The sequence below is a fragment of the Oncorhynchus keta genome, chromosome 31 (assembly GCF_023373465.1).
Source record: "Oncorhynchus keta strain PuntledgeMale-10-30-2019 chromosome 31, Oket_V2, whole genome shotgun sequence".
NCBI classification, from domain to species: Eukaryota; Metazoa; Chordata; class Actinopteri; order Salmoniformes; family Salmonidae; genus Oncorhynchus; species Oncorhynchus keta.
In genome coordinates, this window is record NC_068451.1 from 20612390 (window position 1) to 20754748 (window position 142359).

The window sequence follows — 142359 nt, forward strand, 5'->3', positions numbered from 1 at the left end:
CACTACATTTATTACGGCTGCATCCGAGAGAGCCAATCCCCAGCAACCACCAGATGACACAAGAGAGCAAAACCTTTAATGTAAATTCCACATTCCGAAATTAACTAGATACCCAGGCCTACCTATGGCTGTGAAGGTCTAAAATAGAAACTACACATCGAAAGAAACAATTACAGTCAACACACAGTTGAACAATATTGAAGTATCTAATTATGACAAAGGCTTTTTGGGGGGGAGAAAATCATATAAAATATATTGCTGCCTATTTCCAATAGGCTACATACTACACATTACTGTACTAGGCTTTCTTTCAATGTAATGAAATTAACACTAGATGGTGCTACGCTGTTACCTATATCAACATGATTGAACTGAGTTCCAAGGGGCAACACTCACTGTTCCAATTTGGCGCTATTTGTACAGGCATCCAATCAGCCACGAAAGTAGCAGAACGTGAGGCTGCGCAGAGGCGCTTTGGCTGGACAGCGCAGCTGGTAGCTGCAAACAGTTTACCAATAGACAAGTATCGATACAAACTACCCTCTCCATCTTTCCTCAGGAAGTATAGCCTATCCATCAGTTGCTATATTCTCGGCAATGGTGAACAATCGGTAAGCTAAATTGTTGCATATGTGTTCCCCACTTCTTCCTATAACCTAATGTTCTTCCATGAATTAACCATAAACGTTATCCAAGTATGCTTTGATTTTGGACCAGGCAACGCAGAGACTGGAGAGGGGGGGTCAAATGAGCCAAAACGGAGATTATGTTACTATAATGAAAAATTTGTTTAGATTTGTTTCAAATTGTTCCGGGTTCTTATAGGCTTTTTTTAAATGCCATTGGTTAGCACCCAAACAGTTTGTTACCATGTGGACATTCTTGCCTAAATTCTATTGACATTCATTAGGCTATACTTTCTAAAAGGCTATATTCCGAAAATGGAGATGGAGAGGCAATTGGAAAAACAGCTACGAAACCAAAATTAGGCTATACTTTCTAAAATGCTATATTCTGAAGATGGAGATGGAGAGGCAATAGGAAAAACAGCTGCGAAACCAAAGGCAGCACAGTAAAATTGCTTCTCCAATAGAAATCCCCGATATCACTTGTTGGCGATGTCATGGCGACGTCTGCTTGCTAAGCGCATGCGTAGAAACACGTCTAACGTTCGTCTCGCGCCAAACTGCGCATGTGCAAGTGCAACATTCTTCGATATAGGTTGTTTTTTATGAAAAATTAAAACCTGTCAGTTTCACGAGGTTAGAGTAATAACATATTCGTTTACTTAAAACATTGACTCGAATCTAGGTTGTACCTTTAGATTTCAGGAAAATGTACAACTAAGGAATAATGTTTTACTTCGTTCATTGACTCATTGGTCTGGTCTGTTTGGTCTGTTTCGCAAGAAACTCTGTGGCAAAACTCTTCAGTCGCTACACTGAGATGTTAACCTTTGCCAGACCGCTACATCCATAGCTTGATTGAGGGTTTCAGACTCCGGGGACGAGATGGCGTCCATCCCTATTGAGTTGTACAATATATATTTTTAAATAATGCATGGTCAATTTCCAAAGTGTACCCTTGGTGGAGTAATTTATTATATGCTATAGTTGATATGAATGGGAAACGGTGGAATCTGTATATTTCCACATTTCATACATTTACTTTCAATTATCTTGGGCATTCAACAACTGGTTATGAAAATGCACCCTCTTCAATTATGTCCCAAATGCACGTGTAGTCTAGACGCAAGACATTCGATGCATTCTGAGCAAACATCCCTGCTCTTCTTCACAGGTATCCAGGGGTATGACCTCGCAGGGGACAACCTCAAGTAAGTGCATCATGGTCATGCCTCAGATTATTCTGAAATAGGAAACTGTTAAAATCATTATGCATGCGATACGTTTGTATATGGGGAGTGTAACTCAATCCAGTCCAATAAAAACTGCTTTGTGTGAGTCTGTTTGAGAGTAGTGTGTGTGTGTGTGTGTGTGTATGTACATGTCTAACTATACTTGTGGGGACCAACTGGGGACATTTTGTTGGTCCCCACAAGGTCAAATGCTATTTCTAGGGGGTTAAGGTTAGAGTTATAATTTTGTTTTGACCTTTATTTAACTAGGCAAGTCAGTTAAGAACAAATTCTTATTTTCAATGACAGCCTAGGAACAGTGGGTTAACTGCCTGTTCAGGGGCAGAACAACAGATTTGTACCTTGTCAGCTTGGGGGTTTGAACTTGCAACCTTCCAGTTACTCGTCCAACGCTCTAACCACTAGGCTACCCTGCCGCCCCATAATTAGGGTTAGGAGCTAGGGTTAAGGTAAGGTTTTTGGGTTAGGGTTAGGGGTTAGAGAAAATAGGATTTTGAATGGGTCTGAATTGTATGTCCCCACAACGTTAGCTGTGCAATAATATTTGTGTGTGTATGTGTGTGTGCGACACATCTTTCGTAGAGTTGATCAGGCTGTTGATTGTGGCCTGTTGAATGTTGTCCCACTCCTCTTCAATGGCAGTATGAAGTTGATGGATTTTAGTGGGAGCTAGAACACGCTGTCGTACATGTCGATCCAGAGCATTCCAAACATGCTCAATGGGTAACATGTCTGGTGAGTATGCAGGCCTTGGAAGAACTGGAGATTTTCAGCTTCCAGGAATTGTGTACATATCCTTGTGACATGGGGCCATGCAATATCATACTTCTACACCTGCATTGCTTGCTGTTTGGGGTTTTAGGCTGGGTTTCTGTACAGCACTTTGAGATATCAGCTGATGTACGAAGGGCTATATAAATACATTTGATTTGATTTGAACCATGAGGTAATGGCGGCGGATTAATGGCACGTCAATGGGCCTCAGGATCTCGTCCCGCTATTTCTGTGCATACAAATTGCCGTCGATAAAATGCAATAGTGTTTATTGTCCGCAGCTTGCCCATACCATAACCCCATCGCTCTGTTCACAACGTTGATATCAGCAAACTGCTCGCCCACACAGCCATACACTCTGTCTGCCATCTCCCTGGTACATTTGAAACTGGGATTAATCTGTGAAGAGCACACTTCTCCAGTGTGCTCAGTGACCTTCCCTGAGGTTTCTGACAGTTTGTGCAGAAATTATTTGGTTGTGCAAGCCCACAGTTTCATCAGCTGTCCAGGTGGCTGGTCTCATACTATCCCGCTGGTGAAGAAGCCGGATGTGGAGGTCCTGGACTGGGGTGGTTAGACGTGGTCTGCGGTTGTGAGGCCAGTTGGATGTACTGCCAAATTCTCTAAAACGACATTACATTCTCTGTAAACAGCTCTGGTGGACATTCGACATTCCAATTGCACACTCACTCAAAGCTTGAGATAGAGGCATTGTGTTGTGTGAAAAAACTGCTCATTTTAGAGTGGCCTTTTATTGGCTTCAGTACAAGGTGCATCTATGTAATGACCATGCTGTTTAATCAGCTTCTTTATATGCAACACCTGTCAGGTGGATGCATTTTCTTTATTATTATTAGAGAAATGCTCACTAACAGGGCAGTAAACAAATTTGTGCCAAGAAATGGAGATAAATAAACTGTTTGTGCCTATGGAACATTTCTGTGATCTTTTATTTTAGCTCATAAAACGTGGGACCAACATTTCACATGTTGGGTTTATATTTTTGTTCAGTATGTTTGAGACATAGTTATTCTACCGTATGGTTTAAATAGATTCATTATCCAATATTTAAGTTCCCTTTAATGTGTTTCAACATAACGTTTTAAACTCCATAATCTGATTTATTGGGCACAATTGTGTATTTAAACATTTCATGGACTAAGATATAACCTCATTGAGCTCAACAGTTTAGCAAAGCGGTAGCCTCAGAACGAACAATAGTTTACACATGCACCTAAATAAAAGTTCCACAATCTTAATTTGATTCCAATTGCGCATTTCTTGCGTTTATTTTAAATAGAATCGTTCATTCCCCAGTTTCACTATCTCGATCTGCTAAAGCATTGGAAGAGAACAACCCCTTAACATTACCCTTGCCTCCCTTCCATCAATGCCCGGGCCCCTCCCAGCCACTTACTTTGCATGGGAAAAAAATCCTGATTATCACCAAACATCATAAGTACCCCAATATCACTCCGAAAGGATCTCAGATTCTCGAAAGGGGTTGCAAGATTGGGCAATAGAATCGACATTTGAGCAAATACTATATGGATGTAGAGCACATTTTACGAATGTTTTTTCCACAAAACTGTTAAAAAAAAGAGACATTCGATCTAAATATATTGTGTACAATCCGATTCTGATATATTTACACTTTACATTGTAGTTTAAACAGTTAAATTGTAGTTCTCTACATGTCTTAGAATTGTTAATATTAATAGCAGCCTAATGATTTTTTGAACAATATGAACCTTGTTGACACTCAAACGCAAGACTGCAAAAAAGTGCTCAATGGTAGAAAATGGAATGAAACCCAATGAACTCGATAAAATGAGAGAACGAGAGGGGGGGGGGCTCTCCGGTGACCACGGCATTTCTGGTTGAAAATAACTGATAAGTACCAATCACTTTCCCCATTATGCATGGGTACTTTCACCTCATAACTGTGACTATACATGGTCTGATGATGTTTTACTCTCTGTCCTCACCTTTTATATCATACACACAACACATAACTCTGTTTCCAAATCCTCCTCAATCTTCCAAATAGGCGCTGATTAAGTTTGACGCATTTGTCCCCTCATTTATAATACCTGAGGAAATGCCTGCTTCGGTAACATCTGATACGGGTGTTGCCTGGTCGTTCTGGCCCAATGTTCAACGCTGCGTTTGTGCTGAGCTCCAATTTCTCTCGTATTCTGCATCTTCACAAACACAGTTTGAAGGCGGATTGAAGTGTGAGGTGGGGGTCCATCAGAGGATTCCTGCAGTAGTGTGGGCGTGTTTACAATGTATTGGGAGTATTTCTCCCCCAATCCCCTTCATAAAGAATTCCCCAAACATTCGCCCTGGTCAATCTCTGTGTCTTGAACCCTCTGTCATGTTATTTATCCCATAGTCTAACCGTTTTTATTTCGGCAATTCGATGATAGTATTGACGAAAACCAGGTGTTAATACGCACGAATAGCCTTTATGTGGCCTGTTAAATGTGTACCATGCAAGGAACACATACGCCTATCTGTGAGATATTTCTGATAACCTGATCTTGATTGGTTTTGCTAAAATGATAACCTACGGTCGAGAACAGCACAGGAATGTCAGGTCATGCCTGTAAGATCTATGCGTTCATGTTTTGTTCTTAGTTTATTTTTACGCGGTAGATATATATTTATTTATATATTATATCAGACCAAAGGACAGATTTACACCCATCTAATTATTTTATTTATTTTTTCACATTTATTTAACCAGGTAGGCCAGTTGAGAACAAGTTCTCATTCACAACTGTGACCTGGCCAAGATAAAGCAAAGCAGTGCGATAAAAACAACTCAGAGTTACACATAAACAAACGTACAGTCAATAACACAATAGAAAAATCTATGTACAGTATGTGCAAATGTCCATTGCTAGTGTTTCTTGGCCCAAGCAAGTCTCTTCTTATTATTGGTGTCCTTTAGTAGTGGTTTCTTTGCAGCAATTCGACCATTAAGGCCTGATTCACATAGTCTCCTCTGAACAGTTGATGTTGAGATGTGTCTGTTACTTGAACTCTGTGAAACATTTATTTGGCCTGCAATTTCTGAGACTGGTACCTCTGATGAACGCATCCTCTGCAGCAGAGGTAACTCTGGGTCTTCCTTTCCTATGGCGATACTCATGAGAGACAGTTTCATCATAGCACTTGATGGTTTTTGTGACTGCACTTGATTGACTGACCTTCATGTCTTAAAGTAATGATGGACTGTCGTTTCTCTTAGCTTGGTCTTTTACCAAATAGGGTGATCTTCTGTATTCCACCCTTACCATGTCACAACACAACTTATTGGCTCAAATGCATTAAGAAGGAAAGAAATTCCACAAATTAATGAATTAGTTAATTGGAATGCATTCCAGGTGACTACCTCATGAAGCTGATTTAGAGAATGCCATGACTGTGCAAAGCTGTCATCAAGGCAAAGGGTGTCTGCTTTGAAGAATATCAAATATTTTTTATTTGTTTAATACTTTTTGGGTTACTACATAATTCCATGTGTGTTATTTCATAGTTTTGATGTTTTCACTGTTATTCTACAAAATAGAAAATAGTACAAAAAAAACAAGAAAAACAAGAAAAACCCTTGAATGAGTAGGTGTGTCCAAACATTTGACTGGTACTGTATATATCATGACTTGAGGATATGCCTATGTATTTAACATAACCACGTTTACACACATACATGAGGGTAATCATTCAGTTTATTCTTGGCATGAAATTACAACTCAAGCATTTGCGTGTCAAATACTTATGTTTTGAAACTTCTAATGAATAAATAAACGTGAAATAGGCCTACACAAATATGTTGATGTTCGGTTTGTGGAACGACGATTGGTTATCTCTGTGCTCCGAAAGAACTATTTTGCCTGGATTCGAGGAGGAAAAAAATGGCACTGCTATCTGGTATCCTTGGGACGTCCATACCCTAAACCCTACCCTAATCTTAACCTCTACCTTTACTTTAACCCTAATCTTAACCATAACCCTTACTAAACCCTATCCTTAACCACTACCGTAACCATTTTACATTTCAACTTCAAATGGTTAGGGACATCCTAAGGATCCCTGATTGCACGGACCGAACAAAATAGTCGCCAGAAAGCATGTAAATTGACAGAGTCACGTGAACAGAGCAAGAGAAATCCATAGAAGAATATGCTGAAAATCTATGGGGGAACGCACGTAGGATCATGCACGCAAAAGTATGGTCGCTCGAATCAGAATATTCGACTGACGCAGAGGAATAAACAATATCAAGACCAGCAGGGCTTATATCACCGAAGTTTGGAGCGGAAACTTGGCAGGGAAACATGGCCGAAGGTTATTCTATATTCTATGTATCTCTGCTTAGATTGTCTCTCTGGCGTCCCTCTTTCCTGTGAAAGGAGAGGGGACTGACTGTAGCCCCCGAGATGTTGTTGGGTATCTATTTCCAAGATGTTGTGTTATGTAGCCTACCGCCCACAGCGTTTGCTATATATTTCGAGTTTTTTTGTGCGCTTTTTGCTGAGGTTTTTGGGTGACAATGGACACCTGTCCTTTGCGTCAAATACAAAGTTATTTCACCTTTGTTGTTAGAAAATTACAAGTGATGCAAGTGAAGATGAAAGTTCATAGTTGATATTTAAACACTTCAATATCCAAGTTGGAGTAGCCTATGATGGCTATTTATCAGATAGCCATCAAAGAAAAGCAAATTCCATCTGTTGGCAAATCATGTAAATAAAGTTTTTTTTTATGTTCTTTATGAGTTGGTTACCTGCTCTGGAAAATAAGTACTTTGCATATGAATTGTGTACAAGACAGAATACATTTTTAGAATTGGAATAATTTGCCCAAATAAGGTTTACTGAAACGAATGGGAAATGATTTCATTGATGTTTTAACATTGTATTCTCAACTTGCTTTCAGGAGGGGTGGGCAAAGGTGGTGATAGAGGAGAGGAGCCAGGATCCTTGCAGGGTGGGCAGCAACAGTCCATGCACGGCGCAGGCCACTGCAAGTGGTTCAATGTGCGGATGGGCTTCGGATTTATATCCATGACTAGTCGTGGGGGAACTCCCGTAGATCCTCCTATGGATGTATTTGTTCACCAAGTAAGTTAAGTTGAACCATCTATGGATATAAATAATCAGCTGATAGATAGTAAAGCTGAACCCTCATGTCTACACGAGTTGGATACAAGTTCCACTCCTATACGAGGTGACCACACAGTGCAGGCTATTGGATAGTTTGTATCTCTTCCACATATCTCTGAGACACATGCACATTGTTGAGGGGCAGTGGTAACATTGTAACACCTAAGTTGTAGCATCCTCATGAATGAGCTTCTGTGTAGGATGTCTGTAGGACTACAGGAAATAATTAACATTCGAAAATGATTGTTATAGTGAAATAGTTTTGCAATGGAAAAACAGGTGATTGATAGATGTTTACTTGTCATGTTTTATAGACCCAGAAGACAGGGGGAAGGGCCTCTGTATGAGAGGGGGTTTTCTGAAGCCAAAGAAAAGACAGGTGGTGCATGGTAGTGGTCTGGTTAAACATGTGCTTAGATGCCAACCTCACAACCAGGTTTAGATGTTGGACATTATTTCACTCCTGTGTGGGCTTTGGGCTGTGTATGTTATAGCACTGCTTTCCTTCACCATCTCGTGCCATGTTGTTAGATTCTATTGACACTTTACAGCCCAATTAGAGACAGAATTCCATCAAATCCACCCCAAAATTGCCACATTTTAGGTGTGCTCGATTTAGCTTGCCAAGTCCCCATCCCGTGTGGCTCAGTTGGTAGAGAATTTCACTTGCAATGCCAGGGTTGTGGGTTAGAGTCCCACAAGGGACAAGTGCGAAAACGTATGTAAGTTGCTCAGGATAAGAGCATCTGCTAAATGACTCCAATGTAAATGTAGTAGGATTTTCTTGGGCAGCATAGGTTTGGGGAGTGGTATGGTGGAAGATATAGTGTATGATGCGATGGGAGACCGGCTGGAGTGGATCCTTGATTATGACTGCCCATCAGTCCATCTCATCTCACTGTGTGTTTGGCAGGCTCCTCCTTCCTTCCAGGGCTAGGCTAATACCAGTCTTTGTTTGTTCCTCTTCCTGGTGTTTTTTCCCCCTCAAAGGGGAGAAAGAGAAAAAAAAGCTACCTACCTACTTGTGTTCACGTGACTTCCTTCTTACAGTGAGTCATCTATTGATAGAGGGACTGATTGTAGAGAAGACTGGTTTCTATGGCCAGCTGATGAAATGCCTATGACGACAGTGCAGCTAACTGCTAACCGACACTGTTGGAGCAATGCAGTTGCAGTATGTTATCTGTCTGTGCTTTTGACCACTGCTTCTGTTTGATGTTGAGTCACTGTCTCCACGGGCTTTTGAGACCACTGCTTCTGTTTGATGTTGAGTCACTGTCTCCACAGGCTTTTGAGACCACTGCTTCTGTTTGATGTTGAGTCACTGTCTCCACAGGCTTTTGAGACCACTGCTTCTGTTTGATGTTGAGTCACTGTCTCCACAGGCTTTTGACCACTGCTTCTGTTTGATGTTGAGTCACTGTCTCCACAGGCTTTTGAGACCACTGCTTCTGTTTGATGTTGAGTCACTGTCTCCACAGGCTTTTGACCACTGCTTCTGTTTGATGTTGAGTCACTGTCTCCACAGGCTTTTGACCACTGCTTCTGTTTGATGTTGAGTCACTGTCTCCACAGGCTTTTGACCACTGCTTCTGTTTGATGTTGAGTCACTGTCTCCACGGGCTTTTGACCACTGCTTCTGTTTGATGTTGAGTCACTGTCTCCACGGGCTTTTGACCACTGCTTCTGTTTGATGTTGAGTCACTGTCTCCACAGGCTTTTGACCACTGCTTCTGTTTGATGTTGAGTCACTGTCTCCACAGGCTTTTGAGACCACTGCTTCTGTTTGATGTTGAGTCACTGTCTCCACAGGCTTTTGAGACCACTGCTTCTGTTTGATGTTGAGTCACTGTCTCCACGGGCTTTTGACCACTGCTTCTGTTTGATGTTGAGTCACTGTCTCCACAGGCTTTTGAGACCACTGCTTCTGTTTGATGTTGAGTCACCGTCTCCACGGGCTTTTGAGACCACTGCAATGCACGATTTACTCTTCAATTACAATTCAGATTCATTTTAACTGGGAAATATTTGGTGCATGAATCTGAGACTGATTTCTGGAAATGTTTCACAAAGTTGCGTGGATTGATATACTGTAGGTTTCCTTGCATAGCTTGAATGTGACTAACACATGACTAACAATGAGGCTTCTGTAGACAGGACTGTGGAGAGACCGCACATGGCTTTGTAGAATGGCCTGAATAACTGCTTCAAGTGGGGGAATTTCTCTCTTCAACCTGGGAATTAGTTGTGATATGTTGACGATGAAACAGTTGAAGCTCAACAAACGCCTGTGGTATATTCAGGAGTTAAACTTGCTGAAGCCTGACCCAGCCTGAACTCTATCTAGGGTTTTGTCATTTTTTTCAACATGTATGTCCTCTCCAACCCTGTCATTCATATCACATTTCTCTCAATCAAGCCGTCCAGTGGCAAAAGCTCCCTCCACTATTGGAAGAGCTAGTAAACAGACTGAGGACATGTGCTGGAGAAATGAAATTAATGTACTGTATATACCCGCACCCCACACTCTTTGTCATGTCCCTCCTTTCTCTTTGCTCACTTTTTCTGTCTTTCCCTTCTCTTCTATGTCCTTTTTCATTCCCACATCCCCCAACCGAAAACAGGCAAAATGGCTGCTGTGCTGGGTTGGTCTGTGGTAGCCCAGAGTTTAGGAGGCTCCAGCAGGGCTAACAGAGAGCTGGCCTGGGCTAACAGAGAGCTGGCCTGGGCTAACAGAGAGCTGGCCTGGGCTAACTGAGACCTGAACTAGGCTAACAGAGAGCTGGCCTGGGCTAACAGAGAGCTGGCCTGGGCTAACAGAGAGCTGGCCTGGGCTAACAGAGAGCTGGCCTGGGCTAACAGAGAGCTGGCCTGGGCTAACAGAGAACTGGCCTGGGCTAACAGAGAGCTGGCCTGGGCTAACAGAGAGCTGAACTAGGCTAACAGATAGCTGGCCTGGGCTAACAGAGAGCTGGCCTGGGCTAACAGAGAGCTGGCCTGGGCTAACAGAGAGCTGGCCTGGGCTAACAGAGAGCTGGCCTGGGCTAACAGAGAGCTGGCCTGGGCTAACAGAGAGCTGGCCTGGGCTGTGGGCCGATGTCTCAAATATGTCGGGGGGGGACACGAGGTGTCTGGATCAGAGAATCCTGAACCTATGCTTTGACTTCTGTTGAAACACAAATCAGTGACTCGGAGTGACTCGTAGAAATATGGCTGGATTAGTTTTGTTGGCCTCTGTAAAGATGAACTAGGGTTATGTTTAGTTGCATGTTGTTTCATTATTATTTTGTTTTTATTTTATTCGTTGCTAGATTGAGTTATTCATTTTTAGGGGAGGGGGGATTGTCGCTGCAGTCGTTCAGACATGCAATAACTTACATTACTGTAAACAACTTTCACAGAAATCAAATCATTTGTTTTAATCAGTACTATTCCTTTTGTGTATTAGAAAAAGTTATGATGTATTGTGAACTGGGGGTAAATTGGCTTAATTAATGCTGTTGTTGAGGTAACAGTTACTGTAAATGTATTAATTAGTTTAGTAAACATTTATTTTGGACAAGATCCATGAAAATGTAATTAGATGTAAAAGTTCATAAGAAACGTTGTTTAAGAAAAGGAATAAAGCTCTAATTGAGAGATTATTAGGATATTTTCAATATTTTCAAAACCTAAATGATCTGTGTTTAATTTGATAAAATATAAATAGTATTACCATTTATATACTATATATGCCTATTATTTACATGTTTATAATTGTACAATTGTATTTGGTAATTGTGTTTTTCTTTGGATTAAATTTATTTAAAGAACTCATGAACCTTAATCAAGCAATTATTATTATTTGATACATGAATAGATCATACATACAAATATGGAAAGGGAAGCAACTGTTAAAGTTTCACAAACAGTAAGATATTATTATTTTTAATACATATTTTAAATACTGTAAAAATATTTTTTTGTATTTTCTAATGGGACAATAGTGATGATAATAGCAGTAATTATAATACATTTGTTATTACAGGATTATATACAACAAATGCATTTTTTTTTACACCAAAATCCTTTTTCACTTGTCATTAAATTGTTTTAGAAACATTTTGTGCTCTATATTAGCAACTGAATGCCTAAGATTCCGATGATTGAGTTCATAGATCATCATGTAAGACTGAAACTTGACTTTTCTTACTAGCACTGGCTTTGCTGATAGCTGCTTTACTGAGGAAAGTTTTACTCACTACGACTGTGACATGTGGTTGTCTCACCCAGCTATGTTAAGATGAATGCATTAAGTGTAAGTTGCTCTGGATAAGAGCGTGTGCTAAAATGTAAAGAATGGAAATGTTACACCAACCATACCTCGTTTTCTACTTGTTATTCACAATATCCTGCTCAAAGTACAGCGATTTGCTTTCCTGTGGCTCTGTGGGTCTGTGGCTCTGTGTAAAGATTTAAAATTCCCTCAAAGACGTGGAGAGTTTGTGCGTCTATTCTAAAAGTCTAGTGTTCTACTGTAGTGTGCTAAGGTCCATCTGAATCCTCTGGTATAGGAAGTGAACCAATGTGCTCAGTCCACAGCGACAGACCCGGGGAATGGCAGGGAGCAAGTGACTGTAGGGATCAGCCATTATGACTGAGTAGTCCTCAAGCACGTATTTGGATACTTGGTAGCAAATTTTCAAATGTGATGTAGATAGATTCATTTGATTCATCCATCTGCTTGATTGAGACCTAGATGGAGAGGTGGGTTGATTTAGGTTTACTGTGTGTGACTAGACCAGGAGATCCCTGTGTAACCTGTGTCTTCTTCTCCCTATCCTGTCCTATCCCTCCTCCTTCTGTCCCAGAGCAAGCTGCACATGGAGGGCTTTCGTAGCCTGCGGGAGGGAGAGCCACTAGAGTTTACTTTCCAGATGTCCCTCAGGGGCCTGGAGTCTGTACAAGTCACGGGCCCCGGGGGAGGCCCCTGCTTGGGCAGTGAGAGGAGACAGAAATCCAAGCCCCCAGCCCCACAGCAGAGATGGAAGCCAAAAGGAGACCGGTGAGTGAACCATAGAAATAGAATTACTAGAACAGACTTTCCTTTCATGTTCTGTTATGAGTGAATATAGAGTGGGTAAGACTTGCTGCTGCAGGGAGGGAATTGAGACTAGCAACAGAACAGACAATGATGTTGGAAGGAACAGGGTAGTGCTGTGGTGAACATTAGTGGTGTGTTTGTATGTGCATACGTGTGTGTGCCTGTGTATGTGTGCATTGATGTAATCTATTTAGCAGTAGCTGCATATTCGTATTTACCTGTGTATGATTCAGAGGTTCTGTGTGGAGTATACCTGCTGCATTATTTACATTATGTCAAAGGTCCACATTTGTAGAGGTTCTGTTACATGGTGTTCCTTTAGAGTTCAAATGTACGATGAGTTTAGTATAAATAATGAATGTGATTGTGCTGTACCTTTTCCTGTGTGGTGCTGCATTTCCACCCAAACTATTATTCTATAGGGCTCCAGTTGCCATGGTTTTACGGCAATATTGTATGACGGAGGTCTAGTCGGTCTAAGTGCTGCTATTTCCGTGATGGTTGGTTTTGAGGCTCTGCTGCTGGCTGCTATTTGCTTTGAATACAGATTTGTCCTTAACCCCACTGACATAGATTGGTGATAGGAAATGCTGTTTTAACAGCTGTTTCCCAACCAGATGCAATGTTGTAATGTATAGCAAATATCACTTTAGACTGAAGAGGAATTGTCAGAAACAGGCTTTTTATTTTATACAGGATTGCCCTTTTATTCATCGTTAGGTGATGTTATATTGCATCATGTTGCGTTATGGTGGATACTAATTTTATGACCCGAGTTAGGCCTATGCTACATCAATGATCACATTTATTTAACAATGTATACTTATTTTTGTTGTGTAGACATTTCATCCTAATTTCCCTCCCCATTGTTATAATGTAAGAGGGATCTTTCTTCAAAGGCAGGAACAGAAATATGTTGAGGTCAGTGTGTTGACCTCTAACCCCTAACCTTTCTGGGTCAGTAACAGAGCTGCTGGTTGGATCCAAATAGACAGGTTAAAAACATTTTCTAAACACTACATTCCCTTTAATAACATCCACCAGCATTTATTTCTTATATTTTCTTATATTTGTTTATTACATTTTTTTTTATTTAATGGGTTGATGTATTACAGTGTTACACAGTTAATTAAACTCTTGGCTCCCCGATCTTATAAACATTGACAATATTTTAACATTTTGGAATTTACAAATAAATTGTGCCAACACTTTTCTCTTCACTTGAGTTATTGGTTTACTTGAAAGTCAAACCTCAGCTGATTTGTTGTTCTGTGCAAATATTAGAAATGATGCAAACTTAAACGTTGTGGAAACTATGTAACCATGTGCCTATGTGGTTGATATGTTATAAAAACATTTACGACCAGCATGGTAGCTTGTCTTGTGAAAACTGGGTATTCACTCTTACCAGCTAGAATGGGAGTCTATGTGGTGGGGGTTGGGGAGTGGAGGAGGGGGTATTGGTAGGTAACCTCCCAAGCAAGCGAACTAGCCTGGATGAAACCTAAATTCCAATGCCCTTCCCCCTCTCCTCTCCTTCCCTCTCCCCCCTCACATGTTCTAATTGAAGATGCCACTGTGAGGGACCCCCTGCAAGCCTCCAGCTCAGTCATGCGAAACTCTTTGTTTCCATCTGAAAGAGTTAAAGCTGCAATATGTAACTTTTTGAGTCACCGACCTGAAAGGTAGCCGTATAACATCTGACTGGGTGACCGGTCTGAAATGTAGCCGTATAACATCTGACTGGGTGACCGGTCTGAAATGTAGCCGTATAACATCTGACTGGGTGACCGGTCTGAAATGTAGCCGTATAACATCTGACTGGGTGACCGGTCTGAAATGTAGCCGTATAACATCTGACTGGGTGACCGGCCTGAAATGTAGCCGTATAACATCTGACTGGGTGACCGGTCTGAAATGTAGCCGTATAACATCTGACTGGGTGACCGGCCTGAAATGTAGCCGTATAACATCTGACTGGGTGACCGGTCTGAAATGTAGCCGTATAACATCTGACTGGGTGACCGGCCTGAAATGTAGCCGTATAACATCTGACTGTGTGACCGACCTGAAATGTAGCCGTATAACATCTGACTGGGTGACCGGCCTGAAATGTAGCCGTATAACATCTGACTGGGTGACCGGCCTGAAATGTAGCCGTATAACATCTGACTGGGTGACCGGCCTGAAATGTAGCCGTATAACATCTGACTGGGTGACCGGCCTGAAATGAAGCCGTATAACATCTGACTGGGTGACCGGACTGAAATGTAGCCTTATAACATCTGACTGTGTGACCGGTCTGAAATGTAGCTGTATAACATCTGACTGGGTGACCGGCCTGAAATGTAACCTTATAACATCTGACTGGGTGACCGGTCTGAAATGTAGCCGTATAACATCTGACTGGGTGACCGGTCTGAAATGTAGCCGTATAACATCTGACTGGGTGACCGGCCTGAAATGTAGCCGTATAACATCTGACTGGGTGACCGGCCTGAAATGTAGCCTTATAACATCTGACTGGGTGACCGGTCTGAAATGTAGCCGTATAACATCTGACTGGGTGACGGGTCTGAAATGTAGCCGTATAACATCTGACTGGGTGACCGGCCTGAAATGTAGCCGTATAACATCTGACTGGGTGACCGGCCTGAAATGTAGCCGTATAACATCTGACTGGGTGACCGGCCTGAAATGTAGCCTTATAACATCTGACTGGGTGACCGGTCTGAAATGTAGCTGTATAACATCTGACTGGGTGACCGGCCTGAAATGTAACCTTATAACATCTGACTGGGTGACCGGTCTGAAATGTAGCCGTATAACATCTGACTGGGTGACCGGTCTGAAATGTAGCCTTATAACATCTGACTGGGTGACCGGTCTGAAATGTAGCCTTATAACATCTGACTGGGTGACCGGTCTGAAATGTAGCCTTATAACATCTGACTGGGTGACCGGTCTGAAATGTAGCCTTATAACATCTGACTGGGTGACCGGCCTGAAATGTAGCCGTATAACATCTGACTGGTTGACCGGCCTGAAATGTAGCCTTTAACATCTGACTGGGTGACCGACCTGAAATCTAGCCTATAACATCTGACTGGGTGACCGGCCTGAAATGTAGCCGTATAACATCTGACTGGGTGACCGGCCTGAAATGTAGCCGTATAACATCTGACTGTGTGACCGACCTGAAATGTAGCCGTATAACATCTGACTGGGTGACCGGCCTGAAATGTAGCCGTATAACATCTGACTGGGTGACCGGTCTGAAATGTAGCCGTATAACATCTGACTGGGTGACCGGCCTGAAATGTAGCCGTATAACATCTGACTGGGTGACCGGCCTGAAATGTAGCCGTATAACATCTGACTGGGTGACCGGCCTGAAATGTAGCCGTATAACATCTGACTGGGTGACCGACCTGAAATGTAGCCTTATAACATCTGACTGGGTGACCGGTCTGAAATGTAGCCGTATAACATCTGACTGGGTGACCGGCCTGAAATGTAGCCGTATAACATCTGACTGGGTGACCGGCCTGAAATGTAGCCTTATAACATCTGACTGGGTGACCGGTCTGAAATGTAGCTGTATAACATCTGACTGGGTGACCGGTCTGAAATGTAGCCTTATAACATCTGACTGGGTGACCGGTCTGAAATGTAGCCTTATAACATCTGACTGGGTGACCGGCCTGAAATGTAGCCGTATAACATCTGACTGGGTGACCGGCCTGAAATGTAGCCTTATAACATCTGACTGTGTGACCGACCTGAAATGTAGCCGTATAACATCTGACTGGGTGACCGGCCTGAAATGTAGCCGTATAACATCTGACTGGGTGACCGGCCTGAAATGTAGCCTTATAACATCTGACTGGGTGACCGGCCTGAAATGTAGCCGTATAACATCTGACTGGGTGACCGGCCTGAAATGTAGCCGTATAACATCTGACTGGGTGACCGGCCTGAAATGTAGCCGTATAACATCTGACTGGGTGACCGGTCTGAAATGTAGCCTTATAACATCTGACTGGGTGACCGGTCTGAAATGTAGCCGTATAACATCTGACTGGGTGACCGGCCTGAAATGTAGCCGTATAACATCTGACTGGGTGACCGGCCTGAAATGTAGCCGTATAACATCTGACTGGGTGACCGGCCTGAAATGTAGCCGTATAACATCTGACTGGGTGACCGACCTGAAATGTAGCCGTATAACATCTGACTGGGTGACCGGCCTGAAATGTAGCCGTATAACATCTGACTGGGTGACCGGCCTGAAATGTAGCCGTATAACATCTGACTGGGTGACCGGCCTGAAATGTAGCCTTATAACATCTGACTGGGTGACCGGTCTGAAATGTAGCCGTATAACATCTGACTGGGTGACCGGCCTGAAATGTAGCCGTATAACATCTGACTGGGTGACCGGTCTGAAATGTAGCCGTATAACATCTGACTGGGTGACCGGCCTGAAATGTAGCCGTATAACATCTGACTGGGTGACCGGCCTGAAATGTAGCCTTATAACATCTGACTGGGTGACCGGTCTGAAATGTAGCCTTATAACATCTGACTGGGTGACCGGTCTGAAATGTAGCTGTATAACATCTGACTGGGTGACCGGTCTGAAATGTAGCCTTATAACATCTGACTGGGTGACCGGCCTGAAATGTAGCCGTATAACATCTGACTGGGTGACCGGCCTGAAATGTAGCCTTATAACATCTGACTGGGTGACCGGTCTGAAATGTAGCCGTATAACATCTGACTGGGTGACCGGCCTGAAATGTAGCCGTATAACATCTGACTGGGTGACCGGCCTGAAATGTAGCCTTATAACATCTGACTGGGTGACCGGTCTGAAATGTAGCTGTATAACATCTGACTGGGTGACCGGCCTGAAATGTAACCTTATAACATCTGACTGGGTGACCGGTCTGAAATGTAGCCGTATAACATCTGACTGGGTGACCGGTCTGAAATGTAGCCTTATAACATCTGACTGGGTGACCGGTCTGAAATGTAGCTGTATAACATCTGACTGGGTGACCGGTCTGAAATGTAGCCTTATAACATCTGACTGGGTGACCGGTCTGAAATGTAGCCTTATAACATCTGACTGGGTAACCGGTCTGAAATGTAGCCTTATAACATCTGACTGGGTGACCGGCCTGAAATGTAGCCGTATAACATCTGACTGGTTGACCGGCCTGAAATGTAGCCTTTAACATCTGACTGGGTGACCGACCTGAAATCTAGCCTATAACATCTGACTGGGTGACCGGCCTGAAATGTAGCCGTATAACATCTGACTGGGTGACCGGCCTGAAATGTAGCCGTATAACATCTGACTGTGTGACCGACCTGAAATGTAGCCGTATAACATCTGACTGGGTGACCGGCCTGAAATGTAGCCGTATAACATCTGACTGGGTGACCGGTCTGAAATGTAGCCGTATAACATCTGACTGGGTGACCGGCCTGAAATGTAGCCGTATAACATCTGACTGGGTGACCGGCCTGAAATGTAACATCTGACTGGGTATAACATCTGACTGGGTGACCGGCCTGAAATGTAGCCGTATAACATCTGACTGGGTGACCGACCTGAAATGTAGCCTTATAACATCTGACTGGGTGACCGGTCTGAAATGTAGCCGTATAACATCTGACTGGGTGACCGGCCTGAAATGTAGCCGTATAACATCTGACTGGGTGACCGGCCTGAAATGTAGCCGTATAACATCTGACTGGGTGACCGGCCTGAAATGTAGAGGACACAATGGAGTTGTCACCGTATAACATCTGACTGGGTGACCGGCCTGAAATGTAGCCTTATAACATCTGACTGGGTGAGGAGAGGGTCTGAAATGTAGCCGTATAACATCTGACTGGGTAACCGGCCTGAAATGTAGCCGTATAACATCTGACTGGGTGACCGGCCTGAAATGTAGCCTTATAACATCTGACTGGGTGACCGGTCTGAAATGTAGCCTTATAACATCTGACTGGGTGACCGGTCTGAAATGTAGCTGTATAACATCTGACTGGGTGACCGGTCTGAAATGTAGCCTTATAACATCTGACTGGGTGACCGGTCTGAAATGTAGCCTTATAACATCTGACTGGGTGACCGGCCTGAAATGTAGCCGTATAACATCTGACTGGGTGACCGGCCTGAAATGTAGCCTTATAACATCTGACTGGGTGACCGGTCTGAAATGTAGCCGTATAACATCTGACTGGGTGACCGGCCTGAAATGTAGCCGTATAACATCTGACTGGGTGACCGGCCTGAAATGTAGCCTTATAACATCTGACTGGGTGACCGGTCTGAAATGTAGCTGTATAACATCTGACTGGGTGACCGGCCTGAAATGTAACCTTATAACATCTGACTGGGTGACCGGTCTGAAATGTAGCCGTATAACATCTGACTGGATGACCGGTCTGAAATGTAGCCTTATAACATCTGACTGGGTGACCGGTCTGAAATGTAGCTGTATAACATCTGGCTGGGTGGACCGGCCTGAAATGTAGCCGTATAACATCTGGCTGGGTGACCGGCCTGAAATGTAGCCGTATAACATCTGACTGGGTGACCGGCCTGAAATGTAGCCGTATAACATCTGACTGGGTGACCGGCCTGAAATGTAGCCGTATAACATCTGACTGGGTGACCGACCTGAAATGTAGCCGTATAACATCTGACTGGGTGACCGGCCTGAAATGTAGCCGTATAACAGCTTTGTTTCGCCTTGTCATCAATGTTTCGCCTTGTCATTGTTTCCCGCCCGTGAGCAGCTTGGTTATTTATTGCAGGCCTTAGGCCTGTTGTTGACATACTGCATTTATATAGACATTTGGCAATAAGCTATAAATATCAGCAAGTGTGCAAATGTGTTATTAAAGCGCATTTTAGCAGGGAAAATAATAAGCTATTTATTTGGTTTGTCACCTCTTGATGAGAACACATATGAGAAGTATTGTATTTGCATTGGTCACTTTAACTGTTTTCTCTTAAAGGTTCAGTATTGGTGTTATTCTATGGTGTATTCTATGCATATTCTATGGTGTATTCTATGCATATTCTATGGTGTATTCTATGCATATTCTATGTGAAATGCTGCCATCTTAAGGATAGATTTTAGGTAAATATAATTAAACCAATCTAGTAAGCATGTTCTAATAGGATTTGTACCATATTACATTCTAGAGAAAATGTAATGATATCCCATATAAGAAGTTCTAGGTTGTATTCTTTGAATACGGAATAAATACGCACTTTAAGCCCTGAAGTTGCTTGTTAAGCCCAAGAAATTGCTTGTTTGTGAATTGGAATGTGACAAGGATCTCCACTCTCTGTCTCAGATGTTATAACTGTGGAGGACTAGACCACCATGCCAAAGAGTGTGGCCTGCCTCCCCAGCCAAAGAAGTGCCACTACTGCCAGAGCGCGACGCACATGGTGGCCCACTGTCCTCACCGCCCCCCCGGCCCCTTGTCTCCCGGCCCTGCCACAGCCACTCAGGGAAGACGCCCTACTGTGGACCAGTACCCCTCTACCTTCACCACCACCTCCTACAGCCCCAGTCCCAGGCAGGGAAACAGGCACTCCCAGCCCTCTCAGGACAGTTCCTCCCCCCTCAGCAAGTCCTCCAGCTCTCCGGAAGACCCGGCACAGATCCAGAGGAGATCTGGAGGACAGCACAGGTTGAAACAATCCTGATCCACATCCACCATGGATGGATGCCACCTGTTAGTATTACCTCTGGTCCAATAAAACCACCTTCCTTCAGTCTGATCAGTCTCCTCCTCACACAGACACATCCTGAGCTACATCCTGAGCAACCTCAAGCAGATCCACATTTCTAACCAAATGGACAGTAAAGTATCTATTTTACTTCCCCAATCCCTCCCAGACTCTCCCTCTACTAAACTGTGTACATCTTAGCTACCTCCTGGGCCAACTCAATCCATCTCCACATAGATAGACCTATACTCTTAGCTACCTCCTGGGCCAACTCAAACCATCTCCACATAGATAGACCTATACTCTTAGCTACCTCCTGGGCCAACTCAACCCATCTCCACATAGATAGACCTATACTCTTAGCTACCTCCGGGGCCAGATTCAGCCTCATCTACCTCAGACTGGTAGGGATGGTCAGTCACCCCTGTGTATCCATCACTCAGTCAGGTTCATTGACATCTACTCTACTATCAATTGCAATAAGAAGACAACTAGGAATGGGACTGACACACAAACAGCCAAAGCAATCTTGTTCTTTCTTTTTTGATAATTTACCTCATCTGAACTCTATTGTCCCAAAGCTCAGTCTGTTCAAATTCATCTGGATTCACCTGGATTCACCATTCACCTGGATTCACCATTCACCTGTATTGCCCATTCACCTGGATTCACCATTCACCTGGATTCACCATTCACCTGGATTCACCATTCACCTGTATAGCCCATTCACCTGGATTCACCATTCACCTGTATAGCCCATTCACCTGGATTCACCATTCACCTGGATTCACCATTCACCTGTATTGCCCATTCACCTGGATTCACCATTCACCTGGATTCACCATTCACCTGGATTCACCATTCACCTGTATTGCCCATTCACCTGGATTCACCATTCACCTGGATTCACCATTCACCTGGATTCACCATTCACCTGTATTGCCCATTCACCTGGATTCACCTGTATTCACCATTCACCTGGATTCACCTGTATTGCCCATTCACCTGGATTCACCATTCACCTGGATTCACCTGGATTCACCATTCACCTGGATCCACCTGTATTGCCCATTCACCTGGATTCACCATTCACCTGGATTCACCTGTATTGCCCATTCACCTGGATTCACCATTCACCTGGATTCACCTGGATTCACCATTCACCTGGATCCACCTGTATTGCCCATTCACCTGGATTCACCATTCACCTGGATTCACCTGGATTCACCATTCACCTGGATCCACCTGTATTGCCCATTCACCTGGATTCACCATTCACCTGGATTCACCTGTATTGCCCATTCACCTGGATTCACCTGGATTCACCATTCACCTGGATCCACCTGTATTGCCCATTCACCTGGATTCACCATTCACCTGGATTCACCATTCACCTGGATCCACCTGTATTGCCCATTCACCTGTATTGCCCATTCACCTGTATTGCCCATTCACCTGTATTGCCCATTCACCTGGATTCACCATTCACCTGAATTCACCATTCACCTGTATTGCCCATTCACCTGGATTCACCATTCACCTGGATTCACCATTCACCTGGATTCACCTGGATTCACCATTCACCTGTTCCAACGGGAAGTATTTCTTAGATTTTCTTTCTCTATTTTGGAGAACTACACAGGGCGGTTCGGTTCGAAGCCTTTGTTTTCTCTGTGCGTTTTTCCATCAGACGGTAGCCAAAGACACCCAAACCCAATCATACCTCTTAGGCCCGGTTTGCCGGACAAAGATTAAACCTAGACTTAGATTAGAACGCCCTTTCAATGGAGCATCGTGATTGTCAACGAACGTGCTTTTTAGTCCAGGGCTAGACTAGATCTGTGCCTGGGAAACTGTTTCTAACTAAACCAATGCTAATATGATCATTTGTCTGTTCAGGGCAGTGAAGAAGTAGTATGCCTCCTCATGGTCTCATTCATCCTCATCAATAAGAATACTCATTTACATTTACATTTAAGTCATTTAGCAGACGCTCTTATCCAGAGCGACTTACAAATTGGTGCATTCACCTTATGACATCCAGTGGAACAGCCACTTTACAATAGTGCATCTAAATCTTTTAAGGGGGGGGGGGTGAGAAGGATTACTTTATCCTATCCTAGGTATTTCTTAAAGAGGTGGGGTTTCAGGTGTCTCCGGAAGGTGGTGATTGACTCCGCTACTCAATGTAAATATTAAGATGTATGTTGAATGCATTTATAAGGAGACATGGTTTATGTTTCTTCTAACTTTACCCACATCATATATCATGACCATACAGTACTCTCTCTCCCACAGGGTACAGCTGCACTGACTGACTGTGAAATGGGATTCTCAGTGTGTCAGCGGAGCAGTCACTTCTTAATGTGTGTTGACAAATCAAACTTAATCTAATCGAATGACCTTAGTAGGAAGTGTAAGATGACAAATAATCAATGGGGTGAAATGTTTGCCTTCAATCCTTTGACTGCGTGACTGAAGGGCACGATACTGCATGAAGCAAAGCCCAGATATGTTCTGTAATGCAGCTAAGAATTGAACGTCTAGGCTCTACTATGTTTACTGACAGTGAACACGTGTTATACTCATAGATCGTATATACAATCAAACATTAGCACAAACCAAACTAGATCCCTGGAGGACTCAAATGTTATATTTTCTCACAGGAGGAAGAATGTTCTCAGGGAACTTACCAAAAAGTTTACTTTTCATTTTGAGGGGAATCATCATCATAGAACTAAATGTGTTTTTGTTTTAAGCAAATCATGTGATATTGAGTTAGTGTTTGACTCTATTACCTTATGTACTGATCTTAGTAACTACCTCTGAGTTCTAGGTATACATACTGTTATTATGTCCATGTTACATTGTAAATGGACATGGCCACATCTGTGTGAACCTGTGTGTTATTGTAAGTGCATACCACCATCTAGTGTTCAGTTCTGGTCATTTATATTCTGTTTACATTATGGTTTCTGTTTGTCTTAGCATTCGTTGGTCACACCACTTAGACAAAGGACCAAACTGAAATCCTACACACGGGCCTTATTCACAGAGTGTACAAAACATTAAGAACACCTTCCTAATATTGAGTTGCACCACCCCACCACCCTTTTATCTGCAGAACAGCCTCAGTTCATCGGGGCATGGACTGGTGTCGAAAGCCTTCCACAGGGATGCTGGCCCATGTTGACTCCAATGTTTCCCACAGTTGTGTCAAGTTGGCTGGATGTCCTTTGGGTGGTGGACCATTGTTGATACACACGGGAAACTGTTGAGCGGGAAAAACCCAGCAGAGTTGCAGTTCTTGACACAGATGCACCTGGCACCTACTACCATACCTCATTCAAAGGCACTTCAATCTGCTGTCTTTCCCCTTCACCCTCTGAAGGCCACACATACACCATTCATGTCTCAATTGTCTGAAGGCTTAAACATCCTAATTAAAACTGTCTCCTCCCCTTCATCTACACTGATTGAAGTGGATTTAACAAGTTAGATCAATACGGGATCATAGTTTTCATCTGGATTCACCTGTTCAGTCTGTCATGGAAAGAGCAGGGGTTCCTAATGTTTTGTACACTCAGTGTAATTGTGATTTGGTCACTATCCTTCTAAGTTATGAATTTCCCCTTCGATTCAATGATTCAATGATTATGTAAGAAATGTTTTGTACAGTCAGTGTATATCAAATCACTGCTGGACATATGGAACTGGGGTTTCTGTCAAACTCATCTGCCAAAAAAAGGTATTATTTAGTCATATGTTTAGTTTATATGGCAACTTTAACACCTCAGTGAAGTATGTGTTTTATCCTCTGTTATGTGTGATCCTCAGAGATTGATGGAACTACTGATATTGTTTTAACCTTTTATGGATCATATATAATTGTGTGTATTAATTATCAATTCATAACAGATAAGCAACAGTGAATCGCTTTCTCATGGTTCTGTAACAGGGTAGGAGTCCATTTCAATTCAGTCAGTTCAGGTTGGAAACTAAAATTCCAATTCCATTTGGAAAGCAATTAGGTAAAATGGAATTTAAATTTCAGTTGTCATCCTGAACTGCCTGAATGGAAATGGAATTTAAATTTCAGTTGTCATCCTGAACTGCCTGAATGGAAATGGAATTTAAATTTCAGTTGTCATCCTGAACTGCCTGAATGGAAATGGAATTTAAATTTCAGTTGTCATCCTGAACTGCCTGAATGGAAATGGAATTTAAATTTCAGTTGTCATCCTGAACTGCCTGAATGGAAATGGAATTGACCCCAACTATTCTGCAACATTTCTGTAATAGTTGAGACAGCCCTGTGGATGCAGACTGAACCAAAGCATTTATTGTGGAGATATATGCCCCAAAGACAACCCAGAAAGCTAAAAGCTTGTGTGTGTATGTATGTATTTTCAGTGTTGTGGTTGTATAAAACAATCAAGTGTTTGTCCATAACAGAAGATTGTCTTAACATCTCGAAAGAGGACTGATATCTGTTGTATTGTTTTCCTATTGGCCTGTTATTCATTCATTGTATTCAACGTCATTTTTTTTGTTACACCAATCATGGTTTGTCTGGATATTCAAAAGGTTTATTTGACTGAAATAATAAAGCCTGTTGCTTACATCTTCTTTTGGTCTGGTTGTTCTTTCAGTGATGTGACGGTTTAAACCACGTGTCAAACTCATTCCACGAAGGGCCGAGTTTCTGTTTGGCTCCTCGTACTTGATTGATGAATTAAGGTCACTAATTAGTAAAGAACATCCCTCACCTGGTTGTCTAGATCTTATTTGAAAGGAAAAACCAAAATATGCCCTCCATGGAATGAGTTTGAACATTGACCTGGTTTAAACAGTGACAGGAGTTCAGAATGAGAAAATAAACCGGTAGTACTCATGGTAGCTCCTAGGGGGCGCTAGAGGACAAAAAGCAGAGGTCTACGAGCTATGCATCAATTCTGTTAATTTCTTTTTCAAGTTTTCCCTCTGAGTAATTAATATAAGGTAACGATCATGGCATAAAAGAGTGATCCCAAGCTTGTGTGCTTATAGCCGTGAAAAAAAACAGCATAACAGCCTCAAATGGTTAGCATTGACCAGGAGGTTTAACTTGTTAGATCTCTACATTCATCAACACACAACCATGCAGAAGCTCAGTGCATAAATAAGATAATTTATCACACAATGAGTAAAATATTTAAAAGAACCCTTCCTCAGAGGTTGTGCTTACACTAAAATGTTTTGGTTGTGACATGTAATACTTTTTTGAACTCTCACTGTGTAGGAATAAACAGCAAAGGCATTGTACAACAACCAATCAAACAGGATTTCAAAAGTACAACAGCTACAAACTCACAATAATACCAAACACTACAAGACAAAGTGAGATGCCAAAATGTGCAGTTTTGTTTTCTAGATACACGTAGATAGATATTTTGATAATGTAAAAGCCTTTTTCAAGCAATTGTTTAAGTTATTCTACCATAACTAACCAGGGTCTGTATCAGATCACAATATAGGTGGGTGGTCAGCACTGTTGTTGTAGGATAATGTCACATCTTACACCTCTATGGTTGTCGAGTGGGTGTGGCGTTTCTTAACAGGAGAGTCTGGCTCAGACTCTGTAAAGACGTCATTTTCCAGTTGTTCTTCAATGGGCTTCATCATTTTGGATGTGTTGGAGCCAGGAGATTTTTCTGGAAAGAAGGACACAACGATTAGGGTGGGAAAAGAGGTGTGTGTGTGTTTTATTATGTAACCGTGTGTGCTTCCATATGGTCACAGACGAACACACCATAAAGGTGGCACAAACAAGGTTGTCATAGGTCAGAAATTCCACCAGCCTTCATTCTCATATGACAATACTTTAACAACAAAACAGAATCACAACCACACATTTGACAGAATACACAGATAGACCCTAATTTCACATAGTGTTTGTTTGTGTTGGAGACGGGGGGGGGGAAGACAGTGTGAAGTTAAATCAACATGATCAGAAAACAAAATCATTCTGAATCCTTTTCCAGACATATCACTCACATTTGCAATTCAACCCCTACATTTGATATGGAAATGGCAACAGGATCATGTAGAAGCTGTTGGGGTTAAAGAGTGTCTTGTATGTCTAAATACTGAACATGTTCCAGTAGGAGCTGTACAGCAGCACTATTACTACAGGATGGATGATACGAATGAATGATGTCCTACTCTTAAACACTGAACTTTGAAGATGTTAACGACAAACCAGGTTACCCGGTGTCACACCCTGACCATAGTTTGCTTTGTATGTTCTATGTTTTGTTTGGTCAGGGTGTGATCTGAGTGGGCATTCTATGTTGGATGTCTAGTTTGTCTGTTTCTGTGTTTGGGCCTGATATGGTTCTCAATCAGAGGCAGGTGTTAGTCATTGTCTCTGATTGGGAACCATATTTAGGTAGCCTGGTTTGTTTTGGGTTTTGCGGGTGGTTGTCTCCTGTGTCAGTATTTGTACCACACGGGACTGTTTCGGGTTTTCACGTTTCTTGTTTTGTAGTTTATTCATGTATAGTTTCATTATTAAAGTACCATGAATTATAACCACGTTGCATTTTGGTCCGCCTCTCCTTCCCAGGAGGAAAACCGTTACACCCGGGATCACTCGTTTTAGAACAGGCAACATAGTGCAGAGCTGTAGGGTTAAATATTTAGTGTTGGGTTTGAGGGAATGAACTAGCCTGAGTCCCAGATCTGTTTCAACTGTCTTGCCAACTCCTATGTCATTGTCAAGTCAAATGTTAGTTGACAAGACAGCACAACCGGATCTGGGACTCAGGCATTAGGAAGTTGAATTTGAGGGCTGTGGGGGGGGGGCACAACACTTAGTAAACAATGTTGTCAGATTGGAGCTAAACCCCTAATATACAAGAATTTCGTGACTGTTAACATCACACATCAGAGAGGATATGAGGGGTAAACGATGAAGACGGACTCAACCCAGAATGCCTCATGATTTGAGTAAATTAAGTGACTGTATAACAGCTACTATTGACCTGGCAAAGATTCACTGTGAGTCGAAACTTTGTCACTATTAAAAGGTGGCATTACAAGAATGATACTGTCAGTCTTTTTCAGACTCAATAGCGAATCAGGTTGTTAGACACTGACAGATGGGCCAATAGTATCACAGCTTGATGGGAGGTGGTGAGACTTACGATGTGAGGATCCACTGGAGCTTCCACGGTGGATCTGGTTCAGGATGTCGCCGGTGTCACTGGTGCTGCCCATGCTGTTCCTCATCTGCATCATAGAAAGCTGGGAGCACAGGCTGGGCTGACGCTCCATCTTCTTCGCTGCCTGTTCATGTAAACATAGTCATCGTTATTGTTATCGTCATCATTGTTATCATCGGTGTCACCACCACCATCATCATAATAATTTCTTACATAATCATTGTTATTTGAATCTAAGGAGACATTTCATAATTTAGGAAGGTTAATGACCAAAGCACAATTACACTGTGTGTACAAAACATTAGGAACACCTGCTCTTTCCATGACATAGACTGACCATGTGATTCCAGATAAAAGTTATGATCCCTTATTGATGTCACTTGTTAACTCCACTTCAATCATTGTAGATGAAGGGGATATAGGTTAAAGAAGGACTTTTAAGACTTGAGACAGTTGAGACGTGGATTGTGTATGTGTGCCAGTCAGAGGGTGAATGGACAAGACAAAATATTTAAGTGCCTTTGAACAGGGTATGGTGCCATGTGCACCGGTTTGAGTGTGTCAAGAACTGCAATGCTGCTGGGTTTTTCACACTCACAGTTGCCCATGTGTATCAAAAATGGTCCACCACCCAAAGGACATTCAGCCAACTGGACACAACTGTTGGAAGCATTGGAGTCAACATAGACCAGCATTCCTGTGGAACACTTTCGACACCTTGTAGAGTCCATGCCCTGATGAATTGAGGCTGTTCTGAAGGCAAAAGGGGGTGCAACTCAACATTTGGAAGGTGTTCCTAATGTTTTGTACAATCCGTGTATGTTTGTAGACAATACAGACTACAGTGTCTCAATTTCTGAACAGTGACTAAACCCACCTTGTCAGTGAGAGTGGGGTCGTTGAGCGAGTACAGCTTGTTGGTGATGTCTTTGCCAATGAGGTACCTGAACACCTCGTTCAGGAAGGAGTCAGACTCCAGGAAGTAGGTGAGCCTCTCTCTGGACCAACACAGAAACTTACAGTTCTCCTCCGCCATGATGGTCACCTGTAAATGAATCAACAAGTCACAGGTTGTCACGGTAACAAACCTGCCCTATCATGACCTAATCATGCCAACAGTACTTGTGTTGTTTGGTTTTACCCAGTATAGATACACTATGAACTGGAATATGGGTTAAATGATAAATTGCGTTATATAGGAACACCTATATATATATACCTATATATACCTGGAATTTTTCTCCTCTGTTCATCTGGGTTGATCTGAACTCAGGGGAGTCGATGAAGGCGTTGGTGTAGATGTTATGGAGGAAATGACCACGATATGACACCTTCATTCTGTCACACAAAAACGTATAGTCAACATGGATGACCATGGACGGATCAAATGCACACAGATGCACACAGATACTGCAAAACCTTAATACTCATTATTATTATCATTAGTGACCATCATTCAGGGAAAACCTGGGGTGGAATGACATGGTAGATAAGTGACAGGGAGATGTCTCAGAGTGACATGGTAGATAAGTGACAGGGAGATGTCTCAGAGTGCCATGGTAGATAAGTGACAGGGAGATGTCTCAGAGTGACATGGTAGATAAGTGACAGGGAGATGTCTCAGAGTGATACCTACTTTCCTTTAAGGAGGATACTGAGGCGCTCATCCACGGAGGTCTTGTCCTCGGCAGCATACACCTGTCCCTTCTTCAGGCTCTGGATGGTGCAGAATTGGCCCGTCAGTCTCTGGAACAGGGCCTCGCGCACGTGAAGGGGCTCAAACATCCGCTTGTACACTGACTTCAGCTCCCTGTCAATCTTAATCTGACAGAAGACACAGCACGGTTACAGCTCATTGTCTGTAGCTGGTAGAGGGGAATATAAAGCGTTACGATGGATGATTGACGTGACTTGAGCTAGGCTCCTGATTCAGGGTGGATAACCAAAGGACCAGGCATGAAGTATATTTTAGGGTCTTTAATACAATGTCACCACAGCAGCCAACATTAAGTGAGGGCCACCTAGTTCCACTCATCCTTGATATTGAATTGATAGGACATAATTCACTCATGTATGTCATTCAGTGTTAGTAGGTGGAGGGAGGAGTAGAGACATGGGAGTGAAGAGGACAGCAGTATAGATGTGTAGATAACTTCCTTCCTTGTTATGAGGAGAGGTGGTCAGGTATGTGAAGGCCCCCTATACACTGAAGGTCCCCTGGTGGCAGCAGTGCATTTGAAAGACCTGCATCTCATTTAGGTAGAGAGAGACAGAGTGGCCCCAACGCCAGGGGGATGTGACTGGCTGTCTCACTGCTGAGAGACAAAAATGGAAAACTCATCTCCAAAAGTCCTCATCAATATAACTGTTCCAGGCAACTTGTACCTACTCTAAGCTGTATGTATGTACGGTATATAAATGGACCACAGTCTGCCTCTAACTGGACTGTGTTGGGTTGGGGCAGAACTCACAGGTCTGCGTTTGTAGACCAAGTAGAAGAAGTGCATGAAGTTGACCAGCAGGAAGACCACGTTCCACACCATGACATCCAGATTACACCGGTACAGCGTTGCCCAGGTGATGAACAGACAGCTTCCTGTCAGGGACAGGAACAGGAAGTAATAAAGCACACTTGAGTTGTTATTGGTTGAGTTTTATCCTCATATTGCCGTATAGCGGTAAATTATTAAACTAACTTGAGAAAACTCCAGTAGGCAGCTGTACTACCACCAACATAGTGGTCACATGATGTGATATCATTCCACTCTGCTCAGTCCCTTTCCCCAGCTGTACTACCACCAACATAGTGGTCACATGATGTGATATCATTCCACTCTGCTCAGTCCCTTTCCCCAGCTGTACTACCACCAACATAGTGGTCACATGATGTGATATCATTCCACTCTGCTCAGTCCCTTTCCCCAGCTGTACTACCACCAACATAGTGGTCACATGATGTGATATCATTCCACTCTGCTCAGTCCCTTTCCCCAGCTGTACTACCACCAACATAGTGGTCACATGATGTGATATCATTCCACTCTGCTCAGTCCCTTTCCCCAGCTGTACTACCACCAACATAGTGGTCACATGATGTGATATAATTCCACTCTGCTCAGTCCCTTTCCCCAGCTGTACTACCACCAACATAGTGGTCACGATATGATATAATTCCACCCGACTCAGTGTCTTTCCCAGTTATACTACCACCAACATAATGGTCACGATATGATATAATTCCACCCGACTCAGTGTCTTTCCCAGTTATACTACCACCAACATAATGGTCACGATATGATATAATTCCACCCGACTCAGTGTCTTTCCCAGTTATACTACTACCAACATAATGGTCACGATATGATATAATTCCACCCGACTCAGTGTCTTTCCCAGTTATACTACCACCAACATAATGGTCACGATATGATATAATTCCACCCGACTCAGTGTCTTTCCCAGTTATACTACCACCAACATAATGGTCACGATATGATATAATTCCACCCGACTCAGTGTCTTTCCCAGTTATACTACCACCAACATAATGGTCACGATATGATATAATTCCACCCGACTCAGTGTCTTTCCCAGTTATACTACCACCAACATAATGGTCACGATATGATATAATTCCACCCGACTCAGTGTCTTTCCCAGTTGTACTACCACCAACATACTGTAGTGGTCACGATATGATATAATTCCACTCTACTCAGTGTCTTTCCCAGTTGTACTACCACCAACATACTGTAGTGGTCACGATATAATGTCATTCCACTCTACTCAGTGTCTTTCCCAGCTGTACTACCACCAACATAGTGGTCATATGATATGATATAATTCCACTCTACTCAGGGTCTTTCCCGGTTGTACTACCACCAACATACTGTAGTGGTCACAATATGATGTCATTCCACTCTACTCAGTGTCTTTCCCAGCTGTACTACCACCAACATAGTGGTCATATGATATGATATAATTCCACTCTACTCAGGGTCTTTCCCGGTTGTACTACCACCAACATACTGTAGTGGTCACGATATGATCTAATTCCACCCTACTCAGTGTCTTTCCCAGTTGTACTACCACCAACATACTGTAGTGGTCACAATATGATGTCATTCCACTCTACTCAGTGTCTTTCCCAGCTGTACTACCACCAACATAGTGGTCATATGATATGATGTCATTCCACTCTACTCAGTGTCTTTCCCAGCTGTACTACCACCAACATAGTGGTCATATGATATGATGTCATTCCACTCTACTCAGTGTCTTTCCCAGCTGTACTACCACCAACATAGTGGTCATATGATATGATGTCATTCCACTCTACTCAGTGTCTTTCCCAGCTGTACTACTCCACTCTACTCAGTGTCTTTCCCAGCTGTACTACCACCAACATAGTGGTCATATGATATGATATCCTTCCACTCTACTCAGTCCCTTTCCCAGCTGTAATACCACAGCCACTCCCCCTTCTCCAGGAAGTGTGGACTCGTTCACTCACTATAGTGTTTATCATATTTCTAAAAAGCAATTCAATGCATATGAATCCTTGAGAGGGAGTGAACGAGTGAATACTTTGGAGAGAAGGGAGAGATACTTTGGTGGTAGAGCTGGTAATGAAACTGAAAAGTGTGTAATGAAATCGTATCATAACCACCGAGTTGGACTGTAATCTGGGCCAACAGAGGCCAGTATGGACCCACCTGTCATCAGCATGAGGCGCAGCAGGATCATGTGCAGGGTCAGGGTGGTGGGGATGACCAGGCCCAGGAGGAGAGACAGGTTCCCCAGGTGGAAGAGCAGGTGGTGGGCCTCCTCCCACTCCTCACAGGAGGTTATGTTGGGCTCCATGGTGGTCATCACCAGACCTCCACCTCCAGCCCCGGGTACAGACCCAGGGACTGCCGACCGCAGGGGGGCCAGGGTGGTGTAGAACAGGCTACTGGTCATCTCTGGAGAGGCAGACATCCTGATCCTCACCTAGAGAGAGGTGGGGAGGGTGTTGTGGTTGTTTATGTACTGCTTATGAATGGGTTATGTACATGTTATGAATATATTATGTTGGTACCTTTCAAGTTAAGTGTTACAGGATTGGTGGTAGAAACAGCAGATTTTTGCAGTTGAAATGTCAATTCACACTGCTGCTGTTCTCATAGTGTACATCAATTTGTCACTATTACAATCTCAATATCCTCAGGTTTCAATAGATTGTCATAACAGATTACTGTATTTCCAAATGTTTTCTTTTATGTAGTAATGCATTAGAATAACTTTTTAGATTATTATAGGCCTACTGACACTGTCAAGTTCATATTTGATTCAGCAACTAACTGATTTAATACTGTAAATAGCCTGGGAATTGATCATACCGATCATACAGCACTGGAGTGATATTGAAAGGGTTCGCGTTAACGTTGCAGCCACGCAAACAAATGTGTGGGAAAATACCAACCTGAACTGGGTTTTGATCTGCCGACCAACGCGCAACAATATTTGACTGCCAGTCCCTCAAATATAGATTATGAAATGACATGGAAAATGTGCGAAATTAGTCGGCTACAATACGCTGCTTGTGGAAAATGAACGGGACCTACCGGCTGACGTTTTAAGAAATAGCGTAATTTGTTTGAGCGTTAACTTTCCTTTCACCCCCCAGTCAGAGTAAAATAACAGAGAATGGGAGATGTAACTTACCAATCTGACAACAATCGATCAGGAATAGAATACAATGGACAAGTATTGAGGAGCTATAAATGTAAGGTCCTCGCGAGCTGGGGGACTGCACAATGTGATTCGCACATTCCAGCGTGCTGACAGGCATTGACTAAAATGGGCAAGAAGCGAGGGGACAGCAGTCAACACATCCCGCCGCTACGCACCTGCAAAGTCCAGGCACGCCAACAGGGGGAGGTAAAACTTCCCTTTTTGAAAACTGAAAATATAGCCAAGCAGCCAGCAACTCCTTGAAAATATTATAAAGCCAGTCGAGTGAATCGTGTTATGTATTTCGAGGTGTTGGTAAACCTAATTGAACAGTGCTCCTTCACCCTCCAGAGGTGACATGAACTGCGTGATGAGGTTGACAAGAGCAGATATTAATGAGATCAGCACCAAGGTCAGCGCCATGATCAGCGCGAGAAAGTGATTGACACTCACCTGTTGACTGCTCCACAGAAATTCACGCTCTCCGAAGAAAATGTTGCAGGCCTAATCAAAGTTATTCGAGATACAAAACGTATAGGGCCACATTGCATTGTTAATACTTATTTATGATTAAACACAAATACTGTCAAAAAAACTCAGTAAGGCAATTGAATATACAGTCTCAATTTAAGACAGACAGGTAGTAAAGTACACTACAAAACATAAACAGGAATTTCACTGGTATTTTGATGCAGAGAAAATCCACCCTATCATATCCACTCTACTCAGTGTCTTTCCCAGCTGTACTACCACCAACATAGTGGTCATATGATATGATATCCTTCCACTCTACTCAGTCCCTTTCCCAGCTGTACTACCACAGCCACTCCCCCTTCTCCAGGAAGTGTGGACTCGTTCACTCACTATAGTGTTTATCATATTTCGAAAAGCAATTCAATGCATATGAATCCTTGAGAGGGAGTGAACGAGTGGATACTTTGGAGAGAAGGGAGAGATACTTTGGTGGTAGAGCTGGAAATTAAACTGAAAAGTGTGTAATGAAATCGCATCATAATCACCGAGTTGGACTGGAATCTCCAGCAGAGCCCCCCCCACACACGCGCGCGCGCGCGCGCCTATTGCATGCTGCCTGGCAAACCAAGTGGATGGTTACTTGATGTGCTACAATGTATTCTATGATGATGCGTAAACTACATAGCTTATGCCATATCCATAGCCTAAGGACTTGAGGATAACAGACAAAAATAACATCCATTAATGAAAAACAAACATTTAAAAGTTCCGTTCCAGTCACTCGTCAGTCTCTTCGGGTGCTGTTATAGTTATAGGGACACGGCCACGGTGGCCACGGTCATATTGCGCTGGGACTCGTAGGAACCCATCTGTTCGGTCTAATTCTGGCAACGGGGACACGTGACAGTAGGTGGGTAACCGGAGATCATATCGGAACCCGCGGCTGTCGAACGCCTTGTCGTTGAGGGAGTACAGCTTGTCCGCGATGTCATTCCGCACCACGAGCGCAAAGACTTTGGCGATGTAGCGGTGTTTGGCGAAGAGTAGGTACAGTTTCTTACGTCTCCAAGAAACGTACCTACAGCAATGATCTGCACGCAGGGTCACCTGGGGAAAGAAAACACGAATGCTTATACACTGAGTATACCAAACATTAGGAACACCTTCTTAGTACTGAGTTGCACTCCGTACAGGGATGTTGGCCAATGTGGACTCCAATGCTTCCCACAGTTGTGTCAAGTTGGCTGGATGTCCTTTGGGTGGTGGACCATTATTGATACACACGGGAAACTGTTGCGCGTGAAAAACCCAGCAGCTTGCAGTTCTTGACACAACCCGGTGCGCCGGGCAACTACTACCATACCAACATTTCCAAGGCACTTCAATCTTCTGTCTTTCCCATTCACCCTCTGAATGGCACACATACACCATCCATGTCTCAATTGTCTCAAGGCTTAAACATCATTATTTAACCTGTCTCCTACCCTTCATCTACACTGATTGAAGTGGATTTAACAAGTGACATCAATAAGGGATCATACAGTAGCTTTCACCTGGATTCATCTGGTCAGTCTATGTCATGGAAGGAGCAGTTGTTCCTAATGTTTTGTATACTCAATGTATATGCCAGACACAGCCACATTTTGCTTTATTCGATCAGTTTACTATTTACCTGGAAAACGCCCTCCTCTGACGGCCGGAGAGAGTCCCATTCAGGTGAATCGAGAAACTGGAAAGGATATATGTCATGTAAAAACTCTCCATTTACTGTCACACGAATTCTGTAAAAAAAATGTATAAAAAAGTGGGACATTAGGCTATTTTATATGACATAACACCAAATACAGTTGGATAAAATGTCAAAGTGAAGTTGAAATGCACCTGCCGGACAGAAGAACGGACAGCTTATCAATAGCAGTCTTGCCCTCCATGGCAAAACAGTGGTCTTTCTCTATAGTGTGGATGTCCCCTTCACAACAAGCGACTATCTTGCCGAAGTGGGTGAGCGACACCCCCAGCTTTTTGAACAGGTAGCTGTACAGATCTTGAAACTCCTTTTCGAAAGTAACGTTCCTCAGCCGGTAGGCGACGTGCACAACTTGAACCGCACATATCCCAAAGAGAGCGAAATTCCACAAAAAGGTGTCGGTAGTGCACGCGTCCGACCATGACCAAATGGTTGTGCAGAAGAAACCGAGCGTCAGAAAGGTAAACAAGTAGAGGAGCCCATAGAACCCGCTCCCTCCCATGAACCCCAAAACAAGGAAGATACTGGCGAGGTGGAAGATGGCACCCTCGGATCCCCCCTTCCATTCTTCGCATAACGGGTGCACGACAGCCGCCGTCAAGTTTTCAGAAGGTGGGAAAAATTCTGGCGCCTCCATTGTCGCGCGTGTGGAGCACGTCACTTTTCAGAAAACTGAGAGGTGGTAAGAGAAAACGAATAAGTGAAACGTCACGGAGACTTACACCCTAAAATGTAATCGCCCTAAGTTTTGATTATATCACCTCTTAAAATATGACCCGGGTATCGGGACGGGGGTGGCTAAGTAACTCCTCCCCTTGGTCCTGACGTCCTCCTGTTTAAAGCTCTATCCGGCTCATCCAAACCATATTTTCTATGCACATGACGTCTAGGATATATCCAATAATTGAAATGCGTTATTGAGATGTACGGATATCAAATTACGTATTCATCCATTTACAGCCTAAGTAAATTACATTACACAACACCACCAAGTAGGCCTAACATGTTTACCTTTCAATGCAAATCTCTGATAATTCTCAAACTCACTAAACATATACTGTGATGATGGTGTTATGAATTTGCCTGATCAAGAGAAGATTGTGATGATGAATCCAAGGTCTCTGACAGAAGGTGGTCTCCAACAACTCAGTAGGGCTGTATCATTTTCCTCTGCCTGTTTCTTGTTCTGCTATAGGTGTAAATGTGAGTAGGATGAAACAGCTCAACTCTAATGAGAGGTTGTATGTGTGTGTGTGTGTCTTTCCCACTCCTTGATCTCTGTTTTCAGACCAGTACACCATAAATCACAGTGGTAGACTAGCAGTGGGGAGGCAGCAGTGATCTATCTGGGCTAAAATAACCCACTGCAGTTTCCCCTGGTGAGCTGCTGCCTACCTGACCAGATAGTCAAGGTGACATTGAGAATCACAGAGCTGCAGAGGACTGAAAACTCAGGAAGTGTGAAATATTTAGGACATGCTGCAATCACATGCAGAGATCCCCTGGGTCCAAATCCTTCAGTATGTCAGACAGACAGAGCTAGATACATCCTGTTTGTGTGAGTTCTCTCTCTCGCTCGCTCTCTCTCTCGCTCTCTCTCTCTCTCGCTCTCTCGCTCGCTCTCTCTCGCTCTCTCTTTCACTCTCTCTCAGCCCTCCACCTCTGTCTCACTCAATCCCCCCCCCCTCTCTCTCTCAAATTCGCTCTCTCTCTCAGCCCTCCACCTCTGTCTCACTCTCTCTCTCGCTCTCTCTCTCTCTCTCTCTCTCTCTCTCTCTCTCTCTCTCTCTCTCTCTCTCTCTCTCTCTCTCTCTCTCTTTCTCTCTCTCTCTCTTGCTCTCTCTTTCACTCTCTCTCAGCCCTCCACCTCTGTCTCACTCAATCCCCCCCCTCTCTCAAATTCGCTCTCTCTCTCAGCCCTCCACCTCTGTCTCACTCAGTCCCCCTCTCTCTCTGAGGAATTATTGCCCTCTTTTCAAACTGAAGGTTACCACAGCTGTCTATGGGAGATGGGAAACAGTAAGGGACAGTCTGAAGGTATGTAGTGGTGGGATCGAACCCTGGCTTCAGCTGTTGTGACTAACTTGATGCTAGGAGTGGTTATCTCCTTTCCCACACTCCAGTCTAAGGTCAACATTGTGGTTGCACAACGGGCTGCTCAGAACACTAAACATACACACTCACCAACACACTACCCTGGTTATCAAACTCAATCTCATTATAAAAGAGGTGCAACTCACTTTAGGCGTTGGTACTTTTACAGTACCAATGTTCATATTGTAGAGCAAATATTGGGGCAGTGTTGATCCCCCATGACACAATCCATGTCTGAAATGAACAAAACCCGTACTTAAGCAGTACAACATTAGAGGTGTTGCTGTGCACCGGACCAATTCAAGCACTGTGTGTATGTGAGTGTGCAACTACATCTACACACAGGGAGAATGTGATGTAGATTGTGCCAGCTACCAGCAGCTATACAAAGACTATCAGAAACCCAACCCATCCATAAATAGGACTACACCCTCCACACACGTGTGTGTGTGTGTGTGTGTGTGTGTGTGTGTGTGTGTGTGTGTGTGTGTGTGTGTGTGTGTGTGTGTGTGTGTGTGTGTGTGTGTGTGTGTGTGTGTGTGTGTGTGTGTGTGTGTGTGTGTGTGTGTGTGTGTGTTCAGGTTTGACAAATGGTGGACCTTCTCCCTCATTAATTTAGAGAGGGATGGTGTTAATTGGGCCATGGCATTAAACAACCTTGGCAGAGAGAGGGGAGAGAAGTATCTGTCCCTTAGGTCTTCATCTGTCCGAGAGAGAGAGAGTTTTTTTTAGTTTTTACTCAAGTGTTAACATAAATAATGACACACTGCCTTTTCAGAAATGAAACGACAAATGTAATTCCAAAACAAAAATAAATACATAACATATACATTAAACTTATTTCATCAGCAAAAAATAATTTCCCCTCCTCTACAAAACAAAGCGTTCCTTCGTAGGCCCACTTCTCCTCAAATAATAGGAGATCTTTTACAGCTGAAAAGAACTCAAAATCTACTTTTATTCTTGCTTTCACTAATCCTTTAAAAACACATCTTACATCCTGCCCATATCCCGTTTCTATCTTATGTTTCCTACTCAGAAAAATTGACATCTTAGCTTGTCCCAAAATAACATTTAACATTTGACATTTTCTTTTCTGTTGTTTACTATATTGAAACCCCAAAATAAAAACAGTGTTATTGAAAAACTCCCCTACAGCTTTAAACAAAGATTCCAGCATTTCCAATAGAGGTTTTATCCTCTCACACTCCATAAAACAGTGAAAAATGGTTTCTCTTATATTACAAAAAGGACATCCATCTCTAACATCTGAGTTAATAACAGATACAAAAGCATTAACTGCAATGATGCCATGTAAAACCCTCCATTGCATATCACCAGTACCCTTTTGTAACGGTGGTTTGTACAGTGCTCTCCATGCTGGCTTTACCTTGTCATCAATGCCCAATTTTACCCTCCATGGAGTGTCTTTTCTATTTTTCAATTTATCTTTATTCAACACCTTGACACACCCCCTATACAAGTCCTTCCCATTCACCTCATCTAAACCCACCTCCTCCAACCCTCTCAAATCCAGCAATAACGCCTTTCTTTCTGACTCGGGGATATTTGGTTTAATCCCTAGTCTTGGAAATGAGACGTCTTCATCTTGTACCTTCTTCTTGTGGCTACTAAGCATACCCCATTCTTCCGCTGACAGAGCCTTCCTGCAGCTCCCCAGCATTTGTCCGACAATCCTTTCCGACCTCATCCCCAAATGTTCTGCCACCCGTCTTCCATCCATTAAGGCGGGCCCAGCCATGGCCATTAACTGTTTTAAGGTGATGATTTTCCCCTTCACCAGAATCTTGGAGAAATGTGGAACAGCTGCAGTTGTACAATCCAGTCTTGCCCCATACACCAGAGGTTCCTCCAACAGCCAATGCACTGACTCCGCTGAAGTTCGTCTGGACACCTTCATTATGCTCCACACTCTGAGAAGGCCTCTGTAAAACGGAGGTACTCCCTCCCTAGAAATCTGGCTACTATCAACCAGAAATAAAGCCTTCTTTAAACCTAATCCTCCAACCCGCTGTAATATAAGACCTGCCACCCCTCTCCACACCACATTTTCCGGTCCATAAAGCAACCTTTGAATAAACTGAAACCGGAAGGCAGCAGCCCTACTAACAAGATGTACAAGACCTTGTCCCCCCTCCTCTTTTGACAAATACAAAACACTTTGTTGAACCCAGTGATATTTATCCCAAAAGAAATCCACAATAATTGCCTGTATCTTAGCCAGAAGGCCAGATGGTGGTTCTGAAACTGACAACTGATGCCACAGTGCAGAGGCAATCACATTGTTAACTATAATAGTGCGCCCCCTATATGACATACAAGATAGTAACCAACGCCATCTCCTCATCCTCCCTTCCACCATTTCAACCACCCCACTCCAATTTTTTTCCATAGTCCCCTCATCTCCTAGGTACACTCCAAGATACTTAAAACCTCCCTTACACCATTCTAGCCCCCCTGGCAAAGCCATGATCCCTCCAGACCATTCTCCAATCTGTAAAGCACAACTCTTTTCCCAATTTACCTTTGCAGAGGATATTCCCCTAAAACGATCAACCATTAGACTCAAGCTATCCACCTCCGCTTGATTTTTCACTAACACAACTATATCATCAGCATAGGCTGAGAGACGAGTAGGAGGAATATCCTCTGAAAGGCACACCCCTGCAATGCGACTTCTAATGCTATTTAGTAGTGGCTCTATAGCAATGGCATATAACATCCCTGACATAGAACATCCCTGCCTAATACCTCTACACACTTTAAAAGGAGCACTCAAACCACCGTTAACTTTCAATACACTTTCAATGTCACCATATATCACCTTTATCATGGCAATAAAACCAGAGCTGAACCCAAACGCCTCAAACGTGTGCCATAAATATTGATGTTCAACTCAGTCAAATGCCTTTTCCTGATCAATTGAAATTAGACCAGCATCCAACCCAATAGCCCTAGAGACGTCCAAAAAATCACGAATCAGAGAAATGTTATCCCCTATCTGCCTGCCAGGAACACAGTAGGACTGATCCGTATGTATGATTTGCCCCATCACCTCCCTCAGCCTGTTGGACAAAGCCTTTAACAATATCTTATAATCAGTGCACAATAAAGCCACCGGCCTCCAGTTCTTCACCTCCCTCGGGTCACCCTTTTTGGGCAGTAGGGTGAGGACAGCCCTTCTGCAGCTTATTGGTAGTAACCCTCCGGTTAAACTATCATTAACTACTTCTAACCAATCCTCTCCCAACATAGCCCAAAAAAGACTTAAAAAAGTCAACGGGAAGCCCATCAATGCCTGGTGCCCTTCCATCTTCCATGCCTTTTAATGCAGTGTATAAATCCTGCAAAGACAATGGTTGCTCAAGCTCAACCTGAGCTTCTGCAGCCACCTTTGGGAGCCCATCAAAGAAATGCTGTGTCACTGTTTTATCCTCTTTGTACTCACACTTGTAGAGCTCAGCATAGAACTCTACTGGCCTCTTTCTAATTTCACTAGGGCGAGTGAGCAACAGCTGATTTGAGACAATGAATAATTTTTCTTTGTCCATTCTTTTTCTCTAAACCAAAGAAAAATTTGGATGAGGCATCCATTTCAGATATTCCCTGAAACTTACTTCTCACCAGTGCCCCCTGTGCTCTGATACCCAGCAGGTCTGCCAATGCAGCTTTTCTCCTCTTGAGGGCCTGAGTATGGCCTCGATCTCCTGTGGTCTCAACCAACGTCATGAGTTCCACTATTTCAATCTCTAGGGCTTTCATTGATATGGTGATATCCTTGGTGACATTCCTCGTGTATTGATTACAAAATTGTTGAATCTGGATTTTCCCTATATCCCACCACTGTTGAAGGGATACAAAACTGGCCTTTTGAGACCTCCACCTCTCCCAGAAAAAAACTGAAACAGTTCCTGAAGTGAGCATCACTCAATAAAGTTATATTAAAATGCCAGTATGCGCTTTTGGGTTTTACATCGTTAATGAACACCACCTCTGTTATTAAACAATGATCAGAAAATCCCACTGGGGTTATCACACTTGATTTACAGACCTGAGATTGATGCTCAAAAACATAAAACCTATCTAACCTGGCCATAGAGATGATGTTCTCTCTCACATGCACCCAGGTGTACTGCCTTGTTCCTCCATGTTGACTCTGCCAAATATCACACAGTTCATGTGTTACAATTAGGCGTTTTAAAAAAGTCCTTGAGGCTATATGAGGTTCTTGGTGATTTCTATCTAAATCGCTAACTGTGCAGTTAAAATCCCCAGCAATAAATAAATAATCTTCTTTGTTACATTTCTCAATGGTATTTGATAATGTCTCTAAAAAACATACCCTCTAAACTGTCACCACTGGGCCATATACATTTATCAGACACATAGTGATGTTTTCATACCTTGCTCTAACTTTTAATAACCTCCCCTCAACTACCTCTTCAACCTCATATGACAAAGGCAAAAACCCTTTTGAGAACAAGATAACCACACCCCCACTTTTTGAGTTTTTATGACTACACACCACTGTCCCCCCCCACTCCTGTTGCCACATAACTTAATTTTCCAAATTACAATGCGTTTCTTGTAGAAGATTTATGTCACTTCCCTTTCCCCTAATTAACTCATACACCATGGCTCTTTTTTTAACATCTCTTGCCCCATTTACGTTTAAAGAAGAAATCTTAAAACTGCTCATGGATGACAAAAATATACAGAGGAAGATACAGCCACCACATCTCTTTACAGAGTTAAAACTGCAACTGAACTCTTTCATTTTCTTTAGAATTTACATCACTTATCACTCTCGTGACCACTTTCTTGAGTCTAGCAATTTCAGGGCTTTTCAAACTTCCCCCTGTAATTTTTGACACCAGAAACTTTGCTGATTCAATAAACAATTCACGTTCAGGGAAAAAATCAGTTACATTGTAATCCTGCATATATTTCTTCCCTTTCGTCAACTTCAGAAATTGACGTATCTTCTCGATCCCATACCTCCCTTCCACCCCATTTATCTCACTATATTGTTGTGACGCGTCAGATGACTCACTCTCGCTATCCTCCCCAGAAGAGAACTCCACCATCTCTACACCTTGTTCATCTTCAACTGATCTATTAATCTCTACCTTTCTCTTAGAATTAGACCCTTCACCACCTCTTAAATTCTTCCTTTTACTCCTCTGTATTTTGAAAACATCCGCTTCCTTTTCTGACCTCCAAATTCATTTTCCAGCACCACCTCAGCGACGACAGTCGCAATCTCACCTACTGTTTCCCCTCCCTCTTTGTTCTGATCTACCACAATTGCCCCCGTATCCACAATGCCTTCCTCTCCTACTTTTCCAACCACATCTGCCCACCTTCTCTCTTCCCCTGCACCCTTAGCATGTTCATCCCTTCGCGGTGGTGCGTTAGTTTCACCCGCACTAGAGCTACTACCAGGCTCAGCGCGCTCATCCTCGGGACAACTACGCACCAAATGCCCCTCTCTTCCACAGCCAAAGCATTTAATTGATTCAGTAGATGCATAGAAGACATAATCAAATCCATCAATCTTAAAGCTGAACGCTAAATTCAGTTAATCTCCGTCCTTTTTTAAAATCATATGCACTTGTCTCCTATGAGACACGACATGTTTCAACAACGGAGATTTGCATCCAAAAAGAACCTTCTTTATTGTAGATACGATTTGACCATGGCGAGATAACTCTCGCTCTAACACTTCATCTCTAACAAATGGTGGCACGTTAGAAAGCATAACTTTCTTCGCCGGATTCATAAGCGGAAATACCGGCGTCTGTGTCTCCCACAACACAACACCCCTCTCAACACCTTTTCAATTGAATCTATGAATATCACTACAGCGCTATTCATCCATCATCAATATATATATATATATACATACAAAAACCCGATAGAGTGAAAAGAAATTCCATTCGCTCTCACAATCACTCCTGTTTGACGACTCACTCCCAGCATGCACTCCGACGAGAGAGAGAGAGAGAGAGAGAGAGAGAGAGAGGGAGACAGAGAGAGAGAGACAGAGAGAGAGAGAGAGAGAGAGAGAGAGAGAGAGAGAGAGAGAGAGAGAGAGAGAGAGAGAGAGAGAGAGAGAGAGAGAGAGAGAGAGAGGAGACAGAGAGAGAGAGAGAGAGAGAGAGAGAGAGAGAGAGAGAGAGAGAGAGAGAGAGAGAGAGAGAGAGAGAGAGAGAGAGCGAGAGAGAGAGAGCAGGTGGGTATGAAAAATGCCAATTAGTATGAGCATGTAGGGATATCTGGATGTCTGGTACTAGCTTTGGTTAGGAGAAAGTATGTCAGACAAATACACCCACCTCTACACACACTCCACACACACAGACACACACAGACAACACCGGTGAACTCAAACCGAGGCGTAATGAATCTCTTTCAGAGAATTCTCAGCACTGTCATTAGTGTTATTTTTAGAGACTCCCCAGATATAGGCCCTGGACCTTGGATAGACTGAGGAAACCACACACACCATAGGCCGACTCTAGTGACTCTACTCATGCAAAGATACACTGATGTATTTTGTCATGCGCACACACACACACACACACACACACACACACACACACACACACACACACACACACACACACACACACACACACACACACACACACACACACACACACACACACACACACACACACACACACACACACACACACACACACACACACCATGATAGATAAGTCCGACAAGGGACAAGCTTGTGATAGTGTCCCATTACTCTCCATTAGATGCAGCCATTAATTACAAGCCCATAACTATTAACCACAAACTCTCATACATATCACATACTCTGCTGTGTTCCTTCATCTGGGAGTCTGGATGATGAACTAATTGATTTCCTCATTAACTGACAGGCGACACGGAGATTTGCTATGATTGACCCCTGTTTCCACGGAACTGATAGTTTCCCATTCCTGCAGACAAATGAATCAGACTGTCCTGGGAGGTGTGCGCACACACACACACACACACACACACACACACACACACACACACACACACACACACACACACACACACACACACACACACACACACACACACACACACACACACACACACACACACACACACACACACGACAGGGAAAGGGAAAGGGAAAGGGAAAAGGAAAAAAAGGGACTGGCCTCTGATAAAAGAGACTATGGAAAACGAGGTGCCTCTTTTCATTCCTCTCGTATAATGAGAGAGACTCAGACGGGGGATTCTTATCTGGCCTTCTCTCTGTGCTCCAAAGACGTTCATTTGTTCATTCTTTCTGATGAACAAGAGACTCTTCTATTTTTTGTGACTTAAAGAAAAAGAGTAAAGCCTATACAACACACACACACACACACACACACACACACACACACACACACACACACACACACACACACACACACACACACACACACACACACACACACACACACACACACACACACACACACACACACACACACTGGCCTCTGATAAAAGAGACTATGGAAAAACGAGGTGCCTCTTTTTCATTCCTCTCGTATAATGAGAGAGACTCGGACGGGGGATTCTTATCTGGCCTTCTCTCTGTGCTCCAAAGACGTTCATTTGTTCATTCTTTCTGATGAACAAGAGACTCTTCTATTTTTTGTGACTTAAAGAAAAAGAGTAAAGGTGAGCGGTGTCTTCCAGTATGGCTCCTACACTCTTCGGGAAAAAAGGAGTTATCTAGAACCTAAAAGGGTTCTTCCGCTGTCCCCATAATAGAACCCATTGAAGAACCCTTTTTGGTTCCAGGTGGAGACCTTTTGGGTTTCATGTAGGATCCTTTCCACAGAGGTTTCTACAAAACGGTTCTACGTGGAACCAAAAAGGGTTCTCCCTGGATCGTAATAGTTATCCTATGGGGACAGGGTTAGGGTTAGGGTTAGGGATTGTGAGAGCGAATGTTTGGAACCTTTTTTAAGAGTGTATAAACACACACACCACACACACACACACACACACACACACACACACACACACACACACACACACACACACACACACACACACACACACACACACACACACACACACACACACACACACTTTCCAGAGTTCAAGCTCCAGTCACACACATCACTCTGAATATGTCCCCAACATAAAGTACTGGCATTAAAAACATCCGAACTAGCTTCACAGAGTTGGTAGCTAGCTAGAGCCATTGGTTCTGCTTTGCTTCAAGTCAAACTCAGTAAACTCTCCATCTCTCCCACACACACTCATGTGAACACATGTCCAGGAGCAGAGGAGAGAGTCTTCATTTCCTTGTCTTCTTCATTAGTCAGTGTACCTGTAGGCCACTCCAGTAATCAGGAAGCTGCTTGCATAGTCACAGCTAGGAGGACCAGGGAGGTGTGTGTGTCTAATCCAAGAGGACTGACTCACTGGCTCTTTTTCCATTGTCTAAAAGTCTGTCCTCTCCTTGCCTCCTCTCCTTCATTGCACTGATTTGAAAGACCTGACAACGTGAAAGCCACAGCCTAATGATGAGTGTCCACCATATTGTTTCCACCTAGCAAGTCATTCTCAATCAGTGTACTGTAGATGAAGGGGAGGAGGGGAGGGCGGTTTAATTGGGTTGGCGCCCCCCCTTGGGGTGTGCCGTGGCGGAGATCTTTGTGGGCTATACTCGGCCTTGTCTCAGGATGGTAAGTTGGTAGTTGAAGATATCCCTCTAGTGGTGTGGGGGCTGTGCTTTGGCAAAGTGGGTGGGGTTATATCCTTCCTGTTTGGCCCTGTCCGGGGTTATCATCTGATGGGGCCACAGTGTCTCCTGACCCCTCCTGTCTCAGCCTCCAGTATTTATGCTGCAGTAGTTTATGTTTCGGGGGGCCAGGGTCAGTCTGTTATATCTGGAGTACTTCTCCTGTCTTATCCGGTGTCCTGTGTGAATTTAAGTATGCTCTCTCTGATTCTCTCTTTCTTTCTTTCTCTCTCTCGGAGGACCTGAGCCCTAGGACCATGCCTCAGGACTACCTGGCATGATGACTCCTTGCTGCCCTCAGTCCACCTGGCCGTGCTGCTGCTCCAGTTTCAACTGTTGTGCCTGCGGCTATGGAATCCTGACCTGTTCACCGGACGTGCTACCTGTCCCAGACCTATTATTTGACCATGCTGGTCATTTATGAACATTTGAACATCTTGGCCATGTTCTGTTATAATCTCCACCCGGCACAGCCAGAAGAGGACTGGCCACCCCTCATAGCCTGGTTCCTCTCTAGGTTTCTTCCTAGGTTTTGGCCTTTCTAGGGAGTTGTTCCTAGCCAAAGTGCTTCAACACCTGCATTGCTTACTGTTTGGGGTTTTAGGCTGGGTTTCTGTACAGCACTTTGAGATATCAGCTGATGTACGAAGGGCTATATAAATACATTTGATTTGGTTTGATTTGACAAGCCTTTGAGCCAAAGTGGCCGGTAACAGAGACAGAGAGCGGGGGAGGAATGACAGATCATCTCTCAGTGATGAGGACCACTCATGGCACCTCAACAGCAGCACAGCTATCTCCTCCACTGTCTCCACGACAACCACTAGCTACAGTTGTCTTGACCTATGGGATTGATGTAACTGGGAGGATCTGGCTGTTTTGCTAAAGGGTTGGAAAATAACCACTGGAGTGGAGCTGTGCCAAAGGGGCCTCAAGGGGGCTGTTGGGGACAGAACCACACGCTCCGGGCCAGGTGGCTATATAGCACCAGGGAATGGAGGAGACCTTAGGGAAGGAGGTCCCCCTAAGTTGGTCAAGTCTGAACCTAGGAGTTTGGGCACTCTGAAAACATTCAGGGAGCAGATGGAGGAGAGGAGAAGGGCTATCTGAGATATGTCGAAAGTTTCATGGTTTGACGCAAGACCGGAATCCGAGGTGCTCCTTGATGAACCTGAAATAATTGAACAAGAGCAGTTAGTAAACAGGTTAATAATAGTCTTGGTGGAAGGGAGCATAGCTGGGAGTGGCTCCCCATCCCATCAGAGACTGAACCTGGTCTCCCGCGTGTAGGAAGGGGCTCAGTTTTTGGTGAGTGTAAGAATTTCTGACAGAATGGGCTAAAATAGCCCCCCCCCTCCCCCTGTACGTGTCCCTCCAAGTGTTGTAGGTGAGGGATGCACTTGAGAGGATAGGAGCCAAGGGGTGAGATGTCGGCTAACCTCACCAGCATCAATGAGGGCAATTTCATCAAGAACGAGACACACCTGAATGAGATCTGAGTGAGTGGGGTAGACTATACCTTGGTTTGGATACTGTGTACAGGGCTCATGGAAGGAGGGTTGGGTAATTAGGATGATTATTTTACTAGGAGGAAACATCAAACTAGGAGGGCGGATATGGTTGGGAGCGCCCTGGAGGTACTAATGCAGTTGGTTTATGGTTTACCTATTGAGGAGATGCCCTATGGAACAAGACAAGGACCAGTGCTGCAAATGGGGAGTCTTTATGGTGTGGCAAGCTATGGACGTAAGATTAGAATGGTATGGAACCCTGAGGCCACTGTTGTGGGTGATAGAAGCACTGATAGTGGTGTATTTAGGAATACATCTGGTGGTGTGTGTGAACATGGGCAGCAAGAATGTGCATCAACAAGGCAGGTTGGGAACAGCGCGTAACAATGGGGTGTACTGCAGACAGGTGTGTATCTGTGGTGACAGATACTACTGGGCTGTGTGTAAGATCTCAGGGTGTCTGCTGATGTTGGGATTGTTCACAGCATTAGACTGGATTATATGACAAATAAATGGACTGATTATGTTATGTTTAATAATGTACGGGTATCCTCTATACAGAGCGAACAAGTCTGGGATCCAACTTCGATGGGGGTGGAGGACACAAATATTCTGAACTCATGAGGGGTCGCAGTCGCTCGTGGGTTTATTTACATGCTAACAATGGCCCACTGTGGAACATGCGGGATTGCCCATGTATGGATTACCTATGGTTGACCCCAGGGGAACCACCATGTACCGACTGTGTGGAGAGGAGAGGTCTACAGTGTGGAGAGGAGAGGTATACAGTGTGGGGAGGTCTACAGTGTGGAGAGGTCTACAGTGTGGAGAGGTCTACAGTGTGGAGAGGAGAGGTCTACAGTGTGGAGAGGTCTACAGTGTGGAGAGATCTACAGTGTGGAGATATCTACAGTGTGGAGCTGTCTACAGTGTGGAGAGATCTACAGTGTGGAGCTGTCTACAGTGTGGAGAGGTCTACAGTGTGGAGAGGTCTACAGTGTGGAGAGGTCTACAGTGTGGAGAGGTCTACAGTGTGGAGCTGTCTACAGTGTGGAGAGGTCTACAGTGTGCGGAGATTTACAGTGTTTAGAGGAGAGGTCTACAGTGTGGAGAGGTCTACAGTGTGGAGAGGTCTACAGTGTGGGGAGGTCTACAGTGTGGAGAGGTCTACAGTGTGGAGAGGTCTACAATGTGGAGAGGTCTACAGTGTGGAGAGGTCTACAGTGTGGGGAGGTCTACAGTGTGGAGAGGAGAGGTAAACAGTGTGGGGAGGTCTACAGTGTGGAGAGGTCTACAGTGTGGAGAGGTCTACAGTGTGGAAAGGTCTACAGTGTGAAGAGGTCTAAAGTCTGGAGAGGTCTACAGTGTGGAGAGGAGAGAGCTACCGTGTGGAGAGGAGAGGTCTACAGTGTGGAGAGGTCTACAGTGTGGAGAGGAGAGGTCTACAGTGTGGGGAGGTCTACAGTGTGGAGAGGTCTACAATGTGAAGAGGTCCCTAGAATGTGGAGAGGTCTACAGTGTGGAGAGGAGAGGTCTACAGTGTGGAGAGGTCTACAGTGTGGAGAGGAGAGGTCTACAGTGTGAAGAGGAGAGGTCTACAGTGTGGAGAGGAGAGATCTACAGTGTGGAGAGGAGAGGTCTACAGTGTGGAGAGGTCTACAGTGTGGAGACGTCTACAGTGTGGAGAGGAGAGGTCTACAGTGTGGAGAGGTCTACAGTGTGGAGAGGTCTACAGTGTGGAGAGGAGAGGTAAACAGTGTAGAGAGGTCTACAGTGTGGAGAGGTCTACAGTGTGGAGAGGAGAGGTCTACAGTGTGGAGAGGTCTACAGTGTGGAGAGATCTACAGTGTGGAGAGGTCTACAGTTATAGAAGAGGTTCGGTGGGGACTGTGGATATTCAGGGATCAGTTGCCGGAGGTAGATGTGGAAAGGTAGAAAAAGCTTGAGGTACAGAGCACACCTCGCTGGGCTCACGAGGAGTGGGGTGACCCGAGAGAGCTGGAGGGAGAAGGATGGGATATATCCATGAGGTGAAGTCGTGGGGAAAGTGGCTGGAGTTGAGTCAGTGTGTTGGCAGCGGCCACTAACATTGAGTGGCTGCTGCCAACACACTGACTCAACTCCAGCCACTTTAATAATGGGAATTGATGGAAATTGATGTAAAATATTTCACCAGCCACTTTAAACAATGCTACTTAATATAATGTTTACATACCCTACATTACTCATCTCATATGTATATGTATATACTGTACCCTATATCATCTACTGCATCTTTATGTAATACATGTATCACTAGCCATTTTATACTAAGCCACTTTGTTTACATACCCTACATTACTCATCTCATATGTATATACTGTACTTGATCCCATCTACTGCATCTTGCCTATGCCGTTCTGTACCATCACTACTTCATATACAGTATCTTCATGTACATATTCTTTATCCCTTTACACTAGTGTGTATAAGGTAGTAGTTTTGGAATTGTTAGCTAGATTACTTGTTGGTTATTACTGCATTGTCGGAACTAGAAGCACAAGCATTTCGCTACACTCGCATTAACATCTGCTAACCAAGTGTATGTGACAAATACATTTGATTTGATTTGATTTTGAACCCGGACCATTCACCTGGCCAATGGAAAGGTTATCTATCAGGGGAGAGAGTTAATCCATGGAGGGGGTGTCGTGACCAGTGGGATGGATGTAACTCTCCCCCCTGCTGAGCTACAGTTCATTCTAGGACGGAGGGAGCATGAGGCCAGAAAAATAGAGATTCATCGTGGGGGAGGAAAAACAGTAAGGGGAAAGCTGGGCAGCGTCTCAGTCAGCCAAGGACTGCAGAGTAAGCATGGTCATTGCCAACATCAGCACCTTCGCTGCCGACACCAACATCCAAGGGTGGAGCTTGGGGAAGAACCAGAAAGGTAGGTTGAAGAAAAGGCAACGGAACATGAACTTCCTCCAACCCCTCCTTTGACGTCCTTCTGGAGATCCACAAGTGCAACGAAAAATGGGGCTTGGGGGTGGGTGAGTCCAATATGGACCAGACATAACCCGTTTTGAAGTAGGAGTTAAAGGGTATGTCAGTATATAAATCATTGTTTGAGGGATAGAATCTCTTTCCTTTTGGGGTATTTTGCTTAGAGGGGATTTGGATTATTTAGCTATTTTACTGCTGTTTTTAGATCAACTTTTTGGAACAAGGCTAACTGACACTGTCACGACTTCTGCCGAAGTCGTTGCCTCTCCTTGTTCGGGCGGTGCTCGGCGTTCGACGTCACCGGTCTTCTAGCCATCATTGATTCTTTTTTCATTTTCCATTGGTTTTGTCTTGTCTTCCCACACACCTGTTTTCAATCCCATTCATTACCTGTTGTGTATTTAACCCTCTGTTTCCCCTCATGTCTTTGTCAGAGATTGTTTATTGTCAGTGTAGTGTTTGTTGTATAGGTGCGCGTCGGGTCTTCGTACCCATATGTTGTTTATGTTCTTTTCCTGTTTAGTGTTATGGAGCATGTTACTAGGACATTATTAAAAGACTCCATTTTACACTCCGTTTGACTCTCCTGCGCCTGACTTCCCTGCCACCTATACACATATGCTTGACAGACACAGCAACCAGGGTTGGGGAGTAACGGATTACATGTGATCCATTGCATGCAAGGGATTATAAATTTAGCTATTTGCGCCTAACAGATTGTCGGTGTTGTGGATGGCTGTTCACCAATCTAAATGTGTATTTGAATCCAATATTGGTTGAATTCAAGAAGTTTAAGCTGCCTATCAATCATTGTTTTTGAAACCAGTGAACAGCCAGTGAAAAATGCGCTCTTGCAACAGCTGCATAGTGCAGATCCAAGCATATAGAATAAAAGTCGGTTTTTATTGCTCAATCTAATTCATGCTGATAAAAAAAGGAATCCATAGGCCTAATGGACACATGCTCAAATTTGCACGCTTTTGATAGACTTAAAGGGGCAATCTGTAGTTGCTACATCCATTTTTGGATTTATCATGGATGGTCAGTCTTTGCATCCATAGGTCTGTCTATTAATCTGAGAGTGGTTACATTTCTCCAGGCCCACCCCTCAGCTTTTTACCAAAACAGAGGCGGGATGACCGTTTTATTATTTCTTCATCGGTGGATTTACCCTTTAAACAGCTGCATATTATCAATATATCAAAGTGTCACCAACAAAAAGGTAAACAGTCCAATAGCAAATGCAGTATATGGCATTCATTTTTCACATGTAAACAGCCCTTTTCAGTAGTGCTCAAAGCATGCCATTCTACGAGTTCAGCGTTTAATTTCAACTCGAATCAATGATCCAAATCAGTCGTCCATGACAACAAAATCATAAACAACAGAGTAGGGCTGGATCCTTAGTTTTGGGGTCATGCTCCAGTAAAACAATTTGGCTAATCTATATTTCCATATTTTAATGTCCTTTTCTAGAAGATCAAGAGGTTTCACATTTATTGGAATGACTGGAATTTCTACTACATAATAATATGTAGTAGAAAGCGATGGGTTAGAGGAAGCCTACATAACCAACCCATAAAGTAAAATTTAAAATCCATTTATGACCAGCTATTTAAAAACTTTAACATTGATTTATCCTGCAATAAAATGTAATTTAATTGGTAACATCCATTTTTGTCTTCTAATGCCTCTTAAGAGGAAAGTAATCTGAAAGTAACAGAATGTAATCAGATTACGTTACTGAGTTTGGGTAATCCAAAAGTTAAATTACTGATTATAATTTTGGACAGGTAAATAGGAACTGTAATGGATAACATTTAGAAAGTAACCTAACCAACCCTGACGGTAACTATACCTCTCATGGAACAGTAGTTCCATTACAGGGAGTAACTCCAGGTCCTCAGGTGAAGGGTTTGTTGCGTGCACCTGTAGGTGTAAAAATTATTTTAATAATGACAGTTGCCGAGTGGAGAAAGTATCTTATAGTCCTAGGAGAGTCTGGGAAACTATTGGTCGTATAAGGGCACAAGGCGAGACCCATATGCAGACACAGAGTCTTTGTTGTTTTTTATAATCTGAAAGGAGTAGGCAAGAGAATGGTCGTGGACAGGCAAAAGGTCAAAACCAGTTCAGAGTCCAAGGCAGAAGGGTCAGCCAGGCGGGTACCGAGTGCAGAAAAACAGGCAAGGATCAAAACCGGGAAGACTAGAAAAAGAGAATAGAAAACAGGAGCACTGGAAGAACACGACGGTTGACTTGAAAACATACAAGACGAACTGGCACAGAGAGACAGGAAACACAGGGATAAATACACTGGGGAAAATAAGTGACACCTGGACGGGGTGGAGACAATCACAAGAACAGGTGAAATAGATCAGGGCGTGACAGGTCGCCCTATCTCCTGAGTTAGTTGTCCTGCTGAGTGGTTTTTAATACAGGTTTCTCACACTCTGGCGATCATTGACTGTAAGGCTGGTGCCGCAGCTGGAATCAGCAGGGCACTTACATCGGGACAAGACCTGTCAAGGCAACACCCGTAGGTAATAAACCTGAAGCAGGGGTAAACTAGGCTAGCTCACTAATCACAAGGGAGAGGTGTGAGTCGAGCATGACTCAGTCTCCACAATAACCGTCATCACCACTGCAAATCCCCATGACAGTACAATGGACAATGCTCCCTAATCTTGTGCATAGTTAGCAGGACAGTGTCTTATAAACATATAGTAAACATGTTTTATTAAGGTACCAGTATGTTAACCAACCTACCACACAACATAAACACTACTGCAAAATTGCAAGACTACTACACGCTTTAGTATATCTTGACTTGTTTGATAGCTAAATAAAAGCATGGTAGACTACATGATGCTTGTGCACCTTACACGTTGACCTCATAATACAAGCATAACAGCGCCATCTTGTGGAAAGTACATAGCCCTGCGTGACACAGTCAGGACTCTTTGCACAGTTGATTTTATTAATGAAAGTGAGCATAATAATAATCATCATCATCATCATCATTTTGTTTATTGATTGTGTGCTATCAAAGGAATCCTCCTTATCTCAACTACATCATGTCCTTGTGGTAATACTATAAGACATCTGGAAGAGAATTTACAACATTTACAACATGAAGAGAATAGGGAGGCAGAAAATAAACCATATCAAACCGTACACATGGCATTTATATACATACAAACTTGTGCAGAATTGCATTAGATAAGACATATTCTAACACAGTAATGTATGTAATGATGACAGAGATGATTTGCATGGCTGACATGGAAGTAAGTGCAGGGCTGTTAGATCAGTTAGTATATCATATATACAGATGGGGAAGAGAATTTATACAATCTATTCCTTATGCCTCTGTCTATATCTTGCTTGAAAGCAGGCACGCACACCGGCACGCACACCCGCACACACATTCACTCACTCAGACGCTCCATTGGAAGCCATTCTAGGCTGTCATTGCGATGTGCCATTAAAATCCTTCCCCGGGGCTCTTCCTGTCCTCTCATTTGATGGCCTGCCAGATGATGATAGCCAGGACGGTGACCACCAGAGACACCACCATGGCCAGCATACACATCCTCTTACGGGACTTCTTCTACGGGGGGAGGGAGCACAAACATGCCGTGATTGGTGATTGGAAATAATAATTTGTTCTTAACTGATTCGCCTGGTTAAATGAAGGACACTGATCATCGACAGATCATTCGGACTTATCTACATATCAAACACGGCCCATGTTGTGATGGTGTTGTGTTGAAACCTGGTAGTAGGGCTGACACAATAATCGTATAATTGTGTAACCGACAATTATGGACAATAACCAAAAATATTGTCATAGTCGTCTTAATACGTTCATTTTAGGAGGGGGGATTCAACTTTATTTTCATTTACAAATAGTTCACCCAATAGCAGTTTTTCATTATTATTTACATTTACATTTAAGTCATTTAGCAGATGCTCTTATCCAGAGCGACTTACAAATTGAAGAGGGTAAAGTTATTTTAGGAAAAGTTCCTTTCCAAAAGCTCCAAATGGTCAAAACCATTCGTTTTTGAGACAGGGGTATCACCAAAGCTGTGTTGTATTCATTAGGTATAAAAACAACATTAGGTATATTCTCCATTAGTCAGCACCTCGACAGTCGTGGACAAAAGTTTTGAGAATGACACAAATATTAATTTCCACAAAGTTTGCTGCTTCAGTGTCTTTAGATATTTTTGTCAGATGTTACTATGAAAAACTGAAGTATAATTACAAGCATTTCATAAGTGTCAAAGGCTTTTATTGACAATTACATGAAGTTGATGCAAAGAGTCAATATTTGCAGTGTTGACCCTTTTTTTTCAAGACCTCTGCAATCCGCCCTGGCATGCTGTCAATTAACTTCTGGGCCACATCCTGACTGATGGCAGCCCATTCTTGCATAATCAATGCTTGTCAGAATTTGTGGGTTTTTGTTTGTCCACCCGCCTCTTGAGGATTGACCACAAGTTCTCAATGGGATTAAGGTCTGGGGAGTTTCCTGCCTATGGACCCAAAATATCAATGTTTTGTTCCCTGAGCCACTTAGTTATCACCTTTGTCTTATGGCAAGGTGCTCCATCATGCTCGAAAATGCATTGTTTGTCACCAAACTGTTCCTGGATGGTTGGGAGAAGTTGCTCTCTGAGGATGTGTTGGTACCATTCTTTATTCATGGCTGTGTTCTTCGGCAAAATTGTGAGTGAGCCCACTCCCTTGGCTGAGAAGCAACCCCACACATGAATGGTCTCAGGATGCTTTACTGTTGGCATGACACAGGACTGACGGTAGTGCTCACCTTCTCCGAACAAGCTTCTCCGGATGCCCCAAACAATCGGAAAGGGGATTCATCAGAGAAAATTACTTTACCTCAGTCCTCAGCAGTCCAATCCCTGTTCCTTTTGCAGAATATCAGTCTGTCCCTGATGTTTTTCCTGGAGAGAAGTGGCTTCTTTGCTGCCCTTCTTTACACCAGGCCATCCTCCAAAAGTCTTCGCCTCACTGTGCGTGCAGATGCACTTACACCTGCCTGCTGCCATTCCTGAGCAAGCAGCCGAAACAACTTTAGGAGACGGTCCTGGCGCTTGCTGGACTTTCTTGGGCGCACTGAAGCCTTCTTCACAATAATTGAACCACTCTCCTTGAAGTTCTTGATGATCCGATAAATGGTTTATTTAGGTGCAATATTACTGGCAGCAATATCCTTGCCTGTGAAGCCCTTTTTGTGCAAAGCAATGACGACGGCACGTGTTTCCTTGCAGGTAACCATGGTTGACAGAGGAAGAACAATGATTCCCAGCACCACCCTCCTTTTGAAGCTTCCAGTCTGTTATTCAAACTCAATCAGCATGACAGAGTGATCTCCAGCCTTCTCCTCGTCAACACTCACACCTGTGTTAACGAGAGAATCACTGACATGATGCCAGCTGGTCCTTTTGTGGCAGGGCTGAAATGCAGTGGAAATGTTTTGCGGGGATTCAGTTCATTTGCATGACAAAGAGGGACTTTGCAATTAATTGCAATTCATCTGATCACTCTTCATAACATTCTGGAGTATATGCAAATTGCCATTATACAAACTGAGGCAGCAGACTTTGGGAAAATGAATATTTGTGTCATTCTCAAAACTTTTGGCCACGACTGTACACTAAATCATTTTCTCTGGGTGTTTTCCCTCTCTTGTTTTTTTTATTAGACTAGTATTCATTAGGTATGCCATAGCTAGTTTTCAAAGATGCATTATAAGCTCAAACATTTTTCAATAATGGTGGTCATTCCATAATTGTCACAGCCCTACCTGGTAGTAGGCGGCCCTTTGGAGCTGTCCGGTCCCTCTGTCTACATGGACCTCTGCACTCTCCACGTTAGCCTCAATGCTGTCTGTGAAACAGAGAGGAGAGGAGACACAGTGAAGGACAGGGTCACAGGAGCCAGGACTGATACAGTATCAGATGGAGTTCTAAACCTTCACAGACAGCAACCTTCTGAACCAGCATGTTATAAAACCAGAGAGGGAGAAAATCCATGTCAAATCTACTAACCGATCATCTCTCCCTGGTCGTGGATCATCACTGCCAGGTCCTTAAAGATCTGGTTTACATCCATGATGTCAGACTGGAGGGAGAGGAGAAAGGGAGAAAGTCAACACGAGGGTTAGTTAGGCTGAAGTCCAAATCGAACCCTACTCCCTAGCCCCTACCCCAGTCCTGTCAGATCTACAGGAGTGGCTAGACTCAGGAATAGGGGCTAAAGGTCAGGCTATACTAGAGACAGTGGAGGCTGGTGGGAGGAGCTGTAGGAGGATGGGGTCTGTGTAATGGCTGGAATGGAATGAATGGAACGGTATCAAACATGTGGTTTGCATATATTTGATGTGTTTGATATCGTTCCATTCATTCCATTCCAGCCATTACACAGAGCCCATCCTCCTATAGCTCCTCCCACCAGCCTCCACTGTCTAGAGAGTTTGGGCAAAGGGTTGATTTGGAGTTCAACAGTATGCTAAATTACTCAAATGTAAATGTAATATGGCTCTGTGATTCCTGTATGGAATGTGAGTGGAGCTGGTAGCTGTGAGTACCTCTAGCTGCCTGATGTTGGTCTCTCTCTCCTTGATGACCTCCAGGTCCTCCTCTGTGACCTCTGGCTCCTCCAGCTGCTGGGTCTGACTCTGACTCCAGTCATCATAATCTCTACACACACACACACATCAAACACACACACGCACAAACCCACGAACACAGACACACACAAACACACAACTTTGTTACAACTTAAAATTTTTATTCTAACAGTATATTTGATAGGATTCTACCTCCACTGTGTACCTACTTTTCAAATGTCACAAGTTGTTCATCGACGTTCCCCTCATCTTCCTGCTGAAATAAAAACAAACCCATCATTGAAAGACTCTCATTCACATTGCATTACACTAATCAGTCATCATACTGTAATATGACAATGAAACAGTGTTTTATTTTGCCTTTCTAATAATACTATTGGTGAGTGACTATGACAGGCGGCTAATTCTAGGCCTATGAGAAAGCAGGGTGTTTACCGTGAGGCGGGACCCGGCCCGGGCCCTGGCCACTGATTCCCTCTCCTTCTCAGCCGCCCGTCGCTGGACTGCCTGGAAGTTGTTGAGCGCTGCAGAGAAGTCATTCATCAGTCGGTCCTTCTGGATCTTCTGCTGTCTCTGGAAGGATCAATCACACAATACAGTAAAGTAGAGAGGAGAAGAGTACAGTAGAATAGAGCAGAGTACAGTACAGTACAGTAGAATAGAGTAAAGCAGAGCAGAATAGAATAGATTCAGTAGAATATACAGTATGGTGAGATGTCCTCACCAGAGTTAGATATGATTTACACATTTGGGTTGTTAGATAAGATGATATACTGTATCAGGAAATAGAACACAAGAATATCGACATACAGTTAGTTAAAATGTTAGCATTAGTAGGACTTTGATGAAGCCTGGTCCCAGATATGCTTATACAAACAGATCTGGGGCCAGTCCATAGATGTGGAATTCTTCCAAAGAACTATAAAACATATACAGTATCTATGCATATAACTTCCACTCACCTGTTCCGAGGGAGGGAGAGGCAGGGAGCCCAGATCTTTCAGGTGTCTGTTGGTCTCTTTGGCCAGCTGGTTGGTGTAGTGCTGTACCTGTTGGCTGTGAGTAGCAAACACACACATTCATATATTTCATTAGTGATGCGCTTGTTGTCCCCATCAGTGGTGGAAAAGGCTAAGTGTTGAAGTAGTCAGTTAGTGTTAGTAGTTACATAGTTACTGAATAGCAGTCAGTAGTAATAGTCAGCAGTGGTGTCAGTAGTACTGAATAGCAGTCAGTAGTAATAGTCAGCAGTGCTGTCAGTAGTACTGAATAGCAGTCAGTAGTGTCAGTAGTACTGAATAGCAGTCAGTAGTAATAGTCAGCAGTGGTGTCAGTAGTACTGAATAGCAGTCAGTAGTAATAGTCAGCAGTGCTGTCAGTAGTACTGAATAGCAGTCAGTAGTGTCAGTAGTACTGAATAGCAGTCAGTAGTAATAGTCAGCAGTGGTGTCAGTAGTACTGAATAGCAGTCAGTAGTAATAGCCAGCAGTAGTGTCAGTAGTACTGAATAGCAGTCAGTAGTAATAGTCAGCAGTAGTGTCAGTAGTACTGAATAGCAGTCAGTAGTAATAGTCAGCAGTAGTGTCAGTAGTACTGAATAGCAGTCAGTAGTAATAGTCAGCAGTAGTGTCAGTAGTACTGAAAAGCAGTAGTACTGAATAGCAGTCAGTAGTGTCAGTAGTGCTGAATAGCAGTCAGTAGAAATAGCAGTCAGTAGAAATAGTCAGCAGTAGTGTCAGTAGTACCGAATAGCAGTCAGTAGTAATAGTCAGCAGTGGTGTCAGTAGTACTGAATAGCAGTCAGTAGTGTCAGTAGTACTGAATAGCAGTCAGTAGTAATAGTCAGCAGTAGTGTCAGTAGTACTGAATAGCAGTCAGTAGTAATAGTCAGCAGTAGTGTCAGTAGTACTGAATAGCAGTCAGTAGTAATAGTCAGCAGTAGTGTCAGTAGTACTGAATAGCAGTCAGTAGTAATAGTCAGCAGTAGTGTCAGTAGTACTGAATAGCAGTCAGTAGTAATAGTCAGCAGTGGTGTCAGTAGTACTGAATAGCAGTCAGTAGTAATAGTCAGTAGTAGTGTCAGTAGTACTGAATAGCAGTCAGTAGTGTCAGTAGTACTGAATAGCAGTCAGTAGTGTCAGTCGTACTGAATAGCAGTCACTAGTAATAGTCAGCAGTAGTGTCAGTAGTACTGAATAGCAGTCAGTAGTAATAGTCAGCAGTAGTGTCAGTAGTACTGAATAGCAGTCAGTAGTAATAGTCAGCAGTGGTGTCAGTAGTACTGAATAGCAGTCAGTAGTAATAGTCAGTAGTAGTGTCAGTAGTACTGAATAGCAGTCAGTAGTGTCAGTAGTACTGAATAGCAGTCAGTAGTGTCAGTCGTACTGAATAGCAGTCACTAGTAATAGTCAGCAGTAGTGTCAGTAGTACTGAATAGCAGTCAGTAGTAATAGTCAGCAGTAGTGTCAGTAGTACTGAATAGCAGTCAGTAGTGTCAGTAGTACTGAATAGCAGTCAGTAGTAATAGTCAGCAGTAGTGTCAGTAGTACTGAATAGCAGTCAGTAGTAATAGTCAGCAGTGGTGTCAGTAGTACTGAATAGCAGTCAGTAGTGTCAGTAGTACTGAATATCAGTCAGTAGTAATAGTCAGCAGTAGTGTCAGTAGTACTGAATAGCAGTCAGTAGTAATAGTCAGCAGTAGTGTCAGTAGTACTGAATAGCAGTCAGTAGTAATAGTCAGCAGTAGTGTCAGTAGTACTGAATAGCAGTCAGTAGTAATAGTCAGCAGTAGTGTCAGTAGTACTGAATAGCAGTCAGTAGTAATAGTCAGCAGTAGTGTCAGTAGTACTGAATAGCAGTCAGTAGTAATAGTCAACAGTAGTGTCAGTAGTACTGAATAGCAGTCAGTAGTAATAGTCAGCAGTGGTGTCAGTAGTACTGAATAGCAGTCAGTAGTAATAGTCAGTAGTAGTGTCAGTAGTACTGAATAGCAGTCAGTAGTGTCAGTCGTACTGAATAGCAGTCACTAGTAATAGTCAGCAGTAGTGTCAGTAGTACTGAATAGCAGTCAGTAGTAATAGTCAGCAGTAGTGTCAGTAGTACTGAATAGCAGTCAGTAGTGTCAGTAGTACTGAATAGCAGTCAGTAGTAATAGTCAGCAGTAGTGTCAGTAGTACTGAATAGCAGCCAGTAGTAATAGTCAGCAGTAGTGTCAGTAGTACTGAATAGCAGTCAGTAGTAATAGTCAGCAGTAGTGTCAGTAGTACTGAATAGCAGTCAGTAGTAATAGTCAGCAGTAGTGTCAGTAGTACTGAATAGCAGTCAGTAGTAATAGTCAGCAGTAGTGTCAGTAGTACTGAATAGCAGCCAGTAGTACTGAATAGCAGTCAGTAGTAATAGTCAGCAGTAGTGTCAGTAGTACTGAATAGCAGTCAGTAGTGTCAGTCGTACTGAATAGCAGTCAGTAGTAATAGTCAGCAGTAGTGTCAGTAGTACTGAATAGCAGTCAGTAGTGTCAGTAGTACTGAATAGCAGTCAGTAGTAATAGTCAGCAGTAGTGTCTGTAGTACTCACAGTCTGTCCTGCAGCTCTGGGGTCTCTTGCCTCGTCCCCATCTGGTACAGCATGTTTTTGATCTGCCCAGCTGTATAGCAAAACAAACACTGAGGTGAGCTGAACTAAGAGAAGGGGGAACTGAGAAAGCAGGATAGACCAACTCTTCTCTCTCTTTATCTCACTCTCTCTCTAAATAGAGCACTATATACTGTAGGCATACTCAGGCTATTCTTGTCTCAGAAGTTTTTTTTTTTTAACTTCAGACACCTCTGCCTAATATTAGTTAATTCAAGAGATGAGATCAGAAGTAGGTGGAGGACACAAATAGACCCAAAACATCAAGCCTCCTAGACTTATTTGTGATAGTCAATTGTCCAAAGTGTGGGTGTCTGGTGTTAGGGTAGGTTGTAGAATAGAATATGCCTACTTTCTGGTGTTAGTGTAGGTTATATACCATATAGGGAAATTTCATTTCACCACTCACTGTTCTGTGTGATTTTCTGGATGTTGACACTGCATGTCTGGGTGAGGTTGCTGAAGTCTCGTGGCTGCGAGTGGTAGCTGTCTGTTCTCCCGTATGACATCCTTGCTCCTGGCGTCTGTCACACTCCGTAGTGGGGACTGAATTGTTGGACACACCTGTCATACAGTCACATATAGCAGCCTTCATATATTCAAACAATCACCATTGTCAGAGTGCATATAATATCATCACTTGACGCTACGTAAGACTAAGTAAGGATGGAAAGACAGAGATAGTTGTGGTTTATCCTCCATCCGACCACATTGGTGGGTTATAATATATCGACTACTTACAGTGCACATTGCCGCATAGGCTAGGCCACATTTCGTCATGAGCGCAGGTTGTTTACAATCGGAGCGAAGGTTCGGCAGAGCCGACTGTAGGCTGGCTATCCATGTGCACATTATAAAAATACCATTCTATTTGGCGCGCTACTTCATTGTAATAGCCCAAATAACAGTAGCTTACTGTTGCACAAAAATATCCAAGAAACGTTATTTAGCGGGTCAAACATGACCAAGATATGAGATCACGTTATAATTTTAACTGATTATTAATTACACAATTCTGTGAGCTGCTCATTTCATGATTGTAGGCTATAGTATAGCCCAATTGAACATGAATGACTATTTAAAAATAGCCTCGGTCTAACACTATTATTCAGCCATAAAATCTGAAATATCAGCTAAAAACTATAAAGTGACAGCGACAAGCCTGCATTGCATTAAACATTTTTTATGGAGAGCCCTCAGTCAGTCTGACATACTCATATAGGCTATTGGTTTCAATGGGTTGTGTAAGCATATAGGCCACTAGGCTAATTCAAATCGAAAGGCAGAAGACAAGCATTCAATTTAATTAAGAAAACAGCTACAGCTACACAGAAACAACTGTAACCAGTTCCATACTATGTGTTGAACGCTGTAGATACAACGTAGCCTACCTATCCAGTTGAATCACTGACAGTTATAGGCACTGGCAGTCGCAACGTAGCCTACTTTCTGGGTGGTTTTACCAGTGTAGACAATCAACATAAATCTGTTTTCTACTTACATATGTAAAATGGTTGATAAAATATTATGATAAAAACCCTTACTTTTCAATGCGATTGCAGTATAATGCGTCGTTTCCCGTTTATGTCTCCGTATTATGAGATTTCATCTAAGACCGAGCCCATAATGCGACGTCACACGTTGGTTGTTGGTCACAGTAATTCAGTGTGCGATTTCAGTGTGCGATTGTGATGTGATTGTGTCAAAATCGCTACTCTGATCATATTCTGAGGCAGCAGACAAAAACTCATAGGCTGAAACAACATACTAGATCTGTACTAAATAAGTAAAATAGTAACCTCGGGTCAAGTGTATCCCTATAGAAAAGGAACTAATTTTATCAATTCTGATTTGTTTATGTTAGGTTATAGGCTACTTTCTCTGTTTATGAGAGATTCGTATCTCTGATATGAGGGTTGGGATATGATTGGAGTGCAACATCCGTCACTCAGTCCTAAAATATAGGTCAACATAACTAACGATAGAATAACTAAGCCTTTTGGTTTAATAGAGACCAGCAGTAGTAGGCTGACCTGTGCCTGTCCCATGACTTTCACACTGCTTCTTATAATGGATCCCAAAGGCTGCTGCACTGAGCTTCACTCACATGACCAGCCGGTGTCAGGCCCATTAGTAGGACATGAACAGATTGAGTGGGTAGGATTTTGCAACATGGTCTCAGAGCATTTTGTATTATTCTGTACGTAAATCTGTGACACTCCATTCAGTCAAAATGCACTGACTTTTTAAATCATGACTTAAAAAACATAAGCCTATGCAACATTAACCAATTAAAACAGTACTGTAGCAATGCGGTTTGTGCAGTAGGCTATAGGCCCAATGCATCATCACTGCGTATTGGCAATGCTGGAATTGCCCTGCCAATGTTGTTCTTCTCAGACCATTTTGGTGGGGGAAAAACAGGTAGATGATCAATTTGTTGTATTACTCTTGAAGCACCGCTAAGTGAGCATAATATACATTTATTGGACTGATGGCCTTCCCCAGTCTGAGGGGAAGGACCAGCGGTGAGACTGCCTCTCATCCGACTCATTGTCCCTCTGTCCTTCTTCCCCTCAGACTGACCATCAGAGAAAAGAGGACAGTCTTCCAGCTGATGGCAAAACTCAAGTCACACTGCATTATTTCTGCCTCATGCACCAATTCATGGTGTTAATCCTTTGACCAGAGAAAGTGAAATATTCCTCGATATTAAAAAAGATAAGACACTAATAATAACAACCCAAGTTTATCGGAACACTTTGCAAAACTCATTCATTGCAGCTGCAGTACTGTTTGTAGCGTTTGGAAGTAGGGCAAACGCACATTTAATGGCTTATAACGGTTTTGAACAAAGTGCTGACAGTGCTGAATAACAACTTAAACATGAACTTACACATAAAAACAGCAGCTCTTTGCTGTATTCGTCGTCTCTCTCTAGTCATGGTTGTAAAAGTTTTTAAATGTCAGTATCAACTTTGCTGTGCGTTCGATGCTTCTTTTTTTCCAGTCTATGGCTCAATAAACTGTGCAGACACAGTAATCTGAGCCATTTGATTGGCAAACTGTAGGCCTATAGATGCACTTGATTCGCTCTCTGGGCCTGCCGGGTAGGCAGAGTTCTGCCTTCAGACACATGAAATGGTTCAAAATGGGAACACTTTGCCTTCCCGGTGCTAGGGCTGTTGAATCATGTGCACCTACCGCCAACAGCGTGAAACAAATACAAAAAATAGGAACACAAGGCTTTATCGTTGGCATTTTTACAGAAATGTTTGGTGATCGACTAGGAATGCCTTGTAGATTGACCGGTTGGTGACCACTGATTTAGTATATGTTACGTTTCATACGGTATGTATTAATTTGTTAATGTTCATCATCCATTTCGTATGTTACCAATTGAAAAACGTACAATATGTTGCGAATTTGCAAAACATATGATATGTTACAAATTCCAATTTGTTGTGGCTAACGCTAATGTTAGCTATCTCTAGGGGTTAAGGATAGGAGAAGGGTTAGCTAAAATGATTAAGGTTAGGGGAAGGATTAGCTAAAAGGATTAAGGTTAGGGGAAGGGTTAGCTAACAAGCTAAGTGGTTGCTAATTTGCTAAAATGCTAAAGTTGTCCATGATGACATTTGAACATGCAACCTTCAGGTTGCTAGACATTCACATTATCCACCCACCCACCCACCCATCCCGACCAACCTACTTTCATTTTTGCCATAAGAACCCTTCTATGTGAGCATACCAAACTAAACATAATATACTAATTTGAGTGTCCCGGATGTACGTATACTATGCTACATCTAGTCTATGAGAACAGTCTGCAACGATAGACACTCTCTGGGGCTGGGTGTGTGGAATGATCGAGGTAGCTGGATGCAACCTGAATGGCTCTGTTTCACTATTGTTTCACTTCAGGATTCTGATTCCAGCCTTTAATTGAGGAGGATTCTAGGACGGAATCCCCCCAAGACATAGCTACACTCCTGAAAAATAACAAATTAAAAGACAAAAAAAATGCAATAAATTCACAACCAAATATGTTATATAATTAATTAAATGTATCAAAATGAGCTTTTAATACATGTCGGTCTCAGAGCATCAATGTCACATGTATTTATCTTCAAAAGCAAGACATATGAACACTGGTGATGTGAGCTTGTCGATACGGATATTCTTTGCTGTAGTCAGCATGTGGTCTCGGAGCTAATTAACACTGAACAAGCTGATCTGATACTGTATTTCTACTACAGTAATATGAGGTGATCCTTAGAGTAGCCTTAAAGAATACCATCATATCCTGCTAAACAGGACATTCCATTTGACATTGATGAAACAGTTCCACTTTATAATAACTCTAATGAATAAGCATTCATAACCGACTTAAAGTATTTCATTATATGAAAACACGAAAAAGCATATATATTAATTTATGAAGCATTTATAACGTATTATTCATGTAAGTTATTATAAAGTGTGACTGATGAATTAAGAATGAATACACGCACCTCCACATTGTCTTCTGTTGAAGAATATTTACACAAAGCAGAATCAACAATCCTGTCTGTACCACAGCTTTCAAATTATAACATGGAGGAGAAAGGTTTAAAACACCCACTACACAGTCTTCCACTCCACAATAAAAAGCAAGTGACCCTAGATAGATAATCAATAGGTTGAATAGGGTGTCGAATAGGGATTATATTTCAATCTTATTCTATTTTCCAGTGTGGACAATAAATATGAAAAGGAAGCTATGTGAGGGAGGGAAAAGACAGAGGCTCATACTCGCACTGCGGTCCTTTAAGATGATTACAAAGACATCAAGCACCGAAACAAGCCTGTTCATTGGGCAATCAATTGGAACAAAACCAGTGCCCAATAACCCAAAATAAATGAGTGGGGGTGAGCAATAAAAATTCAAACATGAGGGGAGCATCCTTTCAGTCACTGGAGCTGGGTTCACACAAATCACACGAATCATACACTGTGGTCTGTTCGCTTAGCTTAGCCCATTGCAAGAGTACCATACACTGAAGACCAGCTACTCTTGGCAGGCAGGACGAGATGCCTTTACCCTTTGAACCTTCACACTGGGCTGTTCCAAACAATCCACATCGAGAGGTTGAGAGAGTCTGACTGTTGCTGTCTGTCGACCAGGGGGTCTGCTAGCTCTACTGTGCCTTGGATGGTGCAACAGCAGTAGGACCAGGAGGCTCCAGGGCAGGCCAGTGGCAGTCTGTGAGGGCATCATACAGCTCCTCACTCTCCTCCATGTACTGCCTGTTGGCAGCCACCACATCCAATGCCACCATGGGGTCTGCAGGAGGCACACACACAAGGCACACAGTAAGAACACACAGTCAGGCACACAGACAAAGGGGCACAGCCTGAGAGCCTTAAAGATCAGACAGACTGGACAGTTTGAAGGCTGTACTCCAGGCCTGGGTTCAATACATTATGTCAAATAGTGTCAAATACTTAAGCTGCTTTTTTGAGAGCGAAATGAGAAAGAAAGAGAGAAATGAAAGAAAACAGAGCACTCACACTCCAGTCCATCATCTTCAGTCTCCCCATAACCCTAAAACAAAAAGAATGGTCTTTACTCACAACAACCATACCCTAACCCTGAGAACCACGGTTATTAACCTCTAACATCACATATTCAGTAGTCATTAGAATGGTACAGCTTATTTATATGTAAAGAGCGGTAGAGTAGAGGGGTTGGGAGAACACACCTGGTTGCTATAGTCATAGTGGTTGTAGTTGTAACCTCCGTAGCTGCCTGTGTTCTGGTCATAGTCCCAGTTGGAGTAGTAGTCAGGGTACTGTTGGTAGTACTGGTTGTTGTTGTTGTACGAGTATGGCTGACTGTACCTGTTGTCTGAGTAACCACCTCTGTTTTTACAGGAAAGAAAAATATCATGTTTATTCATAAAGGTTATTAAAAATAAATATGCTATTGATAAGTAATGAATGAAATGTGTGGATTATTTGCTGTTATGGCCTACATCTGTGATGGGAGACAACAACTTGAACATACCAAACAAATGGAGTAAAAGCGTCTTCTTTCATCTACACACAACTACCTTTACTGTATGAAGGGAGGCTCTGTTAGTCCCTGGACAAAGTTAGTTCAGTGGCATGCAGTACATACCTGTTCTCTCCTTGTCTTCCGTACGTGGCGCGGTTTAGTTTGAACCTCTTTGGCTGTAGAGAATAGAGTGTTTTGTTCAGAATGGATTATTCCAGACGTTATTTATCTCTAATAAAGTTAATGGGTATATCAATAGTTCACCATATGCCCTATACATATCCAATCCTCTCAGAGTGCCTGAAATAGGTGTAGTAGGTAGGGGATATGGGTTGATTCGGGATTGGAAATCAATGTGGAATCATTAAGTGCTGTGTGTATGTGGTGGCCCTGTACCGGTGTGGCTCCAGGGAGAGGCTTCCCGTTAACTTTCCTGAGACACCTCTCAGCAGTGGCCTCGTCTGCCAGCTCAACAAAGCAATAGCCTGCCGCACCCCTAGACAGGGTGAAGGACCAAAACACATAGGTGTCGTGTTTGATGGTTGTGCAATTTATTGTTATTGAATAGTGATAGTAATACAGTAGCTACAAGACATCCCCGAAGACAAAAAAAAGTCTGCATCAGTCATAACCCTTCTATTGTAGTAGCCTAATGTTCTCCCGTCTTACCAGTTCATTTTGTTCCGGATGATTCTCACCCCCACCACAAGCTCTCCCATGGTGGCGAATGCACGAGAGATGAACTTCTCGTCCATATAAGGCTCTAACTGCAGGGGATGAGAGAAAAACAATACGTTTAACAGAAAACCTATACTCTAGCTAGCTACTGTAAGTTGCCTACACTCTGTACTCTACACTCTAGCTGGCTAGCTACATTCAACTGAACATATTCTCAAACGTTCAGGGTCACTGACTTGGTGTAGTCTTTATCACCTGGAAATGACAGTCTTCACTAGACTAGCGGCTCTTTGGGGCTTGTCAGTGAGGGTGCATCTATTAGCTAACGTGCTAGTTGTTATCACGGTGGTCGCACTGAGGGGAGGTAACACTAGCTATCCTAAAGTGGGAGTCACACAAAAGCTAGGATATGCTAATGCTAGTTTTCTATGCATGCAAAGTTGTTATAATAACATATCAGGACTTACGTTACCCATCCATAAGCAACTCATTTTGTTTACAATTTTAGTTCACCAACGTAAACACAGCTTCATAACATCATAACACAAGCTGCGATTGTTGCAAATCTGCAGACTGCCATCTAGAGGATTTGTGGATGGTGGTTGGGGGTGTTCCTTTTACTGTTGCATTGTGGGATAGTAAAGTCCTCCACATTGCGTCACATTTCCTAAAACGTATTGGCGCTTTTGGTGCGTTCAAGACAACTGGGAATTGAAAAAAAAAACGTCAGTGATCTTAAGGTCGGAATGACCGAGTTCGAGAAGGAGGCCCGAGTTCCCGGCTTGGAATTCCGAGTTGGATGACCGTTTTCTCAGGCGGAGTTCGTTTTTCCGAGTTCCCAGTTGTCATGAACGCACTGAAGTCGGAATTCTGAGATTTCCGGGTTGGCTGTTGTTTGAACACTGCATCGTAAGAAAACTGGAAACGCGGGAAAAAACTAAGTCAAATCATGAAGTCAGTGATCTTCTGGTAGGAAATTTGGAGCCCTAGAAAGATGTCCGAGTTTCCGATTTGGAATTCCGAGTTGGATGACGTTCAAAACGATTCTCACAGTTGGAGCTATTTTTTCCAAGTTCCCAATTATCTTGAACGCACGGAAGTCGGAGGTTTCCGAGGTCTGAGTACCAGTTGTTTTGAACTGGGCATATCTGCTGCGAACTAGTCATTGGGAAGGTCGTGCCGAACATAAATGTAGCTTGTACCACATGACAGAAACGTGGGTCACTAAAACGTCTTAAAATATGATGTGGTTACTTCAAGTATGTGCCTTTTGGATTCCGGGATTAGATTTTACAGTAGCACGATAGCGTGCGCGTTCAGTTGAATAAAATCGGAAGAATCAAGTAACATTAGCTGACGTTACCTTCTAGCTAAATTCACAGAATAACTAGGTAAACATGAGTCCTGCTACAGGACTTCCTGCTTCTTCGGGATCCCCTGGAAGTAGCACACCTTTCTCCATAACTGGACATATCCAGCAAATCTATAGCCATGTCAAAATAGAGAATTTGGTTGCAGGACTCAGTGGAGGAGTCGTGTCAACACTGGTGCTTCACCCTCTTGACCTAGTCAAAATCAGATTTGCAGGTAACTTATGTCAATGTGTGGCTCTAAAACTCTTAGCTACAAGGTGTTTATTTGTCCTGACTAAAAAGTATTTTCAGCAGCTAGCTAACTTCTACCTTTGACAGGTGTAAGAACCTGAAAATTATGCAATCGGCACATGGTAATAACATAGGAGTAGCTTGCTACCTGGCTATAACTTGAATGGACAGTTGATGTTCTGTTGACTCTGACAGTGCATGTTTTCCCCTGCCTTGTCTTTTTCCTTCAGTGAGTGATGGACTGGACCTGAGACCTAAATATAATGGCATTATTCATTGTTTGAGAAATGTGTGGCAGCAGGAGGGGGTCCGAGGACTCTACCAAGGAGTCACCCCCAACATCTGGGGTGCTGGGGCATCATGGGGCCTCTACTTCTTCTTGTATGTATAACCAGAATAAGTAAAACCGGTCTACTTTCTCAGGGATAATAACAATTTGACGCTGGATGACATGACAGTCCATCAGCTGACATATATTTTAATTGCAATAGTCTATCCCAGTTTAAAATGATTTATTTATTTTTGTTACTTTTCTTCACCAGGTAAACTGCAGACATTTTTATTTTATTTTTTACAAAATCAAATGTTCTGCAATTCTACAAATATTTCCATTGAGCTGACATAAAATGTTGAAGATTTGAAGCTAGTTTACAGCAATTCTACACAGTTTGGCATGGAGCTGAGAGACAATTCTGCAGTTTTAAAGCTAATTTCCAGCAATTCTATGCATTTTGCTATGCTTAATGCTGTGTTCTGCTGCTCAGACATTGTAACAAAATCCCTGACTGTCTAGCTATTATTGGATTGTTAGTGCTCAAATATGGTAATATTTAAAATATATACAATACCAGTCAAAAGTTTGGACACATCTACTTATCTTTATTTTGTACTATTTTCTACATTGTAGAATAATAGTGAAGACAATAACACATAACACAATAACACATATGGAATCATGTAGTAACCAAAAAAGTGTTAAACAAATATATTTTATATTTGAGATTCTTCAAAGTAGCCACATTTTGCCTTGATGGCAGCTTTGCACACTCTTGGCATTCTCTTAACCAGCTTCATGAGGTAGTCACCTGGGATGCATTTAAATTAACAGGTGTGCCTTGTTAAAAGTTCCTTTGTGGAATGTCTTTCCTTAATGCATTTGAGCCAATCAGTTGTGTTGTGACAGGGGTGGTATACAGAAGATAGCCCTATTTGGTAAAATACCAAGTCGATATTATGGCAAGAACAGCTCAAATAAGCAAAGAGAAACGACAGTCCATCATTACTTTAAGTCATGAAGGTCAGTCAATCTGGAAAATGTAAAGAACTTTGAAAGTTTCTTCAAGTGCAGTCGCAAAAACCAAGCGCTATGATGAAACTGGCTCTCGTGAGGACCGCCATAGAAGACCCAGAGTTACCTCTGCAGCATTAGAGTTAACTGCACCTCAAATTGCAGCCCAAATAAATGCTTCACAGAGTTCAAGTAACAGACACATCTCAACATCAACTGTTCAGAGGAGACTGCGTGAATCGGGCCTTCATGGTTGAATTGCTGCAAAGAAACCACTATTAAAGGACACCAATAAGAAGAAGAGACTTGCTTGAGCCAAGAAACACAAGCAATGGACATTAGATGGGTGGAAATCTGTCCTTTGGTCTGATGAGTCCAAATTTGAGATTTTTGGTTCCAACCGCGGTGTATTGGTGAGACGTAGAGTAGGTGAACGGATTATCTCTGCATGTGTGGCTGAAGCATGGAGGAGGAGGTGTGGGGGTGCTTCGCTGGTGACACTGTCAGTGATGTATTTACAATTCAAGGGATTTGATCTAGCAACCTTTCGGTTACTGGCCCAAACACTAGGCTACCTGCCGCCCCAGAATGCCAAGAGTGTGCAAAGCTGTCATCAAGGCAAAGGGTGCCTACTTTGAAGAATCTCAAAAATAAAATGAATGTTGATTTCCTTAACATTTTGTTGGTTATTACATTATTCCATATGTGTTATTTCATAGTTTTGATATATTCACTATTATTCTACAACGTAGAAAATAGTAAAATAAAGAAAAACCCATGAATGAGTAGGTGTGTCCAAACTTTTGACTGGTACTGTATATATAGTTCAATATATTTTCTGCATGTTTTCTATCTGGTTTTGGTTGTTTAAGTTAACACTGAAACAGTTTTCCTGTCCTGAAAATGACCACAGCCCGCCTAAGAATTTTCTATACAGAAAAAAAACAAATTAGCTCCAATTACTGTTATTTCCTCAATTTTAAAGGGGTAGTTTGAGATTTTGGCAATGAAGCCATTTATCTACTTCCCCAGAGCGGGTTGAACAAAACAGCTAGCATGCTAACTGTTAGTGTAATCTTCAAGTCATTACGCTAAACCTAGTTGGCATTGGCTGGTGAAACTACCTCTAACTTCCTTCATACTGGACACGGAGACGTAAAAAATTGTATCCACTAGCCCAGTGTATCCCCCAGCCCAGTTTGAAATCCCCTGATCTATACAATCAAATATGAACTCATAACTTAACATGACTGTTGATAATAGCACTTTTAAATAGCAATGGCAGCTTAGGGATTTGTCTATTGAAGTGTCCAATTAATTTTCTGTACTGTGCGTTACCTTCCCCCACAGTTACAATGCCATCAAGGAGTACACTAAGGAAGGGCGTCAGTCTGAACTGAGTGCCACAGAACACCTGCTGTCAGCCGCCCAAGCAGGTTAGTACTGCCTTTGTCTAGACCCCAGGGACACACACACTGATGGTGGCGTGAGGTCAATACAATGTCTATAACCACAACTTCGAAGGTCAACACTGTTTGATCTATCCGCATAGGACCAGTGTGGGTCGGTCCATGCTTTCATTCCAATCAAACAGTTACCGTTACACAGCTAAATAAACATATAGTCTGCTCCTCTAGTCCAGACTTTGATTAGTTGAATCAGGCATGTGACTGACTGGTTGGAACAAAATATTTGACTCTTCTGACTCAGGAAAAAGTACATATGTATATACAGTTACTGGTCAATTTTCTGACCTTTTATTATTTTTTTGGCTATATACAGTCATGTGATTTGATTTACCCTAGCCTAATGATGTTAGAGAGCTCAGTGGAATAAACTAATGCACTGCACTCATTGCCAGACAATGGTAAAGGGAAGAAAGACACTGACTGCTCTGTGTCGTGTTCTACCAACCTCAAGTGACTTTAATTAAACTTAATGAGATAGGGATGTCTTCACCAGCTCCATGCTTCTCAGGCTCCATGTAATGTATGTTGTACACTTATGTAGCTGTGTGTGTGTGTGTGTGTGTGTGTGTGTGTGTGTGTGTGTGTGTGTGTGTGTGTGTGTGTGTGTGTGTGTGTGTGTGTGTGTGTGTGTGTGTGTGTGTGTGTGTGTGTGTGTGTGTGTGTGTGAGATAGCTCAGAAACTCACCTCTGTTTTCACCGTCTCCAGGTGTATTGACTCTCACCCTAACCAACCCTATCTGGGTGACTAAGACTCGCCTGGTGCTGCAGTATAACGCTGATCCCACCAGGAAACAGTATAAAGGGATGATGGATGCACTGGTGAAGATCTACCGGCATGAGGGGATACCTGGACTGTACAGGGTGAGGCTCAGTATAACCCAGGTTTTGTCATCTGTATGTATGATGGCTGTATCCTGAATAGAGCTTATTTGGACTCTTGTCTGCTTAGAAGTCAAGTTCAGGTCCAGTGAATGTGCAGGACATGTGAATGGTGTCATATGTAGACATGTTTTCTCCTTATGATCCCTCACAGCCTAAAATTAGGCAATGTACCATAAAACTTCAATATAACGCTGACTCAAATAGCCACCTGTCCTTTTTAATAGCCGGGCACCGGCAAACACTTCAGCAAATAAACACCTGTTTCAAATCAACGCTGGGTCTAAATGAATTGTTGACGAGGTCACCATGGACAAAGCTCTGATCTTCCCACAGTCAACATTTTTTAAATTTATTCTGTCATTGTTGCCAGCCATGGCGCCACCAAAAAGAAAACACGAGATCAAATGGAGCTCTCTATGGAGCTGATGCGCGAAATTAGGGTGTATGATAGGCATGCTAGTCTTTGCAAGTCTGATCTACAATGAATTCGTTATTATGATGTTTATACTGTTTATACTGGTAGTATAATGTTTATACAATAAATAGTGTGGTAGTCCTTTCAACTTTTGATTGAGCAAAGCTGTGTGGATTAAAGAAATAGTCCCTGGCTCAGATAGAAACCTGTCTCTAATAAGCACAGATTGTGTTCAGTGATTGAAGCAAATAGACACCACGGCTATTAAAGATGCAGAAATCTCTCTGACATTTCTTGGTTGCTCAAATTCTAATACACTGCTCAAAAAAAATAAAGGGAACACTAAAATAACACATCCTAGAACTGAATGAATGAAATATTCTGTAACGGGGTTCTTCCTGGGAAGGAGAGGCGGACCAAAATGCAACGTGGTTATAATTCATGGTTCTTTAATAAAGAAACTATACATGAATAAACTACAAAAACAAAAACCGTGAAAACCCGAAACAGTCCCGTGTGGTACAAATACTGACACAGGAGACAACCACCCACAAAACCCAACACAAAACAGGCTACCTAAATATGGTTCCCAATCAGAGACAATGACTAACACCTGCCTCTGATTGAGAACCATATCAGGCCAAACACAGAAACAGACAAACTAGACACAACATAGAATGCCCACTCCGATCACACCCTGACCAAACAAAACATAGAAACATACAAAGCAAACTATGGTCAGGGTGTGACATATTCTTATTAAATACTTTTTTCTTTACATAGTTGAATGTGCTGACAACAAAATCACACAAAAATTATCAATGGAAATCAAATTTATCATCCCATGGAGGTCTGGATTTGGAGTCACACTCAAAATTAAAGTGGAAAACCACACTACAGGCTGATCCAACGTTGATGTAATGTCCTTAAAACAAGTCAAAATGAGGCTCAGTAGTGTGTGTGGCCTCCATGTGCCTGTATGACCTCCCTACAACGCCGGGCATGCTCCTGATGAGGTGGCGGATGGTCTCCTGAGGGATATCCTCCCAGACCTGGACTAAAGCATCCGCCAACTCCTGGACAGTCTGTGGTGCAACGTGGCATTGGTGGATGGAGCGAGACATGATGTCCCAGATGTGCTCAATTGGATTCAGGTCTGGGGAACGGGCGGGCGAGTCCATAGCATCAATGCCTTCCTCTTGCAGGAACTGCTGACACACTCCAGCCACAGTGCTCCTCCTACTCCTCCTTGCACAAAGGCATAGGTAGCGGTCCTGCTGCTGGGTTGTTGCCCTCCTACGGCCTCCTCCACGTCTCCTGATGTACTGGCCTGTCTCCTGGTAGCACCTCCATGCTCTGGACACTACGCTGACAGACACAGCAAACCTTCTTGCCACAGCTCGCATTGATGTGCCATCCTGGATGAGCTGCACTACCTGAGCCACTTGTGTGGGTTGTAGACTCACTCTACCACTAGAGTGAAAGCACCGCCAGCATTCAAAAGTGACCAAAACATCAGCCAGGAAGCATAGGAACTGAGAAGTGGTCTGGTCACCACCTGCAGAACCACTCCTTTATTGGGGGTGTTTTGCTAATTGCCTATAATTTCCACCTGTTGTCTATTCAATTTGCACAACAGTATGTGGAATTTGTCAATCAGTGTTGCTTCCTAAGTGGACAGTTTGATTTCACAGAAGTGTGATTGACTCGGAGTTACATTGTGTTGTTTAAGTGTTCCCTTTATTTTTTTGAGCAGTGTAGTTCTAATAAGACTCCTGAACAGGTAATCAAATGGCTACCCGGACTGTTTGCATTGTGTTCCCCCCCAACCCCTCTTTTACGCTGCTGCTACTATCTGTTTATCATATATGCATAGTCACTTTAACTATACATTCATGTACATACTACCTCAATTAGCCCGACCAACCAGAACTCACGCACATTGGCTACACAGACTATCTGCATTGTGTCCCACCACCCGCCAACTCCTCTTTTACGCTACTGCTACTTTCTGTTCATCATATATGCATAGTCATTTTAACCATACCTACACGTACATACTACCTCAATCAGCCTGACTAACAGGTGCCTGTATATAGCCTCGCTACTTTTATTTATCACTGTCTTTTTATGGTTGTTTGTATTTCTATACTTACCTATTGTTCACCTAATACCTTTAAAAATATATATATATATTACACTGTTGGTTAAAGCTTGTAAGTAAGCATTTCACTGTAAGGTTATATTTGGCCCACGTGACAAATAAACTTTGATTTGATTTGAGTTAGCCTAATTTAATTTAGTGTAGTGTAGAGAATTATTGTATCATCTAAACCGCTGTGAAATAGCTTTTCCATACCCCAAAATATTGTATTTTCAGATGTTTGAAGCTGGTGTACAAAACTGAAAGTAAAAGAAGCAAAACAAAACTTAAGAACAAGAAGCATAGAAATAGCCACATAGAACAGATGTACCACTTCTTAGACTTGCTTTCAATGAGTGACATACCTATAACTCAAATTTCTATGTGAATTTGGTAATTTGCTTTTATTGAAGTTTTACAGTATGTACTGTAGTTGCATCAAATTTGAATGTATGTCGTGTAGACTACCACTAGGGGGCAGTAAATCCATTTTACGTTTGAGCAATTTAGCACACTCTTATCCAGAGGGACATACATTTAGTGCATTCATCTTAAGATAGCTAGGTGAGACAACAACATTTCAGTCAGTGGTGGAAAAAGTACCAAAATGTCATACTTCAGTAAAAGTAAAGATACATTAATAGGAAACGACTCAAGTGAAAGTCGCCCATTAAAATACTACTTGAGTAAAAGTTTAAGTATCTGGTTTTAAATATACTTAAGTATCAAAAGTAAATGTAATTGCTAAAATATACTTAAGTATAAAAAGCAAAAGTATCAGTCATTTCAAATTCCTTATATTAGGCAATCCAGACTGCACCAAACCAGTACAGCTACCCCAAAAACTACTTAAGTAGTATGTTAAATTATTTTTACTTAACTACTTTACACAGCTGTTCACAGTCATAGTAATAAGTACATTTTTTCCTCAATAAAGTAGTTAGTAGTGCTAGTAGGAGTAGATCGTGCACAGGGCAGGGCTGATCAATGTCAGTCCTTTAAGGCCAAAACACTTCTGGTTGTCATCCTCTACTTCTAATAAGGGACTAATTCAGACCTGGGACACCAGTTGAGTGCAATTAACTACCAGGTAGAAACAAAAACAGAAGTGTTTCGGACCTCCAGGACTGGAATTGAACAGCCTGGGTAGTCGATAGGATAAATTGTCTTTCAAGATATTAGTCTTTAAATCAGCTATAAGTATTTTTCAATATTATAAATACCATGATCATATCAATTGGATTTGGAAGATAATATATAACATTTCATTTCAAAGTTTATTTGTCAGGTACAGATAATGACCCCAGTGTTTAATCCTCCAGGGGTATGTTCCTGGTTTATTTGTCAGGTACAGATAATGACCCCAGTGTTTAATCCTCCAGGGGTATGTTCCTGGTTTATTTGTCAGGTACAGATAATGACCCCAGTGTTTAATCCTCCAGGGGTATGTTCCTGGTTTATTTGTCAGGTACAGATAATGACCCCAGTGTTTAATCCTCCAGGGGTATGTTCCTGGTTTATTTGTCAGGTACAGATAATGACCCCAGTGTTTAATCCTCCAGGGGTATGTTCCTGGTTTATTTGTCAGGTACAGATAATGACCCCAGTGTTTAATCCTCCAGGGGTATGTTCCTGGTTTATTTGTCAGGTACAGATAATGACCCCAGTGTTTAATCCTCCAGGGGTATGTTCCTGGTTTATTTGTCAGGTACAGATAATGACCCCAGTGTTTAATCCTCCAGGGGTATGTTCCTGGTTTATTTGGCACGTCACACGGGGCATTGCAGTTCATGGCCTATGAGGAGTTGAAGAGAGACTACAACAAATACAAGAAAATGCCTTCAGAAGCTAAACTGGTGAGTGCAGACTGCAGAGTGAGGAAACATTTAGACTTCTATAACCACACCTAGTTTTAATGACTCAACCATATGGGGAATAAACCTTTAAAGTACTTATAAAGAAAACCCACATCTAAGTGTTGCAGGATTTCTGGAAGAATTACCGTAATGCTTATGACAGAAGTGACTCACAGGCAATCATTCCTCCAACCTCTCTCTCTCTCTCTCTCTCTCGGTCTGACCAGAATCCATTGGAATATATCACAATGGCAGCTCTATCCAAAATATTTGCTGTGGCTACCACATACCCTTACCAGGTGGTGCGTGCTCGCCTGCAGGACCAGCATAATAAGTACAATGGAGTCCTGGATGTGGTCAGGAGGACATGGAGGTAGGCCAAGACCACACTGTTGGTTAACTGTACATACAGGGAAAACAGCTAGTTTTAGGTTAACTTGCCAAAACTTGGTATAATTGACTGTTAACTGAGCATATAAACATGTTAATGGGTTAGGTAACATAACAGTATGAAGCAACAAAGATCTGCAGCTTCAAACTCTAACCCTACAGAGAGCCATGAGAAAGCTTGCTAACGCCCATTCCAATGCTGCCATTTCAATCTGTTTTTTCCCCCTCCCACATAGTGACTACTGTGTTTCTTTTGGCCCCTCCTCCACAGGAATGAGGGAGCTGTAGGGTTCTATAAAGGCATGGTGCCCAACCTGATCCGTGTCACCCCAGCCTGCTGTATCACCTTCGTGGTCTATGAGAACGTGTCTCGCTTCCTGATGGGCCAGAAGTGAGGAGGACTAAGGAGACAGCCATGGAAGGACCACAAATAGGAAGGGACTCAGACAGTGTATGTGGCGCTAGATAAGATAAGCCATGAACTGAAGTCTCCAGAACTGTCACAGCAGGTAACTGGACAACTGAAGCAGACATGTCACCTGGATGCACCTCTGGCAGCCGAGTCAAAACATGATGTTGACAATGCTGATAATTAAAGACTGGTCTCTGTCTCTTCCTTGGATGCATCAGAGAAGAACAGACCTCACTGGAGGTACTATACAGGATGTGGGTGTGAAACATCAAAGCTAAATGAACCATTTCAATGCTGCTGGCTGTGATGTGAGTACTGTGTGTATGTGTGTGTGTTAAAAAAGCATACCTGCTATTTTCAGGGGACTAATGTACGCCCAATTTGTTTTTATTTAATGTATTGGTGTCATACTGCAGTGCATATAATTATGTCATAGGAAATGATCACAGATGACTGATTACACCGTTTAACATCTTTGAAATAATGTTAATTTCAGAAGTCTTAATCTGAAATATCAGTGTTGAGTTGGCATTAGTTCATTATCAGGTAAAATGTTCTACTAAAGTTGAATGCTTTATGTTGCTTTTTCATTTCAGATCATTTTACATTTTGCTGTGCTGTGTTCACTTGTCATTTCAAAACGATATGAACACATTCATTTTTTATGAATTCACCTGGTCATGCATAAACCAATGTTCAACAAAAGTTATCTGATAGTAAAACATTTGTTAGCTTTTTGTAGCTTCAGATTACATTTAACAGCTGTCCTGTGTTCACTTTTCACTTGGAAAAAGATATTAACACATGCATTTCTTTATGAATTCACCCATTTTCAAAAAACATATATCCGATAGGAAAACATGTTATAGTGTAATGAGTAACACAATGCATGATTCATGTAATATATGACTTAATTGACAGTAATTCTAAATCTTGCCTTATTAAACAGGAATGGGACTAATGAGGAATAAATCTAATTTCAGGTGGCCAATAAACTAGACCCTACCCAGGTGCTGTAGTACAAAACATTCAAGTGAACATCAGTGATACTGTAGTAGGCTTTAGCCACAACTGAAGTTGTCTGATTGGCCAGAGGACATTGTCAAAGACTAGGAACCCATCCAGAAACTAAACTGATATGTAGTCAAAGGCTTCAGAAGTATTGTTAGGGGTTCTTTCTCTATGGGGCCTGGTCCCATCACTTAATAAAGACGGCCTCATTTGGGCAGCTCCTCTATGAAGACCCTGGATACAGAGTTCCACCCTGTAGATGCATCTCCTCTGGGGTAGTCAGCACAGGTCCCCACCCAGATAGCCACGTCCACCAGGCCTGCCCGGATCCCCTCACACAACCCTTCAACTGGGACAAGACAAGAAGAGGAGTTACTCTAACGACTGTTAACAAAGTGTTGTTTCTACACACATTAATGTATAGTTAAAAGGGTATAAGGGCAACTTAAGGCAAAGTGTCACTGAGAAAAGTACTAAGGTCATTGAGGTATATTTACAAGACAACTTCCTGAGTTACATTGAACACACACACTGCCGTATGTGTGCCAATACGAGGGCTGTTAATGACTTTGTTTTGGTCTTGCTACACTGGTGAACTTGGCAGCTACAGAAAACTATGAAGTGGGCATGCATATGCCAAATGTCTTGCTTCACAGTAGAATTTAAACAGTAATAGTAGAGATATTATTCATATTTTAAGGCTACAATAGATTTCACATTTGAGATATATAAGCAAAATACCACCACAAACAAATGGCTACCACTAGCTACAATAGCTCAGTTTAGCTCCGTTCCACTTACCGGATGAGCTATACATGTTCGTGGTATAATCTGTAACCAGATGAGGTTCTGTATATAGTGAGTGTAAGGTTGATTACCAGATGAGGTTCTACGTATAGTGAGTGTAAGGTTGATTACCAGATGAGGTTCTGTATATAGTGAGTGTAAGGTTGATTACCAGATGAGGTTCTGTATATATTTGTTGATTACTGAGGTTCAGATGAGGTTCTGTAGTGAGTGTAAGGTTGATACCAGATGAGGTTCTGTATATAGTGAGTGTAAGGTTGATTACCAGATGAGGTTCTGTATATAGTGAGTGTAAGGTTGATTACCAGATGAGGTTCTGTATATAGTGAGTGTAAGGTTGATTACCAGATGAGGTTCTGTATATAGTGAGTGTAAGGTTGATTACCAGATGAGGTTCTGATTACCAGATGAAGTTCTATATATAGTGAGTGTAAGGTTGATTACCAGATGAGGTTCTGTATATAGTGAGTGTAAGGTTGATTACCAGATGAGGTTCTGTATAGTGAGTGTAAGGTTGATTACCAGATGAGGTTCTGTGTATAGTGAGTGTAGGTTGATTACCAGATGAGGTTCTGTATATAGTGAGTGTAAGGTTGATTACCAGATGAGGTTCTGTGTATAGTGAGTGTAAGGTTGATTACCAGATGAGGTTCTATGTATAGTGAGTGTAAGGTTGATTACCAGATGAAGTTCTGTATATAGTGAGTGTAAGGTTGATTACCAGATGAGGTTCTGTGTATAGTGAGTGTAAGGTTGATTTGAGGTTCTGTGTATAGTGAAGGTTGATTACCAGATGAGGTTCTGTATATAGTGAGTGTAAGGTTGATTACCAGATGAGGTTCTGTATATAGTGAGTGTAAGGTTGATGAGTGTTGAGGTTCTGTGTATAGTGAGTGTAAGGTTGATTACCAGATGAGGGTCTGTATATAGTGAGTGTAAGGTTGATTACCAGATGAGGTTCTGTATATAGTGAGTGTAAGGTTGATTACCAGATGAGGTTCTATACATAGTGAGTGTAAGGTTGATTACCAGATGAGGTTCTGTGTATAGTGAGTGTAAGGTTGATTACCAGATGAGGTTCTGTGTATAGTGAGTGTAAGGTTGATTACCAGATGAAGTTCTATACATAGTGAGTGTAAGGTTGATTACAGATGAGGTTCTGTGTATAGTGAGTGTAAGGTTGATTACCAGATGAGGTTCTGTATATAGTGAGTGTAAGGTTGATTACCAGATGAGGTTCTATACATAGTGAGTGTAAGGTTGATTACCAGATGAGGTTCTGTATATAGTGAGGTTGATTACCAGATGAGGTTCTTCATAGTGAGTGTAAGGTTGATTACCAGATGAGGTTCTGTGTATAGTGAGTGTAAGGTTGATTACCAGATGAGGTTCTGTGTATAGTGAGTGTAAGGTTGATTACCAGATGAAGTTCTATACATAGTGAGTGTAAGGTTGATTACCAGATGAGGTTCTGTGTATAGTGAGTGTAAGGTTGATTACCAGATGAGGTTCTGTATATAGTGAGTGTAAGGTTGACTACCAGATGAGGTTCTGTGTATAGTGAGTGTAAGGTTGATTACCAGATGACCAGATGAGGTTCTAAGGTTGATTACCAGATGAGGTTCTATACATAGTGAGTGTAAGGTTGATTACCAGATGAGGTTCTGTGTATAGTGAGTGTAAGGTTGATTACCAGATGAGGTTCTGTATATAGTGAGTGTAAGGTTGATTACCAGATGAGGTTCTGTATATAGTGAGTGTAAGGTTGATTACCAGATGAGGTTCTGTGTATAGTGAGTGTAAGGTTGATTACCAGATGAAGTTCTATACATAGTGAGTGTAAGGTTGATTACCAGATGAGGGTCTGTATATAGTGAGTGTAAGGTTGATTACCAGATGAGGTTCTGTATATAGTGAGTGTAAGGTTGATTACCAGATGAGGTTCTGTGTTGATTACCAGATGAGTCTGTATATAGTGAGTGTTGATTACCAGATGAGGTTCTGTATATAGTGAGTGTAAGGTTGATTACCAGATGAGGTTCTATACATAGTGAGTGTAAGGTTGATTACCAGATGAGGTTCTGTGTATAGTGAGTGTAAGGTTGATTACCAGATGAAGTTCTATACATAGTGAGTGTAAGGTTGATTACCAGATGAGGTTCTGTATATAGTGAGTATAAGGTTGATTACCAGATGAGGTTCTGTGTATAGTGAGTGTAAGGTTGATTACCAGATGAAGTTCTATACATAGTGAGTGTAAGGTTGATTACCAGATGAGGTTCTGTGTATAGTGAGTGTAAGGTTGATTACCAGATGAGGGTCTGTATATAGTGAGTGTAAGGTTGATTACCAGATGAGGTTCTGTGTATAGTGAGTGTAAGGTTGATTACCAGATGAAGTTCATAGTGAGTGTAAGAGTTGATTACCTGAGGTTCTGTGTATAGTGAGTGAGGTTGATTACCAGATGAGGGTCTGTATATAGTGAGTGTAAGGTTGATTACCAGATGAGGTTCTGTGTATAGTGAGTGTAAGGTTGATACCAGATGAAGTTCTATACAGATGATTACCAGAAGTATTACATAGTGAGTGAAGGTTGATTACCAGATGATTCTGTGTATAGTGAGTGTAAGGTTGTTCAGATGAGGTTCTATATATAGTGAGTGTAAGGTTGATTACCAGATGAGGTTCTGTAAGGTTGATTACCAGATGAGGTTCTGTGTAAGGTTGATTAGATGAGGGTCTGTAAGTGAGTGTAAGGTTGATTACCAGATGAAGTTCTATACATAGTGAGTGTAAGGTTGATTACCAGATGAGGTTCTGTATATAGTGAGTGTAAGGTTGATTACCAGATGAGGGTCTGTATATAGTGAGTGTAGGTTGATTACCAGATGAAGTTCTATACATAGTGAGTGTAAGGTTGATTACCAGATGAGGTTCTGTATATAGTGAGTGTAAGGTTGATTACCAGATGAGGTTCTGTGTATAGTGAGTGTAAGGTTGATTACCAGATGAAGTTCTATACATAGTGAGTGTAAGGTTGATTACCAGATGAGGGTCTGTATATAGTGAGTGTAAGGTTGATTACCAGATGAGGTTCTGTATATAGTGAGTGTAAGGTTGATTACCAGATGAGGTTCTGTGTATGTTGATGGTGGAGTTGAGCTCAGGGCTGCCTTGGTCGAGGTAGATGATGAACTCGATGGGCAGAGGTCCTGTACACTCAGCTCCGTTGAAGGTGAAGTACCAACGCTGGCAGCAGGCTGTCTTACACTTCAGCCTCAGGGAGCCGCTGAAGAGCACACGCAGGGCACTGTCTGAACGCAGCTTGGTGAATGTACAGTCCTACAGGGGAGACACGAGAGGTGGAGACACTAGCATCCAATGATAGCATCTTCAATGTTTTATGTTTTGTATTCATGTCTCGTTTCAATTCAGTGTGAATAATACAATGTTTTTAACAGTAATTATACTGTTAGTACAGAGGCTTAAGAGCAAATGAAAATAACATGTTAACAAATGCTTTTCTCTAAACGAACACAATCAACATTATTATGGATGATCAATATAGTAATAATGCTGATGTAACTATATTACTCTGTGCCCCAGATCCTGTCTAATGAGCATTGCCAGCCACTTACAGCTATCTTGCCCAAGTCGATCCCATAGTTGAGTGAGTTCCAGGCACACTGCTTGTAGTTGGGTTTCCAGGGCTCCTCAAACACCTCACTCACACACTCTCCTTTCTCCCCCTTGATGCCATCGCGCCCCGGGATGCCAGGGGTCCCAGGGATGCCATTGGTGCCAGGGTTACCCTCCCTGCCAGGGGTGCCAGCCGGACCCTGGGGGCAGCTGTTGTACTGGAGAAAGAGAGAGGGAGGGAGAGAGAGAGACACTGTTATAATGGGGAACAAGAAGGAGAAACAGACTGTTCTAATAACCACACTAATAACATACATAGAGATAAGAAATACCAGGTTGTCATCTTAGCATCATATGAACTACATCAAATGTATGTGCCCACATTCATGACAATGGACATCTAGACCTGCAATGGATAATGGTGGACACAGACGTCAGTTTAATGTCTAGTTTTGATTTACAGTTGATTGAGTTGTCTAACGTGAATTCAATCTGAAATCAACAGAAATGTGAACCTTGTCATGAATTTAGGCTAAAAGTTGCGTGAAAAAAATACAAACATTTATGAAATTCCTTTACGTTGATGACTTTTTGCAAATCCAATCACATTCATTTTTTGTTTGTTTAAATGATGTGGAAACAACACTGATTCAACCAGTTTGTGTCCAGGGGGACTTGACTCCTAATCACAAAAGTGCAAAAGAAGATGTCAAATGTCTGGGCGTTTTGTGACCAAAATACATGAGTGATAGAGTGAATTCAACAGGAATTCAGAGTGTAAATCTGTGTTCCTGTGTTTGTGGTCAGTCAGTGACTTGAGACAGACAGACCAGCATGATTCAATGTCCAGTTCTGTTTTGTTTAAACAGATGCTCCCTCTTACTCACAGTGACTCAAACACATACAGACAGGCTGGCTGGCCAGAGTACCCATACCACACACAGAGAGAGAAACCATGCTTCTCTAACATGACTGTTTATCGCAAGACTCTCATACGTAGATATACTTGGTGAATCAGCAACTGAGTAAATGTAAATGGGGGGAAATCAGGAAGTATTTTTCTGTGCTGTTGTCTGATGTACTAGGCCTAGAGTCCAGTATTTAACATACAAACTTGTGATACTCTTAGCTAAGCACATTGTATCAGAATAAATAATGTAGCCATGTTCTCAGATCAAGAACATTCACTCAAAGGATATAAACAAACATAGCAAAAAATTAGCCAGTGCTCAATGAAGTTATAAGTAACCGTTGAGAATCGGCTAGGAAAATGTCCGCTTTTTATTAGTCATGCAGCTGTGCTGTGCTAGGTTGTGCTGTGCTGTGCAAAGCTTGAGTCTTCTATAACAAAAAAGAAACCAAAGACAACTTCAGCTTATATCACAGTGAACTGGTTATTTCAATAACTAACTTGAGCTGATATTGTTCATATTACTTTTAGACAATGAGAATTTCAGGAATGCCAAAATCAAATATAAAATGGGGTAGACTATGGAATTACATGTCGCATTTAAATTCCAGCTGTCGAGACACACATGGTATAGTGAGCAATATACCAGGCTTGAAGAGACCTGGGCCCGATTTCCCAAAAGCATCTTAAGGTTAAGTTAATTGTTAGAACCTTCGTATGAGCATCGTTATATCTCCGAGCTGTTTCCCAAAACCATCGTTATTAACGTTGCACTTGAAAACACTCGAAATCTAACGCCCGCCTCAGACCACTCATAGAACAGCTAAGCGTGCCGTAAGATGCTTTTTTGCCCTCACAGGTCACTTTATACACAGAAGATCTCCGCTAAACATAGAATCAATCACATCTGTCTCTGTGAGCATGATAACTTCAGAACAAAAATTCTAAGTTGCCACTGTCTTTGCAAATGATACAAAGCGACATATAAAAATATGTTTCAAAAGAGAGATGACCGCATTAAAATATAAAAGTAAGCTATAGGCCTATTTCAATCATATTGAAATACATTTCATGTTTAATAAAATGTGTTATATTTTGCTGTCTTTAATTTGTCTCAACATATTCTATGATGTGTAGCCTAACATGTGCACAATGATCTGCCAAATAAGTGATTTTGCGCAAATGTATAATTAGAATAATACCCCTCAATATTTCCAGCCATAAGTAGTAATATCTCTCTAGGTCTAGGAACTGGAGAAAGCTGATCCGAGAGCAGCGAGAGCAGCACTCGCTTTCTTTCGATCCTAACAGTATCAACATGTGCTCCAACGATACACTTAGCGACGATTCTCTCTGTATGGTGTTTAGTGAAACGCCTGATATATCTTCGGCCTTTGTAGGAAAGATGCATCGTTAAAACACTCGCCTACATTCCATCGCTATTGGAAAACGAGACCCCGGTCTATTTTTGCCATTAAGTGGCAATGATGGAGTCACCAGGGGGTCTGTTCTGCACAAGCATTTCGCTACACTCGCATTAACGTCTGCTAACCATGTGTATGTGACAAATACAATTTGATTTGATTTGATTTGGCTGGGGGAGTGATGTGTCTGGGTCCCACAGCTCACCAAACAAAGTACCAGGGTCATGCTGGTGAAATGACAGATTGTGACGAAGATAAACCAAGTATTCTCCTATAAAAGCACTTGAGCACAGGCATGGGATTTGAGATACATAATACAGTAAGTAGCCTATAAGTGACAATATGTAAATGCCTCTGTGACTATACATATATTTGAATGTGGTTATTATCCTTTATTAACATATGCCATTTAGCAGACACTTTTATCCATGCATTGTTACATATGGGTGGTCCAGGGACTCCAACCCACAATCCTGGCATTGCAAGCCCGTGCTCTATCAACTGAGCCATACAGGACTGGATCCAATATCATTATAAGACCACAGTTGAGGGAATGAATGTCTCAGATGTTTATTCGGGTTTGATTTATTTCTGGAGATAATTCAAAAGTCATGAAAGGAACCTCTGTTTCTGAAACGTGCTGAACAAACTGCAGTAGCAGTATAATATACAGCGTTTATACTTTACACAGACAAACATACTACTGCTGTGATAGCGGAGAAAGTGACTGTTATTGCAACTATGGACTAACATTGGGAAATCTCAAACACACCACACACAGATCCAAACTTTTCAAACGAGCTGGACACAAAAGAAGACCTAAAATAGCGAAAAAAGTGATGTCTCAGCAAACAGTGTGCAGACTTCAAGCCAATGTGAGAGCATGCTGCTAAAGACACACATAATACACAGTAACGTTACATTGACAAGAAAAACAGCTATATGCTCTGGAAAGGATGAGATTATTACCATGTTGTTCAAATAAGAGGTTCTTGAATCGGATTCAGCAGCGATTCTGGTGCAGTTTGGTTTGTCTGCATCGTTTCCAGTACACTAGACAGATAATAACAAGATGCTGTTCATCAAATCACATTACTCAGTTATTACCATGCAGTCCTTTACTGCTCGTCAGATGTTTAAACTCGGAGTACATCAAAGGACCCACCCACACATTTTACAGTAGGCTAAACCTACTGGGCTAAAACTGGTTGAAAATGTCGTTTCCATGTAGCTCCAACCCCAACTAAATAAACGTGAGGAGTTGAATCAACGTGGAAAACTCATTGGATTTGCAAAAAGTAATCAACATAATGGAATTTCGTATTTTTTCCCCAAAAACGTTTAACCGAAATCCAATGACATGGTGACATTTTTGTGGATTTCACGTTGAATTCAAGATAGTTGACAACTGAACCAAATGTAAATCCAAACTCGACGTTGAAATGACGTCTGTGCCCAGTGAACAATGAACCAGTCAGACCACTCATGACTTCTGTCTGGGTCTTTGTTATTCTTCTGCATGCTGGACCTTTGTCAACTTCTTGTTTGCATCAGTTATGCCCAACATGCCATATAATATTGAAAGAACATTAGCGAGTGGCCACTGGTCAACGTGGCACCAATCATCCATAGCACATTCAAAATGATGATAGTAGGTATAGAACTGAAAATCACTAAAAAGCAAACATCTTTGAAAAAAACGTTTTGATATTCTAAATTATGAAATAATGAAAGGAAATTGCAACAATTAAAGGCTTAAACATTGGTTAAATTAATCGGGATGAGATTCGGTAGTTGCGGCACTTTGAGGGATGTGTAGCTTTAACCCACAATAGTTGATTTGAGATGTTTTTTTTTTACCTTTTCGTATTCAACATCCTTCCTGTCAAGTGCCTTTCTCAATTTCTCTGCTCCATGGAAAGGTAGAATCACGCAGGTGATGAGCAGCAGACGAGCTAGAGCTGATACCATCTTTTATTTTCCCAAAAGATCGAGAGAGACCACAGCACTTCCCTGCTGCTCTGCTGCGCGGTACTTCAAGTGAGTGTGGATGAGCGAAGTTTAGAGCGCGCCTATGCTCTGCCCATAAATCTGTTCTCACATAGCGTATGATTCATGAGTTTTTGTCACTAAACTTTGTCAAATGTCTGGACCTTCTCATATGTTGTCATGGGCGGGAAATAACATTTTATTTGAAAATATAAATTATCTTAATGTGAGCCTACTGCGTGTCAATTGGTCTGGAACTGGAACGTGTGTTTTTCCACGTGGTCACTTGTTCAAGACCCGTTTTAGGCTATTTGTTCCCCCTCAATTGCTTCACTATAACAAAGGGCTCCAGCGAATTAGGAACTTTTACTGTTGAAAAGCGATATCTCAAGTATAAATAACGCAAAGTGCACACACTAAAGCGAAGAAGAAAAACACTTTTGAGCAAAATAGTGTTTTTTTTTAGACACAACTGCAAAATTCAAGGAGTTGGTGTGATGGGAATCGCTGATGTCATCGGCCTCCCACCTTGCTTGAGGAATAATAGAGGAGCAATAAAGAACAAAAGAAGAAACGTCTTCAGTGTTATAGATTGAATAGAACCCAACATATTGATTATGCTTCAGCTTGTTTACAGTTGTTGTGGGCTGCCCTGTGCCCCACCACTAATAACAGATTGGGGAAATTGACTATGTACTTTCTCATCTATTGTAGACCCACATCATGGTATGGAATCAGTTATATGTGGGTATCCTAGTCTGTTATTTCATGAAATTGGGAATAATATGGCATACTCCTTGTGTCCTCTCGCCTCATCTCCTTCTCAAAACCCATTGGATGAGAAAGTCAGAGGTGCCGCCCGTCTGATCTTCTCCTCCAATGGGTTTTGAGAAGGAGGCATATTTAATTGAGATGTTCCCTATGTATTTTTCCTGTAGGCTAGTTGATGATGATTAAATATAATAATATATGCCATTTAGCTGACGCTTTTATCCAAAGCGACTTACAGTCATGTGTGCATACATTCTACGTATGGGTGGTCCCGGGAATCGAACCCACTACCCTGGCGTTACAAGCGCCATGCTCTACCAACTGAGCCACAGAAGGACCACATGTTGATGACTACAAACAATTATAGCTTATGTCTATTGATGCTTTCAAGACAACTAGGAACCCAGAAAAGAACAAGGTCAAATCATGACGTCAGATATTTTCAGGTCAAAAAATCTGAGCTCTAGAAAGACAGAGTTTCTCGACTTGTAATTCAAAGTTGGATGAACGTTCAAAAAGATTTTTCCCAGTCGGAGCTACTTTTTTCCCATCTTGAACACACTGAAGTCAGAAGTCTGAGATTTCCAAGTTCCCAGTTGTTTTGAACGCGACAAATAACACAGACATGACAACATGGTTCAACGTCTGTATGGGCGATACAAAACCAGGCATCCATTCATGAGAGAAATTACATTTCAGTTTATTCTATTCAATAATCTTTTATTAAAAGGAAATAACATTGATACAAAATATATATCAAATAGTACATACAACATAACACTACAAAAGTTCACAAAAATGTTCTACAGCCTAACAAGTCTATATGCAATCAAGGATGAGTAGTGGTTATATTATTCATGTGTGAAGGAGTGGAAGCAAGATAACACATTCTCTTAAGCTGGAACCTTTGTCTTCTGATAGCCACATAATACTATACAATATATTTGGATGAAGATCAAGGACAGGGTCAGATTAAAGACAATAAAACAATACAGCATGGAGGGATTCAAATACTTATCAAATTATTGTGAGTATGTATGGATGGATAAATGGTTTTTATTAATACAGTGTGCAAGACTTATTCCCAACAGGCCTTTTGGGAAAATGCTTGCGAGAAAAATGTGTAGTCAAACACAGTTCATGGATTACCGGTAAGTATCATGCCAATTGAAATACTGAACAAAACCCACACATTTGTCAAAAAAGATCAACTCCACTAGGTACATGCATTGGATTGGATTTCGTCTCTGATTTTTCTACTGGTGTTTTCATATTGTATCATCAGTTATGTTAGGTATATATACTACTATATTTGGTTTAAAGATAATTACGTAGCAGAAATATAAACTTTTAAAAAATACATTCTATTTCAGTACAAATTGTACAGTATCAATCCGTCTTTGCACTGGGTTCATCTTTAAGTGGTAACTCCTCTAGTGTAGTGAGATGTCCAACCAGAGCCAGAAATAAGCCTGGTTACTTTGTCCACATATTTCACTGGAGATGAATGCACACATGGAATGACAGTCACACATGTAAAGCATCTGTAGGAAGACAGACAAAAAGTAGGTTATCTGAAGACCATGATTCAGTTCATGGGGCACATTCTTCAAGGAACTGTAGTATAAAAAAACACATGCTCCACTCAGATTTACAGGAAATGAAGTTTACGAGGAGAGTCAGCAAAATTGAAAAATGCTTATGTAACTATTTATAAAAATACTGAAAAACACTATAATGTAAATGGAATGAAAGTAGAGTAGCATACTGAGTGTATTGGTAGTGAGAACCTCCTGTCTACTGCAATTACTTTAATTACAGAACTGCTATGCTTGCTACTCATTGTTTCATGATGGAATTGTCTACATTCACATGACATTGACCATTTGAATACAAAAATAAAATAGATTTAACCACCACAGCTAGATATCGTTGAAGTTCTGATTGTTTGGTGAAACCTTTACGATTTTCAGATTTTCAAGCGCTTAAACTCAGTGTAAAGACTAGTCCAGTGATAGAAAATAAAATAGTTTACAATAATATTGCCAGTGTATATTCTACACACTTTACATATCAATCTACCCTCAGAAAAGTACAGCTTTCATAAGTAAATAAACAATATGTAAAGTGACTGTTTTCCAGCAGGGAAATGCAACCATTGGTCTGAAGAGCTGCATGATTCTCTAACATCATTCACCTTGATGTGGCCAGTGATCCAGTCAAGCTGACTGATCAGTAGCTACACCTGTTGGGTCGGTCACTGAAGGGAACTCTCTAGGACCCTGGTGGCCCACCTAGTCTCTTCCTTCCTGTCTCTGTGGTGTGAAGGAAAACTCCTGTCCTCTGAATTTTCTCAACTTCCTGCTGGTTTTCTCTTCTCCCTCTGGTACTTAATCGATCCACTAATATCACTGATTGTTCTGAGAGTGTACACATCTGGTATGGTATGACAGGCTAAATCAGTTGCTCATTTGAAAGGAAGAACAAAAACCAGCAGACACTCAGTCCAGCCCCTGAGGACCAGAGCTGCCTGTCTCTGTTGGTGTTAAGTATCATAGGACCCTGTTGATTAGGCTCAGCAGCTGCTGTCCTTCTCCTTTTTCTCCTCTGGTAACTGGCGAACCAGGTGAGGGACGGAGCCTTTCGCACTGCCGCTGTGGGAGTTGCTTAAAGCCAGGTGCTGTCCACTGGGCATCTGTCTCGTCTCTGACAGTTCACTCCTGGGAGTTATCCTACAAGACAAGTTTGTAAAAAACAACCTGTAAACAGTGGAGTGGACAAACCCTTTTGAAGTACGTATGTGTAGGTCAGAAAGTACTTGGGCAAAACGGTGAAAGTATCGGTCTTTACCTTCCCTCTGGGACTCTGTGGAAGCTCTCTGAGCGGCTGCTAACCTTGCTGGAGCTGCCCTTCTTACTACGTCTCTCTGCCCTCTCTTTCCCTCCAGACAGGGCCTGTCCACTGGGCTGCCTCTCCCTGTCCCTCTCCCCCAGCCTGGAGCCACGGGTGGAGCTGCCCCTCTCCAGCTTCTCCCTGGCAGAGGCATCAGATGAGCCCCTGGCCTCAGAGAAAGAAGCCTGGCCCCGGATGGCCTCATGGTTGCCCACTGCTGAGGTGCAGTGGTTGCCTGTGGCACCTGTGGCTGAGGCACCGGTGCTGGTGCCCATGGACTTGGAGATGACCTTGAGTTTGTGGGAGCCGGGGTTGTAGTGGTTCTTCTTGTGCTGGACACGGCTGTTGTGTTTGAGGAAGAACTCACAGGACTCCTGGAGAACTCTTCGGCTCTCACTAATGGGGCTGGATAGAGAAATAGAATTAGAACACAGTAGAATTATATTGATCTGCAATCTGGGAATGTTGCATACTGTAAAAAAACAAGTTGCTTCCCAAATGGCACCCAATTCCTTATACAATGCACTACTTTTACCTTAGGGTGCCATTTGGGATACAATCCATGGAAGAATATGATTTGTTTCAGCAGTTGAGAGACAGGCATTAGTGAAGTGTCCTTACTCTTTCTTCCTGGTCCTGTTGAAGAAGAAGGCCCATTCTGAGCAGGTCTTCTTGCTGCTGACCCAGAACACAGCTGAGATCCCAACCACCAGGGTCATCAGGTATTTAATTAGGAATAGGGACAGGTCTGGACGACCAGACTCTGTAGTCTGAAACAGACATTACAGTGTTATAAACCGGATGGCTTGAGCCCTGAATGCGGATTGGCTGAAAGCCGTAGTACATCACTGATATGACATAAAAATACGTTTTACTGTTCTAATTACGTTGGTAACCAGTTTATAATAGCAATAAGGCACCTCTGGGGTTTGTGGTATATGGCCAACCCCTTAGCAGTGGAATACTAGACATATACTACCAGTCAAAAGATTTAGAAGACCTACTCATTCAAGGGTTTTTCTTTATTTTGACTATTTTCTACATTGTAGAATAATAGTGAATACATCAAAACTATGAAATAACACATATGGAATAATGTAGTAACCAAAAAAAAGTGTTAAACAAATCAAAATATATTTTATATTTGAGATTCTTCAAATAGCCACCCTTTGCCTGGATAACTGCTTTGCACACTCTTGGAATTTTCTCAACCAGCTTCATGAGGTAGTTACCTGGAATGCATTTCAATTAACAGGTGAGCCTTGTTAAAAGTACATTTGTGGAATTTATTTCCTTCTTAATGCGTTTGAGCCAATCAGTTGTGTTGTGACAAGGTAGGGGTGGTATACAGAAGATAGCCCTATTTCGTAAAATACCAAGTACATATAATGGCAAGAACAGCTCAAATAAGCAGTCCATCAATACTTTAAGACATGAAGGTCAGTCAATACGGAAAATTGCAAGAACTTTGAAAGTTTCTTCAAGTGCAGTCACAAAAAAACATCAAGCACTATGATGAAACTGGCTCTAATGAGGACCGCCACAGGAATGGAAGACCCAGAGTTACCTCTGCTTCAGAGGATAAGTTCATTAGTTCCAGCCTCAGAAATTGCAGCCCAAATAAATGCTTCACAGAGTTCAAGTAACAGACAAATCTCAACATCAACTGTTCAGAGGAGACTGCGTGAATCAGGCCTTCATGTTCGAATTGTTGCAAAGAAACCACTACTAAAGGACACCAATAATAAGAAGAGACTTGTTTGGGCCAAGAAACACGAGCAATGGACATTAGACCGGTGGAAATATGTCCTTTGGTCTGGAGTCCAAATTGGAGATTTTTGGTTCCAACCTGCCATCTCTTTGTGAGACGCGGTGAGGGTGAACGGATGATCTCCGCATGTGTATTTCCCCACTGTAAAGCGAGGAGAAGGTGTTATGGTTTGCTGGTGACACTGTCTGTGATTTATTTAGAATTCAAGGCACACTTAACCAGCATGGCTACCACAGAATTCTGCAGCAAATATGCCATCCCATCTGGTTTTGGCTTAGTGGGACTATCATTTGTTTTTCAACAGGACAATGACCCAAAAACACTTCCAGGCTGTGTAAGGGCTATTTTACCAAGAAGGAGAGTGATGGAGTGCTGCATCATATGACCTGGCCTCCACAATCCCCCAAATTCAACCAAATTGAGATGGTTTGGGATGAGTCGAACCGCAGAGTTTTAAGGAAAAGCAGCTAACTGTGGGAACTCCTTCAAGACTGTTGGAAAAGCATTCCAGGTGAAACTGGTTGAGAGAATGCCAAGAGTGTGCAAAGCTGTCATCAAAGCAAAGAATCTCAAATATAAAATATATTTTTGATTTGTTTAACACTTTTTTGGTTAATACATGATTCCATACGTGTTATTTCATAGTTTTGATGTCTTTTTGATGTCGAAAATGTCGAAAATAGTAAAAATGAAGAAAAACCCTTGAATGAGTAGGTGTTCTAAAACTTTGGACCGGTAGTGTACATTTACATTTGAGTCATTTAGAAGATGCTCTTATCCAGAGAGACTTCCATTTATCTTAAGATAGCTAGGTGGAACAACTACATATCACAGTAAGTACACTTTTTCTCAATAAAGTAGCTATCAGCAAAGCTAGAAAGAAGGTGGGGGGTTCAAGAACAATTGTGTTGTTTCAGGATTATTTTATTATTATCCTTTTTTGGGAGGGGGATTATTTAAGATACTCTATGAAGATGTAGGGTTTCAGGTGCTTTCGGAAGATGGGAAGGGACTCTGCTGTCAGGGGGAAGCTGGTTCCACCATTGGGGTGCCAGAACAAAGAAGAGCTTGGACTGGGCTGTGCAGGAGCTGGCCAAGAGACCAGAGTTGGCAGAACAGAGTGCTCAGGTTGGGGTGTAGGGCTTGAGCATTGGTAGGGAGAGGCAGTGTTCCGAAGGCAAGCCCCATGGTCTTGTAGTGAATGCAAGCTTTGACTGGAAGCCAGTAGAGCGTGCTGAGGAGTGGGATGACATGGGAGAACTTGGGAAAGTTGTAAAACCAGGTGGGCTGCAGCGTTCTCAATAAGTTGCAGGGGGTTGATGGCACAACAGTGAGTTGCAGTAGTCCAGACGGGAGAGGACAAGTGCCTGGATTAGGACCTGCATCGCTTCCTGTGTGAGGCAGGGTCGTCCTCTACGGATGTTGTAGAGCACCACACCCCCTCGTGCCTTATTGCTTAATGACACCATTTCCATTTAAACGTCTGCCAAATATATTCATACATTTTACTGTGGCTGAAAGAAGGCATAAGAACAGCAATGATTTTTAACAACTATTAATTTTAGATTAATTTTGCAGTGGCATATATTCATAGAGATATCAAATTATTATGAAAATGTTCTAGTGCTGAGCGTGTGTTACCTTGTGTGAGCAGGGAATGCTGTACTCCTGGCAACGGTCATTGATCCAGGTGTTTTCCCAAGTGGATCGCTGGCTCTGTTCATAGATATAACACCCCTGCAGAGTGACCAGGGGCACCAGGTACAGACCACTGAACACTCCGATACGGATCATAAACTTCTTCAGCTTCTCCTGGTTCCTCTCATCGTGCTGGATCACCTGACGCACGTTGTTGAGTGACACAATCCCAGCCAGGAGCAGAGACAGCCCAACCACAACCCCGATACACAGTGGCGCCAGCACAAAGTACCGCAGTGCGTCCAGATCATAGAGCCCCACGAAGCACACCCCGCTGATGCTATCTCCCTCCACCTTGTTGAGAGCCAGTAGCATGACGGTTAGTGTTCCGGGGATCCCCCAGGCGGCAGAGTGGAACCACACCGCCTTCTTCTCGATGGCCTCGCAGCTCCACTTGGGCCCGGCGGCCAGGAACCAGGTGATGGTGAGGATGACCCACCAGACGATGCCGGCCAGGGAGAAGAAGTAGAGTAGCATGAAGAGTAACGTACAGCCTTTACTCTGGGAGCCCAGTACCACCGTGTCCATGGCAGCCGGGTGCACCGCCTGGGATGAATGAATGAATAAATAGATTAACGAATGAATGATAACTTTTATGTCCCGTAGAGAAGTTTTATAGGAAAAGAAGAGGTATACCTGGCATACATATAAACATCACAATATAGCTATAGCTACATGACTTCAGATATCATCACAGGACATACATCACCAGACATGGGCTGTGTCCCAAATGGCACCCTATTCCTTACATACAGTGCATTCGGAAAGTATTCATACCCCTTCACCTTTTCCACTTTCTTTTTTACATTACAGCCTTATTCTAAAATGTATTCAAATTCATGTTTTTCCTCAAGAATCTACACACAATACCCCATAATGACAAAGAGAAAACAGGTTGACATTTTTGCACATTTATTAAAAATTAAAAATAGAAATATGTTATTTACATAAATATTCAGACCCTTTGCTATGAGACTCGACATTGAGGTCATGTGCATCCTGTTTCCATTGATCATCCTTGAGATGTTTCTACAACTTGATTGGAGTCCACCTGTGGTAGATTCAATTGATTGGACAGCCTTTCAAAAGGCACAGAACTGTCTAGATAAGGTCTCACAGTTGACAGTTCATGTCAGAGAAAAACAGGCCATGAGGTCAAAGGTATTGTCCATAGAGCTACGAAACAGGAGGATTGTGTCGAGGCACAGATCTGGGGAAGGGTACCAAAACATTTACGCAGCATTGAAGGTCCCCAAGAACACTGTGGCCTCCATCATTCTTAAATGGAAGAAGTTTGGAACCACCCAGACTCTTCCTAGTGCTGGCCGCCCGGCCAAACTGAGCAATCAGGGGAGAAGGGCCTTGGTCAGAGAGTTGATGAAGAACCTGATAGTCACTCTGACAGAGCGTTAGAGTGCTTCTGTGGAGATGGGAGAACCTTCCAGAAGGACAAACATCTTTGCAGCCCTCCACCAATCAGGCCTTTATGGTAGAGTGGCCAGACGGATGCCACTCCTCAGTAAAAGGCACATTACAGCCCGCTTGGAATTTGCCAGAAGGGACCTAAAGGACTCTCACGACCATGACAAACAAGATTCTCTGGTCGGGTGAACCAAGATTGACCTCTTTGACCTGAATGTCAAGCATCATGTCTGGAGGAAACCTGGCACCATCCCTACGGTGAAGCATGATGCTTTTCAGTGGTACGGACTGTGAGACTAGTCAGGATCGAGGAAAGGATGAACAGAACAAAGTACAGAGAGATTCTTGATGAAAATCTGCTCCAGAGCGCTCAGGACTTCAGACTGGGGCAAAGGTTCATCTTCCAACGGGGCAAAGGCTCACTTTCCAAGAGGACAATGACCCTAAGCACACAGTCAAGACAATGCAGGAGTGGCTTCGGGACAAGTCTCTGAATGTCCGTGACAGAGCTTGAGAGGTTCTGCAGAGAACAATGGGAGAAACTCCCCAAATATAGATGTGCCAAGCTTGTAGCGTCATACCCTAGAAGATTCAAGGCTGTAATCGCTGCCAAAGGTGCTTCAACAAAGTACTGAGTCAAGGGTCTGAATACTTATGTAAATGTGATATTTATATATTTTTAATACATTTGCATTTTTTTTTACAAAAAATGTTTTTTCTTCATCATTATGGGGTAATGTGTGTAGATTGATGAGGGAAAAAACAATTAAATCAATTTTAGAATAAGACTAAATGTGGAAAAAGTCAAGGGGTCTGAATACTTTCCGAATGTACTGTAATTACAATAGTTTAGACCAGGGTCCATAGGGCTCTGGGGGAACTGGTCAAAAGTAGTGCACAATACAGGGGATTGGTTGCCATTTCAGACACAGACATAAACAGACCTTGTTGCAGGATGCATTGTTCCCCAGCAGGAAGCCAATGAAGTAGATGAGCGACACGAAGCTGTAGCACACGGCGTAGAAGATGATTGGCCGTTCGGGGTAGCGGAAGCGTTTGACATCGATGAGGAAGGTGAGGAAGGTGAAGAGCGTGGCGCAGAGGCAGACGATGGAGCACACCCCGATGAAGGTCTTGGCGAACTCGATCTCATGGGGCTTGAAGTACATGTTGGAGCAAGGGGGAGCGCAGTCCCTGGCACCCAGGAACGTGGATCCCTGGCCGGGCCGAGTCTTCAGCTGAAGGGGGCACCAGAAGCCCATGTCCCTCTTGGCAGACAGAGAGGTCTTGGGTGTGGTCAGTCTGGTTGGTGGCAGGGCTGAGCCATCAGGAGAGTAGAGGCAATACTCCAATCTAGAAGGAGAAAAAGTAGGGTAAAGAGTCAAAACCATAACTAAATGAATACCATTTCAAAACGTAGTGCTGATAAATGTAATAACTGGTTAACTGTCTGTTTTCAAGCAGTTTATAAACGTTTACTATTTGGTCACCTGAAAAAAGTCAGGCATGTGTCTTTTCATCTATAAAACTTGGCACAGTACAACACGCCTATGTATGTAACAGATGTTGTGGTTCAGTGAACCTCGCACACGTGATGAGTAACCTGGCCTGAGACCTGGAAAACTGAGTTCAACTCAGTCAGTCACATTTACCTGTCGCACTGCAGCTCCGGAGGCCAGGTGATGCCGAAGGTGCTGATGTCCTTCCTGCAGTCTGACCTCACTTTCTCACACAGGTCACGACATGGCTGGATCACTTTGGTGTCCTCAGTGCATGCTGGGATAAAGGCCTGACACAGGAAGTGATGTACGTCTGGAGAGCAGCGCAGATTGACCAACGGCATGAAGGGCTAAGGAGACAGGAGGGAGGGAAGGGGAGCGAGAGAGAAAGAGAGAGAGGGAGAAAGGGAGAGAAAGAAAGAGGGAGCGAAAGGGAGATCAACAGAGAGAGAGCGAAAGATAAAAATCTGAATTTATCTATGGTTCAAGAACATACAGTAAATGCTAGGGTTACAACATTCCAGTATATTTTCCTCAATTCAAAGGTTTTCCAGAAGTCCTGGTTGTAGTTTCTGGATTTATGTCTTTCTGTCCTAATTCTAGGAATCTTCCAACCAGGATTTTGGGAAAACCTATGAAAGTGACCTGAATTTTGCTACCCTAGTAAATACTAGCACTGTAGCTGTACCAGTAAGAATGGAGCTGAACAAATGGTCAGACATGTTTTTAATCCAACAACCAATATTGATTTCAACTAGATTCATCTAGACATCACAACAGTTTGTAATTAAAAGTCAGTCAACGTGAGGTTAATACTGTCACCCACGGCCACAATACAGTCCATGCAGTTCCCTTGCCATGGGCAGATCCAGAAATAGAATAGTTTTATTTTCCTGTACACGTGACTTGGTTGCAAAAGATTAAAAGGCTACAGTACATAAGAGGCTGTAATGCACTGTATGATGGAGCCACACAAAGGATTCCTTTCACAGGCTGTCTCAGTTTCTTTCGTTTCAACAGATTTGAGTAGGGGGGCATCAGGAAATGACTCTGGGACTATTTGGAAACAAGGAGAGGGATGTTGACTGGAATGGACAGAGCCGTATCCATTCCATCACACTAAAGCTGCAGCTCTGATCTAACAACCGTTCGAGTTCACAGTGATTTCTACCAAAGCATGAATGGTTATATGTGGCATTGTTGAGTCACGCTAAACAGAATTTATCCAAATAAACAGATCTTGTCGAAGTAACGACCATATCACAAAATCTTAAGATACCATCTGTAACGAATGCCCCAAATCATTCAACAAAACAAGTATAAATGTATCCTTCAAAGGTTACAGACTGTATCATGTTGCCATCTTAATCTAAGAGCCACTTGGTTTGGATCAGATACACCATGTTATCAAACAGTCCTGTTCAGTTTACAAAAGCAGTTATGCAGAAAGAACTATGACTGTTGGAGGCAGTGAATCCAGACGATGTTTACACTGTATAAGCAACATTTCCCCATCAGCACAGGGCCAATCTAACAACCACACTATTCAACGTTCTCTCCCTGACGGTTTCCCCAGCTCCAGGCTGGCTGCAGCCCAGATCTAGACGGGGGCTGGGGAACTGGCCCTCCGACTGTATGAGTCCTTGTTTCACTTCTTTGGAGGTCCCAAACTCCATCTCAAAGAGCTCTTCTTAGTCTACAATCTGCCGTTTCTTGTATTTTTCTGTGGAGCCACTGTAAATAGTTAGACATATATTATGTATTGGAATTGGGGCCTCTGTATGTCTTCATTCAAAAAGAATGATCCCTCTACTGTGGATTTCCACTCAAGGTCCCTCAACTATGGATAACAATGACTCAATGAACCTTTTACTGCAGTGGGCTAAATCAGGGTCACACAGAATGTTTCTTGGTAAGGCCTTAAACAAATCTACTTTGAAACAAAAGTATACACCTCACACACATGGTTATGGGCTTTAAAAAACAAAAACACCTGTACCATGTCAGATATAGAGTTGAAATGTATTCCATTTAGATTTTGCATCCCAATATTACACTTTATATACATTACAGAAAACTGAAATATAACAAAAACTTTGACATAGAAACACCAGATTTCCTTCAGTTAAAAAAATATATGTTTATTAATTATTAAATTATGAAAATATGAATAACATTTCACCCATAAGGCTACTAGACAGTGATTTGGTCATTTGACTGCAGGAAAGGGCTGGCTACGCATTATGGCATCCTATCTTCAAAATGCAATGGTTGAGTATGTAATGTATTTTAAAAACATATACTAGTTTTCACTCTATTTAGGTCTATTTCCTTACAGGTGCTGAAAGTGTTCCTACTAAGCTGCCAAACACTAGTGGAATATTGGCACATTGATATCGTAACAGGAACAATGCCCCTGAAGGAAAGGGATAGTCCTCAACCCGGAAAATCATATCAAATAATACTGAATAGAAGAGCAACAGGAGAGTCAACTTCATAACAATACCTAGATTCCATTATGGCACACTTTCCAACAGGCCATTTGGTCAGATTGTCCGTCAGCAGTAGGTACTGCATACATCTATTACTTTAGATACCAAACACTGACATTTTTAAGTGAAGTGAAGGAGTGAAAGACAAAGAAAGGAAGAGAGGGGGAGGTAGAAATAGAGAGAGTACAGTGTAGAAGGAATGCTGGCTAGTCTTTGTGTGAGGTAGGTGTGTCTCCCTCCCCTTCCTCTCCTAAATCAAAGGACGCCCCACACGACAAAGTACCCAGAGTTCCCTGTGGCTCCCTGAGGTTGTCCTGAAATAAGAGGAGCACCTCAGCTCAGCCTGATAGATAGACATCACACAAAGAGTCCTCCAGCATATCACTGTCTGCCCCACACTGATTTAAATAGAGTACAGGCTTAACTGAATTAACCATAAAGATGGAATGCAATATGACATTTTATGAAATAGTTTGAGGAATAGCCTTGTCTCTGAGAGAAGATCATCAAAGCCAGATGATGTGATGGATAGCTTGCCAAAGGATACCGACCATACCGTTATGCTTGTTTCTAATGAGGTTGGAATTCAATCATGGTTACATGAAAACACTGTGGAGCCGGCGTGAGATACGGGTCGGAAAACGTACCTCAATGCAGGGATAGGATATACAATTGTAGTCAAAATTGGACCTTTATCCACACTGTTCCATCAAGAAGATTGAAATACTGCTACTTTTCCTGGAAAACTGCCATTTTTTGTCTTCATGCTAGCTACCAATAGCCACAGCAGCTATTATAGAATGAACAACAAAAGGAGCTGTTTGGCTGACACTGCCATTCCAAAATGGCTGCGGTGACTACTGCTAGCTAGCATGAGGACGAAAAGGAGCGTTTTTGGGAAAAACTAGCCGTATTTCAATCTTCTTGGTGCATCAGTGTGGATAAAGGTAACATTTGGAGTACAATTTCAAAGCAAAAGAGAACATTGACACGGTAGTGACTCCTCTATTGAAGTTGAGGTATATCCCATCCCTGCATTGAGGTATCTTTTCCAACCCATATCCCACGCCGACTCCATGATGTCTTAATGTAACCATGATTGTGTTCTGACCTATGTGCTGCTCTGTGTAAAAAAAACATAACAGTAGGGTCTCTTTTGGCAATGATGGCAGGTAGCCGGGACTGCTGCCATCGGAACCCCCCCACTGGGGGAAAGGAGTTCCAATGACGGTCCTTAAGGCTATTATAGCTGGTGGTGGTGGGGAGGTGGATGGCTGTCGAAAACTGTTGCTGAAAAATAGCAAGTGAGAGAACGAGGGTAAGTTGACATATAAATACCTCCCTAGATTTACACCCATTGGTTGAGAGAGAGGAAGGTGATAATTGCAAAAGTGAGTCCATAGGTTAAACAGCAAGCGTGAGGAATGTGCATTATTGTGGCGTGTTTATAGGCTATTAGGTAAATGACATTCCACACATGGCTAATAGGAAAGAGAAGAAACAAGACGCTATGCTGACGATGATACGTTTGTACTCACTCCCAATATGCCTGTGGAATAGGAAACAAAAGCGAATTATGTTATGCTTACTGGATGAAGTTAAACAAGCATTCAGTCTTCTGATTAAAACTTTCGTAAACTACATTACTGAACTGAACCCTGCAGCTACAGTGAGAGAGGATGGAAGACCTTTGAGAATGCTAAGACACACAAGCTTCAATACTCAGCTATCAAATCAAACTTTATTTGTCACATGCATCAAATATAACAAGTGTAGACCTTACCGTGAAAAGCTTACTTACAAGCCCTTAACCAACAGTGCAGTTCAAGAAGTTAAGAAAATATTTATCCATTAAAAGACTGCATTTCCTCTACATCTTAGCAAGTTCATAGAGAATGGTTTGAAAATAGTTATTTTAATACACAATTATCCTTTTGCACCTGTTGGATTCATGGCACACATGTAGAGGTTTAAAAAGGCTTTTGTAGGTTGTAACTTCCATTTTGACATTTTAGACTTGATTTTCCCTTATGAAAAATGTATCAAACCCTACAAAAATGGCCATTAATTATAATCGACATAATAAATAATTCACATTTCCTGTTGCCCTAGGATTATTTTGGGATAATTGTCCTGCTGTAGCAAATTGGCTCAAATTAAGATCCTACATCTGTAACAATCTGCAACGTCATTTTTCCCTCTATGCTCCAAGTTTGATGGGAAATCTAAGGGTTTTATCACAGTGAGAAACACTCACCTCCATCCTGCTGGCTGCTATGTCCTGGTCATAGTGCTCCATCATGTTGGGAAAGAAGGTCATGTTGTAGAGCATCCCCAGGCAGCGATGCACCTTGATGGGTTCACAGGTAAACAGACTGTGGGCGTGGCAGCTCCTCGCCCCTATCAGTGCCAGGCACACCCAGACCAGCCTAGGTATCATTATGGTGGCAGCCAGTTGCTAGGCAAAATTATTTTTGTATAAACAGCTCTATTTGGTTCAGTGGAGGGATAACTTTATGTTGAAGGCCGGATCACTCTTCATCCACATTCCTCTAGGCTTGCTGGGGTCCTATGGAGACAAAAGGAGTAACGACAGGTAAAACATTCCCATCTGCCACCACGGCATCAGCACGGTGGCACGTTCGGAAATCCCAAGCTTTAAAAAAGAACAGAGTATAATTTATCTGGTGTGTTTTGAAGGGCTAGTATGGAGTTTGGTTCCAAAGCATTAAAGGTGCAATGCAGGAGTTTTTATCTCAATATCAAATAGTTTCTGGTTGACAATTAAGTACCTTACTGTGATTGTTTTCAAATAAAGTGGTCCCCCAAAAATTATTAGCTTCTTAGCGAAGATATTTGTTAGGACTGTCTGGGAGTGGTCTCAGTGGGGAGGGGAAAACTGAAAACTAGCTGTTATTGGCAGAGAGGTTTGGAACTCTCTTTCTTATTGGTCTATTAACTGGTGATATCACCAGGCAGGCCAAAACTCCCTCCCATGAAAACAGGCTGAAATTTCAGTCTGTGTCTTCAAACAGGCCTTACACTAAAAGGGCATTGTCATAATTTTCACAATCTCACAGTATTATTCCAACCTCATAATGTGGAAATATGTATGAAACACAGGAAAATCACGTTATCTCCCTGCATTGGGCCTTTAACGTCAATATTTTAAAAATGACTGATAAACTTGTCCTTATAAATAAGACTTTGTTCTTAACTGACTTGCCTAGTTAAATAAAGGGTACACACAGATAATTAATATTGATCTGAGTGGATTATTGCTAGTGAGAAATACATCTGTCCAGTCTCTTCTGCAGTGGGGAAAAGATTATGTGGTGGAATTGCACAATGAATTGCAGACTAATTTAATAACAACATCAGCTTGTTGATACATGCTTGAATGTTGGTATGTAACAATGTCTGACTGGAGCATGCCGTGCCATCTAATCTCACACAGGTAATCATTCACAGAAAGCACTGTCTGGAATGCATGCAGATTGCATTCAATAAGTGTATAATTTGCTGTACCTCAGAACATAAATCACTTATTTCACTTTTTCATCTGCTGTAATAGCCATTTCCATTGTTTATTTGTTGTTTTATTTAGTTTACATGTGTTTGAGCTGTGGAGAGAATTGCTTTAGAAATAAACAAATCAATCAAAACTGATGTAATGATTATTATTATGACTTCACCAAACAATCGAATGTTTTGCTACTGTATCGATTGGCATATAGCGAACCATACGAACCCCTTCATGACTTTTTCCATTATGTTCAGTAGCTTAGAATAGTTCAGTCAGCAAAAAAACATATTCGATTCCCAAATTAGGCTACTAACAAAAATAGTACTGAGAAAGGGCTATTGAATAGTAAAATGTTTTGACTTGGTCACAAATCAAGTATACTCCGGTCAATCTTTTTTTAAACACAGATTTTTCATTTTTAATGTAAAAAACAACTACTTCAGAATAAAACCTATTATCAAAGGTTTAAGAAAATTACTCTGCAGTTACATGGAATACTTAGAATAGGTATATTTCCTTCCTATGTGTTTCCCTCAAATGGGAATTCGGAAACTCCATTTGTCCCCCATGTCTGGCAGCCAACTTCGGGAAGTGCGACTAGTAAATATCCCTGTCTCAATGCCTTGGAAAGGGCCTCGATAAGTTATGTAACATTTGTAACATTTGTTTAGACAAGGACACAAAAGTTACATCAATTACACTTACCCTTTCGTTGTTAGTTTTTCCTAAATAAAGGACATCATTCCATTGCAATCCTTTCGGATTTTGCGACGTTTCCAACGACTTTCAACTATTCTCCGCCTTCTTTCTTTCAGCTCCACATCCTGTCTGTCTCCGTATTCGATACAACACCCATATACAGTAATTACCCGGGGAAATATTGGCCGTTGTTATATGCTGTTATCAAGCGTAGACAGTGTAGCCAAAAACATCATGTATTTTATAATGGTACTATTCCAAGATGGATAGTCCTCGATCTCAGATAATACATGCATCATAACGCTGTATCAACTTTGTTCAATTAAATTATGACTTTTCTTACATTATTTTATTTTTCACTGTAAGGGGAGAATTCAAGTTGTACATTAAAGACACAAAATTCATGTAAAAAGGCTACAGATGAGATGTCACAAAGAAATGCTGATCATGGCTGTATTATGTGATTGATTGGGTTCACCAGCAGATGGCAGGAATGGTTATACGAAGCATAGGCCTACAGTGTATCATATTGTAGCCAATTTTGGGGATAAAAATCGGTTACAAAAATCAAAATGTCATGCATAGGACTCAGCCATCATATTCATCTTGATGTCTGGAGACATCTAGACACATACAGATGAGAAGTCTTGAGTTGAGACACCTTGCGACTAGGTAGTAGGCCTATCAGGTTATAGAAAACAGACAAATGAGAGGCAGTGCACTACAGTAACTGAAGTCGTGTTTGGAGGGTCACATGTTATCACAATAATTGCGTACAATGTCGGCTGCATTCTATACCTTCTAATTTTGGTCAAAGGTGCTGCCCATTCACTTTTTCCTGAAATGGGGGGTTTGGGTCTTGCAGCATAGCACTAGACTTGCCTTCAGCAAATAAATATTTACTAGAAAACCTTTTACTTGAAAAACACTTATATTCACGCTGTCCCATCAGCAGCTGTTTCTTTCACCCAAGTAGGCTTCATCATATATCCCTAAGTGGACGACCACTGGAACATGATCGTACAACATTAAAGATGCCTGGCTACCGGAAGTCCTTACTCCGTCGAAACGCTACGCCACGCCCACTGACGTTAGTTTGTAGGAACAATGGAGCTGAATAATTCAGTTTGTCATCAGGCAAACATTAAAGTGATGTTCCAGAACTTTTGGATCATTTCAGCCAGTAGTTTTGAATGCGGTGCTCACAAGCCAAAAATGGTCTACGTTTTTTTGTGTACTATGGAATACAAGGGTGTACTTTCTCATTCATTTCATAAGATATGTTACATTTTTGCAATTCGTATAAAATGTTATGAATCCAATTCGAACAATGTTACAAATGTGTATAAGATCCCGGACTGCATCTTTAACTTAATCACACATGTATTTCACTCTTCTGATTATCCCACTGGATCTTGTCTTGGAGTATGTCCTGTTTTCTCCATCTATGTCCACCAACCCTATCAAGTTTCTTCACCATTGAGACCTAATTGATAGTAGCGATATCATAAAATTAAAGATATAGTAAGTCAAGGCAGAAGCTCGTAGATTCATTACTTACCAACAACAGCTGCAAATTCCAATAAAACATCATCAATTTTTGAAGTTTACTTTCCTTGCTTTGTCTAACAACACTATCATGAATCTAGCAAATAATGCTTGTGGGTCAGCGTGCTGTATTTACTTTGTTTCATAGCACAAATGTTTAATGGCACGTTTCTCACATTGGCTTTAGCCACGAAGGGAGCAGTCCACCTGCCCCTAAGTGCAGGGGGTTGCCTAGCAACACCGGCCTCTGGGAGTCAGTCTGCAAAGCACCATACATTCCCATGATTTGTGAATCAGTTTGAATCTGGGAGTCAGTCTGCATAGCACCATACATTCCCATGATTTGTGAATCAGTTTGAATCAGTTCAGACCGAACAGCTAATGCCACAGCCGACAGCTAAAATGACTTTGAAAAAATACGATTTCTGCTAATATGGTGAAGTATCTAACAAAATAGCTACATTATTGCTTTCACTAATCATAAAATATTTACATATAATAGAAATGTCAGTACATTTGTGGACAAAATTCTTACTTAGCCTATTCAACCTTGAATTAGTCTTGATACCATACCTGGAGGGTGATGCATCATATTTTATATGTTATAAAGTTATAAAAAGCATTATCTGAGGAAAGGAAACAGATAACCAATATTTTAGATTCAATCAGAAGTAACATTTTGCTCTCTTGTTGTTTGAAATGAACCTTTGCTCATTTACTTTCAGTGCCATGATAACTCTTCATCATACATATTTTCCTTGGGAACTGATGGATTCAACAGAACAGGCTGTTCTCATTGGGATGAATCCAAGTTAACTGTCATTGCCCAATACCAGCTTACTAAGTTTCAGCCTCACGGCTAGAGAACCTACGCCATAGCCTGTGACAGCTTGTTCATTTAATTTTCCATGTGAAGTTGGGCTGAAGAATTGCTGATGTATTTGAAGTACTAAGCTTTATGACACCATTGTAGCTTCCTGGAGCAATGCATGATAACAGCTGCAGCACCTGTTGCTGACAATGGCATGTGGCACTGAATTATGACATAATCAACTTTGGCTGTTCTGTTCCTGAATCATCGATGGTACATTTTCAAAGCTGGAAAGAGGGAAAGTTGGTATGAGGTATGCAGAGAATGTCAGTTCAGGGAGGCATCGTCAATCTTCCATCACTGCATTAATCATTGCTCACATGCCTACCCGCTGAACTCATGGCATGAAGCTGTTTCATCATAGTGTCCTTTTCAGTGGGACGGAAAGTGAATAGCGCAGAGGCTTGCTGGGACATAGCTTCAGAAAGTGGCTGGGGCTGGGAAATAGCTGCCAAGGTTGACAGCCAAGGTGTCTGTTTCTGAGGCTGTGTTGATCTGGCAATGACTCTGAAACCTGACCATGCACCTTACAGAATGACCCCAAATAATTTCCCCAGCGGGCACTTGATGTTCCTCAATCTTAAAGAGGCCGTTATACTGTCTCATAGACCCATCAGCCATGATTTATCAATGTATGCTGAAAAATATATATACGCAACATGTAAAGTGTTGGTCCCATCTTCCATGAGCTGAAATAAAAAATATGCACAAAAAGCATATTTATCTCAAAATCTGTGCACAAATTTGTTTACATCCCTGCATTTCTACTTTTTCAAGATAATCCATCCACCTGACATGTGTGGCATGTCAAGAAGCTGATTAAACAGTATGATCATTACACCGGTGCACCTTGTAGTGGGGACAATAAAAGGCCACAAAAAATGTGCAGTTTTGTCACACAACACAATGCCACAGATATGCCACAGTTTTGAGGGGCAATTGGCATGCTGACTGCAGGAATATCTACCAAAGCGGTTTCCAGAAAATGTCATTTTAATTTCTCTACCATAAGCCACCTCCAACGTCGGTTTAGAGAATTTGGCAATACGTCCAACCGGCCTCACAACCACAGACCACCCCTGCCAGTCATGTGAAATCCATAGACTAGGTCCTAATTTATTTATTTAAATTGACTGATTTCCCCATATGAGCTGTACCTGTATATTTTTGTTCAGTGTAGTTTGATTGGTGTTTGTATTCCTCCCTAAAACTATGATTAGAAGAAAATGATCACATCTAAATAGTCAGTTCATAGTTTCGATGATTAATCTACCATGTTGTTATTAAAATGGTGTAAAGTAAAGATCACATTTAACAGAAAGGCACTATATACATGTGAGACCCACAGTTGGTCTATGACAAATGTAGCATAACATATTGTTTGTCTAAAGTGATGATTGGTGATCAATAAAGACACATAAACTTGTACAATTCTCTGTTTTCTTTAGAAAAGGATCTAGATAACATGTATGGCATCGCTAAAAAGGCCCTGATGTTGAAAATATCTTAAATATATTCTTTACTACTCAAATCTGGTCAAATCTGTTCAGTGACAAAATCAGTATTGTTAAAGGACAATGTAAAGAGAGGTCCATCTATTGCAAAACTTCCAGATAGCATGCTAGCATTTCCAGGATCTATACCTCTACATCATCACATGGAATTATTGTACCGATATAACTACAGGGCAACCCTTACTGAGGAATGCCTGGGTAATCTGTCCACTAATACATGCACTGATGATGAAAACTTTGATGCGTGATACAAGAACAATGGACTCCGAACATTACTCTAAGTCTCCACCTAGGTTTATTTATACAACTGTACAATTCTTTGGGGGAAAAATAGATGATGAATGAATGTTAAATACATTCAGATGAAGGTGAAAATGTTCCTTGTACTTTGGCTCTGACATTTGGGTGAAAGATGAAATACAATGTATACTATGTGCGCAATTCTGCCACCAGAGGTCATATTACATTGAGCAATATCCTGAAGCATTTACCCTATGAGATATCTGAGAAGTCTGAGGAGCATGACTGACCTTTAACCTCTTTGTGTGGTTTGGACTGGCTAATACAACACTAATACAACTCAATGAAATTAAAGTGGTGTTCGTCACTCTTTCCACTGGTCGCCTTCCTCACAGGACAGCTGTAAACCAACCTGAAACGCCAAACAACCTGAGCCAACCACGGTGACAGCATTGGCAATGGTATGATGTAGTAGGGTAAAAATAGAACCTTAACATTATAAGAGGCTCTGGAGAACCACAGTACAACACACAACCGCACACACAGACCAACTGTCCTTCATCTCCATCCAAAATCAAGTCCCAGAGAAGCCTATAGATTAGCACATCTAACAGGTAGTCAGTGAACTCTCTCATCTCTGTCTCCACTATGCTCTACACACACAAGATTAACAGTCTAAACAGTGGGGATGTGTATCTGGTAAATGCCCACTGCGATGTAAAGGAGAAGGACCAGGAGAAGAAGGAGTCCTACCAGGCCACTTGGTTGGACTTGGTGATGGAAACAAGACCAGAACAACAGTATGTATATTAGCATGATAGAGAGTTTCATCAAATGTAGCTTTTAATCACTGTTCCAGCCGAGTGCTGGTGGTCATGTTCAATGTGTGCCACAAATTCATTATCATAATTCACTAAATTAACACATTTTCACAAAGATTATATTGGTCTTACAAATAAAGTGTCTAAGAACAGCAACAACAGCAGGACACTTTCAAACTGCTCTTTAAAAAATGCTATTGCTTGATTCCAGGACCACATTGTTTGAAAACGACTCCTCGAGAAAGGAGACCTACAAGCAGAAACAGATGGCTCATTTCTTGGTCCAGAGAAACCCCAGTCAGAAGATCAAGATGGGCACAAGGGGTGGAATGCTGAAGGAGTACCAGCTGCCATACAAGAACGCCATCCGTGTGCCCATCTTCACTCCCAGCAAAGCCGTCCCATCCAAAGACCTGTACAGATCACCTTCTCCATCAGAGTACAAGTCTATCATGGAATTTGAGACGATCGCCAAAGGAGTATGTTCAGATAAACAGGAGATTTTCGAAATCACTAAGGACTTACCTAAGGTCTCCCAACCTATCCGTGTTAACTTCAGGGCATCTAGTCTTATATCCCCAACACGTGAGTTTTCACACTCCTTCAGGGGTTGAAAGGGAAGAATGAATGTAGGACGTTGGAGGTCAAATGTAAAATCAGAGGAAATGATATCAGCAATGTGTAAATGGAAAACGGGAAAGTTGAAGGGAATTATTAATTTATTTATAAAAGAGACTTAATTTTAACATACTTCTGGCTCTGAAAGTTATGTTGAGGGAGCTGTTAACGTGTGGAAAGGATAAAGGGAATTTGAATGGAACAGTGCATGACACCATTTTCTGGGTCAGTATCATAGACATCATGGTCAGTATATTCAACCTAGGAAAGTTTTTTATTGGCAAACCTCTTAAGGTATTTTCATGGACATTAGCTGGTGCTGCTATAAAGGAAACAGAAGGTAATGTCGCCATCTAGGGGTGAAGCATCAGCATGTAGATGTATATGCCTTTCTTATACTATATGTAACTTTTTGACTGGTGTACTGTGATGTGATGTGATCTGTAATGTAATAAATACATCAAATAATAAATATGAATCCAAACAAAGGATTTATTTATGGGATCTCATCGCCCACCCATTCAGTATGTATTTTCACAGGTGTGTTTATTTAATTGAATTAACAGACAGACTTGCTCATAGTGGACATCAGTAAATACCATTCTAAAGTTTCTGTGTAATAGAGCCCCACAGTGGAGGTGTTGTAACACCCATAAAACGTAGCGGTCAAACAGGGAAATGGTTCTAATCGTTTTTCCACCATTTTTCCCATAGGGAAATAAGGGCTGTGTTTCATGTAGGCTTACCCTGCCTGGCAAGACGTTTTGAAAACAATGTCAATATCTCTCAAACAACTTTTATCAATATATTCGGCATTATTTACTCTCAGTTTCGAAAATGCTAATTATCATCAAAGTAGACATCATGCAAGACTGCAAATCCATTACATTACATTACATTACATTTAAGTCATTTAGCAGACGCTCTTATCCAGAGCGACTTACAAATTGGTGCATACACCTTATGACATCCAGTGGAACAGCCACTTACAATAGTGCATCTAAATCTTTTTAGGGGGGGTGAGAAGGATTACTTACCCTATCCTAGGTATTCCTTGAAGAGGTGGGGTTTCAGGTGTCTCCGAAAGGTGGTGATTGACTCCGCTGTCCTGGCGTCGTGAGGGAGTTTGTTCCACCATTGGGGGCCAGAGCAGCGAACAGTTTTGACTGGGCTGAGCGGGAACTGTACTTCCTCAGTGGTAGGGAGGCGAGCAGGCCAGAGGTGGATGAACGCAGTGCCCTTGTTTGGGTGTAGGGCCTGATCAGAGCCTGGAGGTACTGAGGTGCCGTTCCCCTCACAGCTCCGTAGGCAAGCACCATGGTCTTGTAGCGGATGCGAGCTTCAACTGGAAGCCAGTGGAGAGAGCGGAGGAGCGGGGTGACGTGAGAGAACTTGGGAAGGTTGAACACCTTGCAAGCTTCTGCAAGCTTCTGCAGGTCATATCTAGCTGACACCTTTTCTAACAGGTAATTGTGCCAATTTAAAACTTGCACAAGACAGTTCACAGGATTGTCAATTTAAAGAAATGTAGCCAATTTATTATTTACTACATTTAGCTAACATTAGATAGTTAATCCAGATATTACTACCTCCGGGTATGCCTACACAATACACAGCCCTTATTTTAAGTGTTTCAAAAATCCTTATGGGAAAAATGAACGGTGGAAAAACGATTTCCCTGTTTGACCGCTAGGTTTTATTGGTATTATGACTCATACTGTGGTACTCTATACTAATTCATTTCTGTGGTAATGTTGTATTTGATGATGCAGTTAAACATCTACGCCACCAGGTGGCATAGTGAACATACAGTTACTACAGCAAAACAACTTGGTGACACACAGTATACACTGAGTGTACAAAACATTAGGAACATCTGCTCTTTCCATGACAGACTGACCAGGTGAATCGAGGTGACAGCTATGATCCCTTATTGATGTCAGTTGAAAAATCCACTTCAATCAGTTTAGATGAAAGGGAGGAAACAAGTTAAAGAAGGATTTTTAAGCCTTGAGACAATTGAGATATGGATTGTGTATGTCATTCAGAGGGTGAAAGGGCATGAAAAAATATTTAAGTGCCTTTGAACTGGGTATGGTAGTACACTGCTGGGTTTTTCACGCTCAACAGTTTCATGTGTGTATCAAGAATGGTCCACCACCCAAAGGACATCCAGCCAACTTGACACAACTGTGGGAAGCATTCGAGTCAACATGGGCCAGCATCCCCGTGGAACGCTTTCAACACCTTGTAGAGTCCATGCCTTGACGAATTGAGGCTGTTCTGAGGGCAAAAGGGGGTGTAACTCAATATTAGAAAGGTATTCCTAATGTTTGTACACTCAGTGTAGTTAACCCACTCTGCAGAGTACTGCTGACCAAATCCAATCAAATCAATCAAATATAATAATAATATATGCCATTTAGCAGACGCTTTTATCCAAAGCGACTTACAGTCAGTCATGTGTGCATACATTCTACGTATGGGTGGTCCCGGGGATCGAACCCACTACCCTGGCGTTACAAGCGCCATGCTCTACCAACTGAGCTACAGAAATATAATTTTATATGTCACAAGAAGAATAAAATACAAAAGAATGAAGCTATAGACAGGGAGTACCAGAAACATAACACTGTGCATGGGTACGAGGTATTTGCATGTATGTACATAAAGGCAGGGTAAAGTGACTAGGCATATCACAGTAGCAGAAGCTGAATGATCTCTAGAGGTCCCGTCCACGGTCCTCCTAGTTCAAGTTCAGTTACATTTCCACACCTCTGTCCCACCTTCCCACATAGGAACATTGGGCACCCCGGGCTACTGCTTCAGCCTAGAACCAGCACCCTTGTCTGAGGTGGGGGGAAATGACTTGTTCCTGGCGGTAGATACAGCAGATAGAGGATTACCATGCCTCAAGGATTACCATAATTTCCCGAATGTAGTACTAAGGTTTATTAAATATTGGCAGGGGGGCTGTTTTGAAGCCACCACACAGCCATTTCGATGCTATAAAATGTATTTATTCATGTCTGTATTTGTTTTTGACAAGTATATTCTATTACAGACACCATAATGCATACTTTTAAATTATATTAAGTGAATTGAACCTGAAAATTCAAAATAAAAATATAAAAAAATATTCCTGATAGCATTTTTGTTTTACAAATGTTACTGTCCCCACTAGAACAAAGAAATACTTAAATACATGTCATTTTGTCCATGAAACATTTAAACAAAATATAGTACAATTCCATTCATTCCTATGGAGGACTGCTCCTTCTGGGGAGTACCAATATGGCAGTCAGTAGCTTCAAAGCCTCTCATTGGCCATTACATGGCATTAGCATTCCAGGGTTTATATACATCGTTGTCTATCTCACAGCCACACAATGAGTCTCAACAGAACTTTGTAAGTTTTTTTCAGGAAGCTGATAAAGCATGGGCAGACACACCTGGCAGGCCAGATCCTGTTTCTTGGGTAAATATTTGTCTCTTTTGAACAGTCTGATGTTATACACCACTGTTATAAAGGCGCTGCCTCTGAAATATGGGTGCAAAGTTCTCTAGTCATGGTTCACATGGTTCATATTCACTAATCACTAATTGTCACTGTTGTGAAGGGTTGCGCTGATCGAATCTGGTATGAGGATAAATATGACACTGAGTCACCGATTTTATGCTATGTATTTTTCATTAGCTAAGCAATAAGTGGTAAATGCAATTTTCGTATATACGGGCTCTCTGTCACACTTCGCAGGGCAAACAGAGAATTGGCCAACACCCTAAAGATACACTCTTTAAATACTCTGACAGTAGTAGTTCCTGCTTCCGAGCTGGCCTGTCAGAGTAGAGATCAAGTGTGGTTTAAACTTACTCAACCTATGTTGATTGTTGGCGCCCTAACTGGTCCCAGCCCCCGTGCGCTCCCATTGGCAGGTGTAGTTGTTGCTGGGCAGAATATCTATGCGCTCATACCCTAAATACCGTTATCTTACATCTGGTTCTTGTTACTGCTAAGTTTGAGTTCTAACAAAATACAGTCTGTTTAACTGCCTACATGTTGTACGTGTCTCCAACAACTCATGATAGCTGCCTATACCTCAAGGCCACAGCCTTTCCGCTAGTCACATCATATGTTGCAAAATGTTGCTTTTAACATACACAGACACCCTCATGGTAGGCAAAGCATATTTTCAATCCTCACACTATTCACTATTGTCTCAAACGTTTATTGAAAACAAATAGGCATACATTTGCACAATGAGCACTATTTGTCTCTACATACATACACTACCATTCAAAAGATTGGGGTCACTTAGAAATGTTCTTGTTTTTTAAAGAAAAGCTATTTTTTTGTCCATGAAAATAGCATAAAATTGATCACAAATACAGTGTAGACATTGTTAGTGTTGTAAATGACTATTGTAGGTGGAAACAGCTGATTTTTAATGGAATATCTACAAAGGCATACAGAGGCCCATTGTCAGCAAACATCACTCCTGTGTTCCAATGGGAAGTTGTGTTAGCTAATCCAAATAATACCCGCAAAACACCAGTCTCAACGTCAACAGTGAAGAGGTGACTCCGGGATGCTGCCCTTCTGGGCAGAATTGTAAAGAAAAAGACATATCTCAGGCTGGCCAATAAAAATAAAAGATTAATATGGGCAAAAGAACACAGACACTGGACAGAGGAACTCTGCCTAGAAGGCCAGCATCCCGGAGTCGCCTCTTCACTGTTGACATTGAGACTGGTATTTTGCAGGTACTATTTAATCAAGCTGCCAGTTGAGGACTATTGAGGTGTCTGATTCTTTAAACTTAACATAAATTTACTTGTCCTCTTGCTCAGTTTTGCATCAGGGCCTCCCACACCTCTTTCTATTCTGGTTAGAGACAGTTTGCGCTGTTCTGTGAAGGGAGTAGTGACAGAATAACCCACGTAAACAGGACCAAGCAGCGTAAAAAGGAGGAACAGCGCTTAATGGGGAAATGGACCTGGGAGGAGATATTAGATGGAGCATGACCCTGGACACAGCCGGGGGAGTATCGCCATCATAAGGAAGAGATAGAGGCAGCGAAAGCGGAACGGCGAAACAACGAGGAACAGGAACGGAGACGATATGAAGGTGCGAGAGGCAGGGGGGGCACATGAGGAGATTGCATGAGTCAGGTAGGAGACCTGAACCAACTCTTCATGCTTACCATGGGGAGCTTGTAACTGGTCAGGCACTGTGTTATGCAGAGATGCGCATGGTGTCTCCAGTGCGCTATTCTCGCCAGGTGCGCTCTATTCCAGCTCCTAGCATTTGCCGGGCTAGAATGGGCATCCAGCCAGGACGTATTGAGCCAGCTCTATGTTCTGAATCTCCAATACGTCTCCACGGTCCAGTGTATCCTGTGCCTCCTCTCCGCACTCGCCCTAAGGTGCGTGTCACCAGCCCAGTACCGCCAGCACCAGGCTTCCAGTGAGCCTCCAGGGTCTAGTACGCCCTGTTCCTGCTCCTCGCACTCGCCCTGAGGTGCATGTCCCCAGCCCGGTACCACCAGTGCAGGCACCACGCACCAGGCCTACAGTGCGCCTCGGCAGTCCGGAGCGGCGACAGTACCCAGTCCGGAGCGTCCGGTGACAGTACCCAGTCCGGAGCGACGGGCCACAGTCCGGAGCGTACCCAGTCCGGAGCGTACCCAGTCCGGAGCGTACCCAGTCCGGAGCGTACCCAGTCCGGAGCGTCCGGTGACAGTACCCAGTCCGGAGCGTACCCAGTCCGGAGCGTACCCAGTCCGGAGCGTACCCAGTCCGGAGCGTACCCAGTCCGGAGCGTACCCAGTCCGGAGCGTCCGGTGACAGTACCCAGTCCGGAGCGACGGGCCACAGTCCGGAGCGTACCCAGTCCGGAGCGTACCCAGTCCGGAGCGTACCCAGTCCGGAGCGTACCCAGTCCGGAGCGTCCGGTGACAGTACCCAGTCCGGAGCGTACCCAGTCCGGAGCGTACCCAGTCCGGAGCGTACCCAGTCCGGAGCGTACCCAGTCCGGAGCGTACCCAGTCCGGAGCGTACCCAGTCCGGAGCGTACCCAGTCCGGAGCGTCCGGCGACGGGCCATTCAGCGAGGGTCCCCAGCCCGGGGCCTACGGCGAGGATCCGCAGTCCAGAGCCTCCGACGATGATCCACGGGTCAGTGCTACAAGAGCGGACTCCGGGTAAAGAAGGGGGGTGGCGTCCAGAACCAGAGCCGCCACCGAGGATAGATGCCCACCCAGACCCTCCCATATAGGTTTAGGTTTGTGGCCGGGAGTCCGCACCTTTTGGGGGTTACTGTCACGCCCTGACCTTAGTTATCTTTGTTTTCTTTATTATTTTCGTTAGGTCAGGGTGTGAGGAGGGTGTTATGTGTGTTTTTGTCTTGTCTAGGGTTTTTGTATTCTATGGGGTTTTGGTATGTCTAGGTATATGTAGGTCTATGGTGGCCTGAATTAGTTCCCAATCTAATTCTGATCAATTTGATATTTTAATGGTCCAAAAAAAGTGTTTCTTTCAAAAACAAGGACATTTATAAGTGACAACAAATTTTGATTGGTAGTGTAGTTACAGTTGTTAGCTAGCTAGCTCATTTTAGCCATATTAGCATTGACATGAAATCCGTCAAACCCCCTCAAAACAAGATATGGTATCAAGATGAAACAAGCTGAAACGTCCCACTTACAATTCCCCACAAGGCAGTTTCATGTCACATTTACCAACAGATGGCATCACTGTGCCATCTTACACCCATAACAATTGTTGCTAGCCATCTGGCCATCCAGAATCACAACAACTCATAGACTTCTGCCCCATTAAGGGAGTGAGCGCTATTTATAATAAGGGTTACATGGAGAAACTCGTACCTCTCTGAAATGAACATGACTGGCCCTCTCTTCAGCTAAATATATTTACCTAAACCCTTGTTTTATTTTCTTCTTCTTAAGTTAACAAGGGGTGGGCCTGTGCTTTTTGCCATTTTCTTTAATAAAAGGTGGGCTTATGGCATACCCCCTCAATTCGAGTCTTGGTTTTAACTTAACAGCCCTTCACTGACACGGAGGTAGGCTATTTAAAGAGTGCATGGTGGGTGGAGGAATTGACCGACAAATCTGTGGATATTGCAGCCTATAGCCTAATTTTGTCTGTCAAACAGGTAGACCTATCTCTTATTTCTTAAATAGGAAGAAATATGCTCCAACACAAAGCCCTCTTGTTGTTAGTAAAGTCTAATTAAAATGAAGACTGTGCCTAATCGAATTTGCATACTTTCAGCAACATGAGATGTCTATAGGCGAGTCCGTGCACAAGAGTGCTTTTTTATTTTTTTAGACTAGGCCTATTCAAAATGTATTTTCTGAAGAAGCCTTTGGAATCTCCCCCTGAACTGCCACCTTAGGCCTACACAGCACAGCCATTGGTTAGGGAGGACACAAAAAGATTTTTGATCAGCAAGAGCAGAGCAGGCTGGGACTCAGGGTTTGAATATCTATTACATTGTGTAATGCCACCTTAGGCCTGCCACCTTAGGCCTACACTAGTAGTATTTACACCATCCCAGAAATATAACTGCACTTTGTAGCCTATAGGCTATGGATAATTTGATTTAGACAACACTAAATAGCCTATAGATTGGCTAGCTGACAACTTCACTAAAACAATGTGCATGTTCACTCCCTTAATGGGGCAGAAGTTTGAGTTTTTGTGGTTCTGGATGGCTAAATAGCTAGCAACAATGACAAACTGCCATGTGGAGAATCTAAGTGGCTTGTTTCAGCTAATTTCATCTTGTTCTTGATACCATATCTTGTTTTGAGGTGTTTTGACGGATTTCCTGTCAATGCTAATATGGCTATATTTTGCTAGCTGGCTAACCAACAACTGTAATGATGTATTTGAGAGACAAGTCCTCATTGTGCAAATGTATTTGTTTTCAATAAACATTGGAGACTATATATAGTTTACATGTTGTCACCAATCTAAGTCAACCCTGTTTTGCCCTATAGTTGCGCACGCATCCATGATATTGCATGACCAGCTAAGAATCAGAGATGGGGGGCTGCACTTGGCACACATTGATAGGCTATCCATAACCTAATAAGCAACTCATTCTAAAACACTGAGAAATATTGAAATGTAATTGATTACAAATTACACGACCCTTCCCTGGACTAGATTGAAAAAAGACTAAACCCTCCCCTTGACTGAAATTGAAAAAGCATGACCCTCCCCCATTTTCCTCCAATTAACAATTCTGTAAATTCTGATCCATCCCTAACCTGCCCATTGTTCTCGTGACAGCTAAGCCAGGTGTAGCCCAAAGGCCAGCAGATGGCGATATTGAGTAGTTTCATTTTACCATCCAACGGGAATGCATGCAGCCGGCTACATACATGTATCCCCTGTGGACCGCTTCATACATTAAACATTCATCATTCAGGTTGCAAAGTTGTCGATTTCCTCCTTAACTCGATTTAATGGCAAGAAAGCGAGAAAAAAAACGGGGAAAATAAGCATACTTTCTTTATGAAACACAATTTTCCACTACCATGCTAGAGCGGCTAATGCTTCTTCAAGATGTTGCGCCAGCCTTCAGCCAGGGGTAAACAACAGACCGCTGCAACCTGATTGGCTAAACGCCATATGCAACATCTGGGACTAACAGTCCTAGGAATTATAGCCACTCTAGTATGGTGGAGGACGGTAAAACGAAACAACTCAATATCACCATTTGTCGGCCTTTGGACGATGTAGGTGATTGGCTACTTTTCTGTAGAATGAGCAGTGGTGGAAAAAGTACCCAATTGTCATACTTTAGTCAAAGTAAAGATACATGCATAGAAAATAACTCAAGTAAAAGTGAAAGTCACCCAGTAAAGGGTGATTCTGCAACTTCAGGCACATTTACATTTATTTTTACATTTAAGTCATTTAGCAGACGCTCTTATCCAGAGCGACTTACAAATTGGTGCATTCACCTTATGGCACCTTGGCCCAGCAATTTTTAACAAATGAAAATGTTTTGAACCACCATTTGACCTGTATTATAATCGTCTTTGATTTGTCTAGAAATAATATCTGATCATGGCTGCGGTCGTACTATTCAGGAATTTATATATTTTCGTAATTTTTCTCAGACGGCCATAGACAAATGTCATTTCCATCACATCCATTTTAGTTGAAAATGCAATATCATACAAATATTTGACAACACATTTCTTATACATTTGTACATTTACACATACATTTACATTTAAGTCATTTAGCAGACGCTCTTATCCAGAGCGACTTACAAATTGGTGCATTCACCTTATGACATCCAGTGGAACATCCACTTTACAATAGTGCATCTAAATCTTTTAAGGGGGGGGGGTGAGAAGGATTACTTTATCCTATCCTAGGTATTCCTTAAAGAGGTGGGGTTTCAGGTGTCTCCGGAAGGTGGTGATTGACTCCGCTGTCCTGGCGTCGTGAGGGAGTGTGTTCCACCATTGGGGAGCCAGAGCAGCGAACAGTTTTGACTGGGCTGAGCGGGAACTGTACTTCCTCAGTGGTAGGGAGGCGAGCAGGCCAGAGGTGGATGAACGCAGTGCCCTTGTTTGGGTGTAGGGCCTGATCAGAGCCTGGAGGTACTGAGGTGCCGTTCCCCTCACAGCTCCGTAGGCAAGCACCATGGTCTTGTAGCGGATGCGAGCTTCAACTGGAAGCCAGTGGAGAGAGCGGAGGAGCGGGGTGACGTGAGAGAACTTGGGAAGGTTGAACACCAGACGGGCTGCGGCGTTCTGGATGAGTTGTAGGGGTTTAATGGCACAGGCAGGGAGCCCAGCCAACAGCGAGTTGCAGTAATCCAGACGGGAGATGACAAGTGCCTGGATTAGGACCTGCGCCGCTTCCTGTGTGAGGCAGGGTCGTACTCTGCGGATGTTGTAGAGCATGAACCTACAGGAACGGGCCACCGCCTTGATGTTAGTTGAGAACGACAGGGTGTTGTCCAGGATCACGCCAAGGTTCTTAGCGCTCTGGGAAGAGGACACAATGGAGTTGTCAACCGTGATGGCGAGATCATGGAACGGGCAGTCCTTCCCCGGGAGGAAGAGCAGCTCCGTCTTGCCGAGGTTCAGCTTGAGGTGGTGATCCGTCATCCACGCTGACATGTCTGCCAGACATGCAGAGATGCGATTCACCACCTGGTCATCAGAAGGAGGAAAGGAGAAGATTAATTGTGTGTCGTCTGCATAGCAATGATAGGAGAGACCATGTGAGGTTATGACAGAGCCAAGTGACTTGGTGTATAGCGAGAATAGGAGAGGGCCTAGAACAGAGCCCTGGGGGACACCAGTGGTGAGAGCGCGTGGTGAGGAGACAGATTCTCGCCACGCCACCTGGTAGGAGCGACCTGTCAGGTAGGACGCAATCCAAGCGTGGGCCGTGCCGGAGATGCCCAACTCGGAGAGGGTGGAGAGGAGGATCTGATGGTTCACAGTATCGAAGGCAGCCGATAGGTCTAGAAGGATGAGAGCAGAGGAGAGAGAGTTAGCTTTAGCGGTGCGGAGCGCCTCCGTGATACAGAGAAGAGCAGTCTCAGTTGAATGACTAGTCTTGAAACCTGACTGATTTGGATCAAGAAGGTCATTCTGAGAGAGATAGCGGGAGAGCTGGCCAAGGACGGCACGTTCAAGAGTTTTGGAGAGAAAAGAAAGAAGGGATACTGGTCTGTAGTTGTTGACATCGGAGGGATCGAGTGTAGGTTTTTTCAGAAGGGGTGCAACTCTCGCTCTCTTGAAGACGGAATGGACGTAGCCAGCGGTCAGGGATGAGTTGATGAGCGAGGTGAGGTAAGGGAGAAGGTCTCCGGAAATGGTTCATGGTTGTACATGAACTTGCATTGAATATTATTTTTATTTTATTATATTTTAAAGTTTTTCCTAAAGTAAATAATTCAACACAATGCCTGAATGTATAAACTTGCCTTTGTGACAGCTGAAAATATTTATTGATCATAAAATAAGATATTTCCACCCAACCTTTTTGTGAGATGATAACAACCATATGATGATAACAACCATATGATTTCCCTATCTAAAACAAATCAATCAATGTAAATTATACACAATATACTAATTTACCTAAAAAAATATGGGTGTGGTGGAAATGACAAGGTGTGGTGGAAATGACATTATGTAAAAAATAAACTTATGAAAATAATATTTTATTGCAAACATTTTGAACAACAACCATTGTAGAACATGGTTGAAAAAGTAAGATTCCAAAAGTGGGCAGAGCTTAAGGAAGTAGGTCAGTGTTTTTGAGAGATAAGCCCAGATTGTAGAGGGGTCATCCGCACAGAAGAGCTTAGTGAGCAAAAGGAAACGGTATCATTTGTGGTATGTCCAACACAGGTGTGGAGGGTCACCTGCATGTGAGAATAACCAAAGTGAACTGCTTGAATTTAACAGGTGTATTTATGCAGGTAGTTCTCTCAGTGGCAAACTTTGGTTTTAGAAGTGGGGGGGGATAATTATTATAATTTGTTTTATCCAGTTGAATAAACAATCCAAAAAGCATACCCGACCTCTCAGAGGTGTCTGCATGGTCCTAAAGCTGGCTCATTTTGTATCACATTCAAATGATAAAACTGGAGGGGACAAAAATGCTATTTCAGAACCCCCGTCCCCCCCGCCCCCGTCCCCCTTCCCCAGTGATAGTTGCGCCCCTGAGTTCTCTGCAAAGTCAATATGCACGATGATCTCCTCTTTCCACAGATTACCTTTTAATTCTCTCAGTTTGGAGTATTGGTGTCGAAAGTTGTACATGTGTTTCCCCAACTTCTCTTTCAATCATTTGGAGAAGTCCTCCAGTAGAATATGTAGTGTGCCTCACACCTTTTCTTATACTGTCAAATGTACAGTGAACTTTTCCATGTTTCCCTCTTTATTTTTCCTTCTCTCTCTCTCCAGCTCTTCAGATATTTAAGCTCTTTGGCTTGGCAAAGGGAGAACTCTGTGTACATGCAGTCTTTCTTCAGGTTCTCATAGCAGAAAGACTCATTAAGGTTCTCATTGTTGTTGCAGCTTATCACTTTGTGATACTGTAGTTTGTCCGCCATGAACTGGAGGTTGGCGTGGGTTTTACAGAGGCATGTGTCCCTATCTTGGACTGTTGGCTTGACAACCCAAAAATGACGTCTTTTGCAGAATTCACAGTAGGAAATTGGAATTTCTGAATATTCCCTCAAACTTCTGATAAAGGTTCTGAATTGTGCCATTCAAGAAGCGCTTCTGCTTTTTCTTCTTGTTCCTCGTTAGTGGGTCCTTTTCCCCTGTTGTTGCTCTGCTGTTGTCATCACATTCATAGAATCTAGTGATTTTTCTCTTCTGTGGCTGTGCTAATTTTGTTACAGATTTTTCCTGGAATATTGAAGACTTGATGGCCTGTTTTCATTTGCCCTCATTGCTTTTGCTGAAAAGCAAAAATCTCTGTTTGCGGCTTTGACCAGGCCATACTTTCTCAGGATGTTGCCCATGAGCATTTTTGAAGCCACTTGTTTGACCTTGGCACTGCACAAATACTTTTGTGTTAACTCTACAAGGATGGTATTTTGAAACAAAAAAATCCTTCTCAAGTTCTTATGAGTTCCCTTCAATTTCTGTTTTGTCTTTGGGAAATCGTGTCTCTCCATTTTGTTCATCAGTCGATCATACTTTTTTTGTATTTCTCAGCTTTCCGTAAAGCATTATCAAGTTTGACATTTGTCATACTAAGATCTCTGTATGCTTTTGAGCGACCTCTTACAACCTTTTTCCTTCCAGCAAGTATTCAACTTCTCATTCCTGTTGCAGACCATGAGGAAGGGGTATCAGGGCAGATGAGTTAGGGGCAGGTATGTTAGCCCCACGTTCTGGCTGCAGGTCATCTGGTGACTGAGGTGGTGTGTTGCCTGATAGGTTGGTCCCATGTTCTGGCTGCAAGTCATCTGGTGACTGAGGTGGTGTGTTGCCTGATAGGTAGGTCTCATGTTCTGGCTGCAGGTCATCTGGTGACTGAGGTGGTGTGTTGCCTGATAGGTTGGTCCCATGTTCTGGCTGCAAGTCATCTGGTGACTGAGGTGGTGTGTTGCCTGATAGGTAGGTCTCATGTTCTGGCTGCAAGTCATCTGGTGACTGAGGTGGTGTGTTGCCTGATAGGTAGGTCTCATGTTCTGGCTGCAAGTCATCTGGCATCTGGCAGACATATCAGTGTGGATGACGGATCACCACCTCAAGCTGAACCTCGGCAAGACGGAGCTGCTCTTCCTCCCGGGGAAGGACTGCCCGTTCCATGATCTCGCCATCACGGTTGACAACTCCATTGTGACCTCCTCCCAGAGCGCTAAGAACCTTGGCGTGATCCTGGACAACACCCTGTCGTTCTCAACTAACATCAAGGCGGTGGCCCGTTCCTGTAGGTTCATGCTCTACAACATCCGCAGAGTACGACCCTGCCTCACACAGGAAGCGGCGCAGGTCCTAATCCAGGCACTTGTCATCTCCCGTCTGGATTACTGCAACTCGCTGTTGGCTGGGCTCCCTGCCTGTGCCATTAAACCCCTACAACTCATCCAGAACGCCGCGGCCCGTCTGGTGTTCAACCTTCCCAAGTTCTCTCACGTCACCCCGCTCCTCCGCTCTCTCCACTGGCTTCCAGTTGAAGCTCGCATCCGCTACAAGACCATGGTGCTTGCCTACGGAGCTGTGAGGGGAACGGCACCTCAGTACCTCCAGGCTCTGATCAGGCCCTACACCCAAACAAGGGCACTGCGTTCATCCACCTCTGGCCTGCTCGCCTCCCTACCACTGAGGAAGTACAGTTCCCGCTCAGCCCAGTCAAAACTGTTCGCTGCTCTGGCCCCCAATGGTGGAACAAACTACCTCACGACGCCAGGACAGCGGAGTCAATCACCACCTTCCGGAGACACCTGAAACCCCACCTCTTTAAGGAATACCTAGGATAGGATAAGTAATCCTTCTCACCCCCCTAAAAGATTTAGATGCACTATTGTAAAGTGGCTGTTCCACTGGATGTCATAAGGTGAATGCACCAATTTGTAAGTCGCTCTGGATAAGAGCGTCTGCTAAATGACTTAAATGATGATGTAAATGATCTGGTGACTGAGGTGGTGTGTTGCCTGATAGGTAGGTCTCATGTTCTGGCTGCAAGTCATCTGGTGACTGAGGAGGTGTGTTGCCTGATAGGTAGGTCTCATGTTCTGGCTGCAAGTCATCTGGTGACTGAGGAGGTGTGTTGCCTGATAGGTAGGTCTCATGTTCTGGCTGCAGGTCATCTGGTGACTGAGGTGGTGTGTTGCCTGATAGGTAGGTCTCATGTTCTCGCTGCAAGTAATCTGGTGACTGAGGAGGTGTGTTGCCTGATAGGTAGGTCTCATGTTCTGGCTGCAAGTCATCTGGTGACTGAGGAGGTGTGTTGCCTGATAGGTAGGTCTCATGTTCTGGCTGCAGGTCATCTGGTGACTGAGGTGGTGTGTTGCCTGATAGGTAGGTCTCATGTTCTCGCTGCAAGTAATCTGGTGACTGAGGAGGTGTGTTGCCTGATAGGTAGGTCTCATGTTCTGGCTGCAAGTCATCTGGTGACTGAGGAGGTGTGTTGCCTGATAGGTAGGTCTCATGTTCTGGCTGCAAGTCATCTGGTGACTGAGGAGGTGTGTTGCCTGATAGGTAGGTCTTATGTTCTGGCTGCAAGTCATCTGGTGACTGAGGTGGTGTGTTGCCTGATAGGTTGGTCCCATGTTCTCACTGCAGGTCATCTGGTGACTGAGGTGGTGTGTTGCCTGATAGGTGGGTCTCATGTTCTCACTGCAGGTCATCTGGTGACTGAGGTGGTGTGTTGCCTGATAGGTTGGTCTCATGTTCTGGCTGCAGGTCATCTGTTGACTGAGGTGGTGTGTTGGCTGATAGGTAGGTCTCATGTTCTGGCTGCAAGTCATCTGGTGACTGAGGTGGTGTGTTGGCTGATAGGTAGGTCTCATGTTCTGGCTGCAAGCCATCTGGTGACTGAAGTGGTGTGTTGCCTGATAGGTAGGTCTCATGTTCTGGCTGCAGGTCATCTGGTGACTGAGGTGGTGTGTTGGCTGATAGGTAGGTCTCATGTTCTGGCTGCAAGCCATCTGGTGACTGAAGTGGTGTGTTGCCTGATAGGTAGGTCTCATGTTCTGGCTGCAGGTCATCTGGTGACTGAGGTGATGTGTTGGCTGATAGGTAGGTCTCATGTTCTGGCTGCAGGTCATCTGGTGACTGAGGTGATGTGTTGCCTGATAGGTAGGTATCATGTTCTGACTGCAGGTCATCTTGTGACTGAGGTGATGTGTTGCCTGATAGGTAGGTATCATGTTCTGGCTGCAGGTCATCTGGTGACTGAGGTGATGTGTTGCCTGATAGGTAGGTCTCATGTTCTGGCTGCAGGTCATCTTGTGACTGAGGTGATGTGTTGCCTGATAGGTAGGTCTCATGTTCTGACTGCAGGTCATCTTGTGACTGAGGTGATGTGTTGCCTGATAGGTAGGTCTCATGTTCTGACTGCAGGTCATCTTGTGACTGAGGTGATGTGTTGCCTGATAGGTAGGTCTCATGTTCTGACTGCAGGTCATCTTGTGACTGAGGTGATGTGTTGCCTGATAGGTAGGTCTCATGTTCTGGCTGCAGGTCATCTGGTGACTGAGGTGGTGTGTTGCCTGATAGGTAGGTCTCATGTTCTGGCTGCAGGTCATCTGGTGACTGAGGTGATGTGTTGCCTGATAGGTAGGTCTCATGTTCTGGCTGCAGGTCATCTGGTGACTGAGGTGGTGTGTTACCTGATAGGTAGGTCTCATGTTCTGGCTGCAGGTCAACTTGTGACTGAGGTGGTGTGTTGCCTGATAGGTAGGTATCATGTTCTCACTGCAGGTCATCTGGTGACTGAGGTGATGTGTTGCCTGATAGGTAGGTCTCATGTTCTGGCTGCAGGTCATCTGGTGACTGAGGTGGTGTGTTGCCTGATAGGTAGGTCTCATGTTCTGGCTGCAAGTCATCTGGTGACTGAGGTGGTGTGTTGGCTGATAGGTAGGTCTCATGTTCTGGCTGCAAGCCATCTGGTGACTGAAGTGGTGTGTTGCCTGATAGGTAGGTCTCATGTTCTGGCTGCAGGTCATCTGGTGACTGAGGTGGTGTGTTGGCTGATAGGTAGGTCTCATGTTCTGGCTGCAAGCCATCTGGTGACTGAAGTGGTGTGTTGCCTGATAGGTAGGTCTCATGTTCTGGCTGCAGGTCATCTGGTGACTGAGGTGATGTGTTGGCTGATAGGTAGGTCTCATGTTCTGGCTGCAGGTCATCTGGTGACTGAGGTGATGTGTTGCCTGATAGGTAGGTCTCATGTTCTGGCTGCAGGTCATCTTGTGACTGAGGTGATGTGTTGCCTGATAGGTAGGTCTCATGTTCTGACTGCAGGTCATCTTGTGACTGAGGTGATGTGTTGCCTGATAGGTAGGTCTCATGTTCTGGCTGCAGGTCATCTTGTGACTGAGGTGATGTGTTGCCTGATAGGTAGGTCTCATGTTCTGGCTGCAGGTCATCTGGTGACTGAGGTGATGTGTTGCCTGATAGGTAGGTCTCATGTTCTGGCTGCAGGTCATCTTGTGACTGAGGTGATGTGTTGCCTGATAGGTAGGTCTCATGTTCTGACTGCAGGTCATCTTGTGACTGAGGTGATGTGTTGCCTGATAGGTAGGTCTCATGTTTTGACTGCAGGTCATCTTGTGACTGAGGTGATGTGTTGCCTGATAGGTAGGTCTCATGTAACCCTTCTGTAGCTCAGTTGGTAGAGCATGGCGCTTGTAACGCCAGGGTAGTGGGTTCGATTCCCGGGACCACCCATACGTAGAATGTATGCACACATGACTGTAAGTCGCTTTGGATAAAAGCGTCTGCTAAATGGCATATATTATTATTATTATATATTATGTTCTGGCTGCAGGTCATCTGGTGACTGAGGTGATGTGTTGCCTGATAGGTAGGTATCATGTTCTCACTGCAGGTCATCTGGTGACTGAGGTGATGTGTTGCCTGATAGGTAGGTATCATGTTCTCACTGCAGGTCATCTGGTGACTGAGGTGATGTGTTGCCTGATAGGTAGGTATCATGTTCTCACTGCAGGTCATCTGGTGACTGAGGTGATGTGTTGCCTGATAGGTAGGTCTCATGTTCTGGCTGCAGGTCATCTGGTGACTGAGGTGATGTGTTGCCTGATAGGTAGGTCTCATGTTCTGGCTGCAGGTCATCTGGTGACTGAGGTGATGTGTTGCCTGATAGGTAGGTCTCATGTTCTGGCTGCAGGTCATCTTGTGACTGAGGTGATGTGTTGCCTGATAGGTAGGTCTCATGTTCTGGCTGCAGGTCATCTGGTGACTGAGGTGATGTGTTGCCTGATAGGTAGGTCTCATGTTCTGGCTGCAGGTCATCTGGTGACTGAGGTGATGTGTTGCCTGATAGGTAGGTCTCATGTTCTGGCTGCAGGTCATCTGGTGACTGAGGTGATGTGTTGCCTGATAGGTAGGTCTCATGTTCTGGCTGCAGGTCATCTGGTGACTGAGGTGGTGTGTTGCCTGATAGGTAGGTCTCATGTTCTGGCTGCAAGTCATCTGGTGACTGAGGTGATGTGTTGCCTGATAGGTAGGTCTCATGTTCTGGCTGCAGGTCATCTGGTGACTGAGGTGGTGTGTTGCCTGATAGGTAGGTCTCATGTTCTGGCTGCAGGTCATCTGGTGACTGAGGTGGTGTGTTGCCTGATAGGTAGGTCTCATGTTCTGGCTGCAGGTCATCTGGTGACTGAGGTGATGTGTTGCCTGATTGGTAGGTCTCATGTTCTGGCTGCAGGTCATCTGGTGACTGAGGTGATGTGTTGGCTGATAGGTAGGTCTCATGTTCTGGCTGCAGGTCATCTGGTGACTGAGGTGGTGTGTTGCCTGATAGGTAGGTCTCATGTTCTGGCTGCAGGTCATCTGGTGACTGAGGTGGTGTGTTGCCTGATAGGTAGGTCTCATGTTCTGGCTGCAGGTCATCTGGTGACTGAGGTGATGTGTTGCCTGATTGGTAGGTCTCATGTTCTGGCTGCAGGTCATCTGGTGACTGAGGTGATGTGTTGGCTGATAGGTAGGTCTCATGTTCTGGCTGCAGGTCATCTGGTGACTGAGGTGATGTGTTGCCTGATTGGTAGGTCTCATGTTCTGGCTGCAGGTCATCTGGTGACTGAGGTGATGTGTTGGCTGATAGGTAGGTCTCATGTTCTGGCTGCAGGTCATCTGGTGACTGAGGTGGTGTGTTACCTGATAGGTAGGTCTCATGTTCTGGCTGCAGGTCATCTGGTGACTGAGGTGGTGTGTTACCTGATAGGTAGGTCTCATGTTCTGGCTGCAAGTCATCTGGTGACTGAGGTGATGTGTTGCCTGATAGGTAGGTCTCCATTGCAACTGTTCTCTTTTTAGTCTGTCTTCTATTCCGTTGGTTACATTTCCATTGCCATCTCTTGTTTCTTTGTTCTCGCTTTATAAGCTCAGAGATAGAATTCACTTCTCCCTTCTCTTTTTTTTCTCCAGTATCTCTCCCTGTCTTTTTGCAGATGTCCCTGGTATCGTATAGGATTTAAAAAAATGTTGTTTCTATGTCTGTGACCTCTGTGCTGTTTTATGTGGCATCTTCTAAAAAATAAAGACAAATACTACTTAGTTTTCAACTTGTGCACCCCTTGGAACATTTTCTAGATTAAATTAATTTTAAACATGGTTAAATAAGCCTAAAAAAAAAAAAAAAAAAAAAGGTAAAGTAAAAACGAATAATGGATTTGTCTCATATCCACCACTTTCTGTCATTTTCACCACACTTACATTTGGAAATGACTGTGATGCAAATGACACTTCTACAGTTTCTGGGGAAAATTAACAGACTGCTTAGCATGCTTTGGTTAGTATTACAGCTAGCATATAATTTACACTAAATGCATAAAATGTCAAATTAAAGAATAACAAATTAAAGAAATTAAAGCCTGTTTGGAAATGACTGACAATTAAAATATTCTCTACACAAGCAATATTTACCTCGATTTTTCTTCAACTTCTGGACATGACATCTGGAACAACTGTCCACTGCAGCCATGTGGGTCAGTGTCACAATATGTTTCCATGGTAACTAAATTAACATTCTCTTGATAAAATGTTATTAATGAGGAATTTGTCCTCAGTGGTGGAAATGACACCACTCCCAAAGGACAGGTCTATTTTGTGTAAAAAAAACAATATAAAGGGCATACTCACAAATATTAATATAGATTTGATTTAATTGACTCTTTCTGTACTACATAACATTATATAATGTGTAATTATTAATGTTTTCTCATAGGAAGACATAGTAGAAGCTTAAAAGTCTGGGTCAGGGACAAGGGCAAAATAGTGAAATTGAAGTATAAAATGCATCTGAAAAGTAGCTAGAATACTTGATAGAGAGGTGTTTAAAAAATGATGGGCTGATTCCACTGTGAACTTAACATACAAGTATTTGTTTTATTTTGATAAAATCCCCAAAATTGACCAGAGGACATAGTAGTGTCCATAGTTGCATAATCACCCTAAAATTCTACCTGAGTAAAATCATAAAGGTATTTGGTTTTAAATATACAGTACTTAAGTATACACAAGTAAATGTAATTTCTAAAATATACTTATGTATCAAAAGTTAAAGAAAAAGTATAAATAATTACAAATTCCTTATATTAAGCAAACCAGACAGCACAATGTTTTTTTAAATGTATGGATAGCCATGGGCACACTCCTACACTACTTAAGTACTTTACACCACTGGGAATGAGGGTGTGCATAACCTGTCTGCTTGTTTTTGCTCATGGTTTCTTGTGTTGAAAATGTGCCCTCATTTATAATATTGCTTTGTTAATGTTTCCCTTAATAGTTTACTCTCCATTATGTTGGATGTTGGGGAGGCTGTTGCAAAGATGAAGTGAAATATTGTAACAAAATGTGTTTTTGACGTCTGATTTGCAATTTTTTATTTAATTTATGTCATGTTTTACCCCACTGTTTCCCTCTTTATGAACTTGAACGGTATTGATGCAGGCGCTATAGCCTACATTTCACTTTGAAAACGTAATCTAAGGAAGGCTCTACTGCGCATGCTCTTGGGGGCGGGTGACAGATGACGATCGACTTCACTGTACAATACATTGTGAAAGCCCGCTCTCCCTGGTTGACAAACGCATTTGTGTTGAAGAAGAACCATGCTTCGAGTTGTGTTATCCCGAACTTTTCCTCGGATCTCTGGTATTTCCAATTGTCAGTATTCGGCGGCCGCCATCCCGGTTCCAAGCGCACAGCCCGAAGTCCATTATAACAAGGTAAGCGATAAGCATTGATTGACCTGTTGAATGACCTGTTGAGTAGCTATTATCATTTTTGCACACGACTGAAATGATCGGTTTAGTGTATTTCTGTCATGTGCAATTCATTGCAAGGCAACTAGGCATACGTGAGAATTGCAATATCTTTTGGACTAGATGCATTATTATTAACTCTTGTTGACATTAAAACACTTGACCTGATTGAACCATGTGATTACGTACTTATCCGATACATTAGGTCAACTGAATTACATATTCACTAGATAATTGTTGGGTATGATGGTGTTATGCAAAACTGTAATGTGGCAGACAGCCAGAAACCTTCCTGGGTTGCATTAATACAACTTTTGCTGGAGTTGAAAGACCAGCTTGTACATAGAGAGCCACAACACATATAATGTACATGCATGTGTTTCTGTTCAATTGTTTTGGAGAAATGTATATAGAGACTTCTAAACCATTGTAATATTATGTCAGAGACAGTATCTTACAATACTGCACAAATAAAAACTGAAGGGAGGTAATGGGATGCAACTGGACAATAGTGTTTATACTGGCTCCAATTTATTGGATCAAAGAGTTGTGATAACATATGTCATCTAAACATAGAGCCTAATCAAATCTCCTCTGTCTCATTACAGCTGTTCATCAATAACCAGTGGCAGGATGCCGTCAGCAAGAGGTCCTTCCCCACCATCAACCCAGCCACAGGAGAGGTCATCTGTCAGGTGGCTGAGGCAGACAAGGTCAGTGGCTGGAACTGCCTTGAAACCTGGCCCTGTTCTGTCTAATTACAAGACTTACATTCTCGATTCCTTGGAGTAATCACTGATCTAATATAATTGGATTGGTGAAAGCAGGGGTTCCACTAGCCTACATAGCTTGGACCTATTTAGTCGTAATGACTGTCTCAAGGGAGGAAGGAAGACGGCATTTTTCAAAGCATTTGAACAGGCCCCTCACTGTTCCTGTATTCAACAACACTACATCCTTGGCATGCTAAGACAACAACAAGTTGCCTGAAGCAGTAACATGACAATTAGGTGTGGTAGGAGGACGAGAGGGTAAAATAAACATGGAAAAAGGTGTAATTAGAGCACAGTCTTGCAGCAGTGTGCATTGTTTTCCTTTCTGCTTTCCATTTTTAATTATATAATCTAATATTTCTGATTTGGTTTGCTTGTCTTTTCATCTCCCTCTGTTTTCCCTCTGGCCTCCTTCTCCGTCTTTCCAGGCAGATGTGGACAAGGCTGTGAAGGCTGCCAGGGAGGCCTTTCGGTTTGGGTCACCATGGCGACGCATGGACGCGTCGGACCGCGGGCTGCTCCTGAGCCGGCTGGCAGACGCAATCGAGAGGGACACAGCCTACCTAGCGGTCAGTGACGCCGTCGCATTACTGCTGGTCAATGGAAATGATTAACCTGAAGTGGTGTTATGAGCGGCTAATTAGATGCACAACATTCCTGTTCTGGCACTCATGCCAAAGAAAGCAGTTGTTTGGGTTGTATTAGAGTTTACATGTGTGGCACAGTGCTTTGTCTGATGACAAATGTTACCTTCCAGTGGTGGAAATGTTTTACTCAGAAATATTATCTTCAAAAAAAGTATGTTCATATAGATTTATTTGGCTTGTAAACAGCAGTGCCATATTTTGCAGAGTCACTGTTAGTCCTGTATTCCACAGGTTGCTGACCTGAGCAGCTCCCATGCTGAAGTCACATGGCAGAGATAGAGACGCAGGGTCACGGCTAGGTCACATGATCAACACTGAGAAACCGCTGAGGAAGTGGAGTAAAATAATTCCTTAGTGCTGCTCTTACAAGACACACACAAAACATATTTGTTGGTGTTGTTTGGTGAAAGTAATAGGGGGAAGGCTATAGTTGTGAAAGGGTTTTCTCTGGGCTTGTTTTGATAGAAGAATGAACAGCTTCAGCATAGGAAGCTGCCCTACTTTGCCTGGTAAATGAGGCCCTGCTAAAATCAGGTTTCCTTTTGTTTACGCAAGGGATTGGTTCTTGGAGAGAGAAACAAGCTTCTTAGTGTGTGTGTGGTGTATTACAAGACATTAGGATTGTTAGTACAGTATTTAGATTGGACTTGATTAACTACTATCATATTGGCTTATCAGGGGTGCAAGGTCCATCAGGACTGGAAATAGCAATGATTCTGTCCACTGAACCGGCCCCACCTACATGTTAAATATGGATATGGTGTGTATTTGAGAGAGATTCTGTCCAGAGCCAAGCCAGTGACTCGTCAGTACTTGTAAGACTGGCCAATCTGTTTAAGTAAGTTCAGTCCAATGTCTTCAACATGAACTGTATGTGGCTGTAAATGTTGTATCTAGATACATTTTGTCGTGTGTGTTATGTTGACCACATACCCTTTTGTTCCCATTTGCCAAGCCAAATAAATGGTGCGTGGACAACGATAATCTTTGATTTACTCTGTTGGCGATGAGCCAATTAATTCCCCGGGTTTTGTCTTGCTTTGGATTCTAATGTGACCTAACTAAAGTGAGAGTTACTGGTGTTTAACTGGACTCTGAACTGGTTAACACCCTGTAGCAGTAAATAGTCCCTGTAATTTGATATGACAATGTAATAGTAAAACATCTGCCCATTAGCAGCATGTTACAGAGCCTACCTCAATATACATACTGTATGCTTCTGTGTACACCACTGGATATCTATTAGCTCTTTCTAGGAAGGTATTGCCATTTTTTAAATTAACATTTTTTAGTGGGTAGATCAGCTTCATTATTGCAGATGGCTTCCAGCAATGTAATTGTCTGCATTGTTTCCAATTCCCCATATATTATTTTTGTATAAAACAACAAATGTATGTACATGTATAATATATATATATATATATATATATATATATATATACACACACACATATACAGTGCCTTGCGAAAGTATTCGCCCCCCTTGAACTTTGCAACCTTTTGCCACATTTCAGGCTTCAAACATAAAGATATAAAATTGTGTTTTTTTTGTGAAGAATCAACAACAAGTGGGACACAATCATGAAGTGGAATGACATTTATTGGATATTTCAAACTTTGAACAAATCAAAAACTGAAAAATTGAGCGTGCAAAATTATTCAGCCCCCTTAAGTTAATACTTTGTAGCGCCACCTTTTGCTGTAAGTCGCTTGGGGTATGTCTATCAGTTTTGCACATCGAGAGACTGACATTTTTTCCCATTCCTCCTTGCAAAACAGCTCAAGCTCTGAGGTTGGATGGAGAGCATTTGTGAACAGCAGTTTTCAGTTCTTTCCACAGATTCTCGATTGGATTCAGGTCTGGACTTTGACTTGGCCATTCTAACACCTGGATATGTTTATTTTTGAAACATTCCATTGTAGATTTTGCTTTATGTTTTGGATCATTGTCTTGTTGGAAGACAAATCTCTGTCCCAGTCTCAGGTCTTTTGCAGACTCCATCAGGTTTTCTTCCAGAAAGGTCCTGTATTTGGCTCCATCCATCTTCCTATCAATTTTAACCATCTTCCCTGTCCCTGCTGAGGAAAAGCAGGCACAAACCATGATGCTTCCACCACCATGTTTGACAGTGGGGATGGTGTGTTCAGGGTGATGGGCTGTGTTGCTTTTACGCCAAACATAACGTTTTGCATTGTTGCAAAAAAGTTCAATTTTGGTTTCATCTGACCAGAGCACCTTCTTCCACATGTTTGGTGTGTCTCCCAGGTGGCTTGTGGCAAACTTTAAACAACACTTTTTATGGATATCTTTAAGAAATGGCTTTCTTCTTGCCACTCTTCCATAAAGGCTAGATTTGTGCAATATACGACTGATTGGTGTCCTATGGACAGAGTCTCCCACCTCAGCTGTAGATCTCTGTAGTTCATCCAGAGTATTTATGGGCCTCCTCTTGGCTGCATCTCTGATCGGTCTTCTTCTTGTATGAGCTGAAAGTTTAGAGGGACAGCCAGGTCTTGGTAGATTTGCAGTGGTCTGATACTCCTTCCATTTCAATATTATCGCTTGCACAGTGCTCCTTGGGATGTTTAAAGCTTGGGAAATCTTTTTATATCCAAATCCGGCTTTAAACTTCTTCACAACAGTATCTCGGACCTGCCTGGTGTGTTCCTTGTTCTTCATGATGCTCTCTGCGCTTTTAACGGACCTCTGAGACTATCACAGTGCAGGTGCATTTATACGGAGACTTGATTACACACAGGTGGATTGTATTTGTCATCATTAGTCATTTAGGTCAACATTGGATCATTCAGAGATCCTCACTGAACTTCTGGAGAGAGTTTGCTGCACTGAAAGTAAAGGGGCTGAATAATTTTGCACGCCCAATTTTTCAGTTTTTGATTTGTTAAAAAAATGTGAAATATCCAATAAATGTTGTTCCACTTCATGATTGTGTCCCTCTTGTTGATTCTTCACAAAACAATACAGTTTTATATCTTTATGTTTGAAGCCTGAAATGTGGCAAAAGGTCGCAAAGTTCAAGGGGGCCGAATACTTTCGCAAGGCACTGTATATATACATACATACACTAACGTTCAAAAGTTTGGGGTCACTTAGAAATGTCCTTGTTTTTGAAAGAAAAGCAAAAACAATTGTCCATTTAAAATGACATCAAATTGATCAGAAATGCAGTGTAGACATTGCTAATGTTGTAAATTACTATTGTAGCTGGAAACGGCTGATTTAAACCCCCCCAAAAAAAAGGATTATCTACGTAGGCTTACAGAGGCCCATTATCAGCAACCATAACTCCTGTGTTCTAATGGCACGTTGTGTTAGCTAATCCAAGTTTATCATTTTAAAAGGCTAATTGTCATTCGAAAAAACCCTCTTGCCATTATGTTAGCACAGCTGAAAACTGCTGTGCTGATTTTAAAGGAGCAATAAAACTGTCCTTCTTTAGACTATTTGAGTATCTGGAGCATCAGCATTTGTGGGTTCGATTACAGGCTCAAAATGGTCAGAAACAAAGAACTTTCTTCTGAAACTCGTCAGTCTATTCTTGTTCTTAGAAATGAAGGCTATTCCATGCTAGAAATTGCCAAGAAATTGAAGATCTCATACAATGCTGTATTCTACTCCCTTCACAGAACAGCACAAACTAGCTCTAACCAGAATAGAAAGAGGAGTGGGAGGCCCCGGTGCACAACTGAGCAAGATGACAAGTACATTAGTGTCTAGTTTGAGAAACAGACGCCTCACAAGTCCTCAACTGGCAGCTTCATTAAATAGTACCCGCAAAACACCACTCTCAACGTCAACAGTGAGGAGGCAACTCCAGAATGCTGGCCTTCTAGGCAGAGTTCCTCTGTCCAGTGTCTGTGTTCTTTTGCCCATCTTAATATTTTATTTTTAATGGCCAGTCTGAGATATGGCTTTTTCTTTGCAACTCTGTCTAGAAGGCCAGCATCCCGGAGTCTCCTCTTCACTGTTGATGTTGAGACTGGTGTTTTACGGGTACTATTTAATGATGCTGCCATCTAGAATCTCTGAGGCTGTGGAGGGATCCAAATTGTGGACTTAAAAGAAACCATGAATCATCCGTGTATAATGACACCTTTGTTTGACAATGTTACGTAATACAGAATACAGCCTTGCTACTATCTGTCCTCAATCAAACTTCATCAGTTAGGCCATGGCGGAACTCGTGACACTTTGACCTTATTTTGCCATAGGAACTGGAGACCCTGGACAATGGGAAGCCCTATGCTGTGTCCTACAGCGTGGACGTGCCCATGGTGGTCAAGTGCCTCAGGTCAGTCACAGTAATATACATTGCAGTGTGTATGTGTGAGAGCAGTGAAATGCACGCATGCGTTTTATCCTTGGGGGATCAGGCTTTCAGCTCGACTGCCCCCAGGCTCTGGAATGCCCCTTCCGGATCAGCTGAAGGCACCACAGACTCTGGGATCCTTTAAAACGGGCATAAAAACCTTTCTCTTTAGGAAGGCTTTCTGTTGATAGCTGTGCTCCTTGGTGACCCTTGTAGTGTCAGCTGTGTTCTTTGTGTCAGTTGCCTTATAACATTATATTTGGTTTTTATTTTATGCACTTTGATATTATTCTGTATATTGAAAATGGCTTTACAAATGTAATACATTTATTATTATTACTTTTTGCCAACCAAAATGTATGAGTTGTCATGAATCTCAAGTGCCAGATGTGGCGTTATGCTATATGGTTGAAGTTGTAGGGCGAAGCAGAGACAGAATGGTGGGAAAGAGAGGGGGGAAAAGAGGGTGAGACTGACTGTGAATTAGTTCTTAAAAGAATGTGACTGCAGGCTGCCAAACCTCACTTATTTGATTGGCTGGCACACAGCACCATGACCTAGACTGCTTACTGTATACTCACTGTGGATCCGATCACTATCTCAATCTACTGTCTGCTTGTTTACCTTTTAGTGGATTGGAAATAGACTCATTTACAGTTTCCTTCTTTGAAAAAATACACATTTCCTTCTACTCTTGAAATCTGAAACTATAGTTGTTGCAGATCTATTTCATAATAAACATGTATACTTGGTAGCCCTGGTACTTACTGAATATGGAATGTAGTGAGTACGTAAAGCAGTTGAGAAATATTGACACCCCCCAAATCCCTTTTGATGTATCTGAAAGGTGTAATATTTTGGAGGATTCTTGAGTCGAAGTGTTTACTGTCTGTGTGTGCACAGGTACTATGCAGGCTGGGCAGATAAGTGGGAGGGGAAGACCATTCCCATCGATGGAGACTTCTTCTGCTACACCCGTCATGAGCCCATCGGTGTGTGTGGCCAGATCATCCCGGTGAGTGAAGGAACTGTTCAGGGGTTGGAGATGGACCTTGATGAATCTTAAGCTGTTCAGGGGTTAGAGATGGACCTCCTTGATGAATCTTAAGCTGTTCAGGGGTTAGAGATGGACCTCCTTGATGAATCTTAAGCTGTTCAGGGGTTAGAGATGGACCTCCTTGATGAATCTTAAGCTGTTCAGGGGTTGGAGATGGACCTCCTTGATGAATCTTAAGCTGTTCAGGGGTTGGAGATGGACCTCCTTGATGAATCTTAAGCTGTTCAGGGGTTAGAGATGGACCTCCTTGATGAATCTTAAGCTGTTCAGGGGTTAGAGATGGACCTCCTTGATGAATCTTAAGCTGTTCAGGGGTTGGAGATGGACCTCCTTGATGAATCTTAAGCTGTTCAGGGGTTAGAGATGGACCTCCTTGATGAATCTTAAGCTGTTCAGGGGTTAGAGATGGACCTCCTTGATGAATCTTAAGCTGTTCAGGGGTTGGAGATGGACCTCCTTGATGAATCTTAAGCTGTTCAGGGGTTGGAGATGGACCTTGATGAATCTTAAGCTGTTCAGGGGTTGGAGATGGACCTCCTTGATGAATCTTAAGCTGTTCAGGGGTTGGAGATGGACCTCCTTGATGAATCTTAAGCTGTTCAGGGGTTGGAGATGGACCTCCTTGATGAATCTTAAGCTGTTCAGGGGTTAGAGATGGACCTCCTTGATGAATCTTAAGCTGTTCAGGGGTTAGAGATGGACCTCCTTGATGAATCTTAAGCTGTTCAGGGGTTGGAGATGGACCTCCTTGATGAATCTTAAGCTGTTCAGGGGTTGGAGATGGACCTTGATGAATCTTAAGCTGTTCAGGGGTTGGAGATGGACCTCCTTGATGAATCTTAAGCTGTTCAGGGGTTGGAGATGGACCTCCTTGATGAATCTTAAGCTGTTCAGGGGTTGGAGATGGACCTCCTTGATGAATCTTAAGCTGTTCAGGGGTTGGAGATGGACCTTGATGAATCTTAAGCTGTTCAGGGGTTGGAGATGGACCTCCTTGATGAATCTTAAGCTGTTCAGGGGTTGGAGATGGACCTTGATGAATCTTAAGCTGTTCAGGGGTTGGAGATGGACCTCCTTGATGAATCTTAAGCTGTTCAGGGGTTGGAGATGGACCTCCTTGATGAATCTTAAGCAACATTCTCAATATACTTTCTCAATATGTCATTTAAGGCAACACCCTGCCTCCAAACCTGGTAGAGCAGCAAGGCTGTGTTGTATAAATATAGTGGCAGCCTGGACTTTAATGTGTTGAGTGCCTGCATGGATTCATGTCTGTGTACTTTGCATGAGTTTATGCACACGTTTGATATGGTCTGTCTTCACTCTACCGTTCACTGTCTTCCTCTCTTATCTTCCCTCAGTGGAACTTCCCTCTGCTGATGCAGGCATGGAAGCTGGGGCCAGCTCTGGCTACAGGCAACACTGTGGTGATGAAGGTGGCTGAGCAGACCCCCCTCACTGCCCTGTATGTGGCCAGTCTCATCAAGGAGGTTGGTACACTAATACACTCACACACACACACACCCTCCTTACCACATTCCTTAAGCTCTCTCTCTATCTCCTCTCTCTCTCTCCTCTCAGGTTGGTTTCCCTCCAGGTGTGGTGAACATCCTGCCTGGTATGGGTCCATCTGCTGGTTCTGCCATCGCCTCCCACATGGATGTGGATAAGGTGGCTTTCACAGGATCTACTGAGGTAAGACAGACCGCCCATACCTCAGGCATCTCAAAGAACTGAGTCACTGCTTTCAAAGGGCCAATGTGTTTTTGTGTATTAGTGTGTGTATGAGAATGAACCCTGTACTGTCTAAGCAGCTCCATGTGTCCAGGTAGGTCACCTGATCCAGCAGGCATCTGGCTCCAGCAACCTGAAGAAGGTCACTCTGGAGCTGGGAGGAAAGAGCCCCAACATAATCATGTCTGATGCCAACAGTGAGTAAGGCTCAAGGCGACTTTCCTTTTCGGTTGGGCATCCAGTTAGAAATATGTCAAAAATGGGAACACTTCATTTGGATAGTCTGTTAAAAATGATTTAGCAATATCTTAAGCAAAGTGTGGTGTCCGTTTTATTTATGAAGTACCAATTGCAGCAGGCAGCTGCTACTTTTACAACAAAGGATGTCTACCACAGGAGGCTGGGGGGATGAGTTATAGGAGTACAGGCTCATTGTAATGACTGTAATGGAATTAATGGAACGGAGTCAAACGTGGTTTCCATATGTTTGACGTGTTCTGTGTTCTGACCGTTCTGTTTATTCCATTCCAGCATTACAATGAGCCCGTCCTCCTATAGTACCTCCCACCAGCCTCCTCTGAAATCTACTGAGGCGTGTGCATGTTTGCCTGTGTGTCTTTATTTGCTTGATTGCGGTTGCTGTGTCTGACTTAGTTGATATGTTTTGACTTGAGGTTATACACCGTCTGCTTCAAGTCAAAACTTTGCTCAGCTATAATGTTTCCACAGCAGTGACAAATGCAGGATAGGGCTAGAAAACATGCCTCAGTCCAGGGATGGAAGATGTCACTGTACTCCTAATTATCCCATTATCCTACATGGAAAACCGAGAAGAATAAAATACTGCTAGTTTTTTAAACTGCCTTTTTCGTCAGCATGCTAGGCTAGCTAATGCTAAAGCAGCCCATTGGATTCCACAATACTTTCGGCAGCTACTCACCCCAAGGCCAGGTGTCAATTTCATGGAGTCCAATGCTGCAAAACGTCAAGTGGAAAGATATCGGCTATGTATGACTGTGTTCTCTCTCTCTTTCTGCAGTGGCGGAGGCGGTGGAACAGTCCCACTTTGCCCTGTTCTTTAACCAGGGCCAGTGCTGCTGTGCCGGCTCCCGTACATACGTGCAGGACACCATCTATGATGAGTTTATGGAGCGCAGTGTGGAGCAGGCCAAGAGCAGGGTGGTGGGAGACCCCTTCAACATGAAGACTGAGCAGGGACCGCAGGTTAGAAATATTGCATGGTGCACAAACGCACACCTAGACGAGTAGAGTAGGAGTTGAAGACACATCCAGAAGAGTAGAGTAGGAGTTGAAGACACATCCAGACGAGTAGAGTAGGAGTTGAAGATGCGCAGACGAGTAGAGTAGGAGTTGAAGACGTGCCCAGACGAGTAGAGTAGGAGTTGAAGACGCGCCCAGGCGAGTAGAGTAGGAGTTGAAGACGCGCCCAGGCGAGTAGAGTAGGAGTTGAAGACGTGCCCAGACGAGTAGAGTAGGAGTTGAAGACGCGCCCAGGCGAGTAGAGTAGGAGTTGAAGACACACACCCAAACATAAGACACTGGATAAAAATAGAAGAGCTGCACACTCTATTATACTGAAATAACTGTGGTACCAGCATTTCCAAATGCAGAGCCTTTATCAGAAAACAACTACAAGAACGCACTTGCATGCATACATATACACAAGCACATGTAATCTGGTTTGGTTTATAACTCTCTCCCTAACACATTAATAAGGCACCCACTTACGAGCACTGTAAAACGGTTCCCTATCTAGGTGGATGAGGAACAGTTCAAGAAGATTCTGGGCTACATCAGCAGTGGGAAGCGTGAGGGGGCCAAGCTGATGTGCGGGGGAGGGGTGGCTGCAGACCGTGGCTACTTCATCCAACCAACCATCTTTGGAGATGTCCAGGACGGCATGACCATCGCCCGTGAGGAGGTACAGCATGGCATTTTCTTTATTAACAACTCACTCTGTCAAGATTCACCATTTTGGCTCCTGGGACTGCCTTGGCAGAACCCATGAAAATGGAAAGAAAAGCCAGTATATTTTGGTTGTCTAAAGTATATTTGTGTGGCTATTCTGAAGCTAGAATCCTTAGTTGCTACATTTATTTTGAACGTGTAAATTAATAATATACAGTTGAAGTCAGAAGTTGACATATACCTTAGACAAATACATTTAAACTCAGTTCTTCACAATTCCTGATATTTAATACTAGTTAAAAATCCCTGTCTTTGGTCAGGTAGGATCACCAATTTATTTTAAGAATGTGAAATGTCAGAATAATAGTAGAGAGAATAATTTATTTCAGCTTTTATTTCCTTCACATTCCCAGTGGGTCAGAAGTTTACATACACTGAATTAGTATTTGGTAGCATTGTCTTTAAATTGTTTAACTTGTGTCAAACATTTCGGGTAGTCTTCCACAAGCTTCCCACAATAAATTGGGTGACTTTTGGCCCATACTTCATGACAGAGCTGGTGTAACTGAGTCAGGTTTGTAGGCCTCCTTGCTTG

At 42.7% G+C, this 142359-nt stretch overlaps 10 protein-coding genes and 1 long non-coding RNA gene across 24 annotated transcripts in view; 6 read left to right on the forward strand and 5 right to left on the reverse strand.

Annotated features, from left to right (window-relative positions):
- The first annotated feature begins 499 nt into the window (after window positions 1-499).
- Window positions 500-20668, forward strand: LOC118372073 (protein lin-28 homolog A-like). 2 transcript variants are annotated; one of them, XM_035757823.2, is made up of 5 exons: window positions 500-611; window positions 1801-1837; window positions 7601-7785; window positions 12678-12871; window positions 20297-20668. In XM_035757823.2, the coding sequence occupies exons 2-5, from the start codon at window positions 1813-1815 to the stop codon at window positions 20652-20654; spliced, it is 762 nt and encodes a 253-aa protein (XP_035613716.2). In that variant the 5' UTR covers window positions 500-611; window positions 1801-1812; the 3' UTR covers window positions 20655-20668. The 2 variants fall into 2 exon arrangements, with proteins under 2 accessions (XP_035613716.2, XP_035613717.2); XM_035757824.2 differs by lacking the exons at window positions 500-611; window positions 1801-1837 and adding an exon at window positions 6574-7009.
- A 3942-nt stretch (window positions 20669-24610) lies between these two features.
- Window positions 24611-36639, reverse strand: LOC118372074 (blood vessel epicardial substance-like). 4 transcript variants are annotated; one of them, XM_052489901.1, is made up of 9 exons: window positions 35954-36639; window positions 35745-35853; window positions 32599-32875; window positions 30355-30479; window positions 29520-29707; window positions 29113-29221; window positions 28761-28928; window positions 27866-28007; window positions 24611-26371 (listed from the first exon to the last, which is right to left on the reverse strand). In XM_052489901.1, exons 1-9 carry the CDS (start codon window positions 36454-36456, stop codon window positions 26235-26237), a joined length of 1758 nt encoding a protein of 585 aa, XP_052345861.1. In that variant the 5' UTR covers window positions 36457-36639; the 3' UTR covers window positions 24611-26234. The 4 variants fall into 4 exon arrangements, with proteins under 4 accessions (XP_052345861.1, XP_052345862.1, XP_035613719.1 ...); XM_052489902.1 differs by having other exon boundaries at window positions 25086-26371; window positions 35745-35801; window positions 35954-36090; XM_035757826.2 differs by lacking the exons at window positions 35745-35853; window positions 35954-36639 and adding an exon at window positions 34052-34647 and having other exon boundaries at window positions 25086-26371.
- An 11663-nt stretch (window positions 36640-48302) lies between these two features.
- LOC127914236 (uncharacterized) lies at window positions 48303-50236 on the forward strand. Its single transcript, XM_052489094.1, has 3 exons — window positions 48303-48323; window positions 48921-49654; window positions 49689-50236. Exons 1-3 carry the CDS (start codon window positions 48303-48305, stop codon window positions 49948-49950), a joined length of 1017 nt encoding a protein of 338 aa, XP_052345054.1. The 3' UTR covers window positions 49951-50236.
- Window positions 50237-54141: 3905 nt separating this feature from the next.
- LOC118377511 (syntaxin-12-like) lies at window positions 54142-63146 on the reverse strand. Of its 3 annotated transcripts, none has more exons than XM_035764438.2 (10): window positions 63018-63146; window positions 61883-62037; window positions 61417-61486; window positions 58806-58899; window positions 58279-58416; window positions 58053-58096; window positions 57802-57913; window positions 57263-57335; window positions 57019-57101; window positions 54142-54795 (listed from the first exon to the last, which is right to left on the reverse strand). In XM_035764438.2, the coding sequence occupies exons 2-10, from the start codon at window positions 61980-61982 to the stop codon at window positions 54703-54705; spliced, it is 807 nt and encodes a 268-aa protein (XP_035620331.1). In that variant the 5' UTR covers window positions 61983-62037; window positions 63018-63146; the 3' UTR covers window positions 54142-54702. The 3 variants fall into 3 exon arrangements, with proteins under 3 accessions (XP_035620331.1, XP_035620328.1, XP_035620329.1); XM_035764435.2 differs by having other exon boundaries at window positions 58053-58099; XM_035764436.2 differs by having other exon boundaries at window positions 58053-58099; window positions 61883-62019; window positions 63018-63128.
- Window positions 63147-65518: 2372 nt separating this feature from the next.
- Window positions 65519-68813, reverse strand: LOC118377513 (tRNA selenocysteine 1-associated protein 1-like). The gene is made up of 7 exons (XM_035764441.2): window positions 68659-68813; window positions 68183-68280; window positions 67910-68009; window positions 67637-67689; window positions 67218-67377; window positions 67027-67060; window positions 65519-66799 (listed from the first exon to the last, which is right to left on the reverse strand). The coding sequence occupies exons 1-7, from the start codon at window positions 68680-68682 to the stop codon at window positions 66654-66656; spliced, it is 615 nt and encodes a 204-aa protein (XP_035620334.1). The 5' UTR covers window positions 68683-68813; the 3' UTR covers window positions 65519-66653.
- A 145-nt stretch (window positions 68814-68958) lies between these two features.
- Window positions 68959-79409, forward strand: LOC118377514 (mitochondrial folate transporter/carrier-like). Its single transcript, XM_052489914.1, has 7 exons — window positions 68959-69778; window positions 70026-70176; window positions 72434-72519; window positions 73259-73413; window positions 77735-77848; window positions 78076-78221; window positions 78510-79409. Exons 1-7 carry the CDS (start codon window positions 69589-69591, stop codon window positions 78631-78633), a joined length of 966 nt encoding a protein of 321 aa, XP_052345874.1. The 5' UTR covers window positions 68959-69588; the 3' UTR covers window positions 78634-79409.
- On the reverse strand, window positions 79003-88557 carry LOC118377512 (collagen triple helix repeat-containing protein 1-like). 2 transcript variants are annotated; one of them, XM_035764439.2, is made up of 5 exons: window positions 88302-88557; window positions 87411-87494; window positions 84107-84325; window positions 83594-83810; window positions 79003-80010 (listed from the first exon to the last, which is right to left on the reverse strand). In XM_035764439.2, the coding sequence occupies exons 1-5, from the start codon at window positions 88410-88412 to the stop codon at window positions 79868-79870; spliced, it is 774 nt and encodes a 257-aa protein (XP_035620332.1). In that variant the 5' UTR covers window positions 88413-88557; the 3' UTR covers window positions 79003-79867. The 2 variants fall into 2 exon arrangements, with proteins under 2 accessions (XP_035620332.1, XP_035620333.1); XM_035764440.2 differs by lacking the exon at window positions 87411-87494 and having other exon boundaries at window positions 88302-88543.
- Window positions 80572-83603, forward strand: LOC127914320 (uncharacterized). 7 transcript variants are annotated; one of them, XR_008088025.1, is made up of 5 exons: window positions 80572-80610; window positions 81141-81180; window positions 81840-81919; window positions 81960-82039; window positions 82313-82411. It is a non-coding gene; the product is annotated as an uncharacterized LOC127914320 (long non-coding RNA). The 7 variants fall into 7 exon arrangements; XR_008088026.1 differs by lacking the exon at window positions 80572-80610 and adding an exon at window positions 80726-80764; XR_008088021.1 differs by lacking the exon at window positions 80572-80610 and adding an exon at window positions 80756-80804.
- Window positions 88558-89885: 1328 nt separating the features above from the next.
- On the reverse strand, window positions 89886-105365 carry LOC118377509 (frizzled-6). Its single transcript, XM_052489900.1, has 8 exons — window positions 105207-105365; window positions 103233-103544; window positions 98637-98833; window positions 97929-98337; window positions 95506-96108; window positions 92715-92863; window positions 92052-92498; window positions 89886-91933 (listed from the first exon to the last, which is right to left on the reverse strand). Exons 2-8 carry the CDS (start codon window positions 103413-103415, stop codon window positions 91777-91779), a joined length of 2145 nt encoding a protein of 714 aa, XP_052345860.1. The 5' UTR covers window positions 103416-103544; window positions 105207-105365; the 3' UTR covers window positions 89886-91776.
- A 4520-nt stretch (window positions 105366-109885) lies between these two features.
- On the forward strand, window positions 109886-111337 carry LOC118377510 (telethonin-like). The gene is made up of 2 exons (XM_035764434.2): window positions 109886-110173; window positions 110406-111337. Exons 1-2 carry the CDS (start codon window positions 110022-110024, stop codon window positions 110806-110808), a joined length of 555 nt encoding a protein of 184 aa, XP_035620327.1. The 5' UTR covers window positions 109886-110021; the 3' UTR covers window positions 110809-111337.
- A 19730-nt stretch (window positions 111338-131067) lies between these two features.
- Window positions 131068-142359, forward strand: part of LOC118377516 (aldehyde dehydrogenase, mitochondrial-like) — a 14003-nt gene continuing 2711 nt past the window's right edge. Inside the window, exons 1-10 of the mRNA XM_035764444.2 lie at window positions 131068-131257; window positions 131902-132006; window positions 132495-132635; window positions 136947-137026; window positions 137948-138059; window positions 139463-139591; window positions 139683-139796; window positions 139930-140032; window positions 140875-141059; window positions 141613-141777. Coding sequence (XP_035620337.1) covers window positions 131141-131257; window positions 131902-132006; window positions 132495-132635; window positions 136947-137026; window positions 137948-138059; window positions 139463-139591; window positions 139683-139796; window positions 139930-140032; window positions 140875-141059; window positions 141613-141777 — 1251 coding nt within the window. The 5' untranslated portion in view covers window positions 131068-131140. The remainder of the gene's footprint in view (window positions 131258-131901; window positions 132007-132494; window positions 132636-136946; window positions 137027-137947; window positions 138060-139462; window positions 139592-139682; window positions 139797-139929; window positions 140033-140874; window positions 141060-141612; window positions 141778-142359) is intronic.

Bases quoted from the DNA above. Each gene is read 5' to 3' on its own strand.
- LOC118377514 (XM_052489914.1), top strand. From the start codon at position 69,589: ATGAGTCCTGCTACAGGACTTCCTGCTTCTTCGGGATCCCCTGGAAGT. The intron at 69,779-70,025 runs GTAACTTATGTC...TTTTTCCTTCAG, and splicing joins AGTCAAAATCAGATTTGCAG to TGAGTGATGGACTGGACCTG. The intron at 70,177-72,433 runs GTATGTATAACC...CTTCCCCCACAG, and splicing joins TGGGGCCTCTACTTCTTCTT to TTACAATGCCATCAAGGAGT.
- LOC118377513 (XM_035764441.2), bottom strand. From the start codon at position 68,682: ATGAGTTGCTTATGGATGGGTAAC. The intron at 67,690-67,909 runs GTACAGGGCCAC...TATTCTCTACAG, and splicing joins CTCTCCCTGGAGCCACACCG to CCAAAGAGGTTCAAACTAAA. The intron at 66,800-67,026 runs GTGAGTGCTCTG...TGCCTCCTGCAG, and splicing joins TGAAGATGATGGACTGGAGT to ACCCCATGGTGGCATTGGAT.
- LOC118372073 (XM_035757823.2), top strand. From the start codon at position 1,813: ATGACCTCGCAGGGGACAACCTCAA. The intron at 1,838-7,600 runs GTAAGTGCATCA...ACTTGCTTTCAG, and splicing joins CTCGCAGGGGACAACCTCAA to GAGGGGTGGGCAAAGGTGGT. The intron at 7,786-12,677 runs GTAAGTTAAGTT...CTTCTGTCCCAG, and splicing joins TGGATGTATTTGTTCACCAA to AGCAAGCTGCACATGGAGGG.
- LOC118377512 (XM_035764439.2), bottom strand. From the start codon at position 88,412: ATGGTATCAGCTCTAGCTCGTCTGCTGCTCATCACCTGCGTGATTCTA. The intron at 87,495-88,301 runs GTAAAAAAAAAA...TTATCTGTCTAG, and splicing joins AGGATGTTGAATACGAAAAG to TGTACTGGAAACGATGCAGA. The intron at 80,011-83,593 runs GTAATCAACCTT...GTCTTGTCCCAG, and splicing joins CATACACAGAACCTCATCTG to TTGAAGGGTTGTGTGAGGGG.
- LOC118377510 (XM_035764434.2), top strand. From the start codon at position 110,022: ATGCTCTACACACACAAGATTAACAGTCTAAACAGTGGGGATGTGTAT. The intron at 110,174-110,405 runs GTATGTATATTA...GCTTGATTCCAG, and splicing joins GAAACAAGACCAGAACAACA to GACCACATTGTTTGAAAACG.
- LOC118377511 (XM_035764435.2), bottom strand. From the start codon at position 61,982: ATGTCATACGGGAGAACAGACAGCTACCACTCGCAGCCACGAGACTTC. The intron at 57,336-57,801 runs GTACTCACAGCT...CTCTCCCTCCAG, and splicing joins CCAACATCAGGCAGCTAGAG to TCTGACATCATGGATGTAAA. The intron at 57,102-57,262 runs GTTAGTAGATTT...TCTGTTTCACAG, and splicing joins CGACCAGGGAGAGATGATCG to ACAGCATTGAGGCTAACGTG.
- LOC127914236 (XM_052489094.1), top strand. From the start codon at position 48,303: ATGGTTGGGAGCGCCCTGGAG. The intron at 48,324-48,920 runs GTACTAATGCAG...GGTTGACCCCAG, and splicing joins TGGTTGGGAGCGCCCTGGAG to GGGAACCACCATGTACCGAC. The intron at 49,655-49,688 runs GTCTACAGTGTG...CAATGTGAAGAG, and splicing joins GAGGTCTACAGTGTGGGGAG to GTCCCTAGAATGTGGAGAGG.
- LOC118372074 (XM_052489901.1), bottom strand. From the start codon at position 36,456: ATGGAGGCGCCAGAATTTTTCCCACCTTCTGAAAACTTGACGGCGGCT. The intron at 28,929-29,112 runs GTATATATAGGT...ATTCATTTACAG, and splicing joins ACAGAGGAGAAAAATTCCAG to GTGACCATCATGGCGGAGGA. The intron at 28,008-28,760 runs GTGGGTTTAGTC...TTACATGAACAG, and splicing joins ACCCCACTCTCACTGACAAG to GCAGCGAAGAAGATGGAGCG.
- LOC118377509 (XM_052489900.1), bottom strand. From the start codon at position 103,415: ATGATACCTAGGCTGGTCTGGGTGTGCCTGGCACTGATAGGGGCGAGG. The intron at 98,338-98,636 runs GTAAATGTGACT...TTCTCCTTCTAG, and splicing joins CCGGAGCTGCAGTGCGACAG to ATTGGAGTATTGCCTCTACT. The intron at 96,109-97,928 runs GTCTGTTTATGT...CATTCATCCCAG, and splicing joins ACAATGCATCCTGCAACAAG to GCGGTGCACCCGGCTGCCAT.